Consider the following 117,954-nt stretch of genomic DNA (forward strand, 5'->3'; position numbering starts at 1 on the left):
AAATTCATATTTTTTTCATCCTTATTGTCTGATATGTTCTCCAATAACCAAAGTTGCAGTGCAAAGAATTTCTGTCCAATGATTGGCGTCGACTAAAAATCACATTGACTCCAAATTCTAACTTTCTAAACATTGTTGTTAGTTTGACGCCAATCTGTTGACGCAGTTAAGTTTTAATTTAAGGTGCAGATTGATGGTAAACTGACTGCAAAAATTAGAAATTCAAGATTTGCTGTCAGTCTGCATGCAATTTGCAGACAAATGTTTTGTTCCAACTTCTGTAATCAGTTTACCACCAATCTGTGCCTTAGATTGATTCCAAACTGTATTAACAGATAAATGTTTAGTCCTAAATAATCTATATCAATTACTCATGTTTGATGTTTTTATAGAACATAGGTTTTCTACAATAACTACCTAGTTAGCACGAGTTGACAACCAAATGGTTGTTTATAAATGGTTTTCATCAAGCTTACGTAAACTTTGCGTCAACTTTTGAATTTCTAACTGTTGCACTCAATTTAGATTTTTAACTTCCCGCTAAGAAAATCGAAGATTGTCAAAAATCGGGAAGGTATTGTTTTACCCCGTTTTTCGAAAATCGAGTTTTCATCAGATCTCGACGTTTTGAGGTCCTAGGAAGCTTTCCTGACTACTCCCGCGAACGACTAAACCAATCGGAATCTACTAAACGGTGTTCCAAAGAGTTCCCTCAAACTTAGATTTCCTGTGAGTTTGAACTGATTCGGACCGATAGATTTTGAGAAATTTTGAAAAATCTCAAAAAAAATAAGAAAAAAATTTTTTTTGAAAGTGGTTTTTTTGGAATAACTTTTAAACGGCTTTATTGATCAACTTCAAAAACAAATCCGCCCTTGAGCTCGAAAAACCACGCCGATCGTCGCTAATCCGGTCAAAATCGGTTGATTCGTTCGAAATATCGCGAACGAAAGAAAACCGAAAAGAGTGATTTTTTGACATAACTTCGTCATTTCTTCTCGGATCATTTTTGATGAAATAGAATCATTTTTAGAACTTAAAAAATCGCGTCAATCGCCGCCAAGAACGTAGAAATCGGTTGATTGGTTCGAGAGATATCCTCGATAAAATATTTGGAAACAAGTGTTTTTTTAACATAACTCCGACTTTTTTGGAATAACTTTTAAACGCCAGCACTGATCAATTTCAAAAACTGATCAGCTATTCGCATGAAAAAATTACGTCGATCGCCGTCAAGCCGGTCAAAATTGGTCAATTCGTTCAAGAGATATCATCAACGAAAGAAAACCGAAAAAAGTGTTTTTTTGGAATTACTCCAAATTTCCTAGTTTTATCAATTCAAACTTGAAGATTCTTCATGAAACTGAAAAAATTGCGTCAAATGCTGCCAACCGCGTGAAAATCGGTTGATTCATTCAAAAGTTAGTGCGGTTTGAAAATTAAAAAAATATTGTTCTATGAAACTTTTATCAGGCTTTTGAGCTCGAAGAGCTCAAAAACATAGAAAAGCTATTTTTTTAAGCTCGAATAGCTTAAAATAACACATAAATTGTATTTTTGAGCTCGGAGAGCTCAAAAACATCATTAGTGCAGTTTTATGCACCTAGGTATGGAATAAACGGGAAGTTGCACGGATGGCCTTCAGCGTCTACCGTTTTTCTATTTTTTTTTTTTTTAGATTTTGTTTATTTATGCCAAGGCACAGGCCAAATGGCAATTTCTATTACATAGTACACACAGTTTTTACAAGAAAACAATTTCTGTGAGTACATAATATACTATTGAATAAAATCAATTTAAATAATTTGTATATAAACAAAGTAAAATGAAATTAAACTTGGAAATAAATATAGAAAATAAGAATTTAAAATATAGAATTTTAATGTCACCAAATAATAACTCAGAAAATAATAATTCTGTGAATTGGACTCACTTTATCCTTACCATAATCTTTAATGTATTAAATTTAAATTTGTTATTTATTAGACGTCATTTTAATTATTTAATAAGTAATTGAAAACTTATTTTTTGAAGACTTGGAAGATACTCGAATTTACGATTTCGCGTGGGAGTTCTTCCCAAAGCTTTATTACAGTCACCAAATAAGATTTCTCCAAGTAGCTTGTAGTGAAAAGAGGTAGTTTGAAGGAGGTGTGCTTTTTTGCAGCTAATTTAAGTTCAATTTACTCAGTAACTTGTAGTTTACTGCTGGAATTAAACAAAAAGTTGCTCATAAAATTGTACTCAAGTTGATGGTAAGTTTACGTCAATTTGATGCCATTTGTGTTAACTAGGTATCCAATGTAACAGAGTTTTCCAACAATTGATACGTTAGAAATTACTTGAACAATATTTCCCAATAAACTATCAGTTATATTAATTATTCCTGACAGCCTCACTTTCTATGCAAGAACATGTAGTTCAGTATACTTTAGTAATGTTATCTAAAGTTTACGGAAAACCTTTTTGGATTAAAGTTGCATATAATTTGATAGAAATCTACAGCCGGAATCGGAATGCAAGTTAACATAAATTGGTTGCCGAATCCGTACGCAGATCAACGGCAACTTTTAGTTAGCATGACGATCGGGACGGGAATAAAAATTTCTATGACAAAGATGTAATTATCTTAAGGTTCAACCAAAATATCAATCTACATTCTGTTAATTAACAGCTGTTGCGTTTCAACTTTTGTTTTTTCAATCTATGTATCCAAATTGATGTCATTTTGCTGAGCATTTTAACGTCGGTTTGGCATCTCCTGATTGTAGGGGTGTTTATAATAATAGATTGATTTGGGCACATTATTATCATAAAATTAATCAATTATATATTACAAATAGAAGATTAGTTGTTTTAATTTATTCACCTATTTATAAAAAAAATTATAAAAAAACTTCGATGAAAAAAAAGAAATTACGGAATCGATTTAATAATCACGAGTCACTATTTATTTTGGCTAAGCGTTCTCGAAGTAGAATTTCTTCTCGATTTAATTCTTCTTCACTCATTTCAGATCTTTTAAAAGCTCTAAAATAAAAGGTTTCATTTTTACTGTTTGATGAAAATTAAGCTATGATAATAATTAATAAATTACTCATTGGTTCACTTACAAATGCGAAAATAATTGTTTAAGATGATGGGGAATAATAAAGCGGGCATGCGGTGATAAATCTGCAAAAGGATCTTCTCGAGAATTTTCGTAACAGTATCCTTCTAATCTGTAAAAAAAAATTATTAAAAATTTATTTACTAAAATAAAAAATATTTCGCGTTACTTAAGGTAGTTGTTGCGTGATAGGCATTTCAACAGAAAATTATGAAATTTTTTTTATTGAAAGATAAATATATTAATAATTCACTACCAAAATTTCAGATCAATTGACCGCACCGTTTTTGAGTAATTAATTTTCGAAATTGTATCTTTTACACGTAGCGGTATAGAGAGATGACAAAGTTAGTATGAAATCTTTGGCCCACTCGAGTGGTACGGAAGATTTCATACTAACTTTACCATCTCTCTATACCTCTACGTGTAAAAGATACAATTTCGAAAATTAATTACTCAAAAACGGTGCGGTCAATTGATCTGAAATTTTGGTAGTGAATTATTAATATATTTATCTTTCAATAAAAAAAATTTCATAATTTTCTGTTGAAATGCCTATCACGCTACAACTACCTTAAACCAAAAGGGCGTATAAAATTTTTAACTTCTCGCTAAGAAAATCTCAGATTTTCAAAAATCGGGAAGTTAATGGTTTTACCTCGTTTTACAAAAATCGAGTTTTCATCAGATCTCGACGTTTGAGGGTCACAGGAAGCTTCCCTGACTATCCCTGCGAGGGTGTCACTATGTCTGTCTGTCTGTATGTGTGTGTGTGTGTGTTTTTTTTTTTTTTTTTTTTTTTTTTTTTTTTTTTTTTATAAAGAGGTACGAAAAAAGATCTTCAAAAGACAACGGTATCGTTAACTCTGCCGCCCATCTTCCGGCAGATATCGATAGTCGGTAGTGTGGAGATTTTTACCCACTAAAAAAAAACATTCCTCTTCCCCTCTCCCCTAGATGGTACGGGGAGGACTGGATTGGAACCGCGTTAGCATTACTTCAATCCAGTCGTGCTGCGTCTCACGACGCCTACTCCTGGCTACTGGTCCCTTTCTGCGATTTTGTCTTTCAGGAGGTGCTGTGCATAAACTGCAACAGCTGACCAGTTTTCCTCTTGTTTGATCATATAGGTCACCAGGCTTGAGGGGGAGAGCCTGGTGCCTATGATCTCTTCAGTGTTTCTTCTGTAGTCCTTCCATCGAGCACACTCGAAGAATGTGTGTTCGGAGTCGTCGATTTTATCCGGGCAGTATTTGCACGTTGGTGTGCTGTGCAAACCCATCTTGAAAAGACAGGCATTGAACTGCCCATGTCCCGTCAATAGCTGGGTCAGGAAAAAGTCCGTATCCCCGTGCTTCCGAGAGAGCCAGACGTTGATGTTTGGGATCAGGCGCGCCGTCCATCTGCCCGTCTCTCCCGATGTCCATCGGTCCTGCCACTCTTGCTGCGTTTCCGCCTTTATCCTCGTTCTTGCGTCCTTCATGTTATCATCACTGTCTTTAGCGTCATAGAGTTTTGCTCTTTCGAACGCTAATAGGTCGATGGGCGCGGCTCCTGCAATGACCAATACAGCCGCTTCGGAAACTGTGCGGTAGGCGCAGGCAACCCTGAGAGCGCCTCGCCGCTGTACTGCTGCGATCTTTCGCCGCTAGGTCTTCTGCTTTAATATGTCTGCCCATATCTCCGCTCCATAAAGCAGTACCGAGTGGACTGCTTCTAGAAGAACTCTTCTCTTTTTTGTTCTTGGTCCCATGGTGTTGGTCATAATTCGTGCTAGGCTAGACACAGTCTTGCTGGCTTTCTTGCATGCACTGTCGAGGTGTTCACGGAAAGATAGTTTCTCGTCTATAATTACCCCTAGATACCGCAGGGCCCTTTTTGACGTCAGCGTTGTTCCTCCCATGTCCATAGCGAATGGTTTTGGAAACCATTTTTGACGGGTCAAAACGACCATCTCGGTTTTCTGTTTGGCGAGTTTCAGGTGATGCTTATCGAGCCAAGTCTCGACGGTGTCGATGGTTTCCCGAACTAGCAGTTCGGCCTCTTCCACGCTGTCCGCCACTATAGTGGCTGCAACGTCGTCTGCAAAGCCTGTTAGCTCTACTTGCTCTGGCAACGGGATTTCAAGGAGCTCGTCGTAGTCTGCGTTCTATAGATCAGGCCCCATTATTGAGCCTTGCGGCACGCCAGCCGTTATGGCGTATTCTTGTGGGCCTTCAGTAGTTTCCACTATTAGCTTTCTATCGTCAAGGTAGTTGTCGACTAGTGCCAGATTTTCTGGCTCCGCGTCAAACTTGTGCTCCAGAGCGTCTAAAATGTCTCCCCAATTTGCGCTGTTAAATGCGTTTTTGACATCTAGCGTGAGGAGAAGACATACTTTACGAGCTTTGAGGCTACCAGACCATGCTTGTGTTGCTGTCTTTATGACTTTCTTGATCGCTCCGACTGTCGAATGACCTTTCCGGAAGCCATGCTGGTTGGTGGCAAAACCTCCAGCACGGTCGATGTCGTCGCGAAGTCTCCCTTGTATGAGCTTCTCGAGCAGTTTTCCAGCAATGTCTAGCATACAGAGTGGTCTAAACGACGAAGGTGTTATGGGGGTTCCCTTACCTTTGTCTAAGAGAACCAATCTCTGCCGTTTCCAGACCGCGGAAAAGGTGCCAGTTGCCAAGCATGCGTTGTAGGTGTTCAGGAGTAAGTCTGGGTATTCCAGGGCTATAATCTTGATCACCGATGCCGGGATGCCATCAGGTCCAGGTGCCTTTCCTGTTTTGAGTGACTTGGCCGCGTCTTGTAGTTCCTTAGTTGTGAAGGGCGTTACTTCGTTGTTTTTAGTGTAGTGTTTCTTCTCCCGCGGCGGGTGTTTGGGGAAAAGCTCCGCTACGATGCTATCCATTAAGGCTGGAGACTTCGGCGCCTCTGGTGAAGCCTTTCCAAGTCGTTTGGCGACAATTTGGTAGGCTTTTACCTCAGATGTCATTGTCGAGATCGTTGCAGATCTCTTTCCACAACTTTGCTTTACTTGCTTTGATGGCTCGATTTAGCATCTTTTGGCCTGCTTGTACTCTTTTGAATACAAGTCCTGGCTTGGGGAGCGTTTGGCGGCTCTCGTTGCGCGGCGACGTAGTTGATGGCACATTTTGCGAAGTTCCGCTATGTCTGTTGACCACCAGTACGCCGGCCTGCGAAAACTCCGGTTTTTCAACCGCGGCATAGAGGCGTCACATGCGGCGGAAATCTCCTTCATCGTATTTAGTACTGTCCTTTCTGTCTCGCTGCAAGTATCCGGAGTCGGGTTGTTCTGAAGGGTAGACCAGCTCCGTGCAAGTGAAGCTCGCAGTGCCTCTGGATCAAGCTTCCTGACATTCCACTTTCGCTTAGAAAGGTCGTGTTGTGGTACCGGAGCAGATGCCAATCCAACGTTAAATGTCACGAACTGGTGATCACTGCCACTGTATATTTCGGATACTGTCCAGTTTTCAATCATGTTGGCAATTTTTGGAGTCGCCAACGAAATGTCGAGGATGGACTCTTGGTACCCCGGTCTTCTGAAAGTCGTGGTGCTCCCAGTATTTAGCACTATGAGGTCGAGTCTAGCCACGACGTCAGCGACCTCGTTGCCTCTGGTGTCGGAGAAATCAGCGCCCCATTCAGCCGATTTAGCATTGAAGTCACCAGCTACGATAACTTCGCCGTCGAACTTAGTGACCGCATCTTCTATATTTGCGAGTTTCTGTCGGAACACACTAATCCCTTCGTTAGGTGAGAGATAGACGCTCATGAAGTAGGTTGTGGGGGTTTGAATCCAGACAAAACCTGCTCCACCTCCGCTGTTGTTGACGGTAACGTTCTTTGTGTTCACAATCCAAATTGCTGCCGTGCCCGTTTCGTCTGCGAACCATGTTTTACCTTCGATGTTTAGATATTGCTCGCAGATAAAGCAGACGTCAATTTTATCTTCGAAAACACGCTGGCGCAGCAGGTTTTGCGCCAAGGCGCACCTATTCAGGTTGCCTTGTAGTATGCGTGTCATTTCTGACCTTTCATGGCTTCTGCAAGTGCTTTGCGGAATGCCTTACACGCTCCAGTGCCAGAAATATGGCATAGACTATCCTGGGCATCTTTGTCCGAAGCACAAAGGAAGCATTTTAACTTCTCCGTGCAGTTTACGGCCTTGTGGTTCTCTCCGCCACATTTGTAGTAGCACCTGCTTCTGTCTGGTCCCGCACACTGACGTGTTTGGTGTCCATAACCAAGACATTTAAAACAACGTGTTACTTTTACTACTGGGCGTATACGACAGTTCACCAAACCGATCCGTATACGGGCCTTGTCAAGGGCATTAATCGCATTGGGCTCGTCTAGTTCGCAGAAGGCTGCCCGATTACCTCGTGGTGTGGGTTTTGTCAAATTTACCCGTTTGACCTCCAGGTTGTCAGTGAATTCACGTTTGAGTGCTTCACGGACTTCGCTCTCGGTAGAGATTTCATCTAAGTCGAGGATCTCGATCGTTGTTGTTGGTGTTAGCGTCTTGACTGTGCCGATGTTTGCAGTGGCTGCCCTTACTGCATCGGTGAATGCCTTGCTGTCTTCGGACTTTCGAGCCATTTCAAGGAGAACGCCTCCGTGTTTCGTCTTTTTAATAGACCTTATGTCTACGCTCGTCTCGACAGGGCTTACCTTGGCCTTGATTTCCTTCAGGAGATCGGCGTATGTTCGCCCTTCAGCTGGTTGGACTAGGACAGCTTTAGTTCTTGTCTTCTTCCTCCTTGGTTTCTTGGAGCCACCGCTGTTTGGCTGGTCTTGGGCTGTAGCAGTTTGAGTCACTGGCTCCTGTTCTTTCTTTTTCTTGTTTTGCCGAGTCACTTTGGTCCAGGTATCATCCCGGGCTGTCTTTTTCTGTGCTGGCTTGTCAATATCTGAGGAAGGGCTGGGCGTGGACAGCGGCCTCTTCTTGTTGCCATCTCCTTGCTGTGGTAATTTCTTAGGAGTGGTCAGAGGTGGCTGTGATTTTTGTTCAGACTCGGAGATGTTTGAGTCGTTGACGCCGACTTCGTTGGTGATTTGTTGGCCAGCCTATATGCCGTACTAATAGACGAAACCAATTTTCTGATCTCATGGTGGAGATTCTTTTTGTCTTTTATGAAGTCGGCTAACTCATCAATCTTGTTGCCGAGCCTCTCCATTGGTGACTGTTGGCCGGTGACGGTCGGTAGAGAGTTCATTCTTCCTCGGTGGGTTTGATTAGTGGCAGGAGCAAAAGGTCCTCCACTTTTTGAAGGAATGTTGCTCAGCTGTCCGTTCTCTGCCATCTGGGCTGATTTCGTACTCCCTGTAACCTTGCTAGCATTGCTAGACAGCAGAGCCATGGGGTCTACTCCACTGTTCAAACGGTCGCTTGATAACGACAAGTTTAGGCCCGTTTGCACGCCTTCTCTCGCCGGCACTGAGGTATCCATCCTCTGTACTGTAAACGATGTTTGAAAATCTTCTGACATTTCCATATCATCTTTTGCTAGGTTTTGGTCCACCCCGAGTATTCTGTTTCCTCGGTACCCGACGCATCTGACGTGCAGATATGCCGGGCATTCCCCTATCCGCCACCTGAGGAGGCGCCCGATGCGGGACCCAGCAAGCCCGACACGGGGTGTGTGTGTGTGTGTGTGTGTGTAAACCTCTCATAACTTTTGAATGGCTCGACCGATTCGATCGCGGTTGGCGCCATTCGAAAGGGTTTGTCCAAACTTATATTTTGGATACAATTTGGATCGATTCGAACCGATAGATTTCGAAAAATTTAAAAAAAACTGTAAAAAAAAAAATTTTTTTTTCAAAAGTGGTTTTTTTGGAATAACTTTTGAATGGCTTCATCGATCAACTCTAAAAACTAATCAGCTCTTAACCTTGAAAAACCACGTCAATCGGTTGATTCGTTCGAGAGATATCGTGCAGGAAAAAAAACCCAAAAAAGTGTTTTTTCGAAATTACTCCGAAATTTCTAGTTTGATCAATTCAAACTTAAAGATTTTTCATAAGGCTTAAAAAACTGCGTCGATTCCCGCCAATCGCGTGAAAATCGGTTCATTCATTCAAAAGTTATTGCGGTTTGAAAACTCAAAGAATAGTGTTTTATTAACTCTCTATCAAACTTAGGAGCTTGAAGAGCTCAAAAGCATAGAAAAGATATCTTTTTGAGCTCGGAGAGCTCAAAACAACATATAGATTGTATTTTTGAGCTCGAAGAGCTCAAAAACGTCGTAAATGCAATTTTAAGCGCTCAGGTATGGAATTAGCGGGAAGTTGCAGGGATGGCCTTCAGGGTCAACGGTTTTCCTAATTTTTTTTTCCCTAATCAACTAGGGAATATATAAAAATGAAAATCTGGTTGGAAAACGCAAAAAAAATTTTTTTCGGTATACGCTCTTTTGACTTTAAGAAAAAAAAAATTTTAAAGCCAAAAGGGCGTATATGAAAAAATAGTCAAAATAGCTTCTAAAGACTCCAAAACGTCGAAATCTAACGAAAAATTGATTTTCGGAAGTCAGACTAAAAACACTAACACATCCTAATTTCTTTAAATTTTCAATTTTTTGTATTTTGTAAAAATTCACTGAAAAAAATTAAAATAAAATTTTTAACTTCTCCTAACATAAATTGACAATTTTAAAAAATTAAACTGTGATAGTATTTTCAGTTCAATTTTCAAAAATCATTTTTTCATTAGATCTCGACGTTGGGATGTTTTTAGACGTTACTTTCTTTGACTATTTTTTCATGTATATACGCTTTTTTGGTTTTGAAAATGTTTTTTCTTAAAGTCAAAAGGGCGAGGTCAAAAAAAAATTTTTTTTGCGTTTTTTAACCAGATTTTTACTTTTATACATTCCCTAGTTGATAGGAGAAAAAAAAATTTTTATACACCCTTTTGGTTTTAGTAACGCGATTTATTTAATTAATGGACTCACCGTACTATAAAATGTTTCGTATATTGCAACTCAATATTTCGCTTAACGCAATCAAGAATTGGAGCAAAAGCTAAGTCACGAAAATCACTTATTGAATCAATGTTCAATCGGTCATCATGAAAATTGTTAACTGAGTTTTTAATATTAATTAACGATCTGGTAGCTGGAGTGTCAATCCAAATGACACGATAATTATTTTTAAATAAATTATTAGCCCAATCAAAAGCACCGACTTTAGCAACTGAGTTCCATTCATTGGGAGCATACCAATCATAAACCTACAAAGAAAAAGTATAATTAAAGAACAAAATAAGCTGAGAATAAATAGTTAACAAAATAATAAATTATAACTTACATGGCAGTTGCAGAAATATTCAATAATTTCTCTAAAATAAACCATAAATTTAATGAAATTTTCCGATTCTCGTGCATAGAAAATAACAATCGCTTTACAATCATTTTCTTGTTTTTTTAATTTTTCATTGGCATCGTCAGTATCAACAGAATCAATTTCACAATTCGTACTTTTGAGATCACTTAAAGTTGCATTTAAATATTGATTTTGACGACTGCTATGTAAACGTTGACGACAAATACATACAATTGCACCGCTTATAACTAATATTGAAATAATTATTCCTGCGGCTATTGGTAATAATAAATTAATATCACTCATAACAGTTTTATTTCCTGAAAGCTCTCCATTATATTCAATAGCTTGTTGTGATTTAGTTACTCTCATACATGCTGTAAAATAATTTTATATTTTATTTATTTATTGTTTAGAGTTCCCAGTTTTAATTTCTCAAAAATTTTATTTTAATAAAGTTTCTTAGAACAAATATTTTAAAGAAATATTTTTTCCAAGAAGCCAAAAAATTCTTATTTGAAAAAATAAGAATGATTTAACTTTATTAATAAAAAAAAAAAACTAATTGAAAATTATATTCACAAAAATTTTCAACAAAAAAAAATTCTTCAATTTCAAAAGAAAATAATTCGGTTCTCCTTATAGTTTATAAGTCAATTTTTAATAAATTAACAGAGAGATGTTATTGATAGAAAATATTTTTTTTTAGTTGAAAAAATTAAAGTATCAATTTATCACAACTATTATTAATATTGAAATAAATTAGTTTTAAAGTATTTACAAATCAAAATCTTACGTGCTATCCATGTACACGGTGAACTTATTTCATCTTGAACTGGTGGTGGTTTCCACACAGTTTGTTTTACACACCGGTCATCATTTAAAATTAATAAAAAACAATAACTCTGATTATACAAAACTGGAAGAATGAAAATACACTCTATGTCTTCTGTTAAGTTTTCATTTGAATCTTGAACCTTTTAACGATAACAATTCGTTAGATTATTCTAAAAAAGATTTTTTTGATTTTTCTTAAAATTACTCATTTAATTATATCGTGTCAAAGCACAAAATTTCAAAGTAAAAATATATTTTTAATGACAAGTAAATCATTCTATTTTATAACTTTTGTTGAATCATATTTTAATTGAAAATGACATATTTTCATCGTCATTCCACATTCCCCTTTTAATTGCAATAATATCGAATTGAAATTTGAAAGAAACTTTTTGGTATTAACAACACGATATACTATTAATAAAAAAAAAAACTTACCATCGCTATGCTGCAGTTGTTGGTTGATAAACTTGATCCATACTAAAAACAAATTATTTTTTTATTTTAACTATTATTATAAATGAATAAGATCTGGCTTTCAAAACGTAAAGAACATTTATTTTTAATTCAATTTATTTCAAATTAAATAAAATTTTGATTATTTATGATGTTTTTATTGAATTAAAACTATTATTATTTGATTTTAATTGTTTTATAAATTTATTTTTTCTGTGCTCGTAAAATTTTTCTCCTAGACCTTTTGACGTATATGATCTACAATTACAAGTATTCAATGTTCAATCTAGAAATAATAAACTTAAATAATAAAGATTAAAATTTAATGACAATCAATAGAAAAAAATATTACTGATCATGCACATTCTCATAAGCAAACAAGATATTATTAAGTCTCTAAACTTATTTTTAAGAGTAAAAAGAAAGTTTTAAAAAAAATGAAACAAAAACTAAAGTTACCAAACTAATTTCCCAAGGCTCAAGAGGTATTTTACCATATTTAACACATGCCTCTCCTTTACTTTCATCTTCAATTGACAGTGGAATTAATTGCAATACCAAACTCGAAGAACCAGAAAATATTGACACGCCGAATCTAAATGTTACTAAATTCCTACTAAAAAAAATTCACTCTATTTGTCAAGATCGAAAAAAAAAATTAAATAAAAATTGCAGCAGCATAGTTATTTTTTTCAAGCTTTTTCTTCATTTAAAATATCTGAAAACTTAAAAGATCTAAACTACTTTGTTAACCTGAGTTATTATTGTCAAATTAATTATTCAGTTATGGGGGTAAAAAAAATTTTTTAACGTATAATAATAAATACAAAATTATAAAATTTTTATTTACGAAGAAATCTCATCATTAAGGGGGTCCTTTGGTCTGAAGCCCTGATTTTTGAGCATTTTTTTGGAATTTTTTTGTAAAGACCACACGGAAAAAAGTAAACTGTAATAAATAACAGTCGATTTATAATAAGTAATGATCAACTGCTAAAAATTACCATTTCAAACAGTAAAATCGTGATTTTACTATTCACTTTATAATATTTACAATTTAAACGTTACAATTTACTCTTTACATGAAAGAAAATACTATTTCAAACAGTAATATTCGCTATGGAAATGTCTAAAATGTTAAAGTATAATAATTAAGAATTCAGGCTTTGATATTTATTATTTCGTACCTAAAAAATGATCTTATGATATGTAAAAAGTATGAAATAAAGTTAGTAAATTTCTAATACAAGCAACGTCAATATTTACAAAGTAAAATAGTAAATTTTAAACGCAACGCTAAAAATCAAACTGTAATTATTGAATTGCTTGGACTGGTAAAATGTATATTTTAAAAGTATAATTTTTACTGTTTCAAATGTTAAATTCTCCCAGAGTGAGACCCCCTTCTCTTTCATCTGAGTTCCCTTTCTCCTCATAATATAGACTACATATTGAAATGGCAATTTTTACTGTTTAAAACTGTAATTTTTTAAGATGAAAGAGTCGTTATTTACTATAGTGACAGCTACTAATCATTTATTTTAGATATTAAATTATAAATTGTGGGTTTTATACTTTCTACATTAAGTTCTGTAATATTTATATTTTTGCCACCCCGATGTCCGCTTTACTGTTTGAAACTATAAAAATTAACCGGAATCCGAGTGAATATTACAGTTTACTATTTTCCGTGCAATGAAGAGATAGAACTTTGAACTTTTTACCATTTATTTATACTAATTTCAAGAGTATACAGTTAAATTTTTAGCTAAAAACATTCAGTAGAATTAAAGTTATAGTAGTCTGAAGACACCCGCCTCGAAAAAAATTGACGCTCAGTTCCTCTATGATATCAGCTGATTGGCTAATCTGAAACAAAAAAAACCAGGTGGAGTTTTATTCTGTATACTTAAATACAGGGAGTGAACTACGATCAAAAAAAAGTTTTGAAAATTGGATTTTTGATAGACTTCGGAACAAAAAAGTCCGAATTTCATTTTTTTTTTTTTCAACTTTTTGATACAAAACAAATAGAAATTTTCAAAATTTTTTTTTGATCGTAGTTCACTCTCCGTATTTAAGTATACAAAATAAAACCCCACCGGGTTTTTTTTGTTTCAGATTAGCCAATCAGCTGATATCATAGAGGAACTGAGCGTCAATTTTTTTCGAGGCGGGTGTCTTCAGACCACTATAACTTTAATTCTACTGAATGTTTTTAGCTAAAAATTTAACTGTATACTCTTGAAATATGTATAAATAAATGGTAAAAAGTTCAAAGTTCTATCTCTTCATTGGTCTTTACAAAACAATCCCAAAAAAGTGCTCAAAAATCAGGGCGTCAGACCAGAGGACCCCCTTAAATATAAAAAAAATAAACACATTGAAAAAGTAAAAAAAAACAGTTAGAAATAGAATAACTGTTCAGAACTTAATAAAATTTGATATGTACACGGAAAAAAGAAAAAGGGAAAAATTACAATGTACATAATTACAAGTGTCGTTTCAAATTTAAAAATAAAAAAATTTCAGTTCGAATTAACATTTTTAAAATTCAAACTTTGAATGTTAATTTCCACATCTTTAAATGTTATATTTACATTTTACAATGTAATTCTTACAAAATCTGTAAAAATTACAATCTGAAACTGAAATTTTTCTAGTTTTTAGTATGAAGAGTCACGTTACATTATATAATGCAATTTTTCCCTTTTTCTTTTTTCCGTCCAAATAACTAACATATTCAATATATTTTATAATCGACAGGACAGATTCAGAGCTTGTGATAGTAATAATTAATAGAAAGCCATCAAAAATGATCTTTTTCTTGCTTTTTCAAACACGTCGAAGTATAAACAAGTCTATTACATATATCAAACGAAACTTTTTATTTTAAATTCGACACTTGTTTTTAATGAAATAAAAATTTAAAGAAGGAAAGTCAAGAAAACTCACACTAAGCATGCTAAGCAAATAAATTTAAATATATGTAAATAATTACTATCTCTAGTTTAATTTTTTCAATACCTTTCGTTATCGTTATTATTAGCGATTCCATCGTCATAATAACAATGAGATAATGGTTCCTTAACTTCACTACGTTGATAAGTTGTTGTAATGTACTTTTTCGAACGTATTGCATAAAGTTTATCATCGATTGTAAAGCGTAAAGCGTAACAACCTGCATAGACGTGCTCAAAATAAAGAGCAATATTATTATCCTACAAAAAATAATGTGATAAGAGAAATAAATAAAGAAATTTCAGAAAAAAAAGAGTATATCAAGTTGACAATAAATAAAAAAAAAGTAAATTAAAAATTTATAATTACCTGGCATTTGTTAAGAAATCCATTATTTTGGTGAAGACTGTCGTGATTTTGTTCAATATTAGAATTAGATAGACAAATTGTTTGGTCGACTGAATGTAACTCAGAATGTAAAATATTTGTAAATTCGTGTTTATGGCAATCGGTATTATTTTTAATTGTGCTATTGACTAGTAGGGCAACTTTATAAATGCAGTTGGCACTGGGTAGTGTAATATTTACTTTTATTATACCTGAAATCGTTAGATGATAATTAAATGTAACTTAATTGAATTATAATACAATTATCATATACAAGCGGCATGATGGCCGAGCGGGTTAAGTCATTATCCCGTTAGTTCGCTCGCACATCATGCCGTGAGGCGAGGGTTCGAGTCCCGACGGCTGTTCGAATAGTTCCAACACCAACCGTCGGGGGTCACTCCGGTAGTCGAACTGTACTGGCATGGGTTTTCTCTGTGATTTCCCCATCGCCACTATTCCAACAACCGATAGAAAGGGGTGAGGAATAGGGTAAATACAGTACAGAAAGCACAAGTCGGTCCACAGCCGCAGTGATAATAATAAAGAGTTGAGTATATAAATGTGCGAAAAATAAGGTTGATTATGTAGCGAAAATACAGGAGTGAAAAGAGGACGTGCTGGGGTCCAAAAGAGCGTTGAATAAAAACAAGGACAGTATAAAAACACAGGACGGTGGCGCACTCGCGGAATGCGACAGCTACCATCTACTCAGCCTTGTAAAAACCAAGAACGGTATACAAGTTAAAATCGAAATTAAATTAATTAATTAATTACAATTATCATATACAACATTATTTATATGAATAAGAAATCTGTTATCAATCATTTGATTTATATTTTACAGTCTAAGTGAATTTTTAAATGTAAATATACATCTATAATAATTATAAATTTAATAACAATAGTATAGTGTTATTTGAGTTGTTAATTTTCCTTTATGAGAAACTAGCAGTCCCCCCCCCCCCCCAGCTTCGCACGGGTATTTAACAAAAATTTCAAAATTAATTATAATATAATATAGCCTATGTCACCCGGGGATAGTGTAGCTTCCCAACAGTGAAAGAATTTTTCAAATCGGTTCAGTAGTTTCGAAGCCCATTCAATGCAAACAAATAAACAAACAAACAAACAAACAAACAAACAAATCTTTCCTCTTTATAATATTAGTATGGAAGTATGGATGAAAATAATTGAAAACAATAATACCAACTAATGTTACGACTTGATGAAAGATTGTATAAAATGTAGACTTCAGTTAGATCCAAGGAATAGAGAAAAAACCCGTAAAAGTATTTGCTAATTTGTCTTTATCACTAACGATCTTTATTTCTTCTTTCTCAATTTAAGTATTATTTTTTTTTTTTTAAATCTAAATAATGAGGAGGTCCAGTGTTCAGGCCCGCGAGATGCATGCTTTTTTAAACGATAATTTGCGATTTTTAGGTAGATTTTGTTAGAAATCTAACTATTGCATTAGTCCTCATGGTGGAATTTTCACCTGATTTTGCTATCATATGTCATAATTAGTCAAATAAGTTCCAAAAACACCATTGGTTAAGAAATTTATATATATATATATATATATAACCAGCCTTGTCATCAGGATATCTCGAAAAGTTTTCAACCGATCTTGATGAAACTTGGTCCACATATTATTTGGGTAATTACCGAGGTCGAGTTTGAAGATGAGCAAAATCGGTTAGTTAGTTTAGAAATGGCGGCCATTTAAAATTTTCAAAATTTTGTAAATTTCAAGTTTTGTAACTTTAACCGTGAATAACTTTTGACTGACAGAAAAGAGCTCATTTCTGGAAACTTTATGGTGAAGCTGATTATATTACCTACAATTTGACCTATAACACTTATACTTTATGAAGATTTTTATTAATTTTATGGGCCATTCAAAAATTTTAAAATAATGAAAACTTTTTTTCAAATGTCGTTTTTTTAGAATGACTTTTAAACAGCTTTACCGACCGATTTCAAAAACTAATCAGCTCTTAACATCAATAAACTACGTCGATCGCTGCCGGACCGGTCAAAATCGTCTGATTCGTTTGTGAGATATCGTTGACGAAAAAAATCGAAAAAAGCGTTTTTTTTAAACAAATTCCGAAATTTTTTATCTGATAAATTCACGGTTTGAAATTCATCATAGAATTCAAAAAAACTGCATCGACTGTTGTCAACTACGTGATAATCGGTTAACTCGTTTAAAAGTTATTGCGGATTGAAAATTTAAAAATTACATAAACATTTTTTATTCAACAAATTAAATAACATGAATAAAGATAATCTCATATCACATGAAATCTACCTTCCATTTCGGGTGAGGGCGAATGGCATTTTTTTAGCTTTATGTTAGTTTATTAGTGTCTTTTCATTATTTCAGTTCATAAAACACTTCGAAAGTGTAAAATTATTAACGCTTGATTATTACTAAGGGTGATTTCTCAGGTTCTTATTTCAAATAGAGTGAATTGTACAGAACCCGGCCAAGTACCCGGACTCATTTTTACCAGGGCTGTTAATTAATTGAATTATTATTATTATTATTATTATTATTATTATTATTATTATTATTATGCTATGCGTTTAGTGTTGGGGGTGAACAAATATACTGATATTAACAGTATGCTAACAGCGTTAGGATGATTGAACATCAAACAATGATTAATATATAATTGTTGTATACTAATACATAAAGTCATATTAAATAAAAAACCTGAATATTTGTATAAATAAATTGTAAAAACTGAAAATAAGCACAGATATAAAACGAGAAATTGTTCTTCTATCGATGTAATATCTACTCGTACACACTCAGCAGAAAAATGTATAACTTACAAAGGCTTCAACTATTATAATAAATTACCAGACGATATAAGATTAGAAAATAGATTAAAAAGCTTCAAACGTCTACTTAAGGACTATGTTAAAAATACGTACTGACAAAAAAAAATTTACTTGATTGAGCATGCTATATATTGTTATAATCTGTAAACTGTTTTGAAAACTTTCTTTTTTAATGTAAAAACTGAATAGCAAATTGCTAATAAATAAGGATTATTATTATTATTATTAATTATTTCTTGTATAAATAAAAAAAAATTCTGTCCAACAGTATATATAATAAAAAATAATTTAATTTACATAGATCTGAAAAAAAACAGATAAAAATATATATTTGAAAATTACCTGTTGGTAGCAAACCATTTTCTGATAATATTAAAGTGTAATTTGCGTTATCTCGTATATTATCAAGACTACATCCTTTTTGAACAATATGCGATATCGGTCTTGGTATTATTGTATCTTTTTGTCCATTATTATCACATGAATAGTTATATTCATACTAAAAGAAAAATAAATAAATAAATTAGTATTTACATGATTAATCAATTATTTAATCAAAATGAATTAATACTTACATTGCAATTTGTTGAAATTGCTTTTATGCGTAAAATTGATAATAATATGCATGAAACATTAAGCCACATCATTTTTATCAATTAAAAAATTTTAATCTTGAATTTGACATTATTATAAAATTTATTTAAATAAATAAACAAATAAATAAATAAATAAATCAAGTCACTGTATTATACATGGCAAAGTATTGATTGATTGAATTCAATATATTAAAATTAATAAATTATTAAATATTTAAATATGTATAAATATATTCAAAACAAAACCGTGATTAAACTTGTTTACATTGTAATAACAAAAACACGACTTAAAATTTACAAGTTTTATCTTTCAACATTTTTATAACCTATCAAGATCATCAGATTTTTTTACGATCAGAGTTAACAGAAATTTTATCAATATATCATTTTGCAAATGATTCATTTTATGTTCATAATAATAACAACAATGGTAATTGAAAATTAACTATCAATTAACTATACATTAATTTAAATTAATGTATACTAATGAAAAGTATGAAAAGCGAGAACATAAAAAATTAAAATAGTAATTTAATTTCATAACAGATGGCAGAACGTTCGAACTCTGACAAGTGCGCGAAGGTTAAGATACTTCAAATAACTGCAGCATGCGAAAGTAGAAAAATGCCAGTGTTAAAAAAAAAAGAAGCAGTTTTTATCAAAGCTTATTGAAAGAAAATTTTTGTGACGATAATTGTATTTTTTAATACTATTTTTTGTGATAAATTCATTAAATATGTTTTTTATCTTCATACTGAAGAATCGTATCAGCGATTTCATTAATTTGCACAACTATGAAGTTACTTATACCGAGAACTTTGAATCAGACTGTAAAAGTGATTTACTTCGTCGTTCAGTATTTATGATTGTTAGTGCGTTAATAATCGGTACCATTCCTTACAAATTGTTAGGAAGACAGAATGCAACTCAGACGATAACATTACCAGATATTTCATTTCAGAAATCAACTGAATTTTTTTAAGTAATTTTTTCTGATTACGCTATTTTAATTTAATATTTTTAAAATTGTTGATACAGATGATTTACATTTGTATAGGCGCTGTTTGAATTCCAGTAATTGCAAATTGAATTTTTTGAAATAAAAAAATACGTCTTCAATAATATTTATAACTATTCCTTGAAGTTTTTTTTCAAGTAATAAATTTATTAATATTAAATTAAAACAATAAAAAAAGGCCAATCGGCAGCCGAAATGGAAGTAGATTTCTCAAATAAAAATTAAATTGTTTTTTATAAAATAAAATTAATAATAATATGTCACATAATTCATTAATTAAAAAAAATTTAATAATTAATTTTAAACTATTTAGAACTAATTTTGTTCAAAATAAACATTTGCTGGTTTTAGTACAACAATAGTGTGAATTTAGTAAGTAAAATTCTAATATCAACTTATTGAAAATGTTTCTATTTAATATTAAATTACAACCATTAAACTAAACAAAACGACTGTAAGAGTAAAATTTCATTGAAAGGGACCCATAATAGATATTTTTTGGTCTAGAAATATATGTAAACATGTAAATTGAAGCTTATTTTCTGAGCTTTTAGATGCATTTTACAGAATTCAAATATCTCGACACGTTCAAAAGTTATTTGAAGGAAAAGCGGTAAAAATATGGAATTTTTGAATTTTCAAAATTTAAAAATGATGTAATTTCTAAACTAATTAATCGATTTGGCTCAAATTTGAACTCGACCTTCATAATCTTTCATAGAATAAGTATGTTGAGTTTCATTGAAATCCCTAAAGAATTGTAGACGCTATCGTGCTGACAAGCCCCGCGTTATATCGTCTATATATATTTATATATATACATACATATATAAACTTTTTAACTATTTGTATTTTCTGACTCAGCTCGTCGAGTAAAGTCGGAATATAGCAAAATTTTTCAAAAGTTGCGTCATGAGAACAAATGCAATAGTTAGATTTTTCTGAAATCTACTAAAAATTATAATTCACAATTGAAATTTATTTCTTTCTGATAACAGAAATTTTTATTAATTGAGTTAATATTTAAAAAAAAATATTCATTAAGTAACAAGATCATAACAAAATTTTAATTTTGATAATTTAATAAAATAGAAGATAATTGAGAATAATTTTTTATCAAAACAAAATTTTTTTATTGCAAAACAACTTATTAATAGAAACATGCAAACAATCTTATTCATTTCTACATCAAATTTTTTCTCATTAATTTGAACTTGTACTCTACAATATGTATAATTTACATTCATTTTTCGCAAAATTTATCCCATAATCTTAAAAAATTATTGAGAGGAATTATTTTTATTATTTACATAGTAGTTCATTTTTAATATGATGAACTACATTATTGTCACATATCTTGGGATTTTTTTTTTTATATTGGCATAATTACTTTACGCCACCCTAGCGCGATCACTGCCAAAAGTGTGCATTTTCTGGCGACAATTTGAGTGCTGAAAAAATAAAAAACGATTTAGTAATCTAATCAAATCAAATTATTCAATACTGCTAAAAAATAAATAGAGTACCATGATCAATAAACGTGATTTGACGATTCTGTTTTCTTCGCAGCATTTCTTCTCTTCGAGTAATTGCGCTCTTCTGTTCACGATACGCTTCGGTGACCTAATAATAATTAAATAATTATAACTAAGATAATATAGGTATAATTTTTTGTCAATATAATATAAAATTGCAATATTTTACCCCAGTCTCAGACTTAACGTTAAAAATTCGATGCTCTTTTACAGTCATTGACTGAATTCCTCTTGAAAGCAACTCATCGATAGTGTACGGACGATGTTTACCAGCCTTCATTCTAATGTACATCAACGGGCAACAGTAATTGAGTATTGTATAAGCCCATTGAGTAACAACGGATTGGCTACAATAAGGTTCAGTCCCTTCGATTCTGCGATGATACTGGATGTTGTTTTTATGAAAAATAGGTAATTGATTACATAATTTTTTTTCAAATAATTGAATAGGAAAAATGGTTCTATGATTCTACTTTTCTTTGTAGTGACTTTCATAAAATTTTGGATAAGGAAGAAAAGTCTTTGAATTTGAGTAATATTATTTTATCTGATGTGTTACTCACAAGACATTCAATATCCGCTGTGTAAAGAAATTGATCTCGCTCCAGTTTAGCTCTTGCTAGTGCAGCACGATTGTCCGTACCTTCAATTGCTTTCAAATCAACCATAAATGTTCCAAACAGGTATTCCAAAGAGTACAAATCAAACGTATCTTCGGAAGCTCCTATTGCGTGAGAAAAAAAAAACAAAAAAATTAATATTTTCTAGTTTTAATCATTTAGCGAAATAAAAAACCAAAAATAGCCAACTTTTTGAATATTTAATTGTTTAATTAAACTTTAAATATTAAAATTTTAATATAGATGATAATTTTTTTAATTTCATTTCCATATCACTGAGCAAAAAAATTTCTTTTGAAAAATGTGGGTATTTATGTGACAAAAAATTAATTTGTTGACAAGTAATTTTCTTGTTGAAAATAAATTTTTCTAGATTTCTAGATTTTTCTAGATTTGAAAAAAAAAAAAAAACAATTTTAGATAGACAATTTGAGAATTTTCATCCAAAATGATTTTTTCCCAAATCTAAAAAACTTATTTTCAACAAAAAAAATTATTGTGAGAAAAATTTTTATTTCTTCAGCTAAAAAAGATAATTTTTGAAAATTTCCAACAAATTAATTTCTTGTCACAAAAATGTCCATATTTATCAAAAGAAATTTTTTCGCTCGGTGTAAATTGTTCTATGTAAGCTATTTTCAATTTTATAAGTCATGAAGAATAAGAGTAATGAACATTTACCAGCAGCCGACGTGATTCGTTTTAAGAAAGAAGTGACAACAGTTTTGAATTTGTTCAGCGTGAACAAAGGTGGGAGTTTTTCACACCATTTCTTCTTGCACGATATAAAAGTGACTAATTCATCGTATAAATCTTTGTAATCAGTAATATTACCTTCATGATATATGTCGATTTTGTGAGTCTTGCCTCCATGCTCAAGAGCTTCCAAAGTATACCCTGTTTCGACGATAACTTTTATTATCTTGTGGTAAATTCGCTCGATTCCTTGATCCAAAGTCAGCTCGATGACTGCAAATTCAGCGGGGATGTAATCTACTTCATTAGTATTGACATTTGTTTTAGTGTAATACCAATTCACGTGAATGAAGTAAAATGTATTAAAACCGAGACCTGAAAATTTGATATATAATCATCGAGGAACTCTTTTTCAACATATTTTCTACCTCATAATCTTCAAATGAATAAATTTTACTTAATTATAAAGTTTATCAGGTATTATTGAGAGAAAAAATGTTTGTTTTTCTTTTTTAACAAAGAGAATGCTAACAAAGATCAATTAAAATATGTAATAAAAATTGAATACCAACCTGTACCAATAACTTGATCAACAATATCATTGATATATTCTTTCATTATCAGCTCATAATTGAGATGTTTCATCTGTTGTTCAATTATAAATTTGATAGGCTCACCCAGACCTGTACGTTTTCCACACATGTTGGACATTTCTTCCCTTGCTTTGTCATGGTAAATTTTTTTTTCTTCAGTAGATAATGACTAAAAAAATGCAGTATATAATTTTCATTGCTATTAATAACTCTACAAACACTAATTTTAGATTAACTTCATTTGCGAAAAATAAAATTTAAGTTATCGTTTCAATAGTCGTAACAAAAAATTTGCGGAAATTGGAAAAAAATATTGTTACATTTAATGACATTTTACTATTGGTATGATTTAAGTTTAGATTACGCAAAAAGGATTTATAGATTATAAATAAAAAAAAATTGATACTATTTGTTAACTTCTAGGCCAATAAATAAATAATACATAGAAAACAAGATGAATAATTAATAAGATTTAAAATTTTGATAATGATAATATAATACTAAAAAATACAATCCTCTTGATTTGTAATAAGAGTAATAGTACTTATCAATTATTCAAACTTATTGATAAAGAATATTAATACTATGAATAATAATTCAAAAAATAAAAAATTATTACCTTCCATAAATTTTCGTATCTGTAATTTTTTTTGACATCTTGCGAATTACAATACTTGGTACCTTTTTGATTTTCTCGTTCCTTAAATTCCATCATAAAATAATAAAAGCCGTTCTTCTTCGCTGCTTTTAACATTTTATAAACAAAAAAACCCGATAGTTTCTTCACAAACTAGAATGTTATCAACAACAATTTTAAAACTGAAAACTTATGACAATATAAGAGCACATTTGATTGTACAGTGACTATTTTCCAATTGAATGTTTTCAATCGTTAATCACTTGTAATCTTTCGGTATTATTCGAATTTAAGTTGATGTGAGTAAATGATGATTCATGATTTTCTTTATGTTAAATAAATAAACCTGGAAAATTCTATACGAGGATATTTACGAAGGAAATTACATAGGATGTAATTTTATTTTACAAAATAATAATATTAAGTGAAATTTGAATATTATTTTTAAATATTTATTTAGTTGAAATTATAAGCAGTACGCAAAGTGACAGTCAAGGAAAAATATACACAATTACTGATGATGATAATACAGCATTTGCATGTATTGATTCAGATAATAAAATTGTTTATGTTGAATAAATCTAATTTTTAAATTATTTAATTCATGATTGTATTAAAAATTTAACCTTTTTTTTTTCTTATAAATAATTCATTGTTTTATAAATATGATAAGCGGTGAGAAAATGAAGATTGAGGAATATATTGGCTACATGTGAGTGATATTATAGATGCAGAATTTACCATGAAAGCGGAAGATAAAATTTATAAATATTAATGTTAAATTATTTAATAAAAAAACTTGTAATAAAGCAAATTATATTTATGAAAAAATATGTAATTAACTAGAAAAAAAAATAAGTAAAACTTGGTAAAATTTCGTAGTAATTAACAGAAAAGAAAAATACCAAAACCCCTGTAGATAGACAAAATCTCCAGTAGATGAATAGCTGATACCAATAGATGAACACTCCTTACAAATGATATTTTCAACTTATTGCTTATATCAGAAATAATGAATTATTTCCCTATATCCATGGCATTATGTCCGTATTGGGTTCTAAAGCGAAGCTTCAGTAGAGTAGTGATCGCCGTCGTAATTTCGCAGATATAGGATATAGTGGTTTTAATCATTAATGATGATGGTGATGAATTTGATTAAATAACAAGTACAATTAAAAAAAACCAGTATTTTTTTCATGAACTTTATTTAAATATTTTTTTAATCAATTTAATCTACTTCAACCTAAATATACTCAACAACACTGGTCATACATTCTTACATTAAAATTAAAATATTTTATAAACATTAAATATACAATTCAGGTTATACTTGTTTACATTATACAATTTTATTTATTCTAATAAATGGATTTGCAAAATAATAATAAACATCTACAGGACATACGTCTACTAAAAACTATTTTAAGCTATTTACAAAGCTCTAAATTCTGCATACATTTCAATTTCATTATCATTATCAACAATATTAATAATAACTTCTGTTATTATTATTATCGAGTGAACTGAAAGTATTGTCGATTGGAAGACTGGAAATGTTAAATAAAATATCTAATGGAATGAAAATTAAGCAGTAACTAATATCTTAACTTAAATTATCAGTTTCAGTACAACAAATCTATTTTTTCGTTTCCTTAATTTAAGCTCGTATTGTAATTGACTTTATAAAATTAACCATTTATTATAAGTATAAATATAATTTTGAACCCGTAATTAAATTAGTTTTGTAATTGTTGAACTGTTTTGAGTTTATATCCAAAGTCTTAGATTATGGAGGAAATTTTTGTAGTCATCAATATTTTAGGCTCTTTTTGAAAGTCTTCGAGTAATTTCACTTGTACCTGTCACACTAAAAAACAGAATGTTACAAATATGGAATATTATTGATAATAAAAAACAATACTAATTTTCGCTAAAGAAAATGAATATATTTACTCACACAACATCTATTTGATCATCATCACTTCCAATATCATCATCAGTTTTAAAAAGCCGATTCGCTGGTTGGAATTTGTAACCAATCAGCACAAATATTATAAAAGTTGCCATTTCTTTAAACAATTCTTCCAACCACTTGTATCTAAATGGTATTGTAACCTATTTTTTTTTTTTTATTCAAAATCATTTCTGAGTAAATAAATTTTTTTAAATGATCACATGAAATTACGAGAGAAAATACCTTTAGAAATTTCAAAGAATTGAATTTTTTTATTTTCCGAAAATTTAATACCTTGAAAGTATACTGGGAAATGAAATAATTAAAATATTCGATATTTAAGGAGTTATTATACACGTATGAGTTCTAATTATTTATCGTACTAAATTGTCAAACGCGATTTTCTTAAAAGTGTATTTTTAAAACTTGGCTGAAATTTTTTAAGGCTTTTCTCTACATCGTTATTGAAAGGATAAACCTAAAATTTTAAAAATTTCGCGGAAATAAACTATTTTTTTGAGATGAACAAACATTGAAAGTAGTATGAAACTAGAAATTTTATTTTAATGAGCTGTATTAATTTTTGATTTTATACTTTTCTATCATTTTAAAGATTTATCTTTTCCATGCGTGTAAATGTCAGAAATAATAAGCATTTTTATTTTTTTATTTTACATCAATAGGCAAAGATTAACAAGTACAAAAAAAAATTTTTTTCTGAGCCGTTTTGTAAAAAGAAAAAAAGTTATCTTTCTGCTTTTCAGAAAAATAAAATTCTGTTAAAAGTTCAAAATCATGCCATTATTTTATCATCTACAATTAAAAAAAATATCAATTTGACTCAAGAAAAAAATTCATAATTCAAAAAAATCATTTTCAAGAGTTTCAGTGTCTGTAAACAAGACGAAAAATTTTTAAATTAAATACAATTGACTTAAACTAAGAAAAATTTCTCAGTTCAAGAATTTTTTACTCAAATCAAGACGCTGAAGCTCTTCAAAATGGTAAGGCGACCGATAATCCGAAGATAATTAATCCGCGACAATAGATCCGACGACAATTTATCCTCACTACAATTGATCCGAGTGAAAATTGATCCCAAGCTTATGTGTGAGTCTACTATCGAATAAACACACACAAAATCCATGATAAAAAGGGCACATGGCGGTAACAAGCGTATGTATTGGTCTTCAGATCAAATGTCATTCGGATTAAACGTCATAAAGATCAAATGTCGAGGATCAATTGTCTTCGGATTATCAGTCGTGTAACCCTTCAAAATGATTGTCTTGGTTCAACAATCTTTTTTATGTGTACAAAAAACTTAAGAAAAATAACTAATTTTCTTTGAGCTGTTTAAAGGAATTTCCCTCCTTAAATGAATCAAAATAAAAGTAATATTACCTTCAAAAAATATATCACTATCCGAGGAAAATAAATGTTACAAACGATCATGATGTAAAAGTGTCTGAATAAATTAAGCTTCTGGTGATTAACGACAGTTATACCGCGAATATTCGCTGACTCTTTTAAATGTTTAATACTCCAAACCACAGGCAATAAAATAACTCCATAACAAAGTGAGTCCACAAGAGTAAATACATCTCGCCATGTTTTGTATTCAACCTCTCCGTCATCGCTTTCCTCTATAATTATTTCTGCCAAGCTCATCAGTACCTAGAGTAAAAATTTAAATGCAGCACGTACTTAGAAACTTATTTATATTGCTTGTTAAAATAAACAATTACTTGAAGATATATGAAAATTCTGAATAGTTTTTCATCTTTTTCAGCGAGAATGCGCTTTATAAAATCCCAATCCGTTCCGATCAGAACGATTGATACAAATAAACATATTACTGATTCGTTTAGCAAATGAGATGAGTAATGAATCGCCCAGGTCGCTACGTATTTGTTTTTTGTCTTTACAAAGAGATTGTTGATTCCATGAAACAGTAGAGAGAATGATTTTAGAAATAGCAAAATTGCTATTAAATAGTGCGCGTTCACTACTCGGTACCTAAAAATTTAATAAATTTATTACTCTTAGCTTTAATCATCGAATTTGTGAATAAATAATTTAATTTATCTTGCCTGCTTTTTTTCAGCACCAAAATCCAGAAGCATCCAGAGAAAAAGAAGACCGAGGCCATCATAAAGTAAAGAACAGGTAGCGATATATCGCTAGCACTTGAAAAGTTTTTATTACTTTTGTCCATAATAGCTAACTAACGATCAATCATTTTTGCAGTAATTTTGAATGTTGTGGAAATAATAGTTATAAAGTCCGTCCTCATCTCCATTCATAATATTCATTTTAAAGTTTTTCGCCCTTAAGCATTACTCTCTGTTAATTGTTTCCATAGTTGCGTTAATCTTGACATTGTAGAACAGTGGTTCATTTTTTTTCTCAACATTAGTTGTAGTATCTACAAACGATTTTTTTATTTTTATTATACCTGTTTGAAATAAAATAGAGGACATTAAATTATCCACTTGTTGGCTTTTGACATAAATTTTCACTTTAGTTCCTGCAATTTATCAGCATTAAGGGATTGTAGATGGCCGTAGGAGGCCAAGAAAGCGATATTTTCTCAAAAGACTTTTTCAATGATTATTGTTAAAATTTATATACATAATAGTAAATTTTAACTTTATTTATAATTTTTTTTTTTTCTTAAAAGTGGCTACTAAAAAATAAATTTTTTATTTTTTATGAAAATTTTTGCTTTGAATTATTTATAAAAATATCGAATATTTTAAAGTTCTCGGTTTCAGCCTCATAGAAGTTCAACACGCTCCGTAATAACTTTATAAATATAAGCATAACTTTGAAAATATTTATCTGACTGACATATAATTTTTTGTGCGTATACTTAAGGGGGAACACTATTGTGACGATCGAAAAAAGAGGTGATTTTCGGGAATTTTTTTGATAGGGAAAATAAAGGAATTTGGGGATCGGATTTTCTTTATTTTATTAAGGGTACATTGAAGATTATTACCTTAAATTTTTATTAAAAAATATTTAATTATTACAAAGTTATTAACAATCTCGTAGAGCACTAGAAAAAATTTCACCCTCCGTGGTCAGTTCGATAACTCAAAAACGGATCATCTGAAAATCAAAACCCAAATTGATTTTTAATCAGTAAGGATGTAGTTATCGTCGCACGTACGGAATTTTGAAAATTTTAATTTTTAAAAAAATGGCGACTGATTGAAAATTTTATATTCTTACTGTTTTTTTTTTGTTTTAACCCGGCTAAAAAAATCTTTAAAATAAAAATTTTTTTAATTCCGTACGCGCGACGATAACTACATCCTTACTGATTAAAAAACAATCTGGGTTTTTATTTTCAGATTATCCGTTTTTGAGTTATCGAACCGACCATGAAGGGTGAAATTTTTTCTAGTGCTCTACGAAATTGTTAATAACAGTAATAATTAAATATTTTTTAATAAAAATTTAGGGTAATAATCTTTAATGTACCCTTAATAAAATTAAAAAAACCCGATCCCAAATTCCTTTATTTTCCCTGTCAAAAAAATTCTCGAAAATCACCTCTTTTTTTTCGTTCGTCACAGTGGTGTTACCCCTTAAATATGTTCACACTACAAAAATTAAATAAAAAAAAATTGATTTTTAAAAAATTCCAACAATATATATGTATATAACTTAAATCTTATTTACGGCCCAAAATGTTTTTTAAAAATTTCTATTTCTAATTTCTTACAATTCAAATTTCAAATCTATTTTCCAAAATAAAAATTTTGAATGTAATACCAAATTACAAAATTAAAACTTTTATAAACTGTAGATATAGATAATATTATCAAGCAGAATATCTTTTTTGAATATATCTTCATAACAATTTCAACTATTTTAATTACTCATAAAAATAACTACCAAGTAATAACTTTAATAATATTGACATATATTACCCTACAAGTTCTCTCAACTTTAACCTTGATGTTATAACTAACGAATATTTACACGGAAGTAAATTCAAAATGTTGTCATATGATCTGTCATCATTCTAAAAATTTGAATACATATAATTAATGAATAAATAAACACGTCAACAAAAATAAATATATAAAAAGTGAATTCAAAATACTAACCCCTATGTTGAGCTTCAGATATTTTTTAAAAACAACACTGGTATTTATAAACAATCGAGGCGAATTGATGAGTAACAATTAAATGTTTACCAAATATTTACATGGATAGTTTTTAAAATTCGATGGATTATTCATTGGTATAAATTTAATTTAGCATTCATAGGATAGGGCTGTAGACTGAACTTATTTAGGGTGTGTACAAAATGGGAGGGTTTCAATGGCGGGAATATAAATTGCCCTGAACTTTGTCTTATATATATCGTGAGAGCTTTCAAGGAAAAAATTTATCTTTTCAAGGGCTGCACTTATTTTTTTAGTAATTAAAATAATGAAGCGATATTTTTTATAGACGAGTTTTTATTAAATCTTGTCTTTCAATCAATTTAATTTTTTAAACCTAGTTATTTAAATAATATAATAATCACAAAAAATCTTTACATTACAGTATTTTATAAACATTAAATACACAATGATTATACTTGTATATATCAGATAGTTTATCTTAAATCCTAATTAAAGAAATAGCAAAAAAAATTACAAATATTGACAGAAAATTATACATCTAAATAAAATTAATCTTGTAAAGCTATTCACAAAGATCTAAAAATTTTATTTTGAGTCTTAATTTCATATTAATAATAATAATCTTAACAATAACAACAAATATAATTACTACTATTGTTGTTATTATTATAATTTTTATTATCAAAAATAAAAGTATTGTCAATTGGAAAACTGGAAATATTAAACTAAATATCTAATGGAATAAATTAAGCATATCTAGTTTTATAACTTAAGTTATTAGTATCAGTACAATAAAGCTAGGATTTTTTTTTTTCAAAATTTTTTAACTTTGTAAGCTCGTATTGAAATTGATTTATAAAATTAACAATTCAAGTATAAATGGATTCTCAAATTTTTAATTAAAATAGTTTTGTAGGAAATTGGTTTAAAATTTGAGTTTGTCTGAAGACTTTTGCTACGTAGACACTTGTTTATCATTTTTTTTTTTTTTATAGTACTGCAGCCAAAGACGATTACAAAATATAATTTATTGTTAAATTAATCAATTAATCGTAGTCGTAAGAAGCTTCACGTTTATTAATCAGACTTTCGCATTCTTCTTCATTGACAACGATTTGAGTTGTTTGTGGTCGTATTAACTTTTTGGCTTTAGACACTTTTCCAAGACCCTGAGCAAATCCACTCGCGCCAGACACACTAGAAAAAAGACTACGATAGTAACATTAAATTAAGTAAAGCAATTCGGATAGTAACGTGAGATAAAAATAATTGTATTTTAAAAATCAGTAAATTATAACAGCTATCACATTTCTAAACATAGTAAATCCAAATTTTTCGATTACTTTTTTTTTCAACTTTTATATCTTTTCTGTATAAACTGAATTTTTTTAACAATTTAAAGTGAATTTTTTTTCTTATTTAAAAAATTTTTCAAAACTAAGAAATTTCAGTTACTGAATTTTGAATTGGAAAGTTGATAATTATACGGGAAAAAAATTGTATACAAAAATTAAACGGTCATTTTTTTCTTATATTTACAAAAAATAACTGTCAAATTTATAGGTATAAGTATGTAGAAATTACATTGTTGAATAATGTTATAATTTATAAAACAAAATTGTTCAATCTACAGAAATAAATCTGTAAAAATAGTAAAAGACCCAGTTATTGACACTGGCCTAGTTATTGATACTTGCAATTTTATTTTAATTAAAAAAAAAGTCAACTCCAATAAATTAATAAATACAATTTGAGAATTATAAATTTTTGGATAATTGGTTTTTTGAGAATATTTTATTTTTTTAATTGAAATAATATTGCAAGTCAAACAACTAGACCAGTGACAGTAACTGGGTCTTTTACCAAAATTATATAAATGTTTATATAAAATTATAAAAGAGTTTTGGTCATATATAATTTTATATATTGATAAGCGTATAATTTTATATAATGAATTTTTCCAATGTAAAATTTACAAATTTTCTAATGCTAAACTTACAACTTTTTCTTTGTAAATTTAACATTTTTCCTGAATGAAATTTACACTTTTTTTCCACGTAAAATTCAAATTTTCAGGTTGAAAGTTTTTTTTAAATATTAAAATTATGTTTTTAAAATTATAAATTTGACAGTTATGTCTTGACAGGAGAAAAACTCTAGACAGATTTTTCTGTAAAGTTCTACATGATTTTCTTCCGTGTATTAAAGACAAAAGTATGATTTTTTTTTTACAAAGAAAATTAAAACCAGCTATTAAAAACTTACACAACATCCATTTCATCATCATCACCACCAGCAAGGTCATCGTTAACTGTAAAATATGGATTCGCTGACGCTGGTCGGAATTTGTAACCAGTCAGTACGAAGAATATATAAGTTGCCATTTCTCTGAACATTTCGTCTAACCATTCATATTGAAATGGTACTGTCATCTGAAATAAAAAATGTTAAGTCAAATATTTTCTTTCACTCGGAAATTTTGATTAAAGTAATTTAAAAAACAAAAAAAAAATACCTTGAGTAGGTACATAATTATTCGGGTAAAGTAAATATAACAGACGATCATAATATAGAAGTGTCTAAAAAGTTTGAGTTTTTGTAGATTGATGGCTGCTTTGCCATCTGTATTCGCGGATTCCTGCAAATGTCTGATACTCCAGACCACGGGGAACAATATCGCTCCGCAACAAAGCAAGTCTACGAGTATAAATACATCACGCCATGTTTTATGTTCCACGTCTCCTTCTTCACTTTCTTCAATTATAATCTCTGCTACGTTAGCTAACACCTATTGAATCAGATTAAATTTTTAGTCTTTAGATTTTATTTTGGAAATAATAATTGTGGCTTTAGTCAAAAAAAGTTACCTGGAGAGGTATAACAATCATAAAAAGTTTTTTGTCTTTATCAGCAAGGATATGTTTTATAAAGTCCCATCCAGTTCCAATGAGAACGATGGTTATAAATAATACTGCTCCTTTTAATAAATGAGTTATGTAATAAAGTATTGCCCAGGCTGCAACATGTTCTCCTTTCGTTTCTATAAAGTGATAATTTATTCCGTGGAACAGCAGCGAGAAAGATTTTAGGAACACCAAAACTGCCATCAAGTAGTGAATTTTGAATACTGGGTTTCTAAAATATTAATGTCATTTTAGTTCAATGTAATTTATTTAACTTTGCAATTTTTACTTATTACTGAATTTTTTTTTTTCTAAAAATATAGTAGAACATTTTATAAAAAATTCACTCGATACAAAATTTTTAAGGGGGATAGCCACTGTGAAATTAAAAAAAAATTTTTTTTTTTTATTAAATCAAAGTTTATACATTCAAAAATATGTATCTAGAGTTTCATATGAAAATTCCGAATATTTTTCGAGTTATAGTCATTTTTGTGGCAGCGTGTCAAATGACCATTGCACGCGCGACACTCCGACAAAAACGCGTTTTTCTCGAAAATACTTTTTTTGAACTGGTGGGAACTGTAATTTACATAAATAGGAACCGATTTGTAACTTTTTTTTTCTCGTATTTGTCTATTCAGTAGCTATCGTTGCACGTAGGGGAATTTGATTTTTAAGATTTTTAGGGCTGTTTGAATCCAAAAAAATGAGAAAAAAAAACGAAAAATTTTTTAATATGTCACCATTTTTTTTAAATCCAAATTTTCAAAATCCCCTACGTGCAACGATAACCACACGCATGCAGATTACAACGCTGTTTCGTTTTTTTGTATTAGATAATCCGTTTTTGAATTAGAAATCACACCGTGGTGAGGGAAATTTTTTTGGTGCTCCACAAAAATGCTCATAACTTTGTAACAACACAATATTTTTAAATCAAAATTTAAGAGAATGATCTTCAATGTATACTTTGTAAAACAAAAAAACCCGATCCCCAAATTCTTTTATTATCCCAGTCAAAAAAATTCCCGAAAATCACCTATTTTTTCGATCCTCACAGTGGCTATCTCTCTTAAGGGTCACTTTTGAAAACTTCTCAAAATTACTCAGAATACTTAAAATTTTTTTGACGAATATCAACGAATTAAAAATTTTTTCTTTTTATATAAAGTTGACATTATTACTACGGTCTTTTAATTAACAAACATTTATCCGGAATTTTTAATGTAAAAAAATTTTAAACGACTTCTGAGAATAAAAATTTTCAAAATTTATATCATTTTTAATTTAAAAAATAAAATAGAATTAATTTCTGGAAAAGATTCTTAAAATTAATATGTTTTAATTAGAGACTTAAAAGAAAATTCGGTTTTTTTTTACACGACCCTACTAATTATTTTGTCGCAGTTATTTTCCATGACTAATTAGTTTCGACATTTTAAACAGCGTCAAATGACAAAATACTATCGAGTACTAATCGTAGTAATTACTTAAGGTATATGTAGACAATTAACGTCCGTACAATTTATTTATTTTGTAATCATCGTTTAAATAAAGTGTAAAGTTTTTATTCAATAAATAATAAAAAAAATATCTTACTTGCTCTTCTTTAATATCAAAACCCAAAAGCATCCCGAGAAGAAGAATAGTAATGCCATCATGAAATAAAGAGCAGGTAGCGGCATTTCGCCAGCGCTCAAAAAGTTACCATTATTAATCTCAGTGATATGCATAGTAAAATTAACCATCGATCTGTCTTCGTCGTAATTTCGACAGTTGTGGAAATAAAAGTTATAAAGTCCTTCCTCGTCTTCATTCATAACATACATTGCGAAGCTAGTGTTGATGTACTTTTCTCCGTCAATCGTCTCCACAGTCATGTTGAGTTTAACATCAGAGCACGGAGATTTAGCTTCATTCTTTTCTCCAACATTAGTATCTATAATTAACAAAAAAAAAAAAAATATAATTTACGCCATAAATAATATCTGGTTAAAATAAACTCAGACAAGAATCTAAATAATTTTACTGAATTACTCGCCCACCTGTTGGCTTTATTCATGACATTTAACATATTACTTGTGACAATCTATTTATAAATCTGCACTATTTAAATAAAATTCAGTGTAATGTACACAGTACAATGTGTAAATATAAATTTAAATCCCCTTTTATTGTTAATATTTCTGTCAACGAGTACAATGCTCTAATGTCTTGTTGGTATTTATGATTATAATAAACTTCGGTAGTTAGATATTTATTCAAGATATATCCTTTCAGAATGTTAATTATTACAATGGTTTTTATTTTTATCAACCCACAACAGAAATTGTTGGTCTAGATCCAAATTTATTACCTAACAACTATTTTTGATATTTAAATGCACTGTTACGTGCATTTATTTAAAAATTATGAATGAAATAACACAAGACTCAATTTAATAACAGGCGCGATGAATTTGTTCTTTTTTTCATTAATAAAAAATAGTATTTAATAAGTAATAAATTATTTATTAAAGAAAAAAATATAATATATTCTACCAAGTGTGTCCCGCTTCCGTCGAGGAAACAATTTGGTATCACTGAACCCAGATATTGATCCCCGTTTTTTTCTAAAGCTCGGCAATTGATTGATATCATTATAAATATGCAGTGACTTAACATTTGAGCTACAGGTTGTTTTTAATCTGCGGAAGAAAAAGTTATTAGTATCAGCTTGCAAATAAATGTTTGAGTGATAAGTAGCAAAATGAAAAAACTATTTTTACTGTAAAGTTTTTAAATCCATAATAAAATAAATCACAGCACTTTCATCCTTTGAGTCGAAATCTGTATGAGGATTTATTGGTCCTTGTAATAAACATTTATCTTGGTGACTATCTAAATATGGATTAACAGTATCACTTTTTGTTCTATCTAAACTAAATCCATACTAAATAAAAAAATAAATAAATAAATTAGTTTTTTTTTATATGAAAATTTTTTAGTAAATTTTTAGATGTTAAGCTCCAAGTATTTTTAAGTTTTTTCTTCAAGTTTTCATTGAGACTATAGAAAACAATATTTAAAAGAATATTAATAAATTGTGTTTAAAAAAAAAAATTACTAGCTATTAAGTAACTTTTGTATGGAAAAATTTGATACTGAAATTATTTATAAGAATTCATATTTGTCTGTTAATGTTAATATGATTAAAAAAATTTTCATTTTTCACGTAACAAAAAAATTACTTGGTAAGGTAAAAGAATTATTGAATATTTGTTAGCATGTATGATAAAATTATCAAGTTATAAAAAAACTGATGTTTTACTCAATTTTTTTAATAGGCAGTAATTTTACATAAATAAAAAAAAATTATTCTATTAATAACTGAAAATAGATGGAGCCCTACATATAAAAAATTACTTTTTTGGTAATATTATATTTTAATACTAAAAATAGACTTATTATTATAAATAAATTTCTGAGAAAAAAAAGTCTGAATTAAATCTTCAAGTTCAAATTTAAAGATTTTTCAGGGTTTGATTACTAAAAAATTATTATAAAAAAATTAGGTGTCTATTTTCCGTATTAATTATTACAAAAAAAAATGATTAATATAGATTTATGAATTTTCTTACAACATCAGTATCCTTAAATGGTTTAACCTTGAAGTTTGTTAGATTAACAGTAAGACTTCCACGTTGATAAAAGCCAAACGTCGTTAGCGCAATATATCGCCTGGCATCATTCTATCAATTTAAATAAAATTTATTATTAATGTAAAATCAATTTATTAAAATTTATTAAATAAAATACTAACCCGTATATCAAGTTTGTGAATTCTTCCAGAAACAACACCCAGCAACAATAACAGCCAATAAATTAACACCGACATTATATTATAATTATAATTATTTACTCACAGTACTTCAATTTTTAATTGTCAATTAAACATATTACACTTATTGGTAATAATAATTATAAAAAATTTAGTGGATTAATTATTTAGTTGAACGCAAATTGTGATTAAGGATTCATGATTCATAGTATGTACTAAACAGCAGAAATAACAACAAAGTCTGGCTGATGATGTATTAAAGTAACTGATATTTATAGATTGATAAATTGTTATTATTATTATTTGTATATAGATTAATGAATGATGGAAACAGCGAAACTGAAGATTGATATAAATTTTAAGGAATAAGGTTTCGGAACTTCGGAACAGTCACGGATAACGGAAAATAATTTTACCGATTTGGTTCTCTTGTTATCTGACAGATGACAGGTCTGAATAGATCCTACATTTATTGATAAAAATAAATAAAATAACAAACTCAATAAAATAATAATTTAGAGTTTATTACATAATTTTATTTTTTTTAATTATTAATCGTATATTTCATTTAACTATTTATTGAAGTAAATACGGACTTAATTTATTTGGATGCTTTGTTGTACTTTTCCAAATCAATTTCTTGCCACCACCTGAAAAAATTAATATATTCATCAGAATATTGTTATTGGTTATTATTTTTATTTTAATTAATTTAAACAAAATATAATTAAAGTAACTTACTCAGGTTTTCTGAGAATGTGGACTCTCCAGGCTACTAAAGCAACAAATAGTGCAGCGGCGGGGTAACAAAATGGCCTTGTTATCATTTTTGTATCTGTGATTAATTTTCTTTGGAGAAATGTTCACTGGAAGCTGAAAAAAAAATTATAATTGTAAAATAATTCTTATTTGGAGTAATAATCATATTTACCTTGTTGGAGAATAACAGTAGCTTAGGTTATGGATCCGAGGAGTGAAATTGACACTAGGTGGCTGGTGGCTGGTTGTAGGATAATGAATAATAATAATAAATAACATACGAAACAGGGAGTTTCATCACCAACAAACAATAATGTGTACAAATTATTATATATATATAATAATTGATAAATTATTATAATAATAAATGTATACATTTGAGAACTTTTTTTACTAGTGCATGATATTTCATGAATGAGTGTATAGACTCTTACAAGCAATTGTTTACAAATAAACTAAATTCGAACTAAAGAAATATTAAAAAAAAAATTTGGAAAATCCAAAAGCGCACGACTCATATTGCTCATCAAATTATGAAATAACAATAAAATAGAGCGAATATGAAAAAAAAAAAGTTTAAAACAGCTGTAATAGGACGATAACAAGTACGCGCTCCTACGCACCTCTTATGGATTTTTTTTAAATGTTATTAATTGCAACTAAACGACTCTGAGTTATCTAGCCATTCGAATTCGGTGACCTAGAATTCTTTCGAAGAATTAAAAAAAAAATTTAACTCAATCAACGAATTTTTTCGCAAGTTACAGTGTTTTCAAAGTTTCATACATGACGGATAGAAAAATTTTTTATGCTATTTTGATATTTTTTTTCCGTTTCTATTGCACTTAATACATTTTTGAAAAGTATGGAATTGATTAAATTAAAGCTCCATTAAATTATCTTGATAATGGGATGCAAAATATCTTAATTTCGTGAACTATCAAGGCTATAATAATAAAAATAGTTGCCGAAATGAGGTGAAAAAAATGTTTCGATCTAAAAGTACTCTGATTCTTCGCATCATGAGTTGTGCAAAATTGCGCTGATAGTTTTTCAAATTTATTACTTTTGAAATTTTTAGTTTAATTTTTTTGTAATAATATTTTCAGTAAGGAAAATCATAAAAATTGTCAGATGCCGACTGATTTTATTTTTAAATAGAAATAGAGAAGAATTTTGTTAAAGAAGTCATTTTTGTTAAAAAAAATAGTTATATATCATTGGTTCTTTGAACTTATCGTTGTAATTACAAATCTTTTTTAAAAATTTTCTCATAAAAATATTCTTTTTAATTTATTATTATATCGGAATTTTTTAATTTTTTTCAATTTCAGTTAATTAATTTTTTTATTGTTAATTTATTTTTTAAAAAATCCTAAAGATTATCAAATGTCTAATAATATCAGTAAATTTATATTATTGCAATTGTTAAAATATTTATAGATTGACTTACAACAAGACTGAGATTTAGCGGGAGATTGAGAAAAGGGCGCCAAGTATATGCGCAATAGAGTTTATTTGGGCTTCTGCGCATTTCAGCCGAGTGCTTGTTTGCTGGCTGCTCGTTGTCGGACGCCCGAGCTCGCGATCGCTGCTGCCCCCGGCACGAGTGCTGCAATCGCAAGTCTTAAACGTCGTTCGATCGCCATGTCAGTAACATGCTCTTTTCCGTTCACGTTTTAATTAATAAATTAATAATTTATTTGTCAATATTAATGGAAGTTTTTATTGTAAACTTTTTTTTGATCTCTTAGAAGTGTTTTTAAATATTTATTTTGTTAGTGTAGAGACTATTTAAAATGAATACGAGTAAAAATAAATTCAGAATCTTACACACAGTGCGAGATGTGACGTTTGTTCTTGTTTAAAATAGTGAATCCTCATTTGAGTACAAAATTTTAATTTTTAATTATCTAGAAAGTTTACAAATTTTAGTTTAATAAAAGTCATTAGTTTTGTAGATTATTTCATATTAAACTGTTAGTAAGTGTTTAAAAATGTCAATCTTCTTTTTCGTGGAATTCGTTATAGTGTTCAGGTCGCTAGTGGCGCTACGGTCGAAATGCGCGCGCGTTCTCGGAGTTTAAAAATTTAAAAAAGTTCAACTTGCATTCAGAGTTGAACAATAAAATTTTTTTAGAGATTTTAGTTATAACTAAACGTAAGTATTTGTAATTAAATTTTCAATTAACTAAATGATTATAAAAATAATTTTTATAATATAATAAACATATTTAATGGATTAAAAAAGTTTTCAATTAATAATGATTAATTTATTTAAATTTACAGAAGCTGGATATAAATTTCCAAAATTAAAGAGAAGGCCAAAATAAAGGTAAACATTTTTTTTTCTAATAAATTTTATTTTTTTTAAAATCGTCTAAGCCCATTAAAATTTTCTTTTTTACATAATTAATTAAATTTTAATTAAATATAATTTATTTACTACTATGATCTTAAATATAAAAACTGGTATATTATAATAAAATTTACTTATATAAAATTACAATAGTAATATTAATAATAATCACGATTGACTGCGTTCATGCATTTCGGGCAAGTTATCGTGGGATATGTAATCTTGGATAAAATATTTAATAAAATAATTAATATTATATATTGATTGCACACAACCGATAAGTTGATGAATTAACAAGTTTATGAAATTAATAATATCTTAATAATAAACAATAACATACTTAGACTACATATAAAATTGCTTCAACAGTTGAGCTATTGATTCATCAATTAATCTATCACAAGTAGATTAATAATATTAAAAATAATAAGTAAATAATCAATAATAATAACAAGTTATAAATTTAAGTATAATTACACATACGAGCACCAGCCAATTTTGTTAACTTAAACAACAAATACTGTCAGTTATTTCTCATTCCATATATTTAAACATAAAATCGTCTTATTTAATAACAATTAAAATATGGCTCGTGGTAAAAAATTCCGGACTTATTTCGGCTATCCGAAGATCTCGAATAAATAATTATGGCATCGAGACCTTAATCACCAGGTCAGGCCTAAGTTATCTAATAAAACATTAAAATATTAATAATAATAATAGTATATATATATTTATATACAGTTTATCAATAAAATATAATTCAATTATCCTCGGCCGTATCACAATAAAAATATCATGACACTGCGTTAAAATCAATAAAACAAAATTGATAAATAATATTTACATTAACCTAACAGACACTGACTCAAATTCAAAACCTAAAATGTCACCTTCACTTATTCTGAGTATGTAAATTAAAATAAATCAAACATATACTTCATCGCGATTATTATCAGGCAAATTCTGTCTTGTAACATTACTATTAGCAGCTAATATATTAGAATTGGTACTAGCAGGTGTGCTGATGCGTCGATGAGGCTCGTGAATTCTAGACCTCGTGAGATCTCTGCCAACACTCCCCGTCCTTTGCCTGCCGTCCAAATTGAGGGAATTCAACCCACCTATCACCGGATTAACGTGTTTATTTACAGCAGGAATCGCAGGCGAGTGAGGTAACGAATTACTGCGATCATCACGTAGCATACTGGCTGGAGGACAAGGCAGAGAAGTAGATCGTCTGCCTCGAGCATCTAAATTACTCTGTTTCTGCTGAATCTCTGATACCGGGTTGACAATGTACCCACCGAGCTTGTCCGGGCTCATCAGAATGGCCGAGCGTTCGTTGTAGGAGTCAAAAGTCGGAGTGCTTCCGTGGCTCCCACCAGAGGGACTTTGACGCTCGCCAATCATCGGGGTCGAGCGATCGTTCTCATCCTCATCTAGTTCAGAGTCTTCGTCATTTTGCTGCTCGACGGTGGTCGCCGTGCTCTGAGAATTTATGCTACTTCCTTCGGTGGACCTTTCTTCCTCCTCGATGCTGTTTACTTCTGTCAATGTTGTTCTCTCTTCGAGAGAATTATTGCTGAGCGTCTGGATGTTGTTGATTCGCGGCATTGGCGAAGATGCGGTTGTCACTATCCCCAGCTGGGTCAACTGGCTCATCGTGACAGGTGTTAGAGTCACTGGAGTTACTATTCCAGCAGAAGTTAGCGTTGGAGACAAAACTGCTTGGGCTAGAGCAGCAGTTCCGCCTTTTCCTGATGCTTGATTGTTTTCTGTCTCTGCGATTGGAGATAGAACAACGTGAACCACTGTCGGGACGTCTGATGAATATGTTCCATTCGCGGGGATTACTCCCACTACTCCTGCTCCGATGTTCGCTGTGTTATTAGCAGATAAAGCTAGTCGTTGTTCGCGATCTACAACTTCCTTTGTCACATCCGGTGTTGGGATTCTTGGTCGATTTTTCAAAGATACTGGGACTGAATTTAGTTTTGTCATTGTTCCTGAAATTTATTTAATTTGTTAGAATTATTGTCAAATCACACTTTATGTGATAATATTATTTAAATATTAAGTATTATTACATTTAGAATCAGAATTGCAAATTGTTTATTTTTAAATTAGTTCATTTTTATTGAAATTAAATTATTTCAATTACATAATACAAAAATCGGATAGATAAAATCATTTTGTTTATAAATTAGAAACAAAAACAATCTAAAGTTAAAAAAATTTGAGTAGTTTTTTATATTCATAAAAAAAATTTCAATAATATTTTTCACGAAGAAAAAAATTTTTTTTTAAGAAACTGATTTAAATTATTTATAATTAAAACAATTAAAATTATTTAATAACTAACATATAAAAAATTAAAAAATTTATTTACTGCAAACTTTAAAGTAATATTATTGCAATTTTCGATTAAAAAAAATGTACTAATTAAATTTTTTAAAAAATATTTTTTTAACCATCTAATTTTTTTTAATGCATATTAATTAATCTTCAAATCTTGCTAAAATTTTTCATTCATCAATATATTATTTGCAATCCTGATTAAAGTTACAATAAATAACTATAATACCTTGTCGACTCATCCGCTGGCTTCTCATGCTCTTTCTTCCAACCATTCTATCATAAAACGAGGGCTTGTTATTAGAATTAGAGTGAATTTGAGGTAAAACTCCATTTTCTGGACTGCTGTAGACACTATTGTGTCGATTGCGTGTAAAGAAGCCTCCGTTGCTGCTGTAGGTAGTAGAGGAACTTCTAACAGAGCCCATGCGATTGATCTGACGTTGGAGCCAATTTTTCCTCCTTTCAACCAAAGGCGTATCGACACTCTCCTACACATAAATATGCAAAAGTATTCATATTTATTGTCATTATCGAATATAATAAATAAAATAATACATCATCTTTATTCATCAGTATTTATCATAATTGCCCGAACTTACATAATCGGCATACACGTCATCCTGATGAACTTTTCTGTGCTGGTTTACGCTGTGCATCTGCGATCCCAGCATAACATTTGCGTACAAGGCATCGCTCTCTTTTATTTTGTAGTGCTCTGCTGAGCCTTTTGGCTCTTCGCGACGGTATTGTTCACTTGCGACAGTGTATGGCAAATCTTTTGGCACTACCTCGTCCCAGTACTGGTCTTTCAGGAGCTCTGGATGCTCTTCATGCATTTCGTCGACAATCATATAGCTAGCCTGAAATAATTACTTTTTATTAGCATGATTCAGTCTTTAATTGAATTTTTATAATTAAATCGGTATTATAGCGTCCATAAATTATGATTAATCGTTATGTAATTATCGTAGACCGACAGTAAATAAAAAAAAGTGACATTACATGAACTTTTGATAATTTACAATTTTAATTTAGTAACTAGACACCAATTAATTTTAATTATTTTTAAAGACAACTTAATTTTTTTGTTTAACAAATTTTATAATATCAATATTGATAAATTTTTTAGATTTTTTTCTACAAATAAATTTTTTTTCATTGATAGTATTAATAATAAAACAAAAATTATCTCATAGGTACGGAAGTAATAATTGAATTTTAAATTAGGATAATAATAACTTTTGATCTCTAAATTTTAAAAATTACAAAAAAATAATTCCTCATCAAAAATTTTTTTTACAATAATTTCTTGCTAACAATATCATCCAAAGGTTTAAAATTTTATATATTTTTATTTATTTATATTAATATCTAATTTAAATTTCAAATTTAGTGATAAAACCATTGAATTATTTTATTGAAAAATCAACACCTTGTGAGCTAATAATTCATGTTGTTTATTTCTCTATTACAGACTCGAGAAAACAGTAAACAAGAAACAGAGTTTTATTAAGTCTATTCCACGAGATTTCACTCAACACGGTAATAAATATTTATTTTTCTCTTGTATATTATAAATTATGAAATATGCAGTAAATATAAATAAGAACCAGCAAAGGTAATAACAATATAGTTACAGTTAACAAAATATCGATGATAGGAATAATAAATACCTTAATATGACGGTCAATGAGCCAGTTAAGTTCAATATCATCATCGTCCTCTCCAAACGGATTAATGAGCACCTCGGCAACCTTAAGCCATCCCACGTAGAAGCAAAACTGTGGGCATTAATAAAAGATAAGCGACATTCCAGGTGATAATTAATTCAATAGTACAAATCGTTGAACTATTTCATAAACTCTACAGTTACAAGTTTCAAGTCAATTATGCAATTATTCTCGCGCGCATTTATTACTTTATTGTATCAAACAATCAACGTGACCTTTCATGTTTGACATTTCAATTTCTTGCTCATGAATTTCAACTATTTAACTTGAATATTTAATATTATTTATTGATAAATAAAAAACATTACCTGGAGTGTCGTGAAGACGGGGAAATACATGTCCGGCTCCTCGTACTTTCCAGCTCCCACAGAATGAACGACAAACTGACGGCCCAGTAGCGCTGAGAAAAAGTACGCATACAAGGACAATGTTACTACCTGTAAAATAAACAAACATGTTGAGATATTTGCAAAAATATATATTAAATACAATATATTATGTATGTGTGTATGTACATTGGTTATTTGCAAATGAAATGTTAGCTCAAGGATTAAGGATACAAGTTTCGATTTCATTAACTTCCGGGATCGGCCGTATACTATTTAATTCCAATAAAAATAATATTTCCTCTTTTTCTTCGATTTCAGCCGCGTGTAAACTTGATTTGCCTTTGCCGAACAATAGAAGGATATAACCGGTCACGATTCCTCCGAGTCCATGCACCCACGTGCACAGTATTTTAATATTTATTTATTTTATTATTTATTTATTTATTTTAACCATAAACTTTCTCCTTAGGTTAGTTAACTCGTTTATTATAAAAATTATTTATACACATGCGCGACGATGAAGTATTTAGTTTTGGTATAAGAATATTATATTTCAACTACGTCAATGCTGGCTGTTTGCACCAACAGACAAGTGTTTTTTGTATACATTTTACGGACAATGCATTTTACTTTTTTTGTTTACTGAGCGATGTCAATTAAATACTTTGATCTCGATTATATTTTATTTTTCATAGATTTTTACGTTAAATTGACAGCTATAAATTTCTGATACAAATTCAACATTTGACCTCATCTTATTAAAAAAATTTTCTATCAAAATATGAAATTAGTCTATTGAGATTTTAAATAAGCATTCAACTAATTTGAAATTTGATTTGTAATTTTTTTAAATTTAGTCTAAATTTGTTTCAATGCAGAAAAATTTCGACTGAATTAAAAAAAATATTAATTCGATTAAATTATATTTAAACATTTGATTTTAATTATACAATTTTTGGTAAAAATTTCCATTGAAAAGAAAATAAAATTATTAAACTCAATAAAAAATTAAAATTCATTAAATCTTTACTTTTTTACTATGAAAATTGCGTATAGTCCATGAAAGCAATAATTAGACTTTGACTAGCGAGAAGATAAATCCAACTATTATTACTTTACATATCAGGTAAAATAAGTTGTAGAAATAGCTAAATAACAACTAACAAACAGCAATGACAACAGAAGCCGTGTAACATTAAAAGATACACGTGTTTAGTTGGTCACGTACCAGCAGCGCTCGAATTATACGCCGTCTCTTCGGCGCCTCTGAAAATAATGCCACGACCCGGGTATTACATTAGGTTGGTTAGCTGATGAACAATTTAACAATTTCCGTTGCACAATACACGCGCATACCTCCCTCTTTTACATCTTCTTCTCGTCTTATCTCGTAATTGCAGATTCATTGCTTTTCCGGGGAATCATCAAATGATAATAATGATTAACACATACCAGATATTTAATAATCTACTGACAACGAATCGCAATTTTTACTCATCAACTGAAGACAATCAGTACGGAAAAACCTTGAAGAGGTTAATAAGTTTATTGTTTAAATAATTATCGAAATGCCTGCTGTTCGTTGTCTGATCAACGGAAGTACGTGTCACCACGCAAGCAAAAGACAAGTCTCATGTCTTAAGTTTGCTTACAATACCTTGTATTATAATACGTGGCAATTCAATGTGTTAGTGTTAGTACGTTTCATTTAATTACAGCGGGTAGATGATCTGGCGTCTAAAAAATAAGTCGCAATACAGCTATTTATTCAAAATAGACGATACTTTGATAATTATTTTAATTTATTTTATTAATATTCTAACAAGACGGATAGCGCCAAATACAAACTGCGTATTTTTTTCATAAACTTGATGATATATTGCCACTTTTAACTAACGATAAATGTTTAATGGAAAAAAAATCAATAATGTCTGATGTAATTAGTAATTACTTATGCACGAAAAATAATTTTAATCAACAACTGAAAAAGCGCCAATTATTTATGAATAACACAACGAAATGACTTCATCAATGCAAAAAATGTCTTAATGTTCTTCCAACGAGTATGTGAAGAAAAAAGGAATAGGAATAGAGCCTTGATTTTATAGATGCAAGACGAGACAAAATGAGATTCTGTTGCATCGGTACTTAGCAAGTTAATACGTTACAAGTGCATAGGTAACTCACCTGAGTGTAAACTAGAGGAACGCAGACAGTGTCATAACCAATGAGAGCACCAAGACGTTTCCTGATGTCACTCAGTTCCACCAGAAGCGTCTGAACAACGTGATCACTCGTTATTAGAGCCTCTTTTCTCGCGCGATTTATTATGTTGGTCGCCCAGACCAAGGGCATCCAGTACTTCGACATCGCTGCTTTTTTATTCATCATTTCAAATATTTTCTTCTCTGACTCCATCATTAGACCTGAAAACAATACAGCAGAGTTTATTGGTTAATAAAATATAAAAAAAGGAAATGAGAAAAGACATTACTCTTGTTAAGAAAAACAATTTAAAATTAATTCAATCCATGCAAAGTGTATATCTATATAGTAGTCAATTCAAATAATTTTAAATTGTTTTTTTTTTTTTTTTTTTTTTTAAATAAGGATATTTACAAAATTCATACACTGAGAGAAAAAATACTTTTGTTAAGAAAATTTTCTTGAGAAAAGAATACATAATCTTGAGGATTACTGAAAATTTATTTTTTTGTCTGAAAAATTGGTCAAATTGATAAAAAATGAATAAATTTAAACGGTTCATTTCAACAAACTCTCGAACAAAGAATTTCTTTTTTAGAATTCGAATAAAGTAAAAAAAAAACTCAAATAACCTGAGCCGGATTCGAGCCCAGAACCTTCAATTTCATGCCAAATATTTTTCTTTTTTGGTTTAATGATTATAATTGCCAATATCTTTATCTTCCAAGTTAATTGAGCAATTAACTTGCTATAAAGAGTAACTTTTAACTTCATGAAATTTTCTAAATCATTTAGGATAATTTTTCAAGCTGTTTTTCGTATGGTCAAACCTCGATAAGGTAAAATTTAGTGAGTTCTTTTTCTCAGAGCGAAAAATCCTCGTTACAAGTGTAAGTTCAACCGCTTATATGTAAAATTAGTACAGATTTATAGTGAATAAGTATAAAGAGTTGGTTGTATTTTTAGGTTTGTTTATGACCCGATAAAAGTTTATCAAAAGAAACAACAAAAGTTAATGATTTCCGTAAACGATACTGATCATTGATGCGTTCATGGATCCGTTATTCCTGGATTTACTTAACGACAGGTCAACGTTTCCTCTACACTCAATTCTCATTCTTCGTTCAACATCTGTACGTATATAAATGTATAGACACAAGTATGTATATGTGTATGATCATTTACATCTCTTCCTGTTTTACATTTTAAGCAAAAACCGCAGACGCTAATTTTCATGTGCCCATTTTCGCGTTCACCGGGGTACCAGCATCATCCTCATTATTATAATGCCAGTCGCCCAATAAAACGGTTTATATTTTTGACTAAGGAGCGTTATTAAATACATTGTACAGTATAAGTAGGAAAGTACTGAACAGAATTGAATCGAATATAAGAGGATAAGAAGAGGTCAAGGAACCCGGTGGTCCTTGTCGGGTGTGCAAGGTCGTCGTGAAAGTAAAAAATAAGCTTAAGCTCAGCTCTTTCTTTGTATCTTTCTTTATCTCAACTCCCTTTCTTTTATTTTTTAACTTCATTTTGTTTATTCTTTGTTCTTTTTGTCGTTTCAGACGAAACCAGTCTCTGCACATACAACGCGAATTTAAACTTCAAATGTATGCTAATTTTATTGTGCATTAATTTACGTTTAATCACCGTGAACGGGTAATAGATTCATTTATTTGCTAGTACTCTCACCAGCTGTGAATTTTGTTTTTAAAAATTCACTTTTCATCACAATATTTTCAACTGTCTCTTTATTTCGTTAAAAAAGTTACTTTGGTTCCAAGAAAATGTTTATTCTTTGTATTATTAAATATATATTCCAAAGAAGGATGCGAAAAATTCATGAACTAAAGAATTAATTGATCAATCAAAAAATAATTTTAATGGTTCATCATTCATTACAAATTTTAATACAAAATTGCAATTCTTTAATTTAAAAAATTTGAATTAAAATTTTTTACAAAGATTGTTTCAGTTTTAACCTTATTTTTTAAAATCCACAACAAATTTCAGTAAAAATCAAGAGTACTTAAACCAATCAGAAATGATTGTGTTTAATAAAAAGTAAAAACACTCAGGGATTGGCGCCAGAGAAAACTGACGATGACTGTGATTAGGAAATATCACCGCGTAATTAGAAGTCCGTGAAACAATGAATCAATTCGATTCGCGCATTCCCGATGCGCTTTGCTTGTCAATAGCTTGTTTTATTTTTCCTGAGCTCTGCCAAGGAGAAAATTAAAAGCTTGTCACTAGGGAAATTGAAAGCTAGTCAGACTAGTAAAACAACACCACACCATACATCACAATATACAATTACTAAATAACAATTATTGGGTAACATACTACCATTTGCTCGAGTAATTTTATTAGTTTTGTCTACGTGTTTCAACAGATAAATCACGAGTAATGGATCTGCGATCAGGCCAACGAACTACTGATATTATTCACTTTAACTTGGAAACATATGTAACACAAATCACAACTTAGGCATGCAGCTTTCTGGTTTTGTCTCCAACGATCCTTCGCGCGTGGCATCTCCAATGAGCTGCTTCAATAATAATGTTGCGTTTGCAAAATCTCCAAGGCTAAAATTCTTGACGCTTCTCAACTTTTGAATCCATGGTACAATGATAACCGGGACATAAATTCAGTGCTGTATCAATGTTTAAAAATTAATGCCTCGCGATGATTTAAAGGCCACATTTTATGGGTCGTTTATCTGCAGTATGACCTCAAGATGTCAGAGGAAAAATCCAAGCAGAAGGATTTAATTAAAAAATAGATTTATTGAAGAACGATAAAACTGTAATGCTTAAAAGTGTCCTCGAGTAATGCCAACGCCTTGCCGACCTTCTTCAAGGCCGTAAGATCATGGGCAATTTAACGCGCTCTCACTTGGTATCATCATTATCATCACCATAATCATTTCTCCAGTGGATTAGTTTTGTTTCATTCCTACAGAAAAAACCTCGAGATGAAAATCTCAGTGCCAAAGCCACTCCCGATTCATCTTTCATGTTACCTGTAAAACGGACGCAATTACTTTCTTGTTCACACTTGCTATATCTTCGGATAGGAGTTTAAATAATCACGGTGAAACTCGCTGTCGACAATTTGTCCTAAATATAGTGTTCGAGGTGGGCGCCAATACTGAGTACTCAGTAATACTCAGAATAAAATCTTACTGATGCGCGTGCCGTTCCTGATAGTTCCAGTAGACATAACTTCATATATTATATACTTTATACCACTGAAAAGTGTACCAATGAAAGAGGATAGATTGAACATTAACATTAAAGCATCAAGAGATTCGTAATGATAGTCGCCATTATTTACTTAGCTTGGTTTATCGGTTCCTAGTTAATCATAGTTACGATTGCTGCTGATTATTGTGAGCTCGTATAAGACCTTATTACTTCTGGAAAGACTGTTAATGCTTTTACACGGAAAAATTCCATAGTCTTGTTACGTTTGCAAAAAATGGATGATATTTTTGCAGAATTCAATTTTTTATCTTTATTTTTATTATTATGATACTTCATTAATAATTTATCTTAAATGTATGGAAAATTTACATAGGTCCAATTGCTAAACTATATTTTAGGTGAATTTAAAATTATACATTAAATTAATGCATGAGTTTTTAAAATTTCGTAAGTAAATTTGAACTTGTTGATAGGAATAAATAATTTAAAAAATGTCACCAAAAAATTTTTTTTTCATTCTTACATGTGTGCCCTCGATATTTTTGTTTTTGTAATAAGTGGATTATTTATAAACTTTATAAAAAGTTATTTGAAATCTACTTTAATGACGCTGATTAAATTATAGATCTTATGTTTGAAACTAATTTCACTTTTAGAAGATTTTTAAGAACTATTTGTCCTCATGACAAAGATTTAAAAAAATTTTGCTATTTTGTTATGAAACTTGGCATATGTGTTGTCCAGAGAATGATTAAAGTCACAGTTAATTTAGAAATGACAGCAATTTATAATTAAAAAATTCATATTTTCAATAGTTTTTTTCCAAGCAACTTTTGAATGTTAAAATATCTCGAATTTCTCTAAATTTTATGTCTTTGTAATGTAAATTTCAGAGCTGTAAATTTTAATATTTTTTATGAAATTTCTTAGTAGATTTCATGAAATCACACTATTACAAAGGTACAAAAGCTGTTTATTTTTTATATTTTTCAATAGAATTTTCCAAATTTCTTACATTGAAAATCAAAATTTGATATTGATTATATTGTAATCCCACTCTCTTAAAATGAATCAGTGGAATTTCACTGTTTCACAGCCATAAGTATACCAAGTGGTATACTTATTACTGTGAAATAGTGAATATATCACTAATTTCCAGTGATTTTCACTGTTTCAGATTTAGAGATCAGTAAGTTTATTATAAATTGTATTTATCACCGAATAGAAACGTGATAGCAAATTCCTAAGTGGCAATTTGATACCTTAAAATATTGAGATAAATTAAGCGGATGATTATTGTCTTATAATAATAATTAAGTGTGCTAAAGAAACGCATAACAAATACTATAACTTGAATAAAATAATTATATTGTGCGTGGCAGTGTAGTTAAAAAATGAAAATGAACGTGTCAAATGGACCGTGAACAAACAGTTTAACAACGGTAATTAGTGTTCCTAGAATAGAACTCGGAGTGGAGATAAGTGTGGTATTAATGTATTTCCTTAAGGTAAAAAGGAACTAGAAGAGCAGGATAGTCTGGCGCCATCGAGTAAATTATCGATTGCTAGTATAACTATAACTACACTAATACAAAGAGTAGAGCGTTTAGACTTAAGACTACCAACATGTCAGTATGTTGTCTGTTATTCTGAACTGCGTGGAATGGAGAGAAGAAATTTAATATATGATACAACAACTAGTATGTCTATATATTTAAAGCATGTAAGGAGGTACATGTACCTGTACTTGTACCTGTACCTGTAGGTGATGATGCCGTATAATTAACGGCGAACACACCGCAGAATAGTGTAGTGTAGTCTCAATACACACAAGTGTATGTCGGATGGTCAGTGATTTTATAATATTTATTTTAACCTTTTTATACTCCTGCGGTCTTGTAAATAGTCTCCACTCTCGTCTCTAACTTGTAAAAAATAACCCGGAGATAACTTGAGTAAAAACGAACGACAGTCTAACGATAAAACTGTAGATTACAGTGATGATTATGATGATCGCTGGTACTCTGGCGCCGACGAGAAAATCCTCGATCGCCTTTCAAGAATTACGACTAGTAATGTATAAGAAAACCAAGAAAACGGTAAAATCTCCAGTAGGTATCTGCTTTAGTGTATAATTATCAATGACTTGAGACTCCGGTCTTCAGTCTTCAATCTTGAGTTGTGTATGAGTCGAGAGCTGCGTGATCACTCGATGAAAGACTAAAAAACTTAGAGAATTCCATCAAAATGCCATTTCAGATGCTCTAACGCAAAAAGTAATCCTTGAAATATTACAGATGCTACGTGGTGTAGAGTAGTCCGTGTTATGAATAAATCTTCACGTCTAATAAATATTACACTGATAGAAGAATTTATTTGGAAATTTAAACCACATTTATTATAAAAAGTTTGTTAAAATTTTTTGGGGGAAAATAAATCTTTTTTGTCTTTTTAAGACAGTACAAGAACTAACAAATACCGAAAATATTTGGATCTTTTTTTTAATCAAATTATTATAAAGAAAATTTTAAGTGAGGAAATTAAGAAGAATTATGAATGAATTCTTTAAATTTTTATTCTAAGTAAATATATGTCAGGAAAAACATTTTTTTGTCTTCTGATGATAATTAAAAACGAAATTATAGAATCACTAGAAGAGTATATTAAAAATAATTAATGATTTGTTCAAAGTAATATTTATTCATAATTTTTTTATGCGAAAAAATACTTTCTAACAAACAAGTTGTTAAATATCAACAAATCATATTAAATAGAAATAAATCGTTCTCTATCGGTCTCTGCCATCAATCGAGTGAGGCGAAACTTGTATAATATTTATAAACATCACGAGTATATATTTATAGTTAATAATATAGTTTTATTAAATTACAGTATCCAGAAATAGATCTAAGTATTATTTTCTCTAAAACGACAATATAAATGAGGAAAAGGAAGAGAGCTGTTTATAACGAAAATTACTCGGCGTTTGACGTCATCACGTGATCAATCGCGATCTCAATCAATACCACTCCTCGGTGTTAGCGCGATTTACTCAGAAGTTCATTAATTATCATCATCATGCTACTCAATAAAAAAGTCTATTTGCAAATGAGTAAAAGCTTTTCCTTGGCGTAACGCGTCATAACCTGTTATCAAGTTAAAAAATATAAATACTGGAATAGAGGGAGATTATGATTTATTGCAATTGGTGTACCGACACGTGCTTTTCCTTACTGGTGATCGGATAATACATAAATATTTAAGTATGAATCAGGCGAGGCCTCGTTTTATTCCTGAGGATCGCCAATCGTTTATTTTCTTTTTTCTTTTAATTGGACTTGACCCTCTTGATATAATTATATAAAATTAAACGGATTAGCTACCGTTACTGTGTTCAATTCTTAGATGTATTAATCATTGATTCACGTGGTGTGTCACACTTGTACTAATTCCGTAATTTTATAATGACCGTTCAAGTCTTACAGCAAAAAACTTAATTGTTCTAACTTCAATTTAGAATTTTGGCTAAAAGATTAGAGATACATGAAAACTGACAAGGAGCTTTTTTGTATCTTCAATCTTTCAATCTTCAATATTTTGGCTATAATTTTATATTTAAATTTTTGAAAAAAATATTGTTTATTTGCTCTAAAAACTTTATAACTTTACAATTTAAATTACAGACTAAAGGATACAGCAAAAATAACAAGAACCTTTTTAGTAGAAAATTTAATTTCCTACAAAAAAAGTTTCTTGTAATTTTTTTGCATCTTCAATATTTCGGCCACAATTCTAAGTTTAAACTAATGTGACTGATATTTTTATTTGACTGAGATGAACATTTTTTTGCATTCATCTAGACGAGGTGTAATTAGTGTAATAAAATAATTGATCATCAATTATGTTACAGAAATAGCCTAGTATAGATGTTATAGTATCGACATAGTGAGCATCGAGGACAGGAATAGCCGTACTGTCAGCAAAGTCTCATATTTTATCAAAGATCGAGGATCGAATTGGACGGATGAAGTTTAATATGGTTTTCTATGGATTCACTTGCGGTTTAGTATACACCGGAGGAATGCACTCATGGAAGATGCATGTCTCATGTTCCTTGAAAGGTGCTCGGTATACGCCAGTCTTCGAGGATTCCCGAGGTAATTTCTTGTCAAGCATTGAGTCTTATTTTCCATCGTGGATTGCCGATCGTCTTGATCTTCGTCTGGATAGGTTGAGCTGCTCGTCTTGTTCCACGGCACCGAATAAATACATACAAACGTACCCGCGACACAATACATCCAGAAACTACGGCGTTAACGAGAAGCAGAATCGACGATCGTTCGTGCCTGGCACGACAATATCTTCTTATTTTCCTTGTCTCTTCAATTTCTATTTCTTCTTCATCTTCTTTAGTCAAGTACCCGCTATTTATATTAGCAGTACGTGGAAACTGATAAATTCTCCGCGTATTGTATTTTATTTTCAATTTCCAATTACCAATTCAATTATTATGATTAATGTCTTGATTAATTTATTATTTATTGAATTTTTGTCTGAGTTTTTCTTACCTACGTCTACGATGTGTTGAAGAGTTGGAAAACGCCTTTTGACTCTCAATGAGATTCTTTGGAGTGTGATAACGTAAGCAAGGACTGCGTATCGTACGATGTTACGCCTCATTAATCGTCCTCTCTCGTCCTGTAACATAAATATGTCAAAGTTATTTCTCTTAATTAAATCAATTCTTTTCTCTTAAGATATAATTCTTTGCTTTTTTCGATAGGAGAAGTAGATAATACTTCTCAAAAAAAATTTTGTAAGTCATTTTTCGATCATTTAGATGATTAATTTTAGATAATTCAACTTGTTAAGTTTAAAGAATTATTAAATACAACAAAATTTTTATATAAAATAAATGTTTAATTTTAAGGCATAAATTATTGATACTCTACTTAAGGATTTATTTAGTTACCTAAAATATCAATAATAATAGTATAATTTCTTATAAAATTTTTGTAATTTAAAGAACTAAAAAAAAAATAGTTATGAACAATTTTAAACAATACAAATTTACTGACTGACGGATTAATTTTAAGTCATTTATTAATATCCTGATTTTTAAGTTGAAAATAAATTTTCATCAAAATTGATCACATTGGCAAATATTGTTTACAGATATTAAAAATTTTGGGTCATTGTGATCATAATCTGGATTATTTTTTTCCCATAAAAATAATTTTTTATGATGTCAGGAACATTAAATAAAGAAAAAAATTTTATTAATGTTCGAGATTCATAAAGTAGAAACATCCATTATTAATACTATATTGTAGTATAAGATTTATTTTTATTACTTACAAGATTCATAACAGTCGCATACTTTCTTATACAATCTTTGTAATTCAAAGAATTAAAAAAAATTGATAGTCGTAAAAAATATCAAAAATTCATTAATAAACAACATAAAGCCTATTCGAGTTTATTGAAACAGCTCGTGAGAATTAAATTCCTTAACTATTTTGCTTAGATGAGCACTCTTTTAACAAACTCATATTTAATTATGTTTTTCGTCTATTTACATTAAATTCTTTTCTATGAATAAATAAATTATAAACAATCAAGCAAATTAAATATTGACGATAAATTAAATGGTTATTAATTTAAAAGTAATGGATGTCAAGGATTGGTACAACGTTATACCACTAATTTGCTCAGTTGCGGTTTTATCAGGCTAGTAAAAAATTGGCTTATTCCGGTAATTGACTTTATCAATCGAAATCAATTATTAAATTTGAGAAATTTTTATTAAGAAGATGAATTTTATAGCCGAACAATGTCAAAAAAAATTTAACAATTTTAAATTTAAATATGTTGAAAAAATTATAGTAATGTATCTAAGTGTCAATAATTGATGCTCTATCTCAATTGAATATTTAAAAAAATGAACAATATCTAATTTCTCAAAAGCACTGAATGATTACTGATTACCATAAAAGCATAAAATATCAAGTAAATCAGGTGTTTAAAAAAAAAAACTAGATTGATTACACCGGCTACCATTTTGCAATCGCACATAAAGTATATATATACCCTCGGAATCTTAACAAGCACGTGCGTCCTTAGAATAACAATTTATCAGGAAATTTAGTACGTTTCCAAATAATTTAAAATACAATAGTATGAATAAATAAAGATGAATAAAGTAACATGCATACCAGCTTTGCGATTAATAGCTATTTGCTTTTACTTGCAACTTAAATTCACACGGCCGTAGTCTGTACAAAAACGGTTTCACCCGTTTCGTCTTCCCTTCCCTACCCGCGGTGGTGTGCTGGCGTAGCACGGACTCCTAATCCTATAATTCTCCTTTCCCTTTCGCCATCAGCAGGAAAGTCGCGGCATGTGTACTGCTAAAATACCCGGCCGCTAGCCAATAATTCCACTTGAGACCATTCTCTATCATTAATATGGTTCGTACGTTCCTGTTCAATGTCTTTCTTTCTTTATATATGTATATTTATATTTTATCCTTATTTTTATTCTTATTTTCATACCATCATCTCTTCGAGAGTTTAGTTAGCATCTTAAAAGGAGTTAAAACCTCGCCAATGATTTAAGTCCCGAATCTTTACAAAAGGTTACATCCTTTATTTTCAATTCCCAGCCTCCTGCGGTTCTCAGAACCCTCAAAAAGCATCTCTCGACCTTTTATTATTCATATTGTATTATTCTATTTGATATACAGCCAAAAAAGTAATCTCCCAATTTATTACAATTTTTTTTTGTAACGTCAATTCGAGGCTTGCATCGGCTTAAGGGAGTGCCGTGATCCAAGATACTGTCTATCACCTACTCATTAACGCTAACGACACTAAAAGGTGTCATGGCAACTCATCAAACTAATGACAACAAATGTGCAATAACTTGTCACTCTCAAACTATTACTTTTATTTTTTATTCCTTGACAAAATACACATTAGAATGAAAAAAATTTTATGAATTGCAGCGATTTTCAAAATAATTAATTGTGAAGTTAAATAAAAAAAAATAAATCATGATAGAGATAGCATCTAAAACCACAACTCTAAAGATGATAGAAATATTATTTTTGATTTTACTGGACAAGATGATGTGGGGCTTTGTAAAATTTATTTTAAATCTGATTTTTGAACAATTTGAAGAGGATAATTGTAAGTAAAAATAATAATAGATAACTTACATTTCCAGGAATGGCGGCACTGATAAAGAGAGCCAGGTTGTCCGGCCAAGGGAGAAGTTTGTATTGGTCCCACCATCGTTTGACAACGAGACTCACGTAGAATCCCAGGACAAAGGACATAGGAATTGACTCGCTCGAGTTGCCGAAATAGTAACGTACCTTTTCGAAAATCCTATTAAACAATAAAACGAAACAATTATTAAAAATGATTGCTGATGACAAATCTGATAAAATTTCCCGAGGCCTTTTTTTTTTTTTTTTTTTTTTTTTTGGAGGACGTTATTATTGGTAGCATGGATGCTTTAAGTGGATCAAGGCGGTTTCATACAGTACCGAGAATACTAAAGTTGTGAATGGTGGGCGATGTAATTAATCTTTTATTTATTTTTAAAATTCGTCCTGATGATTTTAAAGGACTCAGCTCAAGGTCTAGTTTAATTGTCGGTTTAAATAAACAGTATAATATACCTCTGTTGTTCCTCGTTTAGTACATATCGGTAGGTCAAATTTATCAGGTAGTAGAGAAAGAGGTAAACCAATAATTCTCGCCATATCAACTTGTACACAGACCCTCGCCATCTGAAACAAATATATATTTTCGTCGTGATTATTATTTATTCACCTAAGATTATTATTACCCACTTTTATTTATTACTTATATAAGTGTCTTCGGTAAATAAATTTAAGCTTTCACGTGGACCGGAACTGATTTATGGTAATTTGATAAAGAACTCCTTCGGGCGGTTTGGATAAAAAATATATACGAAGCTGTCAATGTTACAAGTTTGCTCAGAGGTCGACCACTTTAATGTCACACGTGTATGATGCTCATCATCACGGACACGTGGGAGAAAATGGCCGAGTCATAGTTGTAATAAATGATAAACTATTTATTTAAAATAATAGTTTTGAGTAAAAGTTTTATTAAATTATTACGTCGCTAGGAGATGAACAAAACATCAGAGGAATTTAAACGGCTACCGGATGTCCGGCGTATTATGTATGTTTATCAGTCTTGAAACCCTAATGATTTATTTCATAAAACATTTTATTCTAATTATTATCAATAGATTCTTCATTCAGTATGTATTTAACAGAAAAAATTTACTGTCATTTAAAAAACATTAGCTATTTATTTTCGATTTAATTTATTAATATAAATTTTTAATCATCGTAGCATAAACAATTCTATCTGATTAAATATTTTCTTCAACACCACGGAAATAGTATTGACTTATATTATTACAAGTCTTTATTTGTTATATTTGTATGCGTCTACTGCAATAATATTAAAATTTTATTAAATTCAATGATCATATATTTAAATTATAAACACTCGATATTATAAATTTATATTAGACTTGAGCCCATTGAGAATACTAGCGAGTTTTAGGTTTTAAAGGTCAGTAAAAATTTTTTTTTTATATTCATCCGAAATTTTTCTTTTGATTTTACCAAGGTCAAATTTATTTTTATTTTTTTTTTTACATCGAACTCAAGTGTACCTGACCAAATCTAATGTAAATTTCTTTATTTATAGAGGCAAACTTTATTTATGACTTTATTTCGACTTAATAATCTTCATAAAAGTCATCATTTTTTTACTCTATAAAAGTTTTGAAGTATATTTTTATCACGAAATATTTAATTAGTCCATCATTATAAAAATTACTTTATATTTAATTTATAGAATTAAAATAAAATTTAGCACAATTTTAGACAGTCGATAATCAGTTTTCTGTTATTTTTTTCTGAAATAACAAACTCATTAATTTTTAAATGAAGAAAAATTGAACTAATCAATTAAAAATTCATTTCTTAGTCTGAAAGTTTTTCAAAATTTTTATCAATTAGTGCATAATTAAATTAAAATATAAAATCAGTGAAAGTAAACCACTTTAGTGTCAATTCGTCATTTTAGACATTCGATTTTTTTTGTAATCATATTCATAATAATAATTATCATAATTGTTATGACACATGCAGCTTAATAAGCATAAAACAAGAGCGACCGCATAATAATAAAAGTAATAGACTGAAAGTAACAATTTAAATATATAACATCAATAATAATAGCCTATTTAGAATAATATATTTTTCAATCATAAACGAAAACTTATCTTCTAAAAGAACCTTGAGATAAAATGGTAATTACATTAGCAAAAAACAAAATAAAAAAGTAATGAATGTAATCGCTTAATCGTGAGTATATATTGAATCCTTAGATAACGTTTTACACTTTTTAATTTCATGTCAGTAGGTCAAGTAGGAAGGTGTACTTAGATAATGTTTTAATGTTTTCACTCATTTCCACTCATGTAACTATTTTAAATTGATTGTGATTTTACAATATTAAAAAAAAAAATATTAATGTTTTATGTTGGCCTGTAATTGTAAGATATAGGATATAGCTGCAGATATGCATTACCAGGGAATTACAGATTGCAGCGTTCACTTGCGCCACGTATAAAGTATAGCAATATAGCCACGCGCGTTCTATCAGCTCAACGACCTTCGATACAGTTTAACGATACTTGTTTGAATATCGAAATAAGAAATAACTAGTGGCACTTTTACTGGTACGGCTTACTACATTACTACCTTATAAATATATTATGCCACCCGCATGTGAATAAATTTTCTCGTAGATAAATCTGTTGATTAAACAAAGTGGTTTTGAGGGAAAAAAAAAAAAAAAAAAAAAAAAACAATAAACAATAATATAAATGGAATGGAAGGAAAAATTGTTATATTTAGAATAATGACGGTAATTTATCAATTATTGCCAGCGATATAAGGATCCGAATGTAAGATATAACACAAAGAGACGGCCGCGGAAATTAACGGATGCCTGACGACGATAATGAGCCTAAACAAGCGTTAATATAAACCCCGCACTATAATACTTTATCGCTTTTATTTAAACGATGGAAAATTATGGCTACATTATTATTATACTGCAACTTTTCTGCTGATCTGGAATAATTTTTAGTCCAAGTCTTTAAACATTGCAAAAATTCGCATAGTAGGAGCGAATTAATAATTTATTTTTATTGGCTCGGTAATAAATCATTGGGATGAAGCAATGTCGATTCGAGTTAAATGAAATTTTGACAGAAGTTTTTTATGAAAGGGTGTTTATAAACTATAATGGTATTTAAATATTATTTTGTAATAAAAGATTGATTTTAACAGATTATTTTTAGCTGTAAATTTTTGAGGTTTACAGAAAAAATTTTTGAACATTTTTACACGAGACATTTATTGATTTTAACGTGCAATAATAAAAATGAATTCCACTATTTAGATGCATTGGCTCAGCCTTGTCATTTAGAATGTCCCTCGTAATAAATATATTGTTTTTTTTTTTTTTTTTTTTTTTATTGAAAATATGTTTATACACTAAACATAATTTACTGGAAAATTTTTCAATAACAAAAGTTATAATAATAAAAATAAAGTTTAATTTAAGCAAACATTTCTTTTGGTCACTAAAATTGATTTTATAAAGCATTGAAATCTCCATTGAAACCGACACTTCTTAACAGTTTAGAGCTTTTAGTTTTTGCCTCTTATTTACATTAAAGAATAGAAAAAAAATAATCCAACTTTTTTCCTAGATTTGGATAAATTAAAACTTAACTAACAAATCATTCTAGCAATAATTTTCTTAGTCATAATTGTCATTTTTCTCAACCAACTATTTCCAACTATTTCTCAACCAATTATTTCTCATCCCTAAAATTTCTCATACCAATAATTTCTCACCCCTAAAATTTCTCATATTAATAATTTTTCATCCCTAAAATTTCTTAAATCAATATTTTCTTAAACACTAAAAATTAAACATGATATGAATGTGTGTTTATCCGACATTAGACCAACACAAACGCGGGTAATCGTATTGCGCTCATTTAATATGATTTTTGTGTGTGTGTTTATTCGACATAAGACCAACACAAATGCGAAAAACACCAACACTAGCATAAGCAAAGATTAATAAAGAAGAAAAACAAAATAGCTTCGATCTTAATTAATTATTTATTATTATTAAAATTAAATAACATAATGAAAGATAATTAAACTATATTAAATTATTAATATTAGCATTACACAGTAAAAAATTTTTCGTCATTGTGTAGAGTGTTAAAAATTTGTGTGTTGAATATTACACTCTAGTGTATAGAATTTAACATTCTAGTGTGTTGAATTATTAAATCAACACATGAGAGTGTTAAATGCTACACACTAGAGTGTAATATTCAACACACAAATTTTAACACTCTACACAATGACGAAAAATTTTTTACTGTGAAGCATTATAGCATAAAATTAAACATAAGATAAATTACGACATAATAAATTTCGTCCTTGAGAAATTTTGTCCTTAAGAAATTTTGACGATGAGAAATTTTCTACTTGAGAAATTTTCCTAGATAAATTATGTCATGAGAAATTATTGCTTGAGAAAAAAGGGGCGGTCGCCTTCAAATTTTAATTAGTGAATCTTCTGTGAATTTTTATAAATTAAAAATGATTATGCTTAAACTTCATTAAAAACCATTAAAATAAAATTTATTGAAGATTAAATTAAAATTTCTCATAAAAAAAATTTCCACGCGTAATTTATGAACAAAAATAAACAAAAAAAGACATACAAAGAAACAAAGTTACTGATATCGCTTGAGAATGTTAAATATTTCATAAAAGTGACTCACCGTTCAGCTTTAGCTGCGAGTGTTTATATGCATAAAACAATATTATAATTCTGACTTTACGGAAAACTCTTACTTAAAGTATCAAGTATCACGCATTTACTGTCACTCGTTAATACATAACACAGTCGTAAAGCAAATTAAAATTAACCTTGGATCATCTTCAGATAATAATTAATAACAATATTAACAATTAATCGCTTGCAGTTCTCACAATTATTAATTCCAAATATTCACTTCCCGCGATAAAATCTTGCCTAACTGGCTCATTGAATTAATTGGACGGTAAATTAATTATCAAGAGTTATTGCTGATAAGACTTAAGACTATGAGTAAGACGTTTAGCGATGCATGGTAGTAAGAAGTTATTAAATGAAACTTTTATTTGACAAGTACATGCAACTAATGTAACAACTTAAACTAATAAATGAAATAATATAAAGGAAAAAAGACATGACCAGGCGTCCTTCAAACAACCTGCAGTGAAACGAGGAAATAAGAGCACTCAAACTTGTGGTAGGTAACGGACATAGTGCTCAAGTATTGCGTGCACCCTCTTGTTCTTATATTTTTATATAAAAATACGCCAAACCCGCAATCTGATGCGTAATCTTCCAGCGACTTTGGGGATTCCCGAGAAATAAACTTTCATCGTTTAAATTCAAATTTATGTCGTATATCAAGTGTCAAGTCCTCAATAATTCCGCTATCGTTTCACTTTATTATGTCACATTCTATATATACATTAATACAAGTTATAATTTAAATATTTATACTTATATTTATATAATGAGATGTTTACCGCACTTTCCGATGTTAAAATAGAAATAAAATTCATATTATGAGGAATAAAGTAGCCGTAATTGAAGATTTAAGTATGTAATTCAAAGGAGCAAAGGAAAATAATGTAAACTGGGCCTGACAAAATGGCGGAGTAACGGTCCATCGGTCAAGGCTCGTCAAGGTCTCGTGGGTTTGATCTTCACTCCAAGAGTGCTTCTTCTTATCGTTTATTCTTTCACTTTTTTCGTTGGATATCGTATCAAGCGGAGCTATATACAGCTCAGCATACCGATAAAAAATCTCGGAAATGGTAAATGGTTGATGGTAACGGATTATCTGTAATAAGAACCAGGTCTTTGTACTCGAATCTAGAAATTTCTTAATTAATATTTATTATTAATATTCGATATGAAATTTGAGATGCGAAATAGATATATATTTTTATTTAAAAAAAAACGAATTAAGTTTTTTGAACTTTTGCATATTAGTTAGGTGATTGTTAAGTTTCACGATTACGTACTGTGAAAAAATATTCCTATATGCTCATACATGCTCATTTATGATTTTTTTGGTAAACTATAATCTCAAAAATCTCTGAATAAGGGCGCATAATCGCTGAATCGTCTCAATAATAAGTTTTAAAAAAAAGTTAGGAAAACGGTTGATCTTCACGCGGTTGGCAGCATTCGACGCAGTTTTTTGAATCCTATAAGTTACCCTAAAACACGAATTGATCAGATTAGTTTTTGGAATCAATCGGTGAAGCCGTTTAAAATTTATTCTAAAAAAATCATAATTAAAAAAATTTTTTTTCGTATTTTTTTTTAGATTTCTTGGAATCCACCGGTCCACATTGTATTATAAATCTAAGTTTAGTCAAGCCCTTTCGAATGGCTCCAACCGTGATCAAATTACTTATCAGGCAATCCAAAAGTTATGAGAGGGTTACATACACACACACACACACACACACATACGGACGTAGTGATATCCTCGGGAAAATGGTCGGAATCGCTTTCTAGAACTTCAAAACGTGGAGGTCTGATGAAAACTCGATTTTCGAAAATTGGGGTTAAATCAATAACTTCCTTATTTTTGAAAATTCTCAATTTTCTTATGGAGAAGTTAAAAATTTCATCAGTTTTGGATGGTACCATGTTGAGTCGATCGAAAATTATTGGAAAATTTTAAACTTATAAATTGATTATTGTCCGCAAAGTAGAAGCAGACAGATTCTGTTACCTGTTAATTACGAGCATATTAAAAAAATTCCACTAGAGAAAATAATTAAAAAAAAATTACAGTTGACACGCGATGAATTATCAGCGATCTCGAAACCTAGCAACCTGGTACAATACGTAACGATTAGAATTTTTAGGCGAGTGACAAACATATTGATTAAGATATTTGAATTGACAGTGACACGATTACGAGGATAACCTTGCTGATGGATATTACTGCATGTTTAAACTTCTCAACCAACTGCGTAACGCATACAATATTGTAATCGTCTTTCGAGGATCCAGGACATTGTGATTCTTGGCAATATCTTTTTATCGAAGGACGTCCAGACTTGAGAGTAGACGTAATTATTTTATGATACAATCGAAATGTGTCCTCGATGTTGCATACATTAGACTGATGATCGTCTTCAATAATCAAGACAAACAACCTCTTACTTGCTACTCACTACTTTAGTACTCCTTCGAAACTCGAGAATCGGTAATTAATAAAAACCATAAAAGGTATCGATTAATTGCGCCCAAGGGCCTCAATGATCACTATCCCAGTACAGTTTAATTAATAGATTTAGATTTGATTCTTTGTCTTCAGGCTGAGATTGTTCAGACGGGTAATTACTCAGAAGCTTTGAATTAACCGATCCGACATGATTAGACGCTTGTAAACATATATTTACATGAAATAAACATGGCTACTTGGGTAATTGCTGGCCTCACTGCGCACACTGATATAGAAGGATTTGTTTTGATCTATTGCGATTTGTTATTATTTAAAAATTTATTCTCGTATTTATTGACAGTTAATAAATCATTCATTAGAAAGCATTGTTTTACGCCTAAAATAGTAAGTACCGATTAAAAAAATTTTTTTTATCAAATAGTTCAGTAACTTTAATGCAGTAGATAAACATTTTTTTAAGTTTCAGATTATTTAATTTTAATTTATCTTCAGAAAATACGCAAAAAAAAATTTTTATAGAAAACAGTCTGTTTGCCTCTGAATGCATTTCTCAGTGTTATTAAAATGTAACCCAATCTTTGAAAAAGAACCTTTTTTTTTTCATTTCAAATATTTTCTTCACTAATATATAAGTTACATTTAACTTTTAGATAAGATCATCAACTTTTTATCATGAAATTGACTTTTTTTTTTTATTTTTAGTAACTTTTCATACACAGCAGTTATTATAATTTAATAGAACAAAAATAAACAATTGAAGTCTTAGAAACTTTAAATTAATCTTTGAGTACTTGATAATAACATTTCTTACAATTTATAATTTTTTCATGGAATGAATCACAAGTTCTATTACTTCAAAATAAATCCTTTTATTCATAAACTTTTTTAAAGAACATGTTCTCGATGAACGTGATGCATAATCATTTTTTTATCATTTACGAAACAGTTTCTTCTATTTTTCAAAAATACTAAAATTCTCAATAAAAATGCAACCTTCTGTGAAAAAATTTGCTGATTTAACCATATCAGGATACACTAAAAAAAAAGTTTTCTGCTCTGCACGATACGATATTGCTACTGTCAGGATCCACACGTTAGTATTTAGAGGAGAGTTAAGTTAGGAAAACTGTATACTCACGGTAGCAATAATATCGTGAATGGCATCCGAATAGATCGTGACGGTCGGTATTCAGACTGCAACTTGTAGCTGTACGGATTGTACCCGTAACGATACGCTCGTTACTATACAGTAGATGGTGCCGAGGAGAAAACTTTTTTTTCGGTGTATGGATGAGAATAAAAAATATACTTTTATATTACTTTTCAAAGAAATTTGTACGTTAATTAGCATGTTTAATTAATAAAAATTGACTCAGAAGTTGTAATGACTAAAAAACAATTACTAGATAAATTCACTCGAAGAGTCATCAAAGTGATTTTTCATTTTACAACTTGATACCTCAAACTCAACTCTTTCATATTGAGACAATTCAGCGATCATACGCTGTCTATGAGAGGTTCTCCACACTACCTTTGTTCAAACAATTATATACACGGAAAGAAAATTATGGGAACTATTCCTATACCATTATGGGAATGGTTCCCATGATGCTATAGGAATAATTCCTATTCTATTATAGGAATGGTTTCCATAATTTATGGGAACCATTCCCATAATAGTATAGGAATGGTTCCCACAATACATAGGTTTAAATCTTACGCGGAAAAAAAAAATTGGGGCTGCCACATGATACATTCCTGTGGAAGATTCATGTGGCAGGTAATAATGGTTAAAACAACAATAATAATTAAATAATAATAATAATAATTTATATTATTAAGAGGTTAAGAACAATTTTGTCTCCTGGATAGTCACATGATGAAATCGATTTTTTTAATGAAATTAAGTGTCATTGCAAAGGACATGACTTATTAATATATAATTGAGAAATGACCTTGTATCTTGTGAACTATTGACATTTTTAAAGATATAAGCTCATATTAATGTTACACTCATCGAGACCTTTCATTTGAGTACCCACATCAATTTTTCATATATTTTATATATTTATAGATATTATATATATGTATATAAGAAAAATATATCAAAAATGCATGTGGATACTCAAATGAAAGCTCTTGATGAGTGTAACATCGGGATGAGCTTATATCTTTAAAAATGTCAATAGTTTACCAGATACAAGGTCATTTCTTGATTATGTATCTAGACACAGAGCATTTCGACGGTACTTTGGTAAAACCTCGTATCTTCTATGTATTTTAAATGAGAGATACGAGGTTTTACCAAAGTACCGTCGATTTTCGAATGCAGCCTAAATTCTTATTATAATAAATTGACTATTGGTGAGAATGATATGAAACCTTGAAAAGGCACAACTCCAAGCAAAAACCCATTTTATCACATAAATAGACTGGCCACAAAATTTTCCTTATTCTCTTAATAATATAGATTATTATTATTATTATGATTATTATTATTATTTAATTATTATTGTTGTTTTAACTATTATTGCCTACAACATGAAAATCATGTGGATGCCCCAATTTTTTTTTTCCGTGTATATATTATAGGAATCATTTCAAACTCACTCCGTACGAAGATTTTATCTTTATTTTATTTTGAGAATGATTCCCATAATGGTATAGGAATGATTCCTATAATGTTCTAGGAATCCTTCCTATACCATTATGGGAATAGTTCCCATAATGATATAGGAACCATTACTATATCATTATGGGAATATTTCCAATAATATTATGGGAATGGTTCCTATAATTGTATAGGAATCATTCCTATAATTATAGAAACCATTCCTATACCATTATGGGAACCATTCCCATCATTATGGGAAATTTTCCCATAATTCTGGGAAAATTTCCTATAATTATGGGAACAGTTCCCATAATTCATGGGAACAGTTCCTATAATTACCTGGGAACTGTTCCTATAAAATTATGGGAGTGGTTCCCATATTTTTCTTTCCATGTAGGAACATGAATGACAATATTAGTCCTGATTTAACCATATATGGCTAATTTTCATGTCAGGCTATATTTGAATCTATCAGAAAATTTGTTCATGGGCCATATTTAATTTTTTCATTATTCATCGTGAAATTCGCTTATTTTTTTAATTGTTAATTATTTTTTCCGACACACCAGCTATTAAACTTCAGTCAAACGATAATGAGCAGTAAAAATCCTATATAAAATATTTATAAAACTCTAATAATCACTTATTTGATACAAATTAATATATTTCAGTTCATTTTTTAAAATGATCAATGAAGAATTCCAATGCTTTCAACTAAATCTTTCTATTAATGTTTGTCATGATTGAATAGAACATGATCGTTAATCAAAAGGACCTCTATTGCCAAAAGCGATAAGTAATGATTTTTACGACAATGAATCGATATCGCCATCATTAGATCACATAATTTCGAATGGATTAACTGCAGCCTGCCTATGAATAAGATAACAGAGCTGATGGCAAGGCCACTGGATACAAAAAGGTTGCATAACTTGAACAGTGTCAGTCACGCTTCGTAGAATGATGCCAGCCGGTTCGTCCTCACTTAGCGATTACTATTAATACTAACCATGGAGATCCTTAACCAAAAATAATTTTACGAACAAATGATGCAAGAGATTCACCTAATCCAAGAATTCAGAGGGAACGTTGATCGAGGTATAACTTTAACTATAAATTCATATGTATGCACATAAATAAGACAGAGGAGGAATAATTATTTCAGTCCTCGAGTCTCGAGGAGGAATAAAAAGTGTAAAACGTGAAAATGCATCGATATGAGTTATAATTTGAGGACGCGGGTTGGCTATTTTTGCTGAGGTTTAAGATTCAAACCATGGAGTATTGTTATTGGTGTTGGCTGTTGTTGAGTTGCTCGAGGTTGGAGATTTTAGGACAATGAAGTAGAAGTAAAAAGGAAGTGAATGGTCAATGGACGGACTGTATTTATTAAATGCCTGATTCGAATCGATTGTACCGGGTCTAATATTAATGTTAATGTAAGAGCATCAAGACACGTGTGAACTACTGTAGACTGTAGTGAAATAAGCGACAGAAAAACACTACGTGCGATTGCAAGTCCAAGTCGGATTGTTGTATCAGGTCAGCTCGAGTTTCTAGGCGATTCGGTAGCGACATAGCGGCACCGTACGTTATTTTATGTGTACCTTCTCTGTACACCAGGTGATCCGAGCGTGCTCGACTGTTACTATGAGGTACCACTTTAGTCCTCAGGCAACTCTGGAATCTGTGTCAAGCGCTCACTAATAACTAACCGTGATCACTTTGAGATCCTCGGGTCTATCAACTTCTAATTTGAAACACTTCCAACTAATCTTCAAAAAATTTCATGCTTTAATAGATGTTTTAACGACGATTTATAAAGATTTTTTTTTAGAATTGCAACTGTTTCTGTTCATGATTAGAATCATGCTTGCTATTCAATTATTTATGAATGATGATGTAAATAATAGAGTCGCAAAATTTCAGTTCACGAATATTGAGTTTGATATTGGATTTCAAAATTCTTGAAATTTTGGTGTAGAATGTTACATTCTTCAAAAATTTTATGTCACTGAAAAAGTACTCAGGTAGGTTTTTTTATTTTTTCGAAAGGTATCGTGCGTATGCAACTAAATTCTGAATCATAAATGAAGAACGTGTTTTTTCTAATAGAATTTTTGTTGGTTTTTTTTTTTTTGGTTAGAAGTGATGTAAGGTTTATTCTTTGTAATATTATCTTGATATTAGCATAGTGTTTATAAAATATTCGTTTTTTTACAACACGTTGACTATGTGAAAAATTTGACAATATCCAGCTATAAATTTCCAAATTCTACACTGATAAAAAGAAAAAATATTGCCTATAAAAGGATTTTTTGGTTTAAGAATTTATTGAAATGATGAATTATTTAAATCTATTAATTTTTGAACAAAATAATATCAATATCTGCCTTCATTATAATAGAAAAATATGCGAATAGCTTTTTCTGCCCTCCGGCCGGAAAGTGGCAACTTTCTGGCCGCTGCGCTAAACAAAGTTGCCACATTCCGGCTACGTCGAGCAGAAAAATAGTATACACACCTTGGCCAGTAAATAAGAAAGCCTCAGATCACATGTTTGTCAACCTCGGCTTCGCCTCGGCCAACAATTACATGTGATCTGAGACTTTTCTTATTTTACTGGCCTAGGTATGTAATATACTATATTCGAATTATATTAAGATTATTTTTCTTGCTCTCCTAGCCGAAAGTACGCTCTTCCGGGACGCACTTTACTCCAGGAACAGCAACTTTTATGGCCTGCTCTAACGCATGCGCGCTACGCATATTTTCTGGCCGGCAGCACAGAACCTCGCTTTCTTTCATATTTTCATGGCCCGTGATTCAACTGTCTAACAGTCACAACATCGTCTGTATGTAACATGTCAGCACATAAACTAACCAAAAAATGTCAAATAAATAAAAATAATTTCTAACTAGATTATTGTTAATGAACTATTTAATAATAATATTGCACAAATAATTTATACAAAAATTTTAGAAAATAAAATATAAAAGTTTTGTAGATTTTATTTGCTTTCTTTTATATTTTGACAGCTAGTAAAGCAATGTTTATAAAACAATCCATGTACTCTACAAGCTTCTAATAATTTAATTTCAATCTTTCTTAGCCGTCTAATTAAAAACTAATTTTTAATCAACTTAAAATAATTAATTCTGTTAATAAATCGGGTTTAAATATTTGTGACGAGTTCTGTGCACGTTATCTCTCTTAATCAGAGCATTTGTTAGTAAACTTTAAAATAACTTATTTTTTTTTTATTTATTAATTTTTACTTTTTTATTATGCCCGCCCCGACCAGCAAAACCTCGGCTTCGCCTCGGCTTTGTAAAAGTCGGGCGGCGCCTCCCTCACCCCCGGCAAAACCTCGGCTTCGCCTCGGTTTTGCAAAACCCCTTCCCCGGGGTTGCGTACTTTCGGCTGGAGAGCAAGAAAAATAGTATACAACCCACGACCAGAATGTTGGATGCCCTAACGTATGTGATATGATGGCCTCGGCTACGCCTCAACCATCATATCCCATACGCCAGGAAATCCAACTTTCTGGCCTTGGGTCGTAATATACTATTTCTTGGTTAAAAATTTTTCCTCTAAATTTTTCTATTAGAAAAGAATTATTTGTCAGAAATACATTTAAAAATTTGAATAAAAATTAACAAAAAAATTGAATCCATATCCGGCGAAATAAACTTATCTGGACTGAAGCTTTCGAGTTTGAGGTGTGCAATTTAATAACGACTAATCACGGCACAATTACAGCCAATAAAATCGTCATGTAAAACCAGAAGTTAATCGTCAGTAATAACAACTTTCTTCATAATAGTCGAATAGCTATTCGTGGACAAGATTTTCTATTCTGGGACTAGAAGACACTTATTTATAGACGATAGACTGTGTATCGAGTGTGTATGTAAACGTAAATGTGTATATATATCTATATGTTTATATGTACAACCACCTGACACGCTCATTTTCCAGCATGCTGTACGGCGAACGATATACGATATAGAATAAAATAAGTACACATAAAACCCCTACGCATCCACAAAATAAAATACGATGCAGCTCGCTCTCGATATCCGAGCATGAATACTCAATTAGTTAATTAACCATGATGCGTGTCTCTATCAACTCGGTACTAAATCCTCAGATCTAAATCCTGTACTAATATTTTTAAATTTTCAATCAGCGAAAGAGTAAATACATCGCGGTCTATAAATCTAAATCTATTAAACTGATGTTTTATTTGCACGATCCGGTAATCCGATTAATTTAATAAAAATTGCAAATAAAATAAAACAAAACTTTTATTCTTATCACCGCTATTTTATTTGCTCCCGAGTCTACTCCTCTGGGCACTTGACTCACGCGATCTGTTTGCACAAGTGATGTTACACGTTAATTCATCTTCTTCTCACGACTCGCCAGACTTAGATACAGATTACATACTTTTATCATTGTTTAACAATTACACGCTTCAAACTTATCAATCGAATCATAACAAGCTTCTAATTTCAATAAAGAGTATTCTAATTTTTAAAAAAATTTCTTCTTATCTTATATTGATCATTTTCGACAGTTCATTTAAATGATTTTTTCCGAATAAAGTAAATAATATAATAATAATGATTCATATTTATGATCGAAATATAAACAATGACATATTGAGTTAAATTTTGATTTTGAAAGACTAAAAGACTAAATAAAGAAGATATATTTTTTGTTGAACTTGTAAAAATAAATTTTTTTACGATATTTAAAAATTTTGTATACAAAATGCACATATGCATTTTTATATCCATCTTGTTTTATTTTTTAAATGATTAACATCGTTTTAAATTTATGTCTGTTGGCTTTAAAAAGTCAAATGGATATTTTAATTTTAAACAGAAAAATTTTTTGATAAATTAAAAAGAAAATTGGAAATATTTTTAAAAATTTTTTAAATTTTTACAAATTTATATTTTCATTGTTTTTTTTTTTTTTTTTATTCTTAGTACAAAAAAAACGATTCAATTCTTTAAACTAATAGGAATATCTACTAAAGAAATTTTATTTTTTAACAAATTTTCTATTAAATCTCAAACGAAAATGATTAAAAAGTTAACCATCGAAACCGTAAAAAAAACGAATAGTATTACTGTCCGTGTATTTTTGGTGAAAGCCGTTAAGTTGTGAGAAATTTATCGCTCCTTTATTCCGTCAACTTGTACAATAAATAAATAGTAAGCTATACACAAATACAACAGCTGTAATTAACTGCTGTCCAACTCAGAAAGTGATGAGCAATAATTGTATTTTAATCATTTTTTTCCAATTACGTAATCTAGAGCTAACTTGGAATAAAATCTCAGGTTTAGTTACAGGCAAATTTATATTTTTATTACATCGACGTGACATCACAATTACCCAAAATTTCCTTGACCAATCAATTAAAAAAATCCCACAATATTTATGCGTTTTTATTATCTTATTTAAAAATATTTTCAACTCGCTTCGCTTTAAATCCGATCCATATGTCCTTATCATATTTATAAACAAAGCTGATGAACTTGACGGTTTTACGATGGTCGTTATTTTTTTAACCACTCATACGATTGACAGCGTTATAGATATTTTATTATACAACGAATTATTATAGAAAAAATTTTTTTTAATCGCGGAAATTTTAGCAGCATAAGGTCATTGCCGTGGATTTTAAGTGACTTATATTGCAACATAAAAAAATAGCGCTTTATAAATAAAAATAGAATTGCCAAGGGGTTTTTTTCGAAGAAATAGTTTACTCTTCAAATAAAGTCACATTTCATTTAAATATAAATATAAATATAAATACCAACATATACTTATCCTTATTATACTTAAAAATAAAATAAAAAATGCAAGTGATTGTTTTGTCAGCTTTGAACGCGGAAAATAATCTTGTAGCCGGTGTTACCGTCAGTAAACGACTCGAAAGTTTAAAAGAGTTATTACACAATCGCGCTCGCAATATCGCAATTTCAGCCGCCTACGCTGTATTCTGCGTTACCCCTTGCTCTAATCTCGGAATAATTATTTTTGAAAATTACAATATCTATTTAATAAAATATTCGGCAAAATCATAACAAATTAATTTGAATAAATTTAAACAAAGTAAAACGTTTGTTTTAATTGAATTACTTTATTTAAAATAACTTGCAATCGCGTACGTGGCGATGTTTTTGCGTCATGGTAACAAAAACCGAGTAACATCCAAGGCTCATATTAATGCGGTGTCAGCTGATCGATTGATCAATATACATCCACACACAAACACTTTAATAAGCATTCAGAATTGATAATTTAATAAAAGAATAATGAATATCTAATTAATTTTTATTTTTAAATATATAATTAGTTTCAATAATAATAACAACAATAATAATAAAAATAAAAATATTAATGATAATATATTTAAATGAAAAAAAAATCACTCACTTGCGGAGTATTCTCCAGAAACAGCCAAAGCTGGATCCGTTTGGTACTTCGCTAGCATAGGATATAGTCATTTCCCGGTCGAACGATCTAGCGACGCACCCCTTCCTCTCGCACTAAACAAACCGTTGTCTGTTTAAAACAATTATCAACTTAAATAACGACGATTTAACGATTTAAACCGGGAAAAATCAATAACGGGCATATAACACTGATTTTTATCAGGACTTTGCACCAAAGTCCCGATTTACAAGTCCTGATTTTAGCAGAAATAGGTGGCGTTGACAGTGAAGATGGACGTTAATTCCACGGTAGTTTATTGTCATTTGTAACAAAAGTAACCCGATCAAGCTTGAGACTAAACACTTACGACTACCCGCGAATCACTAAAACCAGATGACTGAGGTGTGTTACTGACTACAGTCTACTGACTGAGCTCCACTGACTGCATGATAAACCAGCGGCTGACTGGTCTTTGGTCTGCTTGTTGGCTCTGGCTGGAGAACGGGCCCCACTGCCACCACCTTCCTGCGCAGGTACGTAGAACCAAGCCCAGAGACCCTGAAATATTTTATTTTATTTTTTATTATTCATTTGGGACCTTTTTACTCCAAATCTCCCTTTTTTTTATCCGTAGTTTGACATGACGGACTCGTTTAGGTGAGTTTTGAGATTCGAGAGTGGCTCCGGATGAGGGTTATGATAATCTTGATGAATTATGAATTTTGAGGATCTTTATCGCTTTTGAAGATGAAGATGAATGATGGGTATCTGGAAAGTTTTGGGAATTAAATCTATTCCATACCGAATTATTAATTGTTAGTCTTCAGTCAGTCGTCTTGTACGCGTATTATGATTACGAGAAGACAAGGGAACTATGCGAATGTACGCCACCCCGTGGTGAATTTCCGCATCGTTCGCTCACCTTGCCACGGCCTAGCCTCGGGCTAATTTACGGCCTTATTCCTTGTTCAACACTCGAGTATAAACCACCGGAATACGAATTTATTAATAATTGTCAGTATGGGATCAATTGAATTCCATTCGACAGTAAAAAATTTTTTGTTAAACTGAAAATTTATTTTTTTACACTAGCAGAACTTGGAAAATCAACATATCGACGTTCTAATTAGCAAACTGTCTAACTCCATTTTAGAGAATCTTTTATTTGTACGAAAAAAACAATTAGTTCAAAATTTATTACCACTGTAAAAAACCATTTAATATCATTCTTATCTCATAAAGATATAATATTTAGATTTGAATCATTCAAATAATTTATAATTTGATTATGGCTACATCAAAATGTGAAAAAATTACCCTCTGAAAAATAAGGAGTTAGACAAATTGCTAATTAGACCATCGATATGTTTTTTCTGAAAGTATCGAAGCAATGTCAAATTTTGTAATTTTTAAACGAATAACAACAATTTTTATTTTTATTCAATAAGAATTTACTCTACGGAGTTTTTTTTATTAATAATGAATCAATTAAAAATTGACTACTCTGCAAATTTTTTACCGTGTATCTATCCTTAAAAATAATTAATGAATATTGTGTAATTGGTGAATCGCAGAGTCCCTAGGCACTAGGCCGTTCAACTTAATTCTTAATAACACAGTAACTAGCCCTCAACTTGTATACTTATTTCTTATATAGTATCTTAGATATATGTATTGGTCTTGTCAACATTCTGCGAGATCGGTCTTCAAGGCAAGCCACTCGTCCTTCGACCCGGATGAACGGAGAATCGTTTTACTTAAGTCACGCAACTATTTACTTCACTCAGTATCTGGCTTTTTATTACGAAAAAAAAAAAATAATTAAATTATCGTACAAATTACAAATTGCCGTTTGCTAAAGTTCTAATTTTTTTCAGGATATCTTGAGGCCCTTTTGGATATTGTAGACAATTTCCGCCGATTTCTGGAAGAGATTTTTCTCGTGTTCGGTGATACGCATTCGTATTACTTGACTCACGCCGTTCTCGCCCAAAGTACAGGGCAGGGACAAAAACATTTCATGATGAATGCCGTGATGACCCTGCTCAAAAAGATTTTCAATTAATGTCAATGCTATCAAAGAAAAAGTCGCCAATTTTTCCACTCACCTGGATCATTGTCGACACTGACTTAACTGCTGGGCAGTTCCTTAAAATGTCTCGGGTAATGTCCGCTGCTGTCAATCCGATCGCGGTGTTGGAGTACCCTTTCAGGCACCTTACAGTCGCGCCACTACTTGACAAAAATTTATCGTTTTCAATCGATTTCTTGTCATATTTGATATTTTATTAATTTTTCAAAAGTATAGACCTACGCCTTGACGTTATCAGTTATCAGCTCACTCCACCCCTCTTGGTCCATTTCCAAACCTATGGTTGGCATAATATCGCGGAATAACACTCCAGCAACGTTAACTCCCGACCACAAAGGAACTGAAAATTCTCAGATATAATTTTGATTTTCATTTTGCTTTTGAGCGTTAAACTAGCCATTGAAGGGCACCATTAGTGTAATTTCTAAAAAATCGAATTTTTTACATTTTCTGGTAGTTCATACCTCTAAATATAACATTTTTTAGTTTTTAAGAATAATTTACTTTAATTTTTAAAAGCGTTTTTCTCAAAACTAAATTTTTCGAATTTGCTACAGTTCTAACTCAAAAAAATCACAATCGATCCGATTTTTTTTAGTACTCTATGTAATGAACTTTCAGTTTTTGATTACAAACAAATTGTAATTTTTGCAGGACAAAAATTATCACATTTTTTTAGCGAATTTTAGAAATTTTTTTCTTTTCTAAGCTCTGATATTTTTTCAAATTCCAATTTTTTTCTTATTCTGAGTTATTGCATAAGAAATTTCTTCCAGTTTAACAAACTTTTTTTTAAATTGATTTCGGGTAATGTGAAGGCCGTAATCCTGTCAGCAGTGGAACAACTTTTTTTTAGTCACTGGGGAATACCCAAAAACTATGAGAATGTTGAAGAGTTTTATTTACAAAAATTTATAAGTTCATTACAAGTATGTATAAGTGTCCTAAAATTTTTAAAACAGTCGCCACAATTGTTTTTTTTTAATTTCCGAAAACTACCTTTTTTATAAAAAAAAGAAAAGAAAGCACTAGTGGTGACCCTGAAATAAGTATCCAGCTCACCCTGGTTATCTCCATGCTCGCCGATAATAAACGCATTTACACATTTAGACGCCACTCCGAGTCGTTCGCTGATTAGACTCCGCAATCTCGCGGAGTCCAGGTGGCAGCCGCTGCCAATTATTCTGTTGTACGGGAGACCGCTTACTTTCCATGTTACCCAAGACAAAATATCAACTAAAGGTAATAAAAAAACTTACAAGTTACCCTGATAGCCACCTTACCTATAACTTACTGTCAATCTTCGTCCGCAATTTGAAGCAAACTTAACGGAAAGAGTTGGCAAAGCGAGCGATTACCTATTAGTTACCTATCATTTACTCTGAAAATAGACGTCAAAACTTGCTGTACAAGTATATTCGTCAAATTGTAGTAAAGTTGAAAGGAAATTTAACTACAAGTTTGGTTGTTAACTTGTATTCAAGTTGCGGCCGTAGATTTCCGTCAATTTGCTTACAACTGTTGTTGAGTGAAGAATTACCGCCAACTTGATGTATAAATTAACCGTAACTGCTGGAAGTCAACACTTACTGAGAAAGCGCTAGCTATCAGGGTATCCCTGATAGCCAAGTTGGTCGCAACTTTCCGTCGATTTACTGCCGCAACTTGTCACCAAGTTGGCGGCAAGTCTTGGAAATGAACTCGGTTGTTCACCAAGTTGTCGGCAAAAATTGCTTTCGAAACTCTTTCGCACCAAGTTGACGACAAGTTTCTCAAGAAATTTGGCGACATATTGCGGCAGTAGATTGGTCTTGTTTTTCTCAGAAACTTGTTGCCAACTTGACGCCAACAGTTACAAATTCGGAAGTTGACTGCAAGTTGTCGCTAAGTTGGTGGCAACTATCTGACACCAACTTGGTTGGTCTAAAACTGTGGCTATCAGGGATAATAATACATAACAATTATAATGATTGATGTTATTAATTAAAATTACCTACCAGGATTTGTTACTACAAGAAAAACAGCGTTAGGACTGTATTGCACCAAAGGAGGCACGATATTTTTGATAATGTTAACGTTTTTTTGCACCAACTCCAGTCGCGTTTCTCCTTTGATTTGCCGAGCACCCGCGGTAATTATAACTACTTTCGAATTGCTTGACACGCAAAAGTCTATAAATTATTTTGGATACTGTATTATCAATTGAGAGCAATTACTGCTATTGTCGGTACCTGTATCGTACTCGACATACGGATCATCGAGAAAAACTGAAGAATGGCAGTAGTCCATACCCTCGCCTTCTAGTTTTTTGGGAAAAGCGTCGACTATCGCAACATGGCTGCTGATTTTCTGAAAATTTGATTCCTTCAATGAGTGTAACAAAGTTTTCGTACAATTAAATTTACTTGAAACAATATCGCATTGGCACACGCTACTCCGACCATTCCAGCGCCGACTATTGTCACTTTGTCAAAGCTATCTATTGAAGGAGTTTTTACTCTGCACAAAAGTCCTTCTCGCAAAGAATTTGGTCTGATGAGAAATATTGTGATCAAATTTTTGATAAAAATAAAATATTATAATTTTCTTACTCAAAACAAATTGCTCTGTAGATCGTTTTGGTTAGATTGGTCTTTCTGAACCTAAAAACTTTATTAGTCACTAAATTGTAGCTTGATTTGAACATTCTCGGGGGAAATTTTTGAAAATACGGCACTACCATTCTCATTTTATTTTTAATAATTTCTTCATATCAATTCACAAATCCACTAACAAAAAAGGTCAAATAAATATAAAAATTTTATCTACCAGCATGATTGACGGAAAACTCTCGATTGTTTTTGTTGTTAAATATTCACACAAATACTTTATTGATATCACACTTATATTATTACAATAAATACATAGATTAAAATGCACCAAAGGTGTACAAAATATTATAATTATGATTTATACTGTAAGTTTGAGGTATTTTTATGATTCGGAAATAGTTAAAGATTGCTTCAAAAATATTCTGTTCTCATTAATAACATCAGACTTTTAAATAATGCAGATCTCAGGTATTCTGGCTGATACTTTTGTAAACAGTAAATAGACCTTTTAATCAATTATGCGATTAACACAATAAATATATAATTATCTTTTAATATAACTATATCATTAATATTTCAAGTTTGTTTGGACTTGGTGCATAGTTTTAGCAGAAGATAACAGAAGTCCTTTTTCGTCTTCGGTTAATTTTTGTTGGACTACCGAAGTTACTCCATCCAAGCCTAAAATACAGGGTACAGACAAAAATACTTCTTCTTTAATGTCATGGAATCCCTAAAAAAAATATATAAAAAATATTATTACTAAATTTTGAACCACTAGAATATCAAAATTGCAATATTATAAATTTAAATAGATTTGATTTCATCAATCGAACAGACATGCACTGTAAAAAATTAAGAGTGAATGATTTTTAATTAATTTTATTCTTCCCGTGTAAAATTCACTTCAAAAAGGGTTTTATTTATTAATGACTATTGAAATAAAATTCCATAGAGTGAATTCTTCATTTTTAACTTCCCGCAAAGAAAATTGAAAATTTTCAAAAATCGGGAAGTTATTGGTTTCACCCCGTTTTTCGAAAATCGAGTTTTCAACGGATGTTGACGTTTTAAGGTCCTAGGAAGCCTCTCCGAATGTTTCCGCGATGATGTCCATACGTGTATGTGTGTGTGTGTGTGTGTGTGTGTGTGTGTGTGTGTGTGTGTGTGTGTGTGTGTGTGTGTGTGTGTGTGTGTGTGTGTGTACGGCCGTATGTAAACCTCTTATAACTTTTGAACGGCTTGACCGATTTCATCGTGTTTGGCACCATTCGAAAGGGATTGACTAAACTTAGATTTTGACTATAATTTGGATCGATTCGAACGAGTAGATTTTGAGAAATCTCAAAAAAACTGCAAAAAAAAATTTTTTTTAATGTGGTTTTTTTGAAATAACTTTTAAACGGCTTGACCGATCAATTCCAAAAACTAATCAGCTCTTAACATAAAAAAAACACGTCGATTGCCACCAGCCCGGTCGAAATCGGTTAATTCTGGTAATAATGAGCGGGAAATTGCAGGGATGGCCTTTAGAATTAACCGTTTTCCTATTTTTTTTTTTTAATTGAATGAAAATACAAAAGAATAATTGTTATCCGTTTGAAAATTCAAAAATGCAAATTTAATACTTTTGAAAATTGATACAACTTTTTTTCTTGGTTTGTTTTCGGAAGTAAATTTTAATATTTAAAAAGAATTAAATCAATATTGTTTTTTAATTTCTGCAAGTAGAATTTTATCAGTTTATAATTTCAGTAGCATTAAAGTAATTAATTTCATTTAATTAATCGTAGTAATATTGATAATTTAATTATTTCGCTTATTACGGTATGATTTATCAATAAGACTTGAAAACAAAATAATCTTTATGAAAATTTGATTAATTTTTCCAAAAAGTCAAATTCTTTAGAAAAATGTAACTAATAATTCCAAACATAAACTTGAGATGAATTATTGAAAGTGTTTGTTAGTATTTTGCCGTATGAAACTTGTTCCAGCTAAATAAAAATTTATTTAAGTCCAAAAACTTCGTACTCGGATGTTTTTCGGACTAAAATTCATATTCACTCCGCTGAAAAAAATTTCTAGATTTACTCCGTATGCAGAGTGTTTTATTTCTTCACTTCGGTATTCCGAGTGATGGTTAAAATTCGAATTAATCTCCCGATTTTTCACTGTGTAATTATCAACAAACAATGCAAAGAATTTCTGTTTGACCAACTCACCTTAACCATGGTCGATACGGCGTGAACTTGACCAGAGTTTCTCAACATTGCCGACGCAAGATTAGCGACACTGAGACCGATCGCCCACGAAGTGTATCCCTTTAGCTTGATGACTTCGTAAGCGCTTGAGACCACTTGTTTGTGGATGTCTCCGTAGTTTTCTGGGTCATCTTCAGTACCAACTTTCGGATCAAGATCACGAAGACGGACTCCAGCAACGTTAACTCCTGACCAAACTGGAACTATAGAATTCAAAATCAATAAAATGAGATTTGACCATGAAAAATCATACAAGATCATATTGCTCGATAAAATTGATGAATTTCGAATGAAGAAACTTACCACTGGTGTCACCGTGTTCTCCAATGATCCATCCGTGGCAAGAAGTGGGAGCAGCGCTCAACCTTTGGGACAGCAAAAATCTGAATCTTCCAGAGTCCAAGTTGGTGCCGGAACCAATAACGCGATTCTTGGGGAACCCGGACAGTTTCCAGGCAACGTAGGTCAAGATGTCAACGGGGTTTGAGACGATCAGCAGAATGCAGTTGGGAGAGTGCTTGACCAGCTGAGGAATGATCCCTTTGAAAATGTCGGTGTTGCGTTGAACCAAGTTCAAACGGGTTTCCCCTTCGCGTTGTCTTGCACCCGCGGTGACGATACAGATACTGGATCCCGCGCTTGCGGTGTAATCGGTGCTCGCGTTCACACGGGAATTTTTAAGAAAAGCGCTTCCGTGCTGCAGATCCATCATCTCGCCTTTCAACTTGTCGGCCATCACGTCAATCAAGACGACGTCGCTTGAAACATACTGGAAGAAGAAACATCAAACGTTACATGGAAAAAAGTAAACTGTAATATTCACTCGGATTTCGGTTAATTTTTATAGTTTCAAACAGTAAAGCGGACATCGGGGTAGCAAAAATATAAATATTACAGAACTTAAAATAATGTAGAAAGTTTAAAAGCCACAATTTATAATTTAATATCCAAAATAAGTGATTAGTAGCAGTCACTATAGTAAATAAAGACTCTTTCATCTTAACAAATTACAGTTTCAAACAGTAAAAATTTCCATTTCAATATATAGTCCATATTATGAGGAGAAGGGGAACTCAGATGAAAGAGAAGGGGGTCTCACTCTGGGAGAATTTAAATTTGAAACAGTAAAAATTATACTTTTAAAATATACATTTTACCAGTCCAAGCAAGTCAATAATTACAGTTTGATTTTTAGCGTTGCGTTTAAAATTTACCATTTTACTTTGTAAATATTGACGTTGCTTGTATTAGAAATTTACTAACTTTATTTTATACTTTTTACATATCATAAGATCATTTTTTAGGTACGAAATGATAAATATCAAAGTCTGAATTCTTAATTATTATAATTTAACATTGTAGACATTTACATAGCGAATATTACTGTTTGAAATAGTATTTTCTTTCATGTAAAGAGTAAATTGTAACGTTTAAATTGTTAATATTATAAAGTGAATAGTAAAATCACGATTTTACTGTTTGAAATGGTAATTTTTATCAGTTGATCATTACTTATTATAAATCGACTGTTATTTATTACAGTTTACTTTTTTCCGTGTATTGTTAGTTTCAGCTATCTTCACCCAGGAAAATTCTATAAATATTTATGTTTATTTTAATACATAAATATTCAATGCCTTGAACTTACTTTTGTGAGAATACTGAATGCACAGGCCATTCCTACTTGGCCAACACCGACCACGGTTATTTTGTTTTTGCCATTTCCTGAGGGCTCCTTTACTACGCTCAGTAATTTTTCTTTGAGTGTTGTCATTTTGCTGTAATTAAAATAGTAATTACTATAAAATTCAATAATAAGTAGATTTTTTCTTTTAATACAAACGTAAAAAGTCTTCGGTGATAATTTTGCAAATTTTTTTTTTAATTTGGTAGATTTCATAGAAAGCTATCTATTGCATTGGTTCTTTGGTCAATATTTACTTCGAATTTTATCATATTATCTGTTTAATAGTTGAGTAAGGCTCGAAAATAGCATTTGTTTAAAAATTTATATAAATATATAATAAAACGCAAAATGTTGCCACGATAACTTCTACAATTTTCAACCGATCTCACTAAAATTTAGCATATTAATTCCTCCGACGATTGTCATGAATAAATTCAAGGATAAGAAAAATCGTGAATAACTTTTGACCGGCATTAGATATCTTATATTTGAAATTATCACATTCAAGCTGATGGCTTACTGTTCAATTTGACCTATACATTTTTCATAATAATATGAGTTTTTCTTATTTTATGATGGTTTATAGTCATATTTGGCAAGTTGTAGGCAATATGTTGTTTCATGTGAATCTTGAATGCGACAGCACCCACAATTATCAACGGATCTTAATGAAGCGTAGTAGATTTATTCATCCACAGATTACCTCGTATAAGTTTAAGAATATGAGCAAAATCGGATAATCAATTTGGAAATTGGGGCTTATCTAAAAATTAATTTTTGGGTATCATTTCAAATATTCTTTAACTTAAACATTCTGTTGAAATCTACCTTTTCATATCGGGTGATGCCGAGTAGGGCTTTTTAATTATTGACTTTAATAAATATGACAAATGTAATCTTTTGAATTCAAAAATGTTTTAGAATAATTAAAAATATTAAATGTGGTTAATAATGAGTTTACGAATTTTGGTTTGAATTTTGAAGATTATTCTATGATTGACATTGACATTTGTAGTTTTGATATTTTTTGTTAATAATAATCGATCAAACTTTGTCCCAACAAATAATAGTTATATTAAAACAGAATAAAATTTTTCATAGCAAAATTTTTTTACCAAATATTGTCAGTTGTTACGTTTAAATTGACCATAAGTGATTTAATTTATTTCGGCCTTGGTATCGTTACCACTACACCGGCAACCAAGAAATATTGATAAAAAATAATGATGATAATTTATTAAAATATTCACACAAATTCATAATTTTGATTATACTCAAACAACTTAGTATTTATTTAATGGATTTACTTTAAAGAAATAGAGAATAAATTTTAGAAAATCATACGTGACCTAACATCATTATTGAAAAAATTTTAACTCAGATATTTTTTAGTTCATTTAAAAACCAAAAATAAAAAAATCCCAAAATATATCCATTAAAAATTAACAAATATAACTTTTCAAGTAGTTAATTAGAAACATATTTAAACGTTTTAGATTACTTAATAATTCTACGTAAATTTTTATCAGAAACTATAAATGAAATTTCGTCATTAAAATATGATTAATAAAATAAATGAGCATAGAACTGTGAAGTTTCATCATTTAGTGAAACTATTGGATTACTCTAAAATTCGTTAATTGAAATTAAAATTTAATAAATTTTTATGTCAACTTTTTTTTTCTATTTGAGTACTTCTACAAATAACAAGTACTTCTATGAACTTAAGTATTCTACTATTTCAAGTCAAATCATCAGTAGTATTATTTTAACCACTCAAGATTAATAAACTGTCTCAATTTATTATAATACGAAGTCATAGACCTGAATTGCCGAACAACAAAAAAATTAGAATTCTTTATTTAGAAATGACTGTAGTAACATAAAGGAGATTTAAGATAAAATATTTTTAAACCCATCTTGGCAACTTCAGTATCGCAAATCTTTGAAAGATGGCAGCACGAGCTCCAAAATGCACGTGTTAAAGATGATATCAATTTTTTACTTTTTTGATAGCTTATCCCTAATTAATTGAATCCCCAAAAGTTTTGAAAAAAAAAAATTTGTAAATGTTAGATCGAAAAAACTTTCACGATTAAATTAATTAGATCCCGAATAAATCTAGCAGAGTAAAATAAAAAAATAAATGAAAAAGCGTTATACGAACTAGACCTTGTATCGCTGAATAAGTTGAATGAACTTTTGGCATATAATAAACTTATACTTATTAAATAAAATTGATTATCCTTACCTTATGAAAAATAGAGACTGTAGATCTTGATGAGATAAAACTTGAGATAAATTAAACAATTTAATACTTTTCAATTATTTAAATATATTTGAATTTAAATATCAAAAAATAAAATATTCAGGTAAATACGACCGGCGTTCGAGAGTGTTAGCAACTTTCTGGTTTAGAAGGTCACCTATCCCCTCCTTTATATAGACACCGTAGGTTCCATGCGCCAGCGTGTGCGTGCGCAAACGTTGTCATGTCAATTGAACTGTTTTAAAAGCAAACACAAAGTGTTTCTTGTCAAATTTTTGAATAATGACACAAACAAACCCAAATTCACAAATCTCTGAAAAAATCAAAGCAAGCTGGCAAAAAAAAGAATACTAAATTTCCTCATATGCACGTGACGAAATTATCACATCAGGAATTTCATCATATGACGCAGCGAAGGTAGATCATTCGCGCATGGTGTTGAGTCATGGCAATCGCTCCAGACAAAAATCGGAGGGAAAAATTTTCTGACGCAACCCAGCCCTGGGCTACGTGCGTTCTGTCACATCCTTTACTTCCACAAAAATCTATACCGAATGTTCGGTGTTCTTCTTCACTAAATACGAAGTTCTGACACCGGGATTGGCATCGTAAAATAACGGAGTTAAGGCATACTATGTATTATGAATTATATATTATAGTTATATATAGGTAGCTGAAGCAGCACGTGCTCTTGGAATTGATGCCAGAAAAATAGTGTTTTATTTTAGAATCACACGACTCCGGGTGTATCTTATTTGCATCTGATGTATATGGAGTAATAATAACAACAGAATGATATTATGTTGGAGCGCTATTAGCATAACTGTTGATATTAAATCCTGCATTAGAAATTAAGCTACTGCATCCATGGGTTCACTTACAGCATCTTTGGATGTGTTGGAAAAAATTATCCTTTATGTCGATATTTTTTTTAGTTAGATTTTGAAGGTATCTAAAAATATATGAGACATTTTTGTAAAATAAAACTCTCGTATTGTGTAGAAAAAATTTTTATTAACAATTTTGATATTAAATTTTTAAGAATTTCATATTGATTATATACAATTATTTAAATTTAGATACAAAAGTGTTTAATTAACATAAACATCTCTAACGCTTTTTTTTGACGTAATAATAAAAAATTTGTTGCTGTACATAAAAAGTTCTCAGTAATTATCAAAATTTTGAATGAAAAAATATTTCGTGCAGTAAAAACAAATACTTTATTTTTACTAAAATTCTAAAAAAAAGTTTTTTTACGCAATGAAAAAAATTCTTTACCGTGCAAAAAAAATTCCAAAAATTTATTTTATTGAATTTTACCCTTAAAATATAAACTCAGAATACTTGACCGTATAAAGTATCCAAGAAGCGTTTTAACTCAAAAATTTCGACACATATGAAATATTCCGGTAAAGTTGACGTGGGCATAAGTGTGTGTGCATGTAGAGCACGCATGATTTAATGTAATAAGACGGAACGTAAATCATACGCTTTCTCATTCTCGGTACGGGCTGATCAGAGGTAGAGATAATATAACACAACAATTGTAATGTATATTTAGTAATAATAATATTCTTTACGCACGCGTAAGATTATGAATCGATAAGCTATCGTCTGCCGTAGCTTTATCACCTTATTATAAACATATATATATTTTTTTGTTCAAAATAAATCCAACAGAAACAGGTAAAGACGCAACGTGATTTATAATAAATCGCGATAACACTAACGAGAACTTTTGATTTCGGGGTTGGGAATCAAAATGCACAAGCCCGCCGTAATCATGGAGAAAATAATCGCCCGCTAAAATATACGATAACTATACATATATATATATATATATATATATATATATATATATATATACATTTCATACACGAGAAGAGGAGGAGGATGATGATAAAAGTCCCGAAGGTACTGTTGGAACGTGATCGGCGGCTTGACCGTTGTAATTTCCATAAACAATGTTTGCAACCGGGAGCTTCGCACAAATTGCCATCGGGCCTGAAAACGAACAGGCGAAAGAGCGGATCATTGCCGCTTTAAACTCGACGGGCTCGTATCGGCCACGACAGCTGCCGAGTAATAGAGCAATTTTATAAATTATTGAGGGAAAGATTGTGTTGTAGGTGATTAGGCATCTCGATTCCTTTGATATGCTAATTTTTCTCTTTTTTGCATACGTAAAAAAAATCTTAAAAAAAGATGCCGAAGAATGGTGAAGAAGAAAAAGGATAAAATACTTTTTTTTCATCAACTGGATACTTATCGTGGGTATGCTAGAGTGAAAGTAAAGTTTCCGACAATAGGCAATGTAGAGATCCATTTACCCTCTGCCTAACAACTTGTTTTATTCGGGCATTGAAATCACAGGGAAATAATTTTGACAATTATTTTCGTTTCCTGGCCTGGAGGTTAACAAATCCCAGATAAATTGCCGAGGTATTCTACTTATACTGATGTAGCGACGAGATATGCTAACTGAAAAAATATGTGTATAACCCCCTCTGAGTTTGAGTCTGGTGAATGCAAGAACGGGCCCTGGTGATCCTGAGGGCGGTTATTTGCCCGTCGATTCGATATCACGCCAGCTGTTGGCCGTCTCTCCGTGAGCGTCCCCGATAAATCATTCTCGCAACGCCACTACTCTATAGGTATACATATTATGTATTTATATGTATGGATGTATGGGGGAGGTAATATACCAAAGAGAATACAAAAGCAAACGCCCACCCTCGAGCCATGTTTCAAGGTCCCACGTACTCGATTCGAATCCATTCTTTCCGACTGTCGCGGAAATTTAAACAAGTTAATAAAGTTATGCTCCATACAGCACAACCAGTTTGCATCTTACGTATGTGTATTTAACAATGCTTTATGATTATTGTGTGTGTGGATAAGTCTTATACATTCGAGTATGGTGTTGTAATGGTTTTTATTTTGTTTTAGATCATCATAATTTGCGAACATCGATTTTCTTCCGGTCTTCGAGAATATGAGGAGGAGTTATTAATTAGCGAAGATAGTGGTATAACTTCGATGGTGAGCGATGAAATATTTTCTATTTTTCTCTACTACTTATTTTTATTATTTGAAATGTTAATAAGAACCGAGAAGCGAAAGAAGTTTTTCACAACTACAAAATATTTTCTTCTATGCACTGAAAAACTACTTTATTTATGAAAATATACTTAGAAAATTTTACTCTTGTTACGAGGCGTTCAGTTTGAATTAATTCAAGAAATTTACGAATTGTATCTAGAAAATGATACTCAAGGATGAAGAAAAATTTTTTGTCATTTGAGATTAATAGCCTTTGACACTTTCCTATTTTGACACTTGTCAAAATTTGACACAACTATTTTAAAACTAAATGATCTATATTTCTTAAAAGAATTCTTTTTTAAAGTAATTTTTGGTATTTTTAATGAATACACTTTTTTTTTTTTTAAATAAGAATGTAAAACTCTTAAAGGAAAATAAAATTATTCTCAGATCAAAGATTTTGAATTTAATTTTCATTCTAAGAAAACAATTTTCAAGTCAATTAATTCTTGAATCAAGTCGTTATAACGACTTTGAAGAAAATTAGTAAAAATTATTTATAAAATTTATTTTTGAAGAAAATTTATAAATTTTCTTCAAAATGATTTTCTTAAGATTAAAAATATTTTACTTGAATGAAAAAGTTTCTTTTGATGTCCATAAAATGTTCAAGTTTTTATTATTACATGATTTATAAACAGTTGCCGGAAAGTAAACAACTGAAATTAGTGAATTGAATATTAATTTTTCAATATTTCGACCCTACACGTTTTTTTCGGTGGATTAATCCTTTAATAAAATCCGCAAAAGCCAAAATTTTCAGTTACAAAAATCGGTATCTTTCATTGAATCAATTTTAAAAAAATTTTTTAAAACGTGACTTTTACGCGATTGTAAGCCCATCATTTGAAAGAACATATTTAATTCAATAAATAAAACCTCACAAAAGTTTTCGGGAGCGCTAATTAAAGCTTTTTAACGAGTATAAGTTTAAGTAAATTGAAACTTTTCAACATAATTTAATTTTGCACTGAATTCCAAAAAATTATTCGTCGAAGTCTTTGATAAAAATTAGTAAACTTTAAACTGTAACTAATATAAAGACAAAATAACAAGTAATGTATTGGTCGAGGCAAAAAAAAGACTAATTGAATTGTTTTGAGTTCGGTGGGTACAGAAGAGGAAAAAGAGAAGGAGGACGAAAGATAGAAGAGGTGGAAAGTATAATTAATAAAATTGAGCAATTGACTTTATAAGCCGGCACATATAGAGTGAGTCAACAAAAAACCGAGTGAGATGTGGCGTGAGTATCCGCACTTACTCTTTCTTCGACAATTAACCGCGAGGGATATATATACTCGGCTCATTCGCTGGCCTTTCTCTCTACAGAGCAATCGCCGCCTATTAATTACAATCAGCACTATCTTACACATATATATTCCGTCGTATAGATTCTTTTATATATAGAAATAGTAGGCCTTATTCTACCAAGTAAATTTTAACCCCCGTGACTATTTATACATTTACGAAGGACGATTCTCGTTCTTTGAATCTTTAGTAATGGAGTAGCTTCCTATTTGTTGAAAATTTTTGAATTTCTTAGGTATTTTCGGTGGCGATTTGTCCGAGGTTCAATTTGAAAATATAATTTTTCTTCAGGTTATTCGGACATGTAAGGCAATTTCTTTAGTTATTATGTAGGGGAAGAAATTTTCGTCAAAATAATTTACAGTTAAATTTAACTTTCTATTGATTGGTAATAACAGAAATATTTTTTAGTTTATTCCAATAAAATTTATCGGACTCTCCAGTAAAATAAAAAAATAAAAGCTTAATGCAGTTTATTTTACATATGCACCAAAAGAAAAAATTTATTTTGAAAAAAATGGGTAATGTTGTAATAAGAAAATAATTTGATGATAATTCTTAGCTAAAACAATTTAATATTTTAGCTGAAGAAATAAAATTTTTTTTTCACAAAAATAATAATAACAATTTTAGGTAGACAACTTACGAATTTTCATCCAAAATTGTTTTTTCCCCGATCTAGAAAACATTTTTTCAACAAGAAAGTTACTGTGGCAAAAATTTTGAGTTTTTCAGCTAAGAAACGAAATTGTTGAGAATTTTCAACAAATTAATTTCTTATTACAACATTGCTCATTTCTTTTCAAAGTTATTTTTTCTCTCAGTGTGGAATAGAATTTTCGTTGGATATATTGTTGTCAATGAAATATTGTTTTACTGCTTTAATTTAATATTAAGTTAGTAAAAAATAATTCATCTTGTTAATTTTTCACGCTTATTATTTTTACCGGTATGTTACAGTAAGAACTAATAGTATTTTCCTATATTGTTTACATTGTATGTGAAATAATTAATAAAGAAATTGCAATCACTGTGTTCATAATCAATGGACGTAACCCATGTATATATATTAGGGTGGCGCAAAAAAACCGAATATTTTTTTTTTTGAGTCTCGAGTAAAAAAATGTTAGTTTTTGATGTTTTAAGAGCTCTCTTTAAAGGACAGCTTAAAAAAAAATTTTTAAGATGTCGCTCCAAATTTTTTTAAAATTCAAAAATCGTCAAAAATCGAATTTTTTTTTTTTTTTTTTTTTTTTTCTCGTTACGGTATAATTTTATAGACTAAAAAAAAATAAGTTTCTGAAAATTTCAGTTCAAAATTTAAATTTTGAAAGGTCGCTCATAATTTTTTTCAATTTATTAGTGAATTAGTTTAGATTTTTTTGAGCGACCTTTTACAATTCAAATTAAAATTCCATACATTTTTTTTTTTTTTATTTAGTACAATAATCGATAAAAATACATCACGAGATAAACTAAAAATCAAGCACAACATAGAAAATATAATTTTTTTTTAATTTAATAATTTCATTTAATCAACTGCCAGGCGTGGGTTCGAATCCCAAGCTAGTCTTGGAAACCAGCTTGGTTGAGATTTGACCTTGCCGCGTAGGTTAAGATTTTTTCAAACCAAAAAGACCCCAACGTACCACTCCTAACACTTAAAGTCGGCGATATGACTAATTAAAGAAAAAAAAAAAATTATGAGCGACCTTTTAAAATTTAAATTTTGAACTGAAACTTTCAGAAACTTATTTTTTTTTGGTCTATAAAATTATACCGTAACGAGAAAAAAAATTAAAAAAAAAAATTCGATTTTTGAAATTTTAAAAAATTTGGAGTGACCTCTTAAAAATTTTTTTTTGAGCTATCCTTTGGTGAGGGCTCTTAAAACATCAAAAACTAACATTTTTTCACTCGAGACTCGAAAAAAAAAACCGGTTTTTTTGCGCCACCTTAATAGGGGAGGGGGGGGGGCAAAATGGGGTAGGGGTGGCAAAATTTGGTACCCCCAAAATTTCGTAAGAAAATTTTTTTTTTCCAAAAAGCTCTTTCAGCTTCCTAAAATATATTTTAATCTACGATTACTTTTTCTAAATTTTTAAGTTCTCGCTTTACAAATGAATGATTAAAAAAAAAAAAAAAATCGGGGAGTCATTGGTTCCATGCCAGTTTTCGAAAATCAAGTTCTAATCTGATCTTCACATTTTTAAGGTCCTGGGAACTAGTTCTTAATATTCCTACTAGGATATCTGTCGGCGTGTGTGTATGTGAGTGTAAACCTCTAATGTGTCGAAGAAAAATCTTACACAGAAAGAAAAATTTCTTGACTGGAGAACAAAATTCTTGGCTCAAGAAAATTTTCAGGTGCCTGAAGGAAGACTGAAGTTGTGTTGCCCGAAATAGTATATTACATACCTAGGCCAGTAAAATAAGAAAAGTCTCAGATCACATGTAATTGTTAGCCGAGGCGAAGCCGAGAATATATTCTAGAATATATCCTAAGATATATTTTTTTGGCGAATTTTCTTATACCCAGCATATATCCTAGAATATATACTAGGATATATTTCCAGCATATATTTAGTCTAGTCAACAAGTTCAAAAACGTGAAAAATAGAGATAAAGGTCCTAAAAATATGAGCGATGGCTCATTCGATTCGGAATCACCTCTAGAAAAATGTTTTTGAAGGATTTTGGTGCAGGTAAAAAATTGCAATTGTTATTAACAAAATAAGATGGAAAAAAAACGATATTTCGTTTTTTGTTAATAACTCGAAAAATATTAATATTTAAGCAATTTTGAAAAAAGCCCGTTAAAGAGGAGAAAATTTCCAAGAAAAAAGTCCGTACTCCCGGAACTCTATCTCCATTATTTATAATTTTAATTTGACGTTGAAAATAGGGCTCCGCGCGGCTGTTACGGCATGCGCGCGCCGCCGCTAAAGAGAGCTCAGCAATAAAAATAATTTTTTTATAACATAAAATGTGATTTTAAAAATTTGAAAAAATTCTAGTATCTTCTTAACACTTGAAAGAATCGAGCCGCGAAGAAAAAAAAGTTTAATCACCATTTTTGAAAAAGTTATCTAATTGTTAACTAACAAATTTTTTCCCAATCTCCGTTGGCATAAACAATGGGATAAAAGGTATGAATAATTGGCCTATAAATTTTAAACTTCGTGGAGCCCTTTTGATATATATACTTTATAAGATCCTGCGATAAATTTTCATTAAAGTTTATTAATTTGTTAATTATGATTTTTTATAACTATTGAAAAATTAAAAATCTAAAAAAGTTGATAAAAATTTTTTTTCAAATAATAATTAGATATACCTGTTTTAACATAAAACAATGGCAGTAATTAATATAGGTTATGAATTTTTACGTAATTTGTTTATAAAATTGTTTTAAACAAATAGAGAAATTCAATATTTTTGAAAAATTTTTTTTGCTATTTGGTTGTCCACAAAAATTATGATTTTTAAAAAAAAAAAAATTTTTCTTAATTTTAATTTTTAATTGTTTAAAAACGATTTTTTCATATTTCGATTGTTTAAACAATTAGTTAAGAAAAATTTTGCTTTTAAAAATCATAATTTACACTTTTAAATAGTTTGGCAAAAAAAATTTTTTTATTAATTATTTAATTGTTTATTAGTTTAACAATTTGTTATAAACAAATATTGACCAACGTTATATTTTTTTCTGAAGCAGAAAAAATTATAAAACAGCCATATATAAAAAGTTCCAAAAAAAATTTTCTTTTATTTATTATAATTAATTTTAATATCATACGGTACGGTAATTATCGCCACTACTTGATTTGTCAATTAAAAAATTGATATATCTTTTAAACTATCAGAGATACGATAAAGGACATTCAGGTCTTTTTTATAGAGAATGAATTTTTCTTTCAGATGGATCTAAGATCAAGTTCGTATCTATTGTTTATTAGCTATTCCATCTTTAGAAAAGGTAAACACAGCTTACTGGAATGCATCCAGAAAGACCCAATTTTGAAACAGGAAGTAGAAAAGTTTTATAACTCTCAATCGTCAGTCAGCGAGATAAAAGAAGCTGGAGAGCGAGTTATTTGTTCGATTACATTTATTATCTTTATTTTTATCCTTTACAGTATTGCAAATAGTTTTTACGGTTTTTATTTTATATTTGACGTTTTCTTTTTTTTTTCAAAGGAGAAATTCGTGAAGTACTTGGCTCATCAACGTTAGAAGTCCGAGAGACTTCCACCGTTTCTTCAACTGCATTATCCTCTTCTATTTGATCTTCTTCTTCCTTTTCTCCTTCTTCTTCTTCTTCTTCTTCTTCTGAATCAGTATCATCTAATCCATAGATCGATCGTTTGAATTTCTCGTAAGCTAATCGTTTTGTATTTCGCTTTTCTAACTCTTTTTCCGAAATATAATCAAAATCATCATCATCATCTTCTTCATCTTCGTTGGCGTTTTCAGTAAGTTGAACCAGGTCAGTAGCATTTGAACAGCTCTCCCCTTTACATTCTTTACATGCTCTAGTACACTTCATCCCAGCTTTTTTGCAACTACAATTTTTGCTGCAATTTGAAGTTGAGCAGCTGCAGTGTACCAGTTTCAGTAAATCTATTGGTGCCAAAGGTTCTGTGGTTCTAATCGGTAGAAAGAGAGTTTCTGTTTTCTGCCATCCCCAGTCTTCAGGATTTTTTAAATTACCAAGCCATGTCTGCACTTGATAATAAGCTCTTAAAGAATGTTGATGTGTAGCAGAAGCTGTTGGTGGTAAAGTTGCCAAATTTACTGCGGTAGAGTTTGTGACACCAGTTGAGAAGCGTTCGATTCTGCACTGGTTAATCGTATCTTCTTTAGCTGCAAATAATTTCAGCATAACTCGCTCTCCAGCTTCTTTTATCTCGCTGACTGACGATTGAGAGTTATAAAACTTTTCTACTTCCTGTTTCAAAATTGGGTCTTTCTGGATGCATTCCAGTAAGCTGTGTTTACCTTTTCTAAAGATGGAATAGCTAATAAACAATAGATACGAACTTGATCTTAGATCCATCTGAAAGAAAAATTCATTCTCTATAAAAAAGACCTGAATGTCCTTTATCGTATCTCTGATAGTTTAAAAGATATATCAATTTTTTAATTGACAAATCAAGTAGTGGCGATAATTACCGTACCGTATGATATTAAAATTAATTATAATAAATAAAAGAAAATTTTTTTTGGAACTTTTTTATATATGGCTGTTTTTATAATTTTTTTCTGCTTCAGAAAAAAAATATAACGTTGGTCAATATTTGTTTATAACAAATTGTTAAACTAATAAACAATTAAATAATTAATAAAAAAAATTTTTTTTTTGCCAAACTATTTAAAAGTGTAAATTATGATTTTTAAAAGCAAAATTTTTTCTTAACTAATTGTTTAAACAATCGAAATATGAAAAAATCGTTTTTAAACAATTAAAAATTAAAATTAAGAAAAATTTTTTTTTTTAAAAATCATAATTTTTGTGGACAACCAAATAGCAAAAAAATTTTTCAAAAATATTGAATTTCTCTATTTGTTTAAAACAATTTTATAAACAAATTACGTAAAAATTCATAACCTATATTAATTACTGCCATTGCTTAATGTGAAAACAGGCATAGCTAAATATTAGTTGAAAAAAAAATTTTTATCAACTTTTTAGATTTTTAATTTTTCAATAGTTATAAAAATCATAATTAACAAATTAATAAACTTTAATGAAAATTTATCGCAGGATCTTATAAAGTATATATATCAAAAGGGCTCCACGAAGTTTAAAATTTATAGGCCAATTATTTATACCTTTTATCCCATTGTTTATGCCAACGGAGATTGGGAAAAATTTGTTAGTTAACAATTAGATAACTTTTTCAAAAATGGTGATTAAACTTTTTTCTTCGCGGCTCGATTCTTTCAAGTGTTAAGAAGATACTAGAATTTTTCAAATTTTTAAATCACATTTTATGTTATAAAAAATTATTTTATTGCTGAGCTCTCTTTAGCGGCGGCGCGCGCATGCCGTAACAGCCGCGCGGAGCCCTATTTTCAACGTCAAATTAAAATTATAAATAATGGAGATAGAGTTCCGGGAGTACGGACTTTTTTCTTGGAAATTTTCTCCTCTTTAACGGGCTTTTTTCAAAATTGCTTAAATATTAATATTTTTCGAGTTATTAACAAAAAACGAAATATCGTTTTTTTTCCATCTTATTTTGTTAATAACAATTGCAATTTTTTACCTGCACCAAAATCCTTCAAAAACATTTTTCTAGAGGTGATTCCGAATCGAATGAGCCATCGCTCATATTTTTAGGACCTTTATCTCTATTTTTCACGTTTTTGAACTTGTTGACTAGACTAATTATAGGATACATAATTTTTCCTTGGGGGATGCTTACGGCAATTTTTGAAGAAAATTTCTTCCGTGTGGAAGTATAGGTATAATGAATGATGTACAAAACATTAAAATGAAAATTATAACAGCATTTGAAAGATGATGAAGTAGATTTGAATAGTATACAAATATATTATAATTTTTTCACGGAGGGTATGAAATAAAGAACAAGTTTTTAGAGGCATAAAAAATGAACGATTTCTGCTGCAATAAATCTCAGAATAAAAAAAAAAAACATTGTAATCGTTTTGTTTTGCTTTGGTTAAATATTTAGCACAAAGCTAAGCTCACTGAAGACGAGTATGCACGAGGGAGTAAACAGTGATGTGACAAGAGCAAATAAACTAGGGAAATATATTTTTACCAGGTCGTAATAATCCGCGTAAGTGACAGAGAAAAACACACAAGCGATATATCATATCGAATTACTAAAACAAAAATGTTATTTTTACTTGGTCTATTCGCAGTTCCTCGTTCCCGGGTGATAGTAGTTAGTCGTGATGTTGGAGCGTATTACAAATTGGACTGGGTATTATTATATTATATTATTATATTTGATTGAGGAGTGGATGATCCGGGTGTTGAGTGTGGGATGATAAAATAGACGTTAGGAGTTGGGATCTAAAAGAAGGTGACAGAATTATGTGGGCAGCCCGCATTTGCAGATTTCTCTTATACTTTTATTTCTTTAAACCATTCTTATTATTATGTATTACGGTATGATTATAATAACAATAATAATAATAAAAATTTATCAGTATATTTCTGGGCGTAGAATTATCGCTGATTCTTGTTTAACTAGTCGTATTCACTTAGAGTTGTACTTAAGGAATCAAAAGACTTTTATAACTATATATAGTTATGATATATTATAACAAACTGCTTATAGATAGAATTGTATGTGTATAATCTTTATTGTAATTTAATCCTATATTGATAAAAATATTAACTTGATTTAAGAGACACTCTTGAACCAAGAATATCATTTTAAAGAGTTCAATCATCCGAAATCAAGTAAAATTTATTTGAATCAAGAACAACTTAGTTCAAGAATTAAGTTAATTATTTTATCAGTGTAAAAAAATAAGCAATTCATCGTGGATTAAATTGAATCTCAAAATATTGAAAATATGGTCTCTGTTATCTTTTCGGGTAGAATTGTAACACATGATTTAAATTTTTAGTGTAATGGTGAAAGTCGACCTAAGTCGAGTTTCTACAGACTTTAGAACCTCCTGATATAAACTGTTCCTTACTTTTAAAGATAGTGTGGGACGTTAAATTGACTCAAAATTTGACAAATAATTATCAAAATTTTACTTTTTTTTCTTTCATAATTTTGGGTTTTGCAATAAATTCTACATCTACGAGAAAACACTTTAATAAAGCATGTGTCAAATGTGTCTAACATTTTTCACCCAAAAAATTTTACAAAAAATTCACCAAACCACTAGTATACCATCTATACGAAGCTTATAACGATTTAAAAAAATGTATAATTTTTTTGCCAAGAATATTCTTCTTGAATCGAGTTTTTTTTTTTCTTGAGAGCATTATCTTAAATCAATTAGGAAAATTCTTGAGTCAACTAAAATTTAAGCTCGAGAATTTTTCTGTTTAATTTTAGACCGCGAAATTCTTAAGATAATTTTCTCAGGTCAATATTTTTCATGTTAACCATCAAGTTAATTTTTTTATCAATGTAGTCTTCAATTTATGTTATTGGACTTGAGGGCCTGAAGTAATGTCTACCGTGAATTGTAGCCAATTCAACGTAGCTCCAAGTCCAAAAATAAAGTATATATTATTAAAATAAAAATACACTTAGGAGGATCGTATATATAACACCTAACGAGTATAAAGCCGGGATGAAAACAATAAAAAAAAAAAACATATCTGAAGTATTCCACCTTCTGGGCTTGTATATTGAGACCTGATATTGGTTCTCTAATCACGGGTCCAAGTTGCCGAAGCTGGCGCCGTTTGGTTCAAGACACTTTACACACGGTGGGCGAAAAACGAAAAGGAAAAGGAAAAGGAACCGTGAAACTGGAACTAGTGGCTGAAGGCTCAGAACAGGAAGGAGGGTGAGAAGTCACTGGAAGAGGCTGACTGGGAGGTGAATTCGCCATGTTGATTAGCGGATATCTTAATTACTGATTGGCTACGCGGACTAATTAAATCGTAACTCAATCAAGCCCCGAGGATTCTTTGGTGGAGAAATGAAAATAAAGAGCACCACCAGTAAAACAAAAACGTCCTGCAATATAGAATTAAATGAAAAAGAATTTAAAATAAAAATAAAACGATCAGTGAAATTAAAAGTGAGCTGCGTCCTCCTCATGAATATCGCTATCTCATCCCTCTAGAGCTTCACATACACTCCCCCGATTATTTTTTATTCCACGAACCCACGCTGTAGCAGGATCTCTCTCTCTGCTGCCAGCGAATAAAAAGTATAATTAGCGGCACCTACCGCCGTCTTTAGGCGCTTCTGAATTTTTTAATACTTTTCTCCTCCTCGTGTTCCGTTTTATGATGAGTAAGACCTCAGAGAAGTTTTTTTAATCATTTATTAAAAATTTATATAAATATATTAGCGAGAGTTAATTTAAGTTCAGGAAAATAATTTTTCCAATTTTTTGAAGATTAAAATATGAACGATAATTTTTTCTTTGTTCAATAAATTGAAAAATTTTACTAATTAATCAATTTTTAGAAAATAATTAATTATCTACATTATTACGTTTAATTAAATTAAATTAATTATTTTAATGTTATGGAAATTAACTGATATAAGGCAATTTTCAGTATTTCTCAACAAATAAATTATTAAAGAGAAAATGTATGAAAAAAATTCTACTTTTAATGTTGATACAATTTTTCTTTAATATTTAAATTTGCTTTATCAAGCTAAGGAAAATAGTTATATCAATTTATAAAAGCTCTAAATAAGCATTTTGTAATTTTAAAACAAATAAAATAAAATGAAGATTTCGCTTCACGGAGTTTTCTTTTTATTAATAATATAAATAAAATTCTTCTCGGAGTAAATTTCACTCTGGAGGGATTAAATTAATTAAAAATCATCCACTTCGAAATTTTTTTACAGTCCAATTAAATATGAATCTAATTTAGACTTAGAGTCAAAGGTTCAGTATATATAGTCTTTCATGATCGAAAAACTCTCAAAAGCAAAGTCACTAACTAGTCGTATTTTTTTAAAATTACAAAAACACCCATCATTATTTTACAAAAGACTTAAAAAAAAAATCTTCAGTAAGATCGAATTTCCCTTTTGTCCAAATAATTCATCCACGACATTATTCGCGGTTTAGCGGTAAAATTTCCTCTGACTATCTTGAATTGCTCGAGGAATAAAAGTATAAACCGAATAAGCATCAAGTAAAGAATTTGGTCGGCATAAGCATAAGCCGAAGCCGAGAAAGTTTAAAGGAATTATATCATTACCCTTTGGTGTATTTACCAGAGTTTGGGTTTATAAATTATGGTCTCAAGACGCGTCATCGCGATAATACAGAAAAATGGGCTTGAGTTATTGTTGCAGGCCTCAAACCCGGCAAAACCCTATTGCCAAACTGCAGTCTTCCGCATTGGACTCTGTTCTCTGGTCCTTGGTCCCTGAAAGAGTCCTAAAAAAAATATATACGTAATATAATAATGCTCTTGAGGAGATGAAGCCATACGCGGCGGGAGCTTTAGGCTCATTCGTTAGCTCAAATAATGAATCACCGGTAGAATCGTGACGCTTGTGTCGCAGACATGAGTCCGCCTGTACGGAGCCAAACCGGTGTGAAACTTCTCAGACACCTTTGCTCACCGCAAACTTTATCATTTCGATATGATTAAGAAGTTAATAAAAAAAAAAAAAGATAAAATAAGAAGACAGGAGTTGGCTGATTAATCTACTGGAATAAATAAAATATCATTTTTACCGGAATTATAATTGATCAATCATGCATACATGGTACCTTTATAAAGTATACTTTCTGACGTTATGTGAGGCGAGTTTATAAGCAAAGAACCAGTGTTTGTAAATGCTCGAATGCGTGATTCCAGAGTAGTTACTGCAGTGATTATCCAGTCCTTGAAAAACGAGTCCGTCGATTGAGATCCAGATAATTGTGATTGTGATTGTGATTATCATTACGATCATATGGTGATACTAGTAATGGTAATGATGATCATGATCCGAGGAATTGAGATAGGAGCTGAGCCAATACCAATATATTGTGATGTAGAAAAATTCGCCCACCTGTACCTGTCCCGCCTCGTTCATCAGGATTACTCTCAATCGAAACCCGGATTTTTATAAATTTATTCTCACTAGGTATTTACAGCAAGGCAATTTACATGCTTGTCCACGCGATCCTTTCGTTTTAACCACGCTGTTTATACTGGCTTGTCGATGATACATCAACATACACCAATAAAACACCTCCCCCTCTAACATCCCATGAATTATAAGTTTTGATTTGTAAATATTGTTATTTGTAATTATAAGAATATTTATTTATTTATTTGGGTAATCAGTAGCATTCATTCTAATTGGTCTACAATCGACTTTTGGAGTTCGTAGATCGACTTGCAGGATTTCGTGGTCAGGATCTGCTCCTCTTCTGTGTACTGGTGCCGGATTAAGGACTGCACCCCGTTGCGGCCGACTATGCAGGGTAGTGACATAAAACAGTCCTTCTCGAGTCCATGTTTGCAGCCCTAAAATTATTTTATAATATAAATTATTGATTCTTTACTTTTAGTGAAAAATTATAGGACTTTTTTTCAAATTTTAAGTTTTCAATTTTAGAGTCGATTGTAAGGTGAAAACAAATACTTTGGTCTGTTACATGAGCATCCGCGCATAAAGAGATTCATCAGGCGATATTTAATGATCTAATTTTGGGATACCATATCGGATTTTGATCATTCAAAGGAAACACAATGAAACAATTAGATTGAATTTTGAAATTTATATTCCAAGCCAAGTTTTTACAGCTTTTGATGTTGATAATATTTTTATGAAAAAATTAAATAAAAATTTTAGGTTATCTAACAACAATTGAGTTAAAAGCACCAATTATTGACACTAAGAGACATGTTTGTTACAATTTTTTTAACATATTTAAGATTAAGATTGTTGAATTTTTGTGACATTGTTATAATTAATCTTTTGAGTACAGAATTTATGTTTTTCGATATTACTTCGAATTTCATAATTTATTTTGACTGATGAGGTCAATATCTAATTTTCTTGATTGTTCATCATTTATTTTATCTATTCTGTGGTAAATTTTACCTTGTAGATAATTAAATAAATCTTAAACTACAATAGGATATCAATAGTTAGTGCCTATACTTTATGAATCTCGAACATTAATATAATATAATTTTTTTTTTTTTTATTAAAACATTCCTGACATCAAAAAATTATTTTTATGAGAAAAATAATCTGGATCATGATTGCAGTGAGAAAAATAATATCTTTTGAAAAAAATGACCAATATTGTAATTGAAAATTTTCAACAATTTTATTTCTCGTCATAACATTATCTAAAGATTGTATAAAAAAATAGCATGTGATTGTTATTAATAACGTCAACAGTAATTAAATCACTATCTAAATAGCTTGACCTTGTCAAGTTGAGAGTAATGTACTGCCTGATACGTTATGCATTATGAGGTGTGTAATAAAATAGGTTGTAAATGATTGGTGCTTTACTTTACTCAGAAGAATAAAACCCATTTTAACAAAAACATTTTTGAAATTTCCCAATAATCACACCCTGTACTCCCATAACTCGGTCAACTTTAATGATTTAGACGTTTAATTTTTCCATACATTATATTGAACAATTTAAATATGTATGAAAATATGCAAGAATATGTAATTCTGAAGCTCGTTACAATCTATCCCCCTGAAGAAGCATTGCTCGAGGCGTAATGTATGGTAAAAAATTCTAAAAAAGTAGTGTTACTATATTTTTACAGCAATAATGACGCCAGTCATAATAATGAGTATAATAATAACAACAATAATAATGATAGTATATAGTGTATATTGTATAGTATACCTTGAGGAAAGTAGAAACAGTGAGGCACACGCAGGTGTTCCTAATGATCGCGTCAACAATTTCAGCAACACAGAGCCCTACTCCCCAACAACAGTAACCTTTTTTCCTTATTAAATCGTCAGTACTGCTAACGACTTTATTATGAAGTTCACTCCAGCCCTCAGGGTCGAACTTGCTCCCTATCTCTTTGTTTATGTCCTTCAATTTAATTCCCATGACAGACACCGCCGACCAGACTGCCACTAAAACATCAACACCAGAAACTCCGACAATTAAATTCTAACCGAACTTAAATCTCTTTGACTAGACGTCGCTGTCATTGTCGTATTATTAAAATAATTTATCACCAGATGTGGCTCCGTTTTCGCCGATAATCATCGCCTGGACGGAACTTGGGGCGATGCCAAGTTTTTGACTGATTAAACACTTGAACCTGCAGCTATCCAGCAAAGTTCCGAGACCGATCACGCGGCTTGGCGGGAACCCGGAGAGTTTCATCGCTACGTAAGACAGGACATCAACTGAAGAAAAATTAATTGATCACTTTTTAATCAATGATTAATTATAAAGATTATGCGACACCATTAGAGTAAAATTGAAAAAAAAAATCAATTTTTTTGCAATTTCCAATAGTTTATACTTTTAAAAGTAATATTCTAGATTTTTAAGAATGTAATTAGAATAGTTTTTAAACTACCATACACTTTGTTAAAGAGGCTGTTTTTCCTTCAAAAAGATTACTTTAATCTTCGAACGCGTTTTTTTCAAAACTAAATTTTTTAAATTTGCTGTAGTTTTAACTCGATAACAGATTAAAATAAATTTGATTTAATTAAACAAAATTTATTTAGGGCTTAATTTTCTATATACCGACCGTCAAGTTTTTTAATTGAATAAAAATTTTAATTTTCGTAGAACAAAAATCGTCACATTTTTTAGCGAAATTTTCAACGCTCCGTCATTTTTTTAAATTAAAATTTTTTTCTATTCTGAGTTATCGTAAATTAAATGTTTTCTAGGTTAACAAACTTTTTTAACTTCCCGCTTTGAAAATTAAAAATTTAATTTTCAAAAGTACACTGATAAAAAATTTAACTTGACTCAAGAGCAAGAATCTTGAACCAAGAACACCAATTTGAAGAAAATGTATTTCTTGAGCCAAGAGGAAAAATTGTTGAGTCAAGATATATTTTCTTGAACTAAGTATTATATTTTGACTCAAGAATTTTTTCTCTTATCTCAAGAAATTCATTCTTCAAATTGGTGTTCTTGGTTCAAGATTTTTGCTCTTGCGTCAAGTTAAATTTTTTATGAGTGTAGAAAGTTATAGATTTCGGTTCGATTTTGAGAATGCGAGTTTTCATCAGATCTCCAAATTTTGAGATTCTAATAGGAAACCGTAGTGACTATTTCCGGCTGAACATCCAGCCGTGTAGGTAATTAAAAATTAGTATGTTTTCTTGAAATATAAGTCATTATTATTTGGAAATTTTAAAACAATCACTGCAATAGTTTTCGTTTAAAAAATTTCTGAAAATTAGCGATTTTTTCAAAGGTCACTGTAGCGGTGTCCCTTAATTAACAAATCAATTGTTCTTAATGAAAAAACCTGGGCTAGAGACGACGACAAGGACACAATTGGGCGCGAACTTGCAGACGTTGGGAACAAGGGTTCTGAATATATCAAAGTTCTTCCTCAGCAATTCTTCTCGTGTCTGCTCAGGCTGTTGCCTAGCACCCGCGGCAATAACGCAGACAGCGGCATCTCTCGCGTTACTGTAATCTGACAGGTATATTACTGGTTATAACTTAATCTATCGAGAGTGTAGAGGAGAGTTGATCTTTGACCTCAGTTTCTATACTCGTTGAGGCTCACCTTTGGTCCCGTAGATCCTCGGGTTCCCCAGGAAAGAGCCCGCGTGGTTGATATCTTGGGCCTCTGCCCTCGCAAGACTCTCGTTTGAGTCTATCAGCACCAGCTCCGAAGCGATGCGCTGGAGAAAAGATGAGATAATTAAATCGACAGTTTCGTTAAAAAAAAAGTGTTTGTAGCTGATAAAAAATCCATTATAAATTTTTTTTTTTAAGTAATTATATTTTTTTTTCAAGCTTTTTTTTATATCTCACCAGTTAGACGTAATTATTATTGATTTTTTTGTAAAAATTTTGATTATTGCTTGGATCTTATCTGAGTTAAATCCGAATAATTCATAAAAACCCATTTTTCCCCACCATTTATGTCTACGATAAAAAAAAAATAAATTTTCATTCAAGAGAAAAAAATCTTGAACCAAGAAAATCATTTTAAAGATTTTAATCATCTGAAATCAAGTAAGAAAATCATTAATTTAAGAAATTCTTCGTGGTTAAATTAAATTTTACTTGATTCAAGAATTTCTTTGCTTGATTCAAAATCTTCAAACTCTTCAAAATGATGATTTTTGTCCTATAAAATTTGTTTCTTAGATCAATTTAATATTTTATCAGTGTAGGCGAAAAAAAAACCAAACCTATTAATTAAATTTTGGAACATTGTTAATAAACGATTTTGATAAATTTCATCGTACTGTATCACCTTTTAAACGGAATTATAATTCTTAAGCTGTATATGAAATAATTAAACTAAAATTTTTAACAAATTCTCATATCAAAATCACTATACAAATTTTGAAAATACTAATAATTATAAATAAATTCTAACACACTCCTCATTTTTGAGCAAAAATTTATATTAAAAGTAAAAAAAAAACTTTTTTCAAACCTCATCCAAATAATTCTCAATCGCAAATTTTTTCTGACAATTAATATCACTCTACGATTTCCAACACAGCCTAACCAAGGAATTCGCGAGCATCAATTAGCCGTCAGTTTTGGACGTGCCAACATTTATTATCATTTCTGCTGTCGCGAGTCGAATATAATATAATCCACCATCGAAAGCTTTTTATCCCCGAAAATAATGACAGAGTAATAAAAGATGGACATAATATATACATATATACATAATATATAGATACACAAGGACAAAGAGAATAAATAAAAATAAATAAATAAATTGAGTCTCCGTCCAAGTACAGGACATTAACGAGTCGTTTAATGATGCCGGTCGATTGATCGACGTCCACCATCCAGCACCCAGGCGGTAATTTAATGCTGGATCATTAAACTCTTGATTATTTTCTCCCATCAGGCATCAGATTTTTAGCTGTGGTTTAAACAGGCGTCTTGCACCGAAAATGAAAGCCTTACCTCAAAAGTGTCCAGCACGAACCAGAACAGAAACAAGAACAAGAACTCGCCTCTCCTCGGAACGGTAAGACGCGGCAGGTTGTCCTCAGCATACATTATATTTTATACTCTGTCGTCGTTCCGTTCACCAGCATACGAGTTCCACCAACGTGGACGTTTTCGTGAAGGTGCAACGCCACACGATAACTCATTCCTGAGTAATTACATGTCCGTGCTCTCAGCTCTCAGCCTGGCTTAAAGATTTGCTTTTGCTGGTATGGGCATAGTCCCAAATAAGTTTCAGTACACCAACACAAGACAAAATCCACCGCAAATAAAAGTAACCTGGGTGTTTAGCCAGTTTCGAGATACTCGAGAACTACAACATCACGCTGAAGGCTGAAATGAAGCACACCCGCTGGCTCTTGCTTCTGGGTGCTGGTTCTAAACCCCACCGCGATCGTTATATTACGTGTGTTTTAAGCTGCGAGCATCCCCCATCCTCCATTCATTACTATACAGAATCCGATCGAGTAAAACGAAAGAGAATATTCGGTAGCGGTTCTTGTAACGCGTCGTGTATCTTTACTTTACTTCATTTTTTATTACTTATTACTTATATTTATTCTCCTTCGATCAGCGGGAGCCGAGTCCATCTCTTGGTCGTTATGCTAACGAAAATCTCGGCGGCGTGGGATATAAATTCTCCTTGATTTTAAAATATCCCAACTTGTGTGTAATACTCATCGAGTTTAACATCTTCTTTATGAATATAGTAGTTTGCATACTATTTCGTTGCTGGTTGATGGTTGCGTGCCGAATTTTTTCACCTCTTCGTGCTCCATATTACACTGAAAATTTTTGGATATATACACTAACTTGAAATAAAAAAACTGATTTTAAAGAAAAAATCTTAAATCAAGAAAATCATTTTGAAAACTTTCTAAAACAAAAGTTTCTTAACTTGGTTTAAGAATTTTTTTACTTTTTTAGGGAAGGTAAAATTTTTAAAAATTATTTTTTTTTTTGACTCAAGATTCTGTCTTTTCAATCAAGTTAATTTATTTAACAGTATAATTTTTGTTTGATGTAATTTTTTAAGTTTGAATTAATATTTTTGGTAAAAAATGAAAGAGAAATTTATTTTCATTAAAAATTTTCTATTATTTTCTCGTAATTTTTATTTTGAAATAAAAATAAAAAAAAAATTATTCAAAAACTAACGAAATTAATTTTTTTTCTTTTAAATATTTTATTCAGGATTTTAACTTAAAATTACATCAAATAATTTTTATTCATAAAACTTCACAAAGAAAAAAAATTTTGAATTCATACCTCAAAAATTAACTACCATAAACGTTGAATATTTTGACCATAAATCATGAACAAGGAGCATCAATTTCCATCCATACTTGAATTTAATGTAAACTTCAACAAACATATCTCCGTGGGCACATTGTTGGGCTGGCAGGTAGGTCGGTACAGTAATTATTAACGGGTACTCTGACAAACCTGGTTGTAAACTCTCTTTCAAGAAGCGGCGAAGAGAACGGCGGCTCGTATGAACCAACGACACACGGTCGTTGTCGAGGTGACAGAACACGTTTATGCTCTTTTAGTGGATGATGTTGTCTAGTCGGACAGGTTACGTCGCACCTGAACAATTCTTTATTTCTCAGTCGAGGAAAACTATCACAGGTAAACCTGCTCGGAGAATGTAAATACGAATATGAATATCCGGGCTTGCATTGACAGACTAGTGTTGGTGTTGGTGTTCGCGGAAGAGGTGGAGGTCGAGCTGGAGGAAGAGAACATCTAGGATGTAGAACACCTGCCGATGAGGATGTGGCTCGATAAGTTGGGGGTATTTCAGAGTCGTAGCAATTGTAGAGCATCAGCCGGCCCTTTAATGACGGGCAGATATTTTTTGTAGACAGATACCGCCGTAAATTAGGTCCTGGGTACGGTGGTGGATTTGCGGCTGTTCTTTCTGTTCTTGGAGAGTATTTGCAAGTCGAAATTAGCTCGTAGGAAGATGAGGAACATGGACGATAAGATTTCTTGCAGGGAGTAGAAACGTATTGATGGGAGACAGGAACTGACCGTATAAATTCTTTTGGAACGGAACATGGTCTTGAATTACTCCGAGGGGGGCTGTGGCATGTCCGAACCGGGCCAGGACATCTTTCCAAGGGCCGGTATCGCGGCTGATAGACATACTTGGTGACAATGCTGTTGATTCTTTCCGAGAGGCTGGGCCGAGACTTGGTTCTGCTACAGTAGCAGTTCATCGTAATCGAACGTTAAATTTTCATGAAAATTGTGAAGAGTCATCTTCTTGGTGGTTGAGTCACTTGAATTTATACAGATGCCATATGGTTGATTTTTAACCTAATTTCTGTCGATAACTTTGTTGACATGTTATTCTTTTATTTTGTTTGTTTGATTAACTTCACGCGGTTAATTGATGAGCTCATTTGTAAATCTCGTAAATTATGTTGAAGATGAATTTTTTAGAAGCATTATAAATTAACCTTAATGGTATTGAAATTTTATTGTACTATGGAAAACGATTTTGATATTAATTTTAAAATAGGAAAATTTATTCTTTGTATAATAGTTTATTATTATTATTTTATAATGTAAAAAATCTTGAGTGCATTTTCACTCCCATCACGCGGAGTACCGGAGTGAAGAAATAAAAAACTCCACGTACGGATTAAATTTAGGAATTTTTCTTAGCGGAGTGAATATGGATTTTAAATAAAAAACATCTGAGTACGGAGTTTTTAGACTAAAATGAATTTAAATTTGGTAAAATAAGTTTTATATACCAAATTACTAAAAAATACTTCAAATAATTATCTCAAGCTTAAGTTAAAAAATATTAATTATTCTTTTCCAAAAAATTTGATTTCCGAACATTGAACCAAATATTCATAAAGATTATTTTGTTTTTATTGACAAGTAGGGTAGGGCGGGGCTAGTTGATCACTTTTTGTTTCGACCTTCCATAACTTTAAGACGATGTATCGGATTTAATCAAGTCATATACTGTTAGGTTCGTAATTTAGTCTTCTTCAAAAGGTCTAGCGACACAAAAACGATCCGAGTCCAAATTTTCAAGTTATTCCCAAAAATACGCGAGCGCTCCAAATTGCTCAACGTGTCCTACTAGTGAGGCTCGTTGAGCATGGGTATGAGGCTAGTTGTGCAATGGCTAAAATAGACGGAATGACTGTATAGAATGATATGAAAACAAAATAAAATTGTAATTAACAAGCAAATATTTATATTTATTATAATTCTACATACGTATAATTATGATTATAATAATAATTATAAACATAATGATATTAATTATAATTATGTTATATATTCATTAATATAATATCAATATGAGTTATATTAATTTATACACATTATATTAAATCATCACATGTACAAATCAATTGATAATTATTAATTTAGTGAAGAAAAATTTCATTTTTCAATATTGAAAATCTAGTAGGGCTGGTTTAACACGCAATCAGGGCCTTGCTCAACTAGCCCTAATGGAGGCAACAAAATAAAAGTTAGGTTATAAAAAAATGATAAGAATTAAAAATAAACAATCATATATAATCGAAAGGGCAAACATTAAGTCATCTTTGAATACTTTCGTGATCACGAAATACCATTTTTAAGCGAGTGTAGGAGAAAAACTCTAAAGACCTGTTTTTTTTTTTTTTTGACGCAAAAAAAAAAGAAAACGTTTTGTCAGTTAGTCTACACATCGGACGGCAGTTGACTTTCGCGCGATTTGTTCTCCTCTCGTAACCCTTTCTTTTCACCATTTACACTTTTGTTGTAAGTTGCTTAGTTTTCGAGATATTTCGATTACACAACTTGCCCCTACGATCAACTAGCCCCGCCCTACCCTACTAAATAAAAATTAATAAATTATCAATATTATCATGTTTAATTAAATTACATTAATTGCTTAAATATTACTGAAATTAACTGACATATATGGCAATTTGTTTGATTTTTTGATAAATAAATTATTATAGAGAAAATTTATCAAAAAATATTACTTTTAGGTATTAAGAAATAATATTGATGCACTTTTTTTTTTAATATTGAAATTTATGTATTTTGTAATTTTTAAACAAATAACAAATATTTTTTTATAATTATTAAAAAAAAAAATTAAGAATTCACTTCGGGGCATTTTATTTTATTAATAATAAACATGAAATCCTACTCAGGGTGAATTTCATTTCAGACAGATTAATTAAAACAATTGAAAATCATCCACTCTACAAATTTTTTACATGTATTATTATCATTATAAAAATTATATAAAAAATTCTGTCTAAACCAAGCGAACTCAAAAAATTTCCATAATTTTTTGAAGACCATATTTCAATGTGCATATGAATACTTTTATATCATAAATCATAACATACTTTAAATTAATTTTACATCACTTAAATGTATAAGTGTCAATTTTAAATCACCATCAATTAATATATTACCGTCTAAAAAATGAAGTTTACATCAAGTATATTATCCATATAATATAAAATAAATCGTAAAATATTCTAAAAATAGATATTGTACAACAAATATCCTGATATATTTATGTGTATAGAATATTATCCACGTGGTCGTGACGTGCGGTTCCGGTAATGTCGCGGTGTATGAAAAGGCAATCCGTCGCAAGCGGATAATTTTGAGGTTTGCTTCCGCTCGGGGATCATTATTATATTGCACAAATGTCGAGAATATTATACAGACAATATAATATAGACAGTGAAAGCCAACGGATGCAGGGGTGGAGACATGTCATATGTGCATTCTCGTTTCTCGTTTGTATTTTCGCCAACCAGCAAACCTCATTTCAACATCAGCGCCGCAAAACACACACATCACATCATTATCACGACTTGGTTCCCGAGGTATTATATGTATATTTCGTTGAAACTACATATCAACATCAAAATCACCATCAACAGCTGTTATCAAAACAATATTTAAAATTAATAATATCTGCCATTATGAATCATAAAATTAAATCTAATACTTAAAAAAACGATTTGCAAAACCTTTGATCTTACAGGCCATCCCTGGAACTTCCCACTATGTAAATTGTTTTCCCGCTCGGTAAATTGTTTATTCTGAAGTTTTGAGCTCTTCAAGCTCAAAAATACAACTTGTATACTTTTTCGAGCTCTTCAAGCTCGAAATTTAGTGGTTGTAGAAACATACTTCTTTGAAAATTCTAAATTGCGATATTCTTCGATCGAATCAATCGTTTTAATTGGGGCTTGCAAAATTCGACGTAATTTTTTAAGCGCAAGAAGATTATTTTTTACTTAGAATTTAAAGCTATGTTAAAAAAACACTTTTTTGGAATTTTTTAAAATTAAATATCTCTCAAACGATTTGACAGATCTTGATGCAGTTTGCGGCAATCGACGTAGTTTTTCAAGTACAAAAAGATTATCTCGTATTCACTAAGTGATCCAAAGAGAAATTTCGAAGTTATATAAAAAAAAAAATTTTTTTTCTAAATTTTTCGACGATTTCCCTTGGATGAATAAACCGATTTTGATGTGGTTTGCGACAATCAATGTTGTTTTTTGAGATTAAGAGCTGATTTGTTTTTGGAATTGATCTATACAGTATTTTAAAAGTTATTCCCAAAAAATATTTTTTTGAAAATTTTATTTTTGAAATTATATATAATTGAAACACACACACACACACACACACACACACACACACACACACACACACACACATTTATTTATCAACAATATTTCCAAACAAAATCTTATAATTGACATTAATATCATTAATATTTCCAAACTTAAACTCGAAATAAATTATTTAAAATATTTTTAACAACACTATAATAATTAGGCATATAAAACTTGTTACAGCAAAATTAAATTTCATTTTAATCTAAAACTTCATAATCAGGTGTTTTTCGGATTAAAATCGATATCCACTTTGCTGAAAATTCACTCCCAACTTTTTCAATGTACAGACTTAAATATCTTAAAAAAAATTCAATATAACAATTACAACCGGGATTTCAAAATTTCAAAATAACATCCCACTTTTCCGACAAAAAACGAATTAAAATGAAAATACCTTTCTTCACTTAAAATTCTTCTAAAATCCATAAAAATGAACATAAAAAAAGAAAGTTCTGATATACACTGATAGAAGGATTTCTTAACATTTCAGAAGATTTCTTTGTATTTAAGAAATCATTTCTTAAACATCATTTCTTAGTATTTAAAAAATATTTCTTTGTATTTAAGAAATATTTCTTAAATACAAAGAAATATGTATATTTCTTAAATACTAAAAAATATTTCTTAAATACAAAGAAATATTTTTTAAATACTAAGAAATGATGTTTAAGAAATGATTTCTTAAATACAAAGAAATCTTCTTAAATCTTAAGAAATCCTTCTATCAGTGTACACTGAGAAAAAAGTATTTTGATAATCACAATACTTGGTATTGTGATTATCAAAATATAAGTCAGTTCAAGACCTATACTCTGCGCAGTAAACTATAATATAAGCGCTGTCACTGCCATCGATGTTTTAACTAACAGTCAGTTTATTTGATTTATTCACTGGTAAAAATAGAATTCAACTAACATTTATTATATTAGCTTGAAAAAAATTTATTATTACACTTTTAATTTTAATTTTAATCTGTTTTGTTAGCTTTATAAGTCAATGGATTTGTGTCAGTAAAGTGAGGTTATAAACATCTAATAGTATGTTATATTGGTATACTGATAATCAGTATACCTAGGTATTGTGATAATCAGTATAATTATTGTGATAATCAAAATACCACGTATTCTTAGTAGCACAATACCAAGTATTCTGATTATCAAAAAAAAAAATATCTTTAGTAGCAAAATACTTTTTTCTCAGTGTAGAATAAAGATAAAAAAAACATGCCCAAAATAACTTCTATAACTCACTTGTTCATTTTAGTAATAAAACGAAAAAAAGAAAAAAAAACCAAAGTTGATTAAAAAAAAAGTAATTGGAATAATTTATAACGCATAAAGAAACGACAACTGACACCGTAACTTGGCGTAGGGAACGAGTTGAATTTCGGTTGAGAAGCCCTCAGAGAGATAAGCGACGGGTATAGCATGGATTTCAGCTTCTCGTCGTCTCAAAACATAAATCAGTGGAAGAAAGAAGAGGCAAATGAAAGTAAAGGCCAAAGCAAAGTAAAGAGAAAAAGAGGAAGCAAGTGCGGGGGCGCTTGGACGACGTGTAAATGCTCGCCTTACCATCCGATAAGGACCTCCAGTGAAACAAGAAGCAGCATAGTCGACTCTCCAGTCTCCTACTGTACGGACTACAGGTCCTCCTCATCCTCTTTTTCTCCTTAACCCAGCGTCCAATTCCACCCTCCGCTCATTAACATCACCATTTTGATCCGGTAGCTTCAAGGTCTCCTTCTGATTCTCAGCTGTATATTCCTATGCCTTTTTTTATTGTCTTATTCCCCTCCCTCGTCTTAGCCCTCCAACATCAACATCACCAGCAGCAAAAACATCAGCAACTCAAACGAGAACTATCAGGTAAATCGAGACCTGATGACTATCCAATCGGTGGTTAGTCTTTATGGACCAGTAGAACAGGTACCCTCTCATATTTCTCGGCTTGTTTATTACAATGCACTTCTCAGCTTCGAGACTCAAGGTTTGATTGTTTATTTGAGAAATTTAAGAATTGGATTCTTTTTGATTCATTTTATCCAAGAGATTAATCTTTTACTGATTATTAATATTGAGGAAAATCGTTTCAGAAATTTTAAAAAATCAATTTTTTTTATAGTTAAAAATCGACGACGGGTTTTTAATAGAAAAAAGTTGCAGCGATTGTTTTAAAATTTTTAGCCCCACTGCTGCAATGATTGCGGCCTTTACAGTGCCCAAAATCAATAAAAAACAAAGTTTATGAAACTAGCAGATATATCTTAAGCAATGATTTACACTAGAAAAAAAATTGAAATTTTGAAAAATGGTGAAGTTTTGAAAAGAAATTTTGCTACTTGATGATAATTTTTGGCCTACCAAGAGAAAATTTCTTGAACCAAGAAAGCTTTTTTTGAAATAGCTTTATCGTCTTGATTCAAGTAAAGAAATTTTTAAACTCAGAAATTTTTCTTAGCTTAAGTAAATCTCACTTGGTTCCAAAATTTATCTTTCGAAACAAGTTATTTTTTTTTTTGTGAAATTTACCCAAAAACGTAAAAGATCGATTTTTTTAAAATTTACCATGATTTTTTTAAAACTTTAAAATGATATCATTATTTCGTAATTTATAAAAACATTACCATAATGATAAATAACTAATTTTGAACCGTCTAAAAGTATTTTCCACCTTTTAAATGATATTAGAAAATGTTTTAGAGTTTAATGAGTGAATTTCTAAAACCTCAGCCTCAAATTCATAAGCTTTCACCAATGAACCAACGATTAAGTTTCAATTACTCACATTACACGAAACAGTAATATCCTCGATTAACCATGTTGGAATTGAATCACCAGAAAATCCCTAAACCTTTTCTATTTGTCGACACGTCGCGTTGTCGGTTGTAAGTTGTCAGTTATCAGTTGTCAGTGGAATAAACGTTGGGTCTTAGATATTTAGGTCACGTCACGTGGGTGGGAAAATTTATTACTCGATAGCTTGTACTGTCCATAGTGTAGAGTAAGAGTAACATAGAGGGACTAAGACGAATGATGATGTCTCAGGATTACCGTACTATCGGTCTATCGATCTATCGCTTGAAATAATAGCCAACAATAGAGATCGGGGATACGATTAAAGTCGTAATATTATAACTTATAACTTATAACCATCTATATTCTATTCGATTATACTCTAAAAGTATGGCCTAGCATAAAGAAGTCACTGGTTACGGAGGTTACGTATTATCATGCTCACATTATTATCGATATATATATTGTACAATTTACAATGTAAATGATATTATATGTATTATATTATCTCTTATATTGGCAGTGGATGATTGAAGCAACCAACCTTGAAAAGTAGAGATACGGCAACCGCAACTCCCGTATATCCGCTCCCGAGGATCGCGACCTTGACCTGATGACTATCCGGGAGCTGATCTTTCTTATTCGTCAATAGATGTCCGACAGTGTTTGCTTTGTCACTGGTTGATGCTCTCTTCATCCTCAATTAACGCTCCCAACCAGTCACACTTCTCGCTCGGTTAATTGTTATTTTAATTGATCTGCTAGCTTGCATTCTTAGGTTATAAACTTATCATGCTCTGAGAATAAAATTTGGACACATGTCACATGTGAGTTATTCTACAGAATCGGTTAACTTCGCGTTACTCAAAATACTTTTATTAACTGGCTTATTAAATTCTGAGAAATTTAAACAAGTGTATCAGTACTAATTTATTTAAAAAATATTTTTTTCATTAACATATCGAAAAATGAACAATATATGAATTTTGAGCATGTATGATGTGATCTTATGAACAATCGAAAAATTTTTTTAAATATCCTGAAAAAAATTAAAGATTATAGTAGTTTAATTAAAATCATAATTAATCAAATTAACAATCTTTATGTCTTATATTGCTTAATTTTTGTTCAAATTTCATGGCCTTTTTTATTAATATTTTCTCGTTTACAGGTAAAGAAATTTTTGTTTGAATTTTATAATTTTTTCCTTAATATTTTCATCTGCACAGGGAAGAATTTTTGTTCGAGTATCTTTGTCTTTTTCTTTAATATGCTCACCTGCAAATGAAAGAAGCATTGTTAAAGTTTCTTAATCTTTTTTCTTTACATCTTCATCTGCAGAAGAAAATTTTTTTGTTTAAGTTTTATGACATATCCCTATATATACTCATTTGCAGAGAAATGAATTTTTGTTTGTTTCATAACTTTTTTTCTCAATATCTTCCCGCATATGAAGTACAGTGAGAATTAAGCTGTAAAATGTATCATCGAGTTATTGTAAAATGTTTTCCGGATTAAAATCCAGATTCACTCCGGAATCACTCCGAAATCACTCCACTGCAAAAAACTCCAGATTCTCTTTGAACTCGGAGTTTTGAATTACTTCACTCCAGTACTCCGAGTAATGGGAGTGAATGTGGAGTCCAATTCACTCCAGATTTTTTACAGTGTATGAACATCCAGGTAAAGAAAATTTTGTTCAAATTTCATGACTTCTTTTTCGAAATATTCACCTGCATATAAAAGAATTTGTGTTCGAATTTCACAGCGTTTTTCAATAATATGCTCATTTGCAGATAAAGAAAGTATTGTTCAAATTTCATGACTTTTTTCCTCTATATCCAATTTTTAATTTTTTACTCTAATGATTAAAGTTAAGTGTCCATCTGAAAGTGAAGAAATTTTTCCTTGAAGTTTACGGGAATTTTTAAAGAACTGTCTAGTAATACAAATATTTTAGTCAAATTTAAAATCTGCATTCAAAAATTCATTTTTATAAGGGGGCGTCCATAAATTACGTGAGGCATTTTTGAGAATTTTTTTACCCCCCCCCCTCCCCCCTTGATAAGATTTCGTAAGATTTTCCTCAACTCCCTCCCCCCTCCCCTAATCTCACGCGAGATTCTTCAAAATTTATGTTTTGGCTGTAAACGGGTTGGATTATTGAGAAAAAAAAGCGCCATTCGGCTACACCCGACTTGGATAGGTAGATTTCTTGTTTGAATATTGAAAAAAACACGTTATTAAAAGGCCGTAATGTCCTAAAATTTATTTTTTATTATATTTTTGCAAATAACGATATGAGACTGACTACAGCAAATAGATATTCAAAGACATCTACCTAAAAAATAGTATTTTTTACAGATAAAAGTCATTTGATGATAAAAGCTAAAATTTAATTTATTATTGATTTTTTTTTTAATTTTCTCAACTACAAAATAAATTGAAAAAAGTATTAAAAGTCGACGAACAATAGCTTAAATTGAAGATAATTAAACATATTATGACAAAATTTTATTAAAATTACGACATGAGACCGACTACCACCGATAGATTTCTAAAGAAATCTACCTAAAAAATTAGTGAATTCTATCGATCAATAATCAAATTAAACAATCGAGTGCTACTTTGCTGCTTTGCAGGGTTCAGACGAATACGACAAACACTATTGTGTCGAATTTGGCCATATTTTATTATAGAAATACTTTTTCACGCAATTTTACACTGTTTTCTGCTAGAGAAAAAATTACGTGATATTTGTTAAGATCCCCCCTTCCCCCTAAGTGAGATTTGGTAAGATTTAGCATGATCCCCCCCCCCCCCCCCCCCTAGAACACCTCACGTAATTAATGGACGCCCCCTAATACACATCCAGCAAAGTGAATCGTTGTAGATAGAATTGACTCATTGATTATTGAGATAATTGCAAAACAAGTAAAATCAATTATGCAACAAAACTTATAACTAAAATTAACGAAAGGATTTGAATAGAACGTATTACGTATATAAAAATATCTTATTATAATAATGTTTATATTTATAATCCAAGGTTATAAGGCTAGGAGAGTTGTAGTTGCCGGGAAGTTGAAATCATTAGTCATCTTGGCTGGTTGCAGGCGACTAAAGGAAGCATCATTATAACTTATATCTTATAACTTATAAGCAATATTATAACTAAAAAGATCCTTGTTATGTGAACATACAAGAAAAGGAGGTAGACCCTGATTATCTGACACACGTGTGTATGCAGGTAATAGCTGATGTGGACTTTATTTGATGTTAACTGGAGTGTGGATAACAAGACATAATGGGATGTGTTGCCCGTGCACGGGCATGACGGGACGGGGTGGGCGATTTTGTTTGCGTCCCCAATTACTCGGTTCCTTGCAGGAAACTTACATGCCATGTTTATGTGTTATATGTTGGTCATGTCCATTAGCCAGCATTGCCAGGGAGCCAGGGAAACCATCAAAGCTTCCATACTTTTTGTTACACATATGCTTGTAGTTGCTAATGGGTTCAGCTAATTTTCATTTCCTGTTGAATGTATCATAGGCCATTCAAATTTAGGGTCTGCAATTTTACTTTTTTTTTTTTTTTTTTTTTTAATTAGTGACTTTAGGTATTTATTTATTGAAACATTAATTATTGGAATAGTATATTCCTTAAATTAATAAAAACTCCTCTTTTATTTTATTTTAGTTTGATATTTTATTTAATATTACAGAGAAAAAGTTTTCTTTAAGTAACATTTGTTTGCCAGATTTGACTCGTTGATAAATGTATTTAAAACATAGAGTCATAAAAGTAGGTATACTTTATTTTAAGCATACATGCTCTAGGCTTTAGTTGTATTAAAGAAACCAAATATAGTAATATAGTAATATTAGTAATATAGTAATATAGTACTACAGGACACTTCAATCCATAGCTATAATAATATAGTATATAAGAGTTAGTCTAAAATGATTATTCTAATCAAAAGGATGTACTCTTCGACTACTACTCAATAAGGGCACAACCTTTGTGAATAACATAATCTAATAATTTATTTAAAATGAAAAGATCCACGTCCAATTATCCATATAATATGGCAGTTAATATTAAAATAATGTTTATGAGAAAGTATATGACTGAACCAAGCGACATAATTATGTATTTGATACCATGACCCTTGGGAAAGAACAATTTAAATAATGGTTGACCCTGTTAACTACCTTTGAATTTCCTGCTATTTTTAAGGGGGTATTCTGGTCTAGAAGCATAAAATTTCAGGTAATTTTTAGTGCCGTAAAAAAAGGCAATCAAAATTTTTAGTATCCATTTTTTTATAAGTTATTTATTAACATTATAAGAATACACAAAAAAATAAAAAAATGAAAAAAGTTGAAAATTCAAAAAATTAGCAGCAGATGAAGTAGGGGGAAGGGTCTCAAAAAATTGGCACGTGACGATACCCACGATTCCAACCCTCCTAGCAATCGGAAATAAAAAAATTAGGAAAACGGTTGACCCTGAAGGCCATCCCTGCAACTTCCCGCTACTTTCGTAATTAAGCGCTCAAAATTGCATTTATTACGTTTTTGAGCTCTTCAAGCTCAAAAATATCATTTTCGTGTAGTTTTGAGCTCTCCGAGCTCAAAAGTCTGATAGAAGTTTAATAAAACACTATTTGTTGAATTTTCAAACCGCAATAACTTTTGAATGAATGTACTGATTTTCACGCGGTTGGCGGCATTCAACGCAGCTTTTCAAATTCTATGATATATATTCAAATACAAATTAATCAGACCGGAAATTTCGGTGTAATTCGAAAAAAACACTTTTTTTCGATTTCTTTCGTCAACGATAACTCACGAACGAATCAACCGATTTTGACCGGCTTGGTGGCGATCGACGTGGTTTTTCGATGTTAAGAGCTGATTAGTTTTTGGAATTGATCGGTCGAGCCGTTTGAAAGTTATTAAAAAAAAAACCACATTTGAAAAAATTTTTTTTCGCAGTTTTTTTAAGATGTCTCAAAATCTATCGGTCCGAATCGGTCCAACTTGTATTCAAAATCTAAGTTCAGTCGAACCCTTTCTAATGGTGCAACCGCGATCAAATCGGTCAAGCCGTTCAAAAGTTATGAGAGGTTTACACACACACATAAACACACATACATACATACAGACATACAGACACCATCGCGAGAATAGTCAGGGAAGCTTCCTAGGACCTCAAAACGTCGAGATCTGATGAAAACTCGATTTTCGAAAAACGGGGTAAAAACAATAACTTCCCGATTTTTGAAAATTTCCAATTTTCTTAGCGGGAAGTTAAAAATAAAGATTATTAATCTAGAGTAATGTCGCTATGGTCGGAACTACGGAAAAGTTAAAAAAAATTTTTAATATTCTTATAATGTTAATAAATAACTTATAAAAAAAT

General features: G+C 30.5%; 8 protein-coding genes and 2 long non-coding RNA genes across 14 annotated transcripts; 1 reads left to right on the forward strand and 9 right to left on the reverse strand.

Annotated features, from left to right (window-relative positions):
- Nucleotides 1–2,842: 2,842 nt before the first annotated feature.
- Nucleotides 2,843–18,676, reverse strand: LOC123267404. 3 transcript variants are annotated; one of them, XM_044732017.1, is made up of 11 exons: nt 18,520–18,676; nt 18,287–18,443; nt 15,068–15,297; nt 14,765–14,958; nt 12,197–12,350; nt 11,720–11,761; nt 11,241–11,421; nt 10,430–10,821; nt 10,075–10,352; nt 3,114–3,221; nt 2,843–3,030 (listed from the first exon to the last, which is right to left on the reverse strand). In XM_044732017.1, the coding sequence occupies exons 1-11, from the start codon at nt 18,589–18,591 to the stop codon at nt 2,937–2,939; spliced, it is 1,902 nt and encodes a 633-aa protein (XP_044587952.1). In that variant the 5' UTR covers nt 18,592–18,676; the 3' UTR covers nt 2,843–2,936. The 3 variants fall into 3 exon arrangements, with proteins under 3 accessions (XP_044587952.1, XP_044587953.1, XP_044587951.1); XM_044732018.1 differs by having other exon boundaries at nt 10,080–10,352; nt 12,197–12,353; XM_044732016.1 differs by having other exon boundaries at nt 12,197–12,353.
- A 2,238-nt stretch (nt 18,677–20,914) lies between these two features.
- LOC123267424 (protein maelstrom homolog) lies at nt 20,915–23,869 on the reverse strand. Its single transcript, XM_044732043.1, has 7 exons — nt 23,622–23,869; nt 22,982–23,171; nt 22,395–22,784; nt 21,657–21,817; nt 21,263–21,478; nt 21,085–21,181; nt 20,915–21,009 (listed from the first exon to the last, which is right to left on the reverse strand). The coding sequence occupies exons 1-7, from the start codon at nt 23,754–23,756 to the stop codon at nt 20,969–20,971; spliced, it is 1,230 nt and encodes a 409-aa protein (XP_044587978.1). The 5' UTR covers nt 23,757–23,869; the 3' UTR covers nt 20,915–20,968.
- A 1,574-nt stretch (nt 23,870–25,443) lies between these two features.
- LOC123267435 (protein GPR107-like) lies at nt 25,444–29,943 on the reverse strand. Its single transcript, XM_044732058.1, has 7 exons — nt 29,718–29,943; nt 29,538–29,632; nt 27,687–28,021; nt 27,342–27,612; nt 26,998–27,270; nt 25,597–25,754; nt 25,444–25,506 (listed from the first exon to the last, which is right to left on the reverse strand). Exons 3-7 carry the CDS (start codon nt 27,809–27,811, stop codon nt 25,458–25,460), a joined length of 876 nt encoding a protein of 291 aa, XP_044587993.1. The 5' UTR covers nt 27,812–28,021; nt 29,538–29,632; nt 29,718–29,943; the 3' UTR covers nt 25,444–25,457.
- A 715-nt stretch (nt 29,944–30,658) lies between these two features.
- LOC123267409 (protein GPR107-like) lies at nt 30,659–36,742 on the reverse strand. Of its 2 annotated transcripts, none has more exons than XM_044732027.1 (9): nt 36,449–36,742; nt 36,267–36,377; nt 35,415–35,578; nt 35,188–35,333; nt 34,247–34,586; nt 32,609–32,876; nt 32,257–32,529; nt 32,007–32,173; nt 30,659–30,938 (listed from the first exon to the last, which is right to left on the reverse strand). In XM_044732027.1, exons 1-9 carry the CDS (start codon nt 36,521–36,523, stop codon nt 30,788–30,790), a joined length of 1,695 nt encoding a protein of 564 aa, XP_044587962.1. In that variant the 5' UTR covers nt 36,524–36,742; the 3' UTR covers nt 30,659–30,787. The 2 variants fall into 2 exon arrangements, with proteins under 2 accessions (XP_044587962.1, XP_044587961.1); XM_044732026.1 differs by having other exon boundaries at nt 30,659–30,950.
- A 3,592-nt stretch (nt 36,743–40,334) lies between these two features.
- On the reverse strand, nt 40,335–73,370 carry LOC123267400 (bestrophin homolog 15). The gene is made up of 10 exons (XM_044732011.1): nt 72,917–73,370; nt 57,109–57,219; nt 56,641–56,812; nt 53,990–54,119; nt 46,192–46,430; nt 43,984–44,112; nt 43,619–43,726; nt 42,545–42,805; nt 42,172–42,433; nt 40,335–41,593 (listed from the first exon to the last, which is right to left on the reverse strand). The coding sequence occupies exons 1-10, from the start codon at nt 72,985–72,987 to the stop codon at nt 40,512–40,514; spliced, it is 2,565 nt and encodes an 854-aa protein (XP_044587946.1). The 5' UTR covers nt 72,988–73,370; the 3' UTR covers nt 40,335–40,511.
- LOC123267445 lies at nt 73,361–86,861 on the forward strand. 2 transcript variants are annotated; one of them, XR_006510038.1, is made up of 3 exons: nt 73,361–73,449; nt 76,119–76,250; nt 86,772–86,861. It is a non-coding gene; the product is annotated as an uncharacterized LOC123267445 (long non-coding RNA). The 2 variants fall into 2 exon arrangements; XR_006510039.1 differs by lacking the exon at nt 86,772–86,861 and adding an exon at nt 77,009–77,931.
- Nucleotides 74,447–76,231, reverse strand: LOC123267446. Its single transcript, XR_006510040.1, has 4 exons — nt 76,071–76,231; nt 75,227–75,348; nt 75,025–75,148; nt 74,447–74,957 (listed from the first exon to the last, which is right to left on the reverse strand). It is a non-coding gene; the product is annotated as an uncharacterized LOC123267446 (long non-coding RNA).
- On the reverse strand, nt 77,843–83,978 carry LOC123267431 (L-lactate dehydrogenase). The gene is made up of 5 exons (XM_044732055.1): nt 83,802–83,978; nt 81,512–81,641; nt 80,167–80,632; nt 79,825–80,066; nt 77,843–78,332 (listed from the first exon to the last, which is right to left on the reverse strand). Exons 2-5 carry the CDS (start codon nt 81,635–81,637, stop codon nt 78,168–78,170), a joined length of 999 nt encoding a protein of 332 aa, XP_044587990.1. The 5' UTR covers nt 81,638–81,641; nt 83,802–83,978; the 3' UTR covers nt 77,843–78,167.
- Nucleotides 86,862–99,033: 12,172 nt separating the features above from the next.
- On the reverse strand, nt 99,034–113,221 carry LOC123268056 (L-lactate dehydrogenase B chain-like). The gene is made up of 6 exons (XM_044732938.1): nt 113,069–113,221; nt 102,631–102,748; nt 102,364–102,537; nt 101,102–101,275; nt 100,755–100,996; nt 99,034–99,399 (listed from the first exon to the last, which is right to left on the reverse strand). The coding sequence occupies exons 1-6, from the start codon at nt 113,219–113,221 to the stop codon at nt 99,223–99,225; spliced, it is 1,038 nt and encodes a 345-aa protein (XP_044588873.1). The 3' UTR covers nt 99,034–99,222.
- Nucleotides 104,060–106,377, reverse strand: LOC123267436 (adhesive plaque matrix protein-like). Its single transcript, XM_044732059.1, has 2 exons — nt 105,318–106,377; nt 104,060–104,833 (listed from the first exon to the last, which is right to left on the reverse strand). The coding sequence occupies exon 1, from the start codon at nt 106,271–106,273 to the stop codon at nt 105,413–105,415; it is 861 nt and encodes a 286-aa protein (XP_044587994.1). The 5' UTR covers nt 106,274–106,377; the 3' UTR covers nt 104,060–104,833; nt 105,318–105,412.
- Nucleotides 113,222–117,954: the final 4,733 nt, after the last annotated feature.

Source organism: Cotesia glomerata, linkage group LG6, assembly GCF_020080835.1.
Source record: "Cotesia glomerata isolate CgM1 linkage group LG6, MPM_Cglom_v2.3, whole genome shotgun sequence".
Taxonomy (NCBI): domain Eukaryota; kingdom Metazoa; phylum Arthropoda; class Insecta; order Hymenoptera; family Braconidae; genus Cotesia; species Cotesia glomerata.

Coding starts and splice junctions, on each gene's coding strand:
- LOC123267404 (XM_044732016.1), bottom strand. CDS start 18,591: ATGATGTGGCTTAATGTTTCATGCATATTATTATCAATTTTACGCATA. Junction 12,354..14,764: donor AATAATAACGATAACGAAAG/GTATTGAAAAAA, acceptor AATTTTTTTTAG/TAGGAATTTAGTAACATTTA. Junction 10,822..11,240: donor ACCGTGTACATGGATAGCAC/GTAAGATTTTGA, acceptor ATTATTTTACAG/CATGTATGAGAGTAACTAAA.
- LOC123267424 (XM_044732043.1), bottom strand. CDS start 23,756: ATGTTAAAAGCAGCGAAGAAGAACGGCTTTTATTATTTTATGATGGAA. Junction 23,172..23,621: donor GATACGAAAATTTATGGAAG/GTAATAATTTTT, acceptor GCATTTTTTTAG/TCATTATCTACTGAAGAAAA. Junction 21,010..21,084: donor AATCACGTTTATTGATCATG/GTACTCTATTTA, acceptor TTATTTTTTCAG/CACTCAAATTGTCGCCAGAA.
- LOC123267435 (XM_044732058.1), bottom strand. CDS start 27,811: ATGGACAAAAGTAATAAAAACTTTTCAAGTGCTAGCGATATATCGCTA. Junction 27,271..27,341: donor GAATTTTCATATATCTTCAA/GTAATTGTTTAT, acceptor TTTTTACTCTAG/GTACTGATGAGCTTGGCAGA. Junction 25,755..26,997: donor TAGTGATATATTTTTTGAAG/GTAATATTACTT, acceptor AAAAAAAAATAG/GTTACAATACCATTTAGATA.
- LOC123267409 (XM_044732026.1), bottom strand. CDS start 36,523: ATGTCGGTGTTAATTTATTGGCTGTTATTGTTGCTGGGTGTTGTTTCT. Junction 32,530..32,608: donor TGATTGTTATACCTCTCCAG/GTAACTTTTTTT, acceptor CTGATTCAATAG/GTGTTAGCTAACGTAGCAGA. Junction 32,174..32,256: donor TAATTATGTACCTACTCAAG/GTATTTTTTTTT, acceptor TTTTTATTTCAG/ATGACAGTACCATTTCAATA.
- LOC123267400 (XM_044732011.1), bottom strand. CDS start 72,987: ATGACTATATCCTATGCTAGCGAAGTACCAAACGGATCCAGCTTTGGC. Junction 57,220..72,916: donor TTCTGGAGAATACTCCGCAA/GTGAGTGATTTT, acceptor TATTTGTTTCAG/ATGGCGAGGGTCTGTGTACA. Junction 54,120..56,640: donor GTGCCGCCATTCCTGGAAAT/GTAAGTTATCTA, acceptor TTTATGTTACAG/GACGAGAGAGGACGATTAAT.
- LOC123267431 (XM_044732055.1), bottom strand. CDS start 81,637: ATGACAACACTCAAAGAAAAATTACTGAGCGTAGTAAAGGAGCCCTCA. Junction 80,067..80,166: donor AGAACACGGTGACACCAGTG/GTAAGTTTCTTC, acceptor TGAATTCTATAG/TTCCAGTTTGGTCAGGAGTT. Junction 78,333..79,824: donor CCGTATCGACCATGGTTAAG/GTGAGTTGGTCA, acceptor TATTTTTTTTAG/GGATTCCATGACATTAAAGA.
- LOC123267436 (XM_044732059.1), bottom strand. CDS start 106,273: ATGAACTGCTACTGTAGCAGAACCAAGTCTCGGCCCAGCCTCTCGGAA.
- LOC123268056 (XM_044732938.1), bottom strand. CDS start 113,221: ATGAAGAGAGCATCAACCAGTGACAAAGCAAACACTGTCGGACATCTA. Junction 102,749..113,068: donor CCGTATCTCTACTTTTCAAG/GTTGGTTGCTTC, acceptor TCTTTTCTCCAG/CGCATCGCTTCGGAGCTGGT. Junction 102,538..102,630: donor GAGGATCTACGGGACCAAAG/GTGAGCCTCAAC, acceptor TATACCTGTCAG/ATTACAGTAACGCGAGAGAT.